This window comes from Homo sapiens, chromosome 6 (assembly GCF_000001405.40).
Source record: "Homo sapiens chromosome 6, GRCh38.p14 Primary Assembly".
NCBI classification, from domain to species: Eukaryota; Metazoa; Chordata; class Mammalia; order Primates; family Hominidae; genus Homo; species Homo sapiens.
In genome coordinates this window covers 95488936-95625723 of record NC_000006.12, presented here as the reverse complement: position 1 = coordinate 95625723, position 136788 = coordinate 95488936, and the positions used below count along the sequence as shown (strand labels likewise).

Sequence of the window (136788 nt, the reverse complement as noted above, 5' to 3'; positions counted from 1 at the left end):
CATATTCTAAAAGTAGAACCGGAAGATTCTGAACAAAGGAATGGATATGAGCTGTGAAATAAGAAGAGGAATCAAGATTGATTCCAAGGATTTTGGCATGAGGAACAGAAAGTATGCTAATGCCACTTCTTGGGAAACCAAATGTTTAGGGGATGGGAAAAATTATGAGTTCAATTTCCAAAGTTAAATTTGAGTTGTCTCTTAAAAATCCAACTGAAGATTAGATGTATGAGCCTGGAGATCAGAAGAAAATTCAGGGCTACAGATACAGTTTTGGATATTATATGCATATCTATGATTGTTAAACCCATGTAATTAGAAAAGACCATCTAGGAAAGGAATGTGGATGTGGAAGAGAAGATGTGCAAGAGCAGAGTTATGAAGCATTGCAAGCTTCAGTGGTTAAGAAAGGCAGGAGGGGCCAGGTATGGTGGAGACTCACTTCTATAATCCCAGTACTTTGGGAAGCCAAGGCAGGAGGATCACTTGAGCCCAGGAGTGTGGGTGATGTCACCAAAACTAAGGGAAGAAAGTGCTTCAAGGAGAAGGAAGGGATCAATTGTGTCCCGGCTGTGAGTTACAATAAGATGTAGACTACAGATACCTTTGGAATTTGTCAATTTGGAAGTCATCAGGGAGGTTAATAAGAGCCTTTTTAGTGGAGTGGTAGGAAAATAAAATTAACTGGATCCAAAAGAGACTGGCAGGAGAAGTAGGTAAGAGAGTAAAGCCATCATTCTGAGAAATTTGCTGTAAAAAGGAGCAGATGGCTATATCTGGCAGGACATGGGGTCAAGAAAAGGTTTTGTTGTTTTATGATGGCACTATTACACATTCTTCTACATGAATGGGAAATATACCATAGGGAAAAAATGTGATGGTGAGGATGATGGTGAGAGAAAAAATAATTCTGGAATCAAAGCCTTTAAGAAGCAGTGAGATAATGGGATCAAACATACAATTCAAATTACAGTCTTAGGAACATGGAAAGTTCATACACTATAAGAGAGAAATGGTTGAATAGTAAAGAAAAATATATGTAGGATTTTGTAATACTTGCTGATGAGAAGCTGTAGAAATACTTTTCTGATGACCTCTATTTCCTGAGTAAATTCCAGAGGGCATTGATAGAGTTTCAGGGATTCAGGAGTATATGAATTGCATATTGCTCAGTATTAATATTATCATAAACTCAGCAGCTTAAAACAACCTACATTTTTATCTTCCAATCTCTGTGGTTCAGGAGCCCAGTTATGGCTTATCTGATTCTCCTCAAGACAGCAGTCAAGATTTTAGCCACCAGAAATACCTTTTGACCCAGCAATCCCATTACTGGGTATATACCCAAAGGAATAGAAATCATTCTACTATAAAGACACATGTGCACATATGTTTACTGAAGCACTATTTACAATGGCAAAGACATGGAACCAACCCAAATGCCCATCAATGGTAGACTGGATACAGAAAATGTGGTAATATACGCCATGAAAGACTATGCAGCCATAAAAAGGAATGAGATCCTGTAATCCCAACACTTTGGGAGGCTGAGGTGGGCAGATCATGAGATCAGGAGATCAAGACCATCCTGGCTAACACGGTGAAACCCCATCTCTACTAAAAATACACAAAATTAGCCGGAGGTGGTGGCTGGCACCTGTAGTCCCAGCTACTCGGGAGGCTGAGGCAGGAGAATGGCGTGAACCCGGGAGGCAGAGCTTGCAGTGAGCAAAGATCCCACTACTGCCCTCCAGCCAGCCTGGGAGACAGAGCAAGACTCTGTCACAAAAAAAAAAAAAAAAAAAAAAAAAAAAAAGGAATGAGATCATGTCCTTTTCAGGGATACGGATGAAACTGGAAGCCATCATCCTCAGCAAACTAACACAGGAACAGAAAACCAAACACCACATGTTCTCACTCAAAAGTGGGAGTTGAACATTGAGAACACATGGACACAGAGAGGGGAACGACACACACCAGGGCCTGTTGGGGGTAGAGGGGTGAGGGGACGGAACTTAGAAGACGGGTCAGTAAGTGCAGCAAGCCACCATGGCACATGTATACCTATGTAACAAACCTGCATGTTCTATATATGTATCCTGTTATTTTTCCTTTTAAAAGAAATAAAGAAAAAAACCCTGATGATCTATCTAATTCAGACTTACAAGAATTCAGCTCCTCCCTTCCATTGAGTTATAGGTTTACATTTACTTTTATTAATGATAAACTTTGTCCTCTATATGTTGTATTTTGAGATGTAGGCCAATGATAATATGAAACATTGTGGCAAGCAAGATATTAACTAATATGAGATATTTCATCATTAAATTATTTTTCAATTAAAAAAAAGATCTCAGCCAAAGCTGTCTTCTCAAGGCTTGACTGGGGAAGGATTCATTTCTAAGCTCATGTGGTTGTTGGGATGATGTGGATCCATGTAGACTGGTACATTGAGGGCCTTAGTTTCCTGCTGGCTGTTGACTGGTCACCCTCAGTTCTTTGTCATGTAGGCCTCCTCAGTAAGGCTTCATCAAAACCAACAAGGAGGAGGGTCTTCTAGAAAAATGGACATTACAATCTTATGTATCATAATCACAGATATGATAAGCCATCACCTTTGCAGTATTGTGTTTTGTTATTAGAAGTAATTCAAAGGACACAACCACTCTTGAGAGGAAAAAAAAACACACAAAAAGTTCAGTACCAGGAGGTTAGGATAATTGGGGGTCATTTTAGACTCATTTGCTACAGGGAAAAATGGTAAAGGATTGTTCAGTGCCATTTGGAGATAAGTTGAGGAAGGATATGCAGGTTTGGACTTCTTGTCAAGGACTAAGATAAACAGGGTTGTAGGACACAATGGCATTGGTCCTGATGGTATCTTATAGAGAGATAGATGATTAACTCTAATTGTATATCCTTCTTGGAAATAGGTTGGGGTAACTGGAGAATGGGCACCATGGTCATAGTGAGAGTAAGACAAGCTCTGTTTCCCTCTCCTCAATCTAATAGAGAGCAGTGCAGGAGCTAGGGAGGGTGATTTTTCCAGCAGCAGTGAGCTTTCGTATGTCGCTACAGCACAATAGTTTATAGTTAAGCACACATGCTCTAGAACTGGACAGATTTAGGTTTAAAAAGCCTTGGTCTTTTCTCTTGTTAGCTCAGCCACTTTAGGCAGGTTACCATGCATCATTTATTTCAACTATTAGCACATCACTCCATGAGGTAAGTGCTACTATTATTTTCATTTTATAGGTGAGGAAAATAAAAATGAAGCTGAGGATAACTCCCTTGGCATAGAGGATGCTTTGAAGGCTAAAGAGATAACAAAGTTAAAGCAGAGTTAGTAGGAACTCAAAAATATTAGTCATGAATTTCATCTTCATCTATGATAAATCAGTAATCAACATGCTGTAACCCAAAATATATGTAGGAAGTGATGTAATATCAAGCTATTATCTTATTCAGAGTTTGTAATTTATGAAAAAGTGTGATGGACCATAAAACTACAGTTTACTTTCAAAACCAATAAAGTTAAGGCACATTATAAAATGTAAAAATTAATTTGTTATTTCAATTTATAAACTGAATAAAAAAATTTTAAAAGCATGACATCCTGCATTTCATCTCAGTTTTTCTTCCTATAACAAATCTGGTCTGAAGAAATGTCATTTGTAACACTAGACTGTTTTTTTAAAAAGAAACAAAAAATTAGGAAAGAAAGAAGGGAGGGAGGAAGGGAAGAAGTAGGAAATAGGTGGAAAAGACAGAAAGTAATGAAGGAGTAAAGAGAAAGAAGGGAAAAATGAAAGAAGAAGAGAAAGAACTCTATATTTTTAAAATTGGAAAATGAAGTGTTTTTTAACTTATTCCCAAAGTGCTTAGGTTTCAGTGAAGTACCACTAATAAATTGTCAACTTACTCAAGGCTAGTTAGATAAAATTGATTTTTCAATTCATAGCTTAAAATGTTTTATTTCTTAGAGCACAGTAATTAAGATGGCATGATGCTTCTAAATGGTGAATAAAAACACATTCCTCTAGTGTTCATGGAAATACGTGCACAATAACGAAGAAATATCTCAGCTTATAAATTCTTGGATTAGTGCCTGTGAAAGTTAAACTTTGAAAAAAGACCAAAGTGTTGCAGGGCATCATTAAAGAAAAACAATATTTTCTCCATTTTTCCTTAATAACATATGCTGCCATAATGCTGAGCAATAAAAGAACAGTTGTCAATTAATGAAAGACACTTTAATTAAAGGAAAAGTTTGGGGTGTTTCATTAATGATAAAGAGATGTCTGAGATCTATTCATGGTACTCTAATCACATTTGCAGCTAATCAGTTATTGTATCAGTCCATTTTCATACTGCTATGAAGAAATACCCAAGACTAGGTAATTTATAAAGAAAAAGAGGTTTAATGGACTCACACTTCCACATGGCTGAGGAGGCCTCACAATCATGGCGAAAAACAAAGGAGAAGCAAAGGCATGTCTTACATGGCAGCAGGCAAGACAGTGTGTGCAGGGGAACTGCCCTTTATAATCAGATCTAATGAGACCTATTCACTATTACAAGAACAGCCCAGGAAAAACACACCCCCATGATTCAAGTATCTCCTACCAGGTCCCTTCCATGACACATGGGGACTATATGAGCTACAGTTCAAGATGAGATTTAGGTGGGGACACAGCAAAGACATATGAGTTAGTATTTGAATAGAATGAATGACTTATTTTATAAGAGGAATATGTACAAGACAAAAAGTTAAACAAGCTAGAGCAAATAGAAAAATGACCCCACTGAGACCACATATCAACTGGTATTAGATGTTACTAAATTTTGTGAGCAAATAAAAGAAACTTAAAGGTCTCTCAAAACTGACAAGTTTTATAGGAGTCTTCATGCATCTTCAAAAATATTTGTCACTTTTCCTTAAGGAATTTAGCATATTATTTTGTTAAAATAAGGCAGGATGTGGTGGCTCATGCCTGTAATCCAAGCACTTTGGGAGGCTGAGGCAGGAGGATCACTTGAGCCCAGGAGTTTGAGAATAGCTAAGGCAATATAGTGAGACCCCGATCTCCAAAAAAAGACATTTAAAAAAAGTAGCCAGGTGTGATGGCACATGCCTAATCCCAGCTATTTGGGAGGTTGAGTCTGAAAGATCACATGAACCCCAGAGTTCAAGGCTGCACTAAAGCCTGGGCAACAGAGTGAGGACCTGTCTCAAAAAAAAAAAAAAAAAAAAAAAAAAAAAAAAAAAAAAAAAAACTCAAAAATAAACAACAAAAAAATTACCCTAAAGTTTCTCAAAATATGTCTTCTTTGATTCACTAGTTGCACTCCTACAAAAAATACCCCCTAACCCATCCAAGCAGGTGTTGTCAGCATTACCTGGTTAAATACATCAGCCACACTAGAGGAAATGCTTGATTCTCATAAGGATTTATATACAATTGTTCATGCTCCTCAATAACTACTCTAATCAGGGAGTAGAAGCACACATGTAGCAGAAAACTGATCAATGAAATAATAGTAATTTTTCTCTTATCAACTATGCAACGTATCTGTTTTCCCCTTTGTTCTTCAGTATATTCTTCACCTTAATTAAACCGAAGTTAGATGGTTTTAGACAGCTCAAGTCATTCCTCTTGTAAGATATTCCAATTCATAATAAAGATTTTGTGTGCCACTTTCCTGAGTTATAAGAACAAAATGGCAAACGTTTTAAAAATTACATATTATAAAATTTGTTTTCTTGAAAATAGCATCCTATGGAATTCAGTGGATAAGAATTTAATTCTCAGATATAAATTTGGGCAAGTTTACTTAACTGCTTTCTCCCTCAGTTAGTAAACTGGTGAGAATAATAAGATCTAATCCATGATGTATGTAACATACTTGAAACAGTGCCTGGCACACAGTAGGAACTCAATAATTTAATAAGGTTGCTCCTGTGCTTGTTCATATGTTCTTATTGAGACTTTAAAACTTAGGGGTGACTCCTCTGTGAGTATTTCTTTGGCATTTCAAAAAGTATTGACTCTTCCTTATGCGTCCACCATATCTACCTCTATTTTAAGACTTATAACACTATGTAAGATTTTATTAGTAAGAACCCTTCGAGTTCCATAACATAAAATCAACTTAAATTAGCTTCATCAAAAAAGAAAAGTTTATTGGCTAAGGGAATAGAGAGGCTAAAGGCAGACATGATCCAAGGTAGAATCTGGGGATTCAAAATATGTCATCAAGTTGTCTTTTTGCCCACCTATTTCTTTTGCTTTCCTCTCTGTTGGTTTTGTTCATAGAAGCTTTCCATGTGGGACAAAATCTATCTGTTGAGTGCTACAAGCCTATGTTATTAAAGCTCAGTGGGGCTTGGTTCATGTGCCTCGCCCTGGAGCTGTCACTGTAGGAAAGGGAGTAGATCAATTTGCCAGTTAATATCATATGTGCACCCTAAAGGTCCAGGGATGAATGACCCCACTGAGACCACAAAGAGTAGGGAAGGGTGGTTCCTCAAATTTAAAGGTGAGATTTTTTATCAGAAAGTGTTAAAAAACAAAACAAAACAACAAAACACTTGGCAGAACAAACAATGAAAAAACAAAAACCAGATATCTTCTGAGAAAATTATTATTTTGCTTCAAAACTCTGAACTCCTTGGGAATGGAGAATTATGTTCATTTTATTTCCTCATTGTAGAAAAGTAAGCACACTGTGTATGTTTATTAAATAGAAGTAAGGGGTATGATCTTTAATAAAATAGAGTGTAAAAGAAGGCCTTGCTGGGAAGATGGTATTTGAGCAAGATCTGAAGAAAGTGGGGTTGACCATGGTATATTTGTTGAATCTAAGAAACTAACATCGGTTACCTCATACTTTCTTCAGATTTCAGCAGTTCTTTCCTAATGTCCCTTTACTGTTCCAGGATCCAATTTCAGATACTATATTTCATTTACTTGTCATATCTCCTTAATCTCCTCTGGTCTATCACAGTTTCTCTATCTTTTCTTTGTTTCATAATCCTATGTTTTATGTACTACTGGTCAATATTTTGCAGAATGACTCTCAGTTTGGGTTTGTCAGATGTTTTTTGTACATGTCTAGTCTGGGGTTATTTTCTTTGAAAGAATACCAGAGGAAGCATGGTTTTTGAATTTGGAAAAAAACAGATCCTATTTGTGAACTATTTACCAGAGAAGAGAAGGGGTAAATTAATAAGGTAGGAGTGAGAAAGGACCATGGTCATAGAGATGCCTTTTAGCAGACATGAGGAAATAGGATTTAGGACCCCAAAGAGGGATTGGTTTTGATGAAGAAAAGGACAGTTTATTCACAGTGAAAAGAAGGGTTGGCAGAGCAAAGAACACACATGTGCAAGAGGGTACTTTGGTGGTAGAAGCATATAGATATTTTCTTTTGATTGCATATTAAATTTATAAGGCCGTGTAACAAATTATTGAAATTCAGTAGCTTGAAACAATGTTTTTATTATGTCGGTTCCCATGAGGCAGTATATCAGGAATGGCTTCACTAGGTCCTCTGCTCAGGGTCTCACATAGCTACAATTAAGGTGTCAGCCAGCACTGAGGACTCATGTAAGCTCAGGGTACTCTTCCAAGCCGACTTTTTTTTTTTTGGTTCTTTTTGGGTTTGTTTTTTTTTTTTTTTTTGGCAGAATTTCTTTCCTTGAAGTTGTAGACTCATGGTGGCTTACTTCTTCAAGGCCAACAGGACAGCGTCTCTAATTTCTTCTGTCTCTAACCTCTAGATCTGTTTTAAAGGGCTCACCTGATTAGGTCAGCCCACCCAGCATTATCTACCTGTTGATTAACTTAAACTGATTAAAGCTCTCGATTACATCCTCAAAAGCCTCCATCTTTGCTATACTCTGTTACAAGTAAATTACAGATTCAGCTCACACTCAAAAGAAGGGAATTATATAAAGGATGGCTCATTCGGTGTCATCTTCAATTGCTTGTATTTTCTCAGTTAAGTAAGAAGCAAAATTATCAATTCTAAGTGAAAATAGAGGAGAAAGTAGTGACGGTTTCAGGAAATAGGAACATGAATGAAATATATGAGTCTATCTATCTTTTGACTCTAAACAATATCTTCAAAATTTGCAGGGCTTCTCCATGTGATTTCCTAGGATAACTGCTTATCCAACCCGATTTTCATACTTAGGTCAGTTACTAAATATTCTGAGTAGTGTTTGTAGGACTTTGTCATAAACAAAAAGAATTGGTTCTGCTCTCCTTTTAAAGAATTATTTGTATATTAGGAATCATGATTAATGAAGAAATGAGGTTAATATTCAACATACTGTTTTCTAAATTGTTATACTGACTGAAAAGCATGTCAATATTTACTCTTTAATAATTTCTAGTGCATGTTCTGTTTTAATAGCGGTTTAATTTTAGCAAAACATTTAGTGGAGAGAGCACAGGGATTATGCAAATAGGTTGGAAGCTATGAGTATCTCAAACATTATACTCTTAAAGTAAATGACTGATTGAAAGTTGGTTTAAATGGGCTACTTCCAGAATTTCTGCCACTAATTTGTTATATCAACACAATTGCCTTATTTATGTAAGCAATTATTATTTTGTTTATTGTTTTTGATTGTTCTTATACCTTTCTGAAATTGACTGTGTATAAATAGCTCATTTATTAAAAAACCCTGAAGTATAACTACAATTTTATTATTAATATTTTATTTAAAGAAGATTAAGGGAAATTATATATGCCAGTATAGTATTATTTGGCTATAACCATCAAATCATGGAACACATGTACAATCTTCTTGCTGTAGAAAATAGAATAATGACTAATAAGAAATATTCATGAACAGAAACTTCTTATAGCACATTTTTTGTATATGTAAAGCTTCATGTGAATTTTTTTTCAATTCAACATGCCCTAAATTTGCACCTACTTTTATCAAACACTGGAATATAAAGGCAGCAGAGAGAGGGAGGTTGGAGTCTCCTGTCTGCAGCTCTCCTGGGCTGATTCTGTAAGCCGGCATCACTATAGTTCTTGGGTCTTAGGTGTGACCCTACTCCCAGGGCTCCACTAAGCACTGCCATTCTCTCTCACTATTGTCCTCTTCCCAGTAGGAATAAACTAGTGTGAGTGGCATTGCCACTCTCTGTGGTGGCACAGAGAAACCTCATGCTTCTGCTTAGCAGTGCTGTGGTAGGGGCTTTCTATGATGGTCTGGTTCTGCTCCTGTGACAAGTCTCTGCCTCGGCCCTCAGGCTGTCCAAGACATCCTTTGAAATCTAGGTAGAGGAAGCCATGCCCCTACCACTTACATTCTGTACATCTGCCATGGTTTATGACTTGTACCCTCTGGAGTGGCAGGTCGAGCTGCACCTGGGACCACTTGAGCCATGGCTAGAGCAGCTGATGAAAATTGCACTTAAATATAGGGAGCAGAGATCCAAGATGGGAATACCATATACTGAGTAATTTATAAAGAAAAGAAGTTTATTTGTCTCAAGGCCCTGGAAGTTGGGATTTCCAAGATTGAGGAACCACATCTGGTGAGGGCCTTCAGGCTGCCTCATCCATAGTCAAAGGCAGAAAGGCAAGAGACAGCAGAGCAAGGAAGTAACAGAAAGAGAAAAGCCAAGCTGACATTTATAATAAATGCACTCTTGTAATAACAAACCCACTCCCATGATAATGGCTTTAATCGATTCATGAAAGCAGAGCCCTCCCGACCTATTCACCTCTGAACGTTTTCACTTCTTAACACTTTTGTTTTAGGGATTAAGTTTCCAACACATGAGTATTGGGGCATATATTCAAACCACAGCACTGTTTTCTGTTTTCTATCTATGACATTTTATATTCTTAAATGAAACCAAAGATATGCCTGACCCTCAGGCTGCTTGTAATAGAGACAAAGATATTCTGGTATGAAGCTTATCTCAATAGAATATAGTAAATGCTGGAATAGAGGTGTACTCTAAGTGCCTAATGTCTGTGAGAGTAGGAGAAGGGTTGGGTGTAGGGAAATATTTCTGGATGAATTGACCTTATAGTAGAAGGACAGTTGTTCAGATTCATCTCTTTTCAGATGTGAGACATTGGCAAGTTACAGCATATAGTTTCCTTAACCATAAGACAAACAAAACTTAGAATGTTGAATTAATATTACATTAAATAACATGTACGACACCTAATACAGTGTTTGACACACATTAGATACTTATTAGAAATGTTTATTTCTTTTCCTCCTTTGCCTTCTCTGCCATTCTTGCCCTGTTTCCAGTAGAAGTAAACTAGTGAGGAACAATGGAAAAGACATCACACACACAAAAGTGATCTTCACGAGGTTATGAAATAACAAGTTGTGTTGGTTATCGAGCTCACGTAAAATATTGATGTAATAGAAACCAGGAGATGAGACTGCAGTTGTGGGCATAGAATAGTAATGGGACATTTTATATACCTTTTGAAGAAGTTTGTGCTTCATTCTGCAGGCAATGTGAAATCATTGAAAGATTTGAAGCAAGAGAATTACATAGACTCTTATTCTGGATATTAATTTAAATTAAGCAATACCATAGATATAAACAAATTAGTTACGATATAATAGGCCAAGTGGACAACGATTATGTCCTGGACTTGGTCAGAGATAGCACAGATGGAGAGTAGGGTAAACATTTGAGAAATATTTTTGAGAAAAAAGAAGTCATATTTAGTGCTATATGGAATTTTGGGCATGACAAAGTGTGATAAGGCAAAGAATGACCCTAGGTTTCTGGTTATGTGACATGAATGAGAATGTATCAATTGATACAGGGAAAAGAGAAGGAGGAGGGAAGAGAAGAAATTTTACTCTAGTGGGAGTAAAATTGTTGGTCATGGTAAAGATATACTTAATTTTAAAAGAAACCACCAATTAGTTTTTGAAAGTGAGTGAAATGTTACTTGAAAGGCAAATAAAGTAACAAAATCCAGAGTGGATAACAATGTGAATTTAAGGTTTATAATTTTATAGAATTTACTTTTTCCCCAAAACAGCTTTATAGCTGTTTTAGAGAAATGCACTTTTTTTCCAGTTTTCATGACATTGATATGTTTAACATAAAAATGTTGTTAATATTAAATAGCAATCTCAGCAGGCATCCAGTGCAATGACTTCATTTTAAAGATATGGAAACAGGGCAGATCAGTCATTAGCAAACATTTTTGTTTATTTTTTGATTTATGAGAAAGGCATAACTAATTAGACTTAAGGAATCAATAAATAAAAATCTATGTGACCAAAAATGAAGTGCTTTAACGGTTAAAAACTGTCAACACCATGAAAGCAGAAAACTAGTGTCTTATTCATGCATATACTCCCTTAACTACTACATTCTCTGGCAGAAATTCAAGAAATATTTCATTAATGAATACTCAGAAAAAATGCTTGAAGGTACGTGGGTGTCTTACACACACACACATACACACACACTCCTCTTCCAAAATAATTACTTTTAGTGAACTGTGCTTTGGTGTGATATCGTAATCACATACTATAAAGATATTTATAGGAAAGACTTATGAAATTTGTCTTTGTCTTATTTTAGGGAATGTACTGATCAAGATAATGTACATTATATTACCGTATCTTCTTTATGAGAACCCTCAGAAGAATTCTCCTTTAATACCAAGGCAATTATACTTTTCTTGAGAAATTTGTTTCTTATACTATGAACATTGTATACCATGTAGATGACTAGATATCCTTTTTCACATTGGCTATTCAAAGTCTTAAATTTGTGACCACCAGCATAGCAATGTATGTTATAATATTGTTTTCATTTCATACTGGGCTCAATGTGGACTCAATAGGTATGTTCCTATTCTTGCTCTACTTTTGACTGAAACTATATTGTCATATGCTATTCACTCTAATAAATCACATCCTTTCTGAAACAAAGCAGATAAGAAAGAAAGGCAGGTAAGGTGGGAATGAGAAAGAAAGGTCCAATGGTGGGCAGGCAGGCAAAAGCCAAATTAGAAGGAATAATAGAGATTAGCTAAGAGATATTCATCTAGCTCACTTCTTTAGATGCTTTAATCTATGATTTTGCATCAGATAACAGCTGAAGGAAACTATCCCAAAAACAGAGCCCCTCATGGATTCACTTTCACTGACTTTTTTTTTATTGTTATATGCTTAGAATTTATTCAAGTCACCACACAATGACTCGTCATATGAAATTCCCTTCTCAATGTTACAAAATGTTGAGGCTATTTTTCATAAATTACATAGTTTTATATTCTTTGTATCACAGGTCACAAATTAGTGACTCATTAGTGATCCATTAGCCGGATCCAACCGAGAACATTTTTAAAATATTTTATAATATTTGACCATATCATAATCAGAAAAATTAACAGATACACACAGCAAGATATACTTCCTCATTTTAGGGACCCATAGCAACAAAGGGGCAATGATGACAGGAACTGTTGAGAACTCCTTCTGCCACCATGCCCAGCTAATTTTTGTATTTTTAGTAGAGGTGGGGTTTCACCATCTTGGCCAGGCTGATCTTGAACTCCTGACCTCATGATCCACCCGCCTCGGCCCCCAGAGTGCTGGGATTACAGGCTTGAGCCACCGAGCCCGGCCAAGCACTCCTTTTAGGTGAGAATTGTCCACAGTCCCTGGGACTCTCTAAGGTTTTAAACCTGATGAATTCACTTACATTCCCTGACAGGTTCCCATAACCATTTGCATTTTTGACCCTAGGTGTAATTTCTACTTGAGAAATTTATGTTAAAATGTATTGACAAGGTAAAGTTTGCCTCCAATGGGAAAGGAAGTGCTTTTTTTCTGGCAGAAAGAGCCATATAGCCTCTTGGACTGACTACCAGGAAGCTCAATTACAAACGTGTACTCAACCATACATACCACCAGCACTATATATAGGAATTCTTTTAAAAAATTCCATCCATCATTATTTATATATTAATTTTGTAATATTTACCTTTGTAGAAAAATACTTCAAATCCTTTTTGCAAAGACAGTGACTGTATTCTAATAACAGGAACCTTTATGTAAACGCTAATTAAGAATGAATCAAGGAAAAAAATGAGAAAATAGTGTTGCATTACCAGAATATTTCATCTGGGGATTAATTTAAGTCTTTAGCTACCAACACATAATACTAATAGGTGGAAAAATAGGAGAATTTGAGCTCAGTTACTGTTCATATAGTGATTACCGCTAAATATTTTTAAGATATTTATAAGATACCTAATAAGAGCAATTTTCAATAATGTACTTTACCTAAATATTACAGCAAAGCAGATTTTCAAGTAAGAATTTAGCAAACATTCATAATTGCAGTTAATTTTTTACATAAAATCAGAGATTAGACTGTTCCATTTTAATATTAATGACTGAATATTCTGCCATGTGGCTAATATTTAAGACTGGGTAATTAAAAATGATATATAGAAAAGCAGCATTCAATAAATTTAGTATATGCAAAAAAATAGCTTTAATCTAAACTTCCTTTTGATTTTAAATTTCATAAGGGAACTTTGTGAGATTTTATAACTGATTTTTCTATAGGACTGTACATAACACTTGCTAAATACTCTAATTTATTTGTAGATTATTTCGAATTTTATACGTAAAAAGTATTTCATTCACTAAATCATTCCTGCTTTACTGCAGTGGCTAGGACTCCACTACAATGTTGGGTAGCATTCATGAAAATGGGCAGCCTTGCTTGGTTCCCTATCTCAAAGAGAAAAATGGCAAGTTTTACTGCTAATTATGATACTTGCTGTAGGGTTTTTGGTAGATATCCTTTTTCAGATTAAAAATGTTCCTGTTTCTAATTTGCCAAGAGTAAACATGTACAAATATTGAATTTTATCAATTCTTCACCACAACACTTTACCTTTAGTCTGTTGTTAATGTAATTCATTGCTTTTCTCATGTTAAAGCACTTCTTTCAATCTAGACTAACTTCAACTTGATCATGGCAGCTTTTCTTTACACTGTGGTATTTGATTTGCTCGTATTAGAATTTTGCTATCTATGTGAATAAATGACATGGTCCTATGATTTTATTTTGGCGTTATGCTATACCAGCCTCATGAGGAATGTTCCCTTATATTTTTTGGTTATGGCAGATACATTCTTAATATTAACTACTTTTTAATGATATATGTTATTTGTTTAGTTTCTGTTTCAACATTTAATGGTTCTTTTCTCCGGTTAATGAAATTTTTCTTATTTTCTGTATCTCTCAAGATAGAAATAACTGAAATAGCATTTGTTATCCTTTATATTGTTTTCACGTATATAAAAATAAATGCAGCATACTGCCAATTCTTGTTCCCATTTGGTTTCTGACCTTAAAAAACAATTAATTTTTCAAGAAAAAGAATATTTCAAGAGGCTTTTCTCTGGAAACACTTCTTTATGTAACCACAAACAATATTTAATGAAGGGATGTTTTTACTTGCCAATGGTAGGCTTGAGTAGTTAACACAATTCTATCCATCTATCTGTCTATCTATCCATCCATCTATCATCTATCTATAATTGGTGTTTTCTTAATGTTTCAGTTTTACAAGATTAAGGGTTTCTATTAATTTGTTTTCTAACCCCGAAGAGATGCATAGTATTTTAACAGAGCGGAAAAACTAAATCCTATCTAATATCTTTTTTAAAAATTGTGGCATGCTACTCTTTTACGTGACTGTGTTCAAACATAAAAATTTCTAAAGTTTACTACATGCATTTCGGCTGAATTTCTTCCAAATAGATTTTTCTTTTTTTTTTGTATTTGATATTTTCAAGGCAATTTCAGGGCAAAATTTGTATTATATTAGACTCTATTATCAAATTAACACAACTACAGTGTTTTGATAATGGCTTTTGGTAAAACTCAAAAGCACTTTTATACAATAACATAATTGTAATCATTTATTCTAAATATAATTGAGTAGCTCATAATGCTTATTGTGTTGCTGATAGTGATCTTTGCTCAGATTTTTAACCTATTATTTTTAAAAACAAAAACACAAAAGCATAATACAGTCATATACCATAAGTTGAATTGTAAGCAGTTTTATCGTACTAGAGGGCATCATTCTCTTCTATCATAAAATATTTATATGGGGTTTAGCTTCTAAAGATTTTTTGACTTTATGGTAAAATTTATGGGTAATTTAATGTAACCTGAGAAACCTGAAATTCAGTATCTTTTAAATGAAATATAGAATATCCAATATAAAAGTGCCATTATGTTTTGATTTCAATAAATTGTAGATGTGTGACTATTTTTGCTCATTAGCCCTTACTTTGTCTGATACCGTAAGTAGTAATGACATAACAACAACTAAAAAAGCTAATCACTTTGAAAAAATGTTCCTCCCTTCATTGATAGTTGGAATATAACAGCGCTACTACTCAGTTCTTTGATTTGACTAAGCATGAATGAGTCTCTATAAGGTAATTAAGCCAAAATAGTACCTAAATTCTCAAGGATAATAATCTGGCAACAAACCCACAATAATATTTAGCCTTTATGTGAATATACAACAACATAGTATAAAATTTAATTTGGAGTACATTTTTTTAAAGACTAAAAATGTTAGTATAATTTTTAAATTTTATTAATATTTTAATATTTAAAAAGTAATGCTTTGAGCCATAAAGCCTTTTTGCTTGTGGCTACATCAAGTTTTCATTTAGAAATTATAAATATTTCAAAAATAACTGAAATCTTGCTGGTTGTAAATTATTGCTTTTCTTCACTATGGTATGTGACAGTGTAATTCAAATTTTAAATGTAGATTTTTAAAGACTGTTTCTGTAAGCACTGTAGAGTCATGTTTAAACGGGCTAACTGTGGTCAGTTTGAAAAAGTGCATGAACTTGGTAAGTTCTCTACTGCTTTGTTACTTTGCTGTTTTAGAAGATTAATTTCCTAACGGATGTTGGAGCTAATATATGATTATACCCAAAGAAGAAAAAAAAATAGAAAAACAGCTCTCAAATGAAAAAAAATAAAAACTTTGTGTGCATGTATGTGTGTATATTAACCTAACACAAGTTTATAGATTTAAAAAGTATGTGCAGTTAAAGATATCCACTTTGTAAGTGCTGCATATCTCAAAAGAGAAAACATAAAGAATGATGACTGGATACTCCTTTTCATTTGTTAATCGGAAATCAAATAAGACATTTCATAAAGAGAAATGATAGACTTTAATATCTAAAATACAATGTATTTCATCTATGTTTTTATTAGGTAAAAATTAACCATTCCATATAACAAAATAGTAATTTTTAATTACAATCTTAAAACAGAAGGAAGTTAAACAACTCAAGTGAAGTTAATAACAGCAGTTTTTGACAATATTAGTCCTTAAAAGAAACAGTAAAATATTTGGTTTCTATAACAGTCAAAACAATTAGACTGATTAAACCATAAAAATTAATAACTTATAAAAGAATCCATTATGATTCATGCATTGTATGTATTATACCACTTTAAGTTATACCATATTGAATTCAAACGTATAGTTTTGAATTAAGAAATACATTCTTTGCTCTTATTTACTTGTTATCATAACAATTTAAACTGTGTTACAACTAAAATGGTAAAGGCAGTTGTAATAAATACCTGAGGAAGATTTTGAAAGTTTTCCTCTCTAAGAATTAACAGAATTATTAGAGTTATTTCCTAATGCAGTTGGCTCACCTTATCTGTAGGTTCTACATCCATGGCCAAGAAATTGCCGACTGAAACTCTGAAGATGTACAGACTCTTTTTTTTCATGTAATTATTCACTAACCAGTATGGTATAACAACTACATAGCATTTACATTGTATTAAGTGTTATAAATAATCTAGAGATGACTTAATGTATACAGGAGGATGTGCATAGATTATATGCAACTACTATGCCAGTTTATATCAGGGACTTGAGCATCTGCAGATTTTGGTATCTATAGGGGTAACTGGAACCAATCCCCCACAGACACTGAGGGATGACTGTAATTATTTTATTAAAAAGGGAGAAAAAAACTATATTAATATAAACTAGTAATTATGAGATCAGATGCCATTCTTCCATTGAGAATAACTTTTTGCAATGAAGACAGAATCTGCTTTATCTTACTCTGAAATCTGTTACTGCTGGCTGGTTAGGGTAATGTGTTGAGGAATCACAACAAAGCTCAGAGATGAAGTATGCTGTGTGGATTCACCATGTCTATAATGGGAAAAAGAAAGTGGTGGTATCTGTGTTGAGAATATGCTAACCTTGTTTTTATAGATTTTCCCTTAATCTCATAACTATTTCCTAAAATTTACTTTCTGTCATGGTGGGTTCAAATACACAACGTACACAATGACAAAAACTCCTCTGTGGTAGATACTTCTCTAACAAAACTTTAATGAAATATGGTATATTATAAAAGATTATTAGGTGTGACATTTGTAAATTATACCTAAAATAATATATTCTAGTTAAATGGACATAAGAAGAAAATCCACAGGTTGGATCTATATAGTGATTACCATGTAAGTGCTTGCTTGTATCAAAATATCAGTATAGTGATTTATTCTTTTATTTTCCCCTAGAAAATGATTACTACTACTGTATTAATTTCCTAAGGCCTGATCATTCTCTGAGAAATGGCAAATTCCAAAATTTTAAATAAATTAAACATTAATAATGCTTTTCAATAACATAATTTGTGTCAAAACCACTGTTTAAAAATAAAATAAATTTTGTCATCTGGTCTATTTTATAAAAAATTTAGTGCTAATTTTTGTTTCTGAATGGATGTCTTTATACTCTGAAGATTTATAGGCATTATTTTTTAGCATTATTCTATTGCTCTTCTTAATGGAACACCTAAGAAATAACATTTATGTAATAGGATATATATTAATTTTTTACTATAGTTATAAACATTAACTGTAAGAATACAGTGCATTTTATTTAGTTTTTAAGGAGATTTATTTTTCGTACACAAGTGATCAATTTGTCACAACATGACAAGTTATTGATAACAAGTATTTTAACTTACAGGTATGATAAAAGTCTAACATTTACAAAATGGGGATATTACTATATAAAAAATTGAAAGTATTAGTTTTTATGTAAAATATTAGTTTCTTCATTCTGATACAGTGCTAAACTTAATGTAAAGCCAAACTTCAGGACCTACTCTAGACATAAAATAATTTTCATTTCCATGTCTCTAGAATCTAAAATGCTAAGTAAATTTTCTCTATTACTTTTCGTCAAAATAACTTAAAGTATTAAAAGACAACCTAATGACAGTAATAACATTTTTCTTTCCTAAAAAATATTTGGTATCTGATTTAAAGACATGAATAACACAATAGTAACAACTTAAAGATCGACAAGATATACTAAAAATGATATTTGGGCATCATATCTACATAATAATTGTGAAACAACTGTTTTCCTAATAACTGAGAAGCAATCAGTAACTTTTTCATAAAAGGACTTTCATAGCTTCTAAAATATGGAATTCAGCACTGTAAAGCAGAAACACTAAACATGTCAAAACACCTAGCGTGGTATAGGTAACCACAAATCTGCAAATGACACACTGTGCTGTAGATAGCAGGCCGTCCTAACACAATTTGGTCATGGTAAGGTTTAATTTATGTAATTAAATTAAATAAAAAATAAGAGTATTAATTTAAAGCCATTTCAGGTTCACAGCAAAATTGAGAGGAAGGTACAGTGATTTTGTTATTCTTAAGAATTTCCTCATTATTGTAGAGTTATCCAGAGTCTAAATACTAAGACAATAAAGTTGATTAAATTATTTTAAAGACATGACATGAAGCATGTACATTATCTTTAAGGGGTTTTCTTTTTTTCTTCAATAGATATCCCAAATATACACACAATCCTATTTATTTGGGTCTAGGATGTAAATATAATTTAACTGTGTGCTAAGTGCTTTAGGTAGCACAAGCATTTATCTATTGTAAAATGAAAATTCAATTGCCATCAAATCAGAATTTTGATTTCAGTCAGAAATGCAATAAATTATGCCATAAGGAATATATTTGTATACATTTTGTCTCAGATATTTTCTCATGTGGTATTGTGAAGGGTAACAAGTATAATATTATCTGTAAAGAATTTAAAAAAATATTTTTAAATATAACTAATAGTATATACTGATTTTGACAGTTTTCTTTCCAGAACTCAAAACGAAAGCTATTTTTAAAAATTAGGTGATTTTGATAACTATTAAACTTTAATCAATGCATTAAGAAACAGGCAGCTGGCGATCTAATGCATAAGTTGCTCTTTCCTTACTGTATTTTTCAGACCACTTGCGAGTCAGTTCTAGGTAAAGACCTGGTTTATGAGGACGGTAATCTAGGTACACTGTATTACTGGTTCTTTTGGGAACAGCTTTTTCAATCTGAGTTCCTTCATGCCACTCATTAAAAGAGGTGATAGAAATTAAGCTGGGGCGTGTCTGAAGTGCGGCACTCAGACCAATTTCATAATACTTCCCATTGATTCGGTTCCGAGTGTTTTGCGTGTTCCATGGACGGATGCTGGTATCTATGTATCCTGGGCCCACACTTGGGATAAATATTAAGTTGTATTTATCACAAAATAATTTTAGGCTAGCCCAATTCTGATGTGATGAGCCATAAGTAAAGCCATTTGTGGCAAAATATGTGTAAATTCCATCAAAACCACTTTGAAGAATATCATACTTATGTTTTTCTTCTACCAGAAGGGCAATAAACAGTCCATCATAAGGAGAATTGCGAATACTCCGAGACCCTGAGGTGGTTAACAGATTGGCCCATTTTTCAGGCTTGGTAATATAGGAATCATAGACATAAAACATAGGAAGAGCATTGCCAGTCTTCGTCTTGTACCTGTAAAAGGCCGGATGATTTCCATATCTAGAAAATAAGCATATATAAAAGTGAAATGAATATTCACAACTAATTTGCCACAGACAAAAACTGTTTACTGAAAATGAAGGAGTCAGTGCAGTTTGAGCACACTGCTCCATTTCTTAGGGGAATCAGTTGTGTAAGTGTAATAATTAAAAATGCATTTTTAATTTTACACATTAGAAAATGAGATACTGGATGCATTACCAAACAAGTATTAACCATCTCATATTGAGGTTTACAAATGATGACTAATGCCATAAAAAGCCTATGTCTCTACATTATAAATAATACTCTACATAATACCTAAACTGCTTTTTTATCTATCAGTGATAAATGTTCTACTGTTGCTGACAAGTTTCTTTGTAAGACTATGGCATCTGTCACAGACTATTATCAGTAAAATTCTTTCAAAAAATGAAAACTGTATTAATAAATTCTTTTTGATCAGGCTAGATATAAATGAAAATATCAGCTCTGGGTCTACTGTGTTAAAAGAAGTAGTTCACTTTTAATAATCTGAACCTTCTTTTTAAAAAGATAAAGCTATATTCTGAAGGTTTAGAAAATAATGTCATTTTAAAATATCAAAACTACAGAAATCATAAATAGCCTATAAACCTGTAAAACAGTAAAAACAGCAATCTTCCAAAAAGAAAGTGAATTATAAGAAACTTCAGCAATGTTCTTCGAAATGATGGTGACATTCATTACAATAACAATTTAATTTTATTAAAAATGGAATAATCATAAATCATTCAAATCTCAAATATAATTTAATGTACTATTCTTAAAACAATAATTATCACTGGATAATATAACAATATTTATAAATATTGAAGAAACTCACTTGTCTATAATATACTTGACATTTTTGTACATGTTTTGATCATCTCGATTGCTATATGGTTCTATGTGAAAAGTAACCTAAAACAAACAATAAAATCAGTTAGGGGATAAATTATCTATAATGTAAAATTAGAAGTATACTTAATATATTTAATAAAGTAACTGATTTAATCACCTTAATTAAAGATGAATATTTATTGAACACAGAAACTACCAGAGAATTTTTACCAATAAAATTTACTGCTAAATAACATGCTAAACATTTTATATTATTATCTTGGTTAATCTTCACAACTCCCTAAGGTATTTCTGTTTTCTTAGTGAGGTAATCAAAGATAGACAGAACCTTAAGAAAGGTTCAGTAAGTTGTTCCAGGTCACCCAGTTTGTTGGAGGTAATATTGATGATCTGAATTCCGAGTTCAAATGCTTAACTGCTGTGCAATGCTTCTTTTTATGTTTACTCCTTATAAAAATGTTTCTTACATATTTGTATCCCATATAATATATATAGGAAATACTCTATATTCAGATATATGTTTCTTTTAGGAAAAAGACCAAAAAAATATGGTCCAGAAAAATCTGGATTTTTTTCAGGCATGTGACCATTAAGCTTAAATTTAAATAGAAGTCATTAGCAAATTTATTTACATATAAATTCTTCCATATCATTAAAACAGCATTTTACAAAATAATATACATTAACTTCTATTAAAGAATTTATAATGAAATCGCTTAAAAATAATATCCACTAGTGTTATAAAGGACATTTTTCATGATGCCTAGGTATTTATGGTTTGGATATCCCATACACACACACACACACACACACACACACACACACCTACATACATATATACGCACACATACATACATTATATATATATATGTAAACATAGAGAGCAGTAATTACAAATATTTTTAAAATACTGTGCACAGACTAAAATTTTTTAACTTAAGGTTGGCTATACATAAATCAAGACAAACTAATTATGGCTAGTAAAACCATTCTGTATGCTACTTCTAACTAGTAAGGTAAAAAATACAGAAGATACTTCTCTTAGATGACAATCTATTTCAGATTCATAAAACAAAGAATGAGGATTTTCACTTTTATTCCTAGTTTTACTGACTTACCAACATCAACTAAAAATCTTTATGGCAGTCTAATAAATGTATTGATACTGTTTTAATTTTAGGTTTCAGGCTCTATGATGTATTTATGGAACTAGAGACTTCTATTGCAATATGAAACTCCTCTGTTTTCAATTACCCAATTAAAGCAAAATGTATTTTACATTAATCAGTGCTACTTGTTTTCACATAATTAATTTTAAAGTTAAATAATATTTAAAAAAAATATAATTTTCTACTTTAAATGAGATTACAGTAATATTATAAAAGTAAGTTTCTGTCATAAAAAACTAAGGTCAAATTAATTTTTGCAGCATATTGTTAGTATTGCCAGGGTAGTAACTGCTAGGGCAGCTAGATTTCTCAATAACTTTGGTATTTGCTTTTTAAATTCAGTTGAAAGCAAATTGCCTAGTGTATAGGTATTTTCATACTATTACATAATGTTTCCTTGGGTAATTCTTCCTTCAGTTACATCACTGTGTTTTCTAAATTTCCATTTTATACATAAAGGACACCATATTTAAGCAATATCCAACTTGAAATATCCTATATCAAAATGAATTTGCTTTTACAGCTGCAAACAACAAATAGCATGCTATTTTTGTAAAGCGCAGATCAATATATTTAAAGTAAATATAGTATTGATAAGTATAAAATATTTAAAATTTTCCCTCATGTATTTCTAATTTCTTAATTATAATAAAATTACTTTGCAATTTTTTTTTTTTTTTTTTTTTTTTTTGAGACGGAGTCTCGCTCTGTCGCCCAGGCCGGACTGCGGACTGCAGTGGCGCAATCTCGGCTCACTGCAAGCTCCGCTTCCCGGGTTCACGCCATTCTCCTGCCTCAGCCTCCCGAGTAGCTGGGACTACAGGCGCCCGCCACCGCGCCCGGCTAATTTTTTGTATTTTTAGTAGAGACGGGGTTTCACCTTGTTAGCCAGGATGGTCTCGATCTCCTGACCTCATGATCCACCCGCCTCGGCCTCCCAAAGTGCTGGGATTACAGGCGTGAGCCACCGCGCCCGGCCATTACTTTGCAATTTTAATTAATGATGTGATCTAGTCTCCATCTCTCTATTCCATTTGGAAAAATCAATTAGATCAATGTTAAAATAAATTTTAAAATAACAGAATTCTATACATAAAATGAAATGTCTTTCTTATCTTTAAAGAATAAGAATATAAACATTCCCTCATTTCATGTTTTTAATTTTGACCTTTCCTGTCTCTTCCCTACCCTGCATTTTAATAACTTTAATAAATAAATTTTAATAAAATGAACTTTTTTGAATGAAAATCTGATAACTTTCTCCTTCTCCAACTCTATTCTCTACCTTCACCCCTGCACACTCCCCTATCCCCTGCCACAACAAAATTGAGGTAGGTCTTCCTACTCCTATGTGGTGCCATAATACCTCATACTTTTCTCTTCCTGAAATTTACTTGTCTTTGTGTCTGACCTCCAGTAGATTACAAGGCATTTTAGGGAAAGAGATAATACTTCATCCTTCTTCTTAATATTGTCAGCATCTGGGACTGTATCTGACACGTAGCAGGTGCTAAATGAATGAATGCATGCATAAATAAATGGACTAATGATTTGCATGCAAAAACAAACAACAGTTAAACTCTTAAGTCTGTCACTTATACTGGATTTAGGTAAGATTCCCAAAGTTTCTGCCATGAATTCACAATATTCATTTAACAAGGAAAAAGAAAAAGGAGAGGCCATGACTAATATAACATGTTTCAAATGTAGGTGAAAATCATTTAAAAAAGAATCACGGACATACTTATATTCATGTTTCACATGGTTGAAATCTGCATAAGCCTGAAAAGCAGATAAAATGACTCTAGAGCCATATGCAAAGAAATAATGGATGTTGATAAACCTAGTATAAGAAATGTGATTTCTGCATAAAGTAGAAAGAAAATATGCTACTTTAAAATAACATACTAAATTTATTAAAATGAAAGAAGATCACCAGGGCTGAGTTGGTTCTTTCCCCTATAATCCTAAGCAAAAAAAAAAAAAAAAAAAAAAAAAAAATCACTGAATCTGCCTAATTTTCTTTTACTTAGATGAATGATTTAATTCAGTCAAGTTTTGATTAGATAATGCCATGTAACAACCCCACAATCTCAGTGGCTCTAAAAGACAAACATTTGCTTTTCGAACATAAAATCTATGAACTGGCTTATGATGGTTCTGCTCCAGGCTGGTTCAAATCAGCTCCACGTGTCTGTCATTCTGAGTCCTAGGCAGAAAGGGGCATGCTTTTCTTATAAAAGAGAATAAGAGCATAATCATGCAAGCACATAGTATACATTATCTCTTCTCACATCTCATCAGCCAAAGCAAGCCATAAGGCCAAACCCAACAACAACAGGGCAGGAAGTATACTTACTCTTTGCATGCAGGGGAAGGAAAACCAGATTATTTGCTAAACAATGACGGAATCTACCAAATATTTCTGTCATGTCTTACTCAAAAAATTGTTCCGTTGCTGTGTTCTTAATGGTGCAGGATATAGAGGAAGGAATCCAGCCCTGATTTTTACACTCTCTGCAAAACCAGCCTACTAAATGACAGTTATAAGTGCAACAGCCTTTGCTCTAGCAAACATGCAGACAAGTATACTTTAAAAGAACAGAAACTAAATCGCTTTGAAAAATCAAGATTTAAATTTTAGTTTCACTCATTTACACTTCCAAAAAAAAACCTAGTCACATTTGCTAAAGATAATGAAAAATAACTAAAGCACCAATCATTTCCTTTTCTTGCATGTTTGTTTATAATTTAAAAGGCACTTACTTAAAATAACTCTTGGTTGAAGTTAACAAATCAAAATTACAATTACAAAATATTTAATGACTAATATTAGTAAAAACATTATATAATCAAAATGAATGAACTATAACAAAAGTTTAACTGTGAGACGGATTCATTCCCTAAAAATTCTCCATCCATTTAGTATTTCCATGCTTTGAAGACTAGCAAGAAAAAAGAGATGTTACTAATGAACGCATTTTACACTTAAAAGTTTTAGATGTGGTCAGTTATGTGCATTGGAGGCTCCAATTTGTCAGCACACAATCTACAACATCATTAATCTTTTCCTATCAGATTGCCTTAGCACACTGAATAATTCTAGTAAGGTACTGTCATTCATTAAACATATTAAAATTTCCTTATATTAGCAAGAAAAGGGAAAGTTTTCCATTCTTTAAAAAAACAGGATTTACTGCATTTTATTGAGTTAGGAAAAATGTCTGTTCCACAACAACAGAAATCATAGACAAATCCAATAAAACTATCTTATGGTTTCATTGTCATTGTACAAATGAAGGGGATAAGCCAAGAAGATCAAGGAACTAATATAAGATTCCAGAGCTACTCAGTTAGAACAAGCTCCAGTCTCATGATTCCAGGTCTATTCTTTGTCTATACATAGTTCCTCACCATACACGAGGCCAAGAAACTGTTCTAAAAATTTTGGAAAACATTAGTCTATCGTGTTCCAAGTTTTTCTGATCATTAGATATAAAATCCCTAGCACAGAGAGATCAAGTATGCTGGCAACATTAAATAGGCAATTAGTGGTCGAGCTCTTTGCCACACTCTCCTTCTCTACACAGACACTTTAAACAGGAGAAAAAGCCAACCAATCCTCATATATCATAACATTTTCATTTTCTCTTTCAAAACTTCCTGAAAGTACTAAAATAGCCAGTTTCTTGAGCTTCCATCTTCCAGGATTTTGGCAGGGCCTGGACAGAAAAGCAGCTCTTGGGCTTGTTTTGTGGAAGATAAATCAATCACTTACCCAACCTCAGCCTGGGCACCAGAACCTGGAGGCTTGCCTATTTGCAGATTTCAAATGCCAATAAGAACTCACTGAAAGGCACCAAGGGACATGGCAGGTGACAGCTCTTGCTAGACAGCTAATTTGAGAGATGCTGTCTTAACAGTTTCAGGATAGTAAATCAGAAAGAAGAGGCAGCTTTATGGACAGAAATAAAAAAATGCTTGCCTATTTAGCTCTTTCTCACTCCCTACAGTTCCATTTCTATTCTCCAATAACTACTCAATCTCTAGGCTGCAAAAGGAAAATTAAGACAAAACTAATGTTTCACATTTTTATTTGAAACGAAATATTTCAACAGTGGTCCATAACATATCTTACAGGGCTCAATTACCAGTATTGGACAAACCAGATTGTCCTCCATTAGAATATAACTGCAAGAAGTTACAGAGCAAATAAAAAGCTTCAGCAAATTTTAAGAGTGGTTGCAATCTCAGAGTGGTCTCTAGTTAAAAGAACCTACATCACTTTTTTTTTTTTTTTTGAGATAGACTCTCACTCTGTCGCCCAGGCTGGAGTGCAGTGGCACCAATCTCAGCTCACTGCAATCTCTGCCTCCCAGGTTCAAGCAATTCTCATGCCTCAGCCTCCTGAGTAGTAGCTGGGACTACAGGTGTAGTATATCCATCAGATATAGTGTTTGAAATAAGATACTAAGAGACACCCTTTATCAAGCTAAAGAACTTTGGTTACTAAGGACTTCATTAACAATGAATTTTTATTTCCTAAAATTTTCAGTATCTCTTAAGATAACCATGTTTTACCTTCTTTAAATAATCAATGAAGTTTTATTTACTTAGTGCTTACTCTGTGCCAGACAGCAATCTATGTTTTACATATATTATCTAATATAATCTTTATAACCATTCTGTGTGTAAGGAAGGTTTTGTTGCTATTTCTATTTTAGAGATGAAGAAGCTGAGACACAAGTCATTTATAAAGCTACAAGGTGGTTGAGCCAGGATTGAATGCAGACCTGAATTTAGATTCAGATTTCATATGATTGGAACCATTCTTAAATCCTTGCTAATAAACACTTCTTCTCAAAATTCCCTCTAGGAATTTTGAATCTATTTTCATTGGTAAGATTAGTCTGTCTCTTTCTTGTTCTATCCTTTCTTAGTTTTAAATAAAAATTGTGCTATTGTGGAATAAATTTGGAAGTTTTCTGTGGTTGCCATTCTTCAAGATGGCCCCCCGATACCCATCTCCTGGTATTCATAACTTTGCAGTTCCCTCCCACATTGTGCCATGGTTGTTTTATCCGTAGATAAAACAACAGAATGGGACAGAAGTATTAACACGTCATTGCCAAGATTTATGTCAAAAAACAAAACAAACAAAAACAACCCTGTAGCCCCTATATTAGACTCTCTCTCAGATCTTTCACTCTAGTGAAGCTGGAGGCCCATATATAGAAGTACAGAGTCTCCAGTTCACCTGCTGCAAAGAACTGAGGTCTGTCATCCACCACATGAGAAAGTCTGTTAGTGGATCCTCTAGCCTCAGATGACTACAGCACCAGCCAATAGCTTGCCTGTAACCTCCTTCAGAGACCCTGAACCAGACACTCCCAAATAAGCCACTTCCAGATGCTTGACCCTTAGAAATTGTGTGAGGTAACAAATGTTTATTGTTTTAAGCTACCAAGTTTTGGAATAATTTGTTATGCAGCAATAGATAGTGAGTATACTTGACACTGTATTTCAGTTATCATAAAAATCAACTATTCTGAATACAACTGAGAGGTAAACCTGACACTTTGGGGAAGACATTTGTTCAATTATCTTTTATACGTTTTTTTCTAGGATAGTCAATTCAGATTCTTTAAACCTCTTTCTGCACCAAAAAAAATTAATTTTAGTATTTTCCTATAAAACTACCATATAAATTTTAAATAGACTGATATAAAATCTTAAACTCTCTTCTGAAACTATAGGTATATTTCTTTTCAATTTTTGCTGATATGTTTTCTCAATTTCTTTTCTTTTTTAATCTCACCAATGGCTTGCCTATTGTTTTTTCCCCAAAAGTGGACAATAGTAAAGATTAATTTATCCAGACTACTGATTTTGAAGGACTTGTATACTATTTAATTAATTTCACACTTCATCTATCATAGTTCTTTCTTCTACTATGTCTTATTATTTAGGTCCCATTGGTATTGATAATGCAATAATCTCAGTGCTATTTATATCACTTAAATTTCAGAGTTATTCTCAATTATGTTATTAAAATTTTAATAATTTTATACTTTCTAAATGGTTTGGACTTAATTATTAACATTCCATGGTACTGAATGTGGTCAGAGAATGCAGACTCTATGGTTATAATTTTTATGAATTTATTAGAATTAATGTTGCTACCTAATACATGACCAATTTTTAAAATGTATCTTTGGATATTAAAAACAGTGCTTATTTACTTGCTATTCAGTATAAAATTTTCTTTTGTAGTGCTATTTAAATACTTTTAATCATCACTCCTATTTGTTTCCATGATTCATTAATTTCTAAAAGAAATAAAATCTTAAGACTGTCAGAAGTGTTCCCTCATTTGCAACACACATTAATTTCTGCATCAAATATACTTGATCTTTCTGCTGTATTCTATATTTACTCAGGTGTGTATGTGTATGCACATTAAATAAGGTTTAAATGAAAATTGGATTTTGAAAAATATTTGAGCAAGTTTATTTTTTAACTACTTTATAAATATGCAAAGTTACATGGTTAATACTTGTTTTTAGATTTTTGACATCTAAGATATTTAGACATATAAATCTTCACTACTATATTATCTTCACAAAAGAACCTTTCAATCCCTTTCTACTATAAAAAAATAAAACATTAGAAACATAGTAAAGAATCTCTAAAATATAATTTAGATAAGATTGAAATTCCTATTATAGAAATTTTCTTTATGAAATATAGTATTTAAAAGATTCTAAGTCATTATCATTTTTAATTAAAATTACTATTTCAAAAATTGTTATTACTCTCCTCTTGTCCAAAAGAATTAACTTATGTATAGCTTGAAAATAAAATAAAATACCTTTAGGTTATATTTATGAGCTTTATCCAAAATAGTGGGTACCAAGTTATCAGTAGGTTCTCCATTTTCATCATTTACATCAGGTGGGTACCAAGAGAGGGCTAGTACACCTAATAGAAAAGACCAAAAAGAAAGGGAAAAGACAAGAACATGAATGCAGATATTCTTAAAAAGGCACAGTAAGTACCAAAGAGTTAACAATAGAAGAACATATTTATACGAGGTGGTTTTGTTAAGTTCCTTCAGAATACATATGGCTATTTGATCACTTTGTCAATATTTATGACCTCTTTATCAGGCATTAATAAGCTTTTGTAAAAGTGAACAGACTTTACATTTTAGAGTAAGTTTTAGGTTTACATAAAAATAGCAAAGAAAATATGGAGTTCTCATATACTCTTCCTCCTACCTGCCCCAACCCTCCACACGGTTTCTCCTATAATTAACATCTTTCATTTGCTACAATTGATGACCCAATATTGAAAGATTTTTATTCACTAAAGTCCATAGTTTACATCAGGGTTGACACTTTGTGTTGTACAGTTCGACAGGTTTTGACAAATCTATTATACCATATGCTCTCCATTAGAGTAGCTGAAAAACTAGTTTTACCAGCTCTATAAACCTCCTGTGCTATACTGATTCATCCCCGTTCCCTCTCCCCCTCACCCCTGCCAATAACTAAGCTTTTTGCTGCCTATAATTTTGCCTTTTCCAGAAGGTCATATAGTTGGAATTACAAAGTATGTAGCTTTTTAGAACTGGCTTCATTCATTTAGCAACTTGAATTTTTAGGTTCCTTCATACCTTTTCATAACTTGATAGCTCATTTCTTTTTACTGCTGCATAATATGCCATTGTATTTATTTTATACATTCACCTAATGAAGGACATCTTGGTTGCTTCCAATTTTTGCCCATTATGAGTAAAACTGCTATAAACATTTATATGCTGTTTTTGTGTAGATCAATACCTTTTAACAGAAGATTCTAACATAGTAAAATAATTACTGTTCCTCTCTGTAGTGCCTGCCTACTTATTTTTGAACTGATAAATTATGTGTTAGAAGCATAAATTACATGAAAATCACTAACTGGAGACGGAATATTTAAGATGAATTAATTCAAAGCCTCATTACGTATACAAAGAAATGGACAGTCATTAGAAAGATTGCACAAATTTCTAGATAAATAAACAGACTCTTTAAGGCAGAGAAATAAATAATAATGGTACCAAAAGAGAAGCATATGGAAATTAAGAAATTGAAGGTAAGAAACTGCTGGAGAACTAAATTTTAAGACCTAAGTTTTGTGCTAGCCGCCATGTACAAATAAGTAAGTCCCATCTAGGACAACAAAATCAAAGTTAATGGAAAAATAATCCTTATGTCCCCTATCCACTCTGAAAATAAGAATGGCAACTAGAACGAAACATAGAAAAAATAACCTATAACATATGAGGCTTTAGGGAAACTGGCTAGCCAGAGGAAGGCATATCCTAGAGAGAAATGCTGGTGAGAAAAGTGTCTGGAGACAATCCAACATTTTATAAGCGATCACTTACAATCTTGTAAGATTACTAGCCCAGCTTATAAGAAGAATATCACCAATGAAAATAAGAATGACAACAAAAAGTTTTCTCAACATGGGACCTACGAAAAAATTATTTTATGCAGAAAATGAAAGGAACAAAATAAGAAAAAATATTAAACAACAGAAAGATTATGCTATGAATCACATGAAAATTATAAGCAAAACATTCTTCCATAAAAGTAAAAACAAAACAAGATTCCTGTTTCTAATAATAGCAGACTAGTCTAAAATAACAGTTGGTCTAATAGTAAACCAAGCACTCTCCATGAAAATAACCATTATTATTATATAAAACACGGGGAGAAAATGTCTTAAAGAGCTGAAGAGAGTAAGAAATGTCCTGGCCAAATTGAAGGGAAAATGTGAAACCAGAAAGATAAGTGAGCAAGGAGGTCTGTTTGCCCCAAGCAAAATTGGTACAAGTAAACCAACTCTCAAAAGCAGTGAATTAAACTGCAGGTTCACAATGCTTGTACAATCCTCTAGCTTTAGACCTAATTTAAGGTAACCAGAAATGGTATTCTAAACAGTCACCAGGCAGAAGCAAAAGAAAATCCTTTCTGGAGGAAGGCATCTTCTTCCTGGGCCTCAAATTATTTACAAAAAGTATTTCATAAAGAACAATAAATAGTATACAATCAAAGATAATTAAGAACACAAAGAATAAAACACCATGCACAAGAATTGGCAGAAACAAGACAACAGCAACATGCAACAACTTCAGGTATCGCCATTACACACACTTCTAAAAATTACCTTCATAGTTTAAAAAAGATAAAAAGCACTTACCTTTAAAAATGCAGAAAATCATTACTTTTGCCCTTTTCCTAATTCATCTACCACTCTTCTATTTCTTTTTGTGAGAGGCAGGGCAGTATAGTAGAATATGCATGCGCTTTGAACATGTATTCAAATATCTCACCACTTATCAGCTACATGAACTAAGGGCAAGTTAACTTCTTGCTTCTGTGGCCTCACCATCAAAACACAGATTATTCTTACCTTTCAGGATATATTTTAAGTACACACATAAAATTCCACTTACTAGACTACAGTATTCAAGAAATATTCGTTCCTTTAACTACAACATTCTCTGTTTTTTCCCTCACATTTTTCCCTCCCTCTTCAACCATACCCCTCTCCTAGCACGCACATACACATGTACACACACATGAGCTTTTGCTTTTTTTTTTTGAGACGGAATCTTGCTCTGTTGCCAGGCTGGAGTGCAGTGGCACAATCTCAGCTCACTGCAACCTCCGCCTCCCAGGTTCAAGTGATTCTCCTGCCTCATTCTATCGATTACAGATAGAATCCCTCCTCTGGGATTACAGGCACCCACCACCACACCTGGCTAATTTTTGTATTTTTAGTAGAGATGGGGTTTCACCATGTTGGCCAGGATGGTCTTGATCTCCTGATCTCCTGATCCTCCCACCTCGGCCTCCCAAAGTGCTGGGATTACAGGCGTGAGCCACCACACCCAGCCAGTCTTTTCCATCTTTATACTATCATCTCCATTCCACCATTTCTTTACTCTCTTCCTCAAGCTTGATTACATTCTAGTCCTATGCTCTCCAAAATAATACCCATATCTACCATATAAATTAAAATTTAAAAGAATTAAGTTTTCTTGCACACTCAACTAGCTACGTTTCAAGTGTTCAATAGCCACATATGACTATGTATCTACTGTTTTAGGCAGCACAGATAGAGAATATTTTCATCATCACAGAAAATTCTACTGGATAGCGCTGCCATATTATTCTGATTCTCCTAATAAATTAACCATCCCATTCTTGGTCTAGTAATTTCTCTTCCTCTTTTATCCTCTTTGCAAGTATACTCTATGGCTTTGGAGGAATGTTCTTTCTTCTCCCTTACAATGTTGTTATATTTCAGCTTCTTTATTGCATCAATTATGACTTCCAGATATCTAATTCTATCCCTATACTGTGATCCACAGCCCAATTAATCATTATACAGTGTCTTCTGGACTGTGGCACTGAATAAATACTAGCCTGGGAACCACGCCAGTGATTGTCGTACTTCTGAGGAGTGTTGGGAATTTACAATGGCAGTGAATCCTTGATAGTAACCAGAGAAGTGTCTATAAAATAAGCCAACTGAGTATCACTTATAAGTAAAATCTATTACTCTGTATTTCTGTCATCCTAATTGCTTAGCAAACTCTAGGATGCTCTTTGAAGTCCATTCTTGAAATATTAGCAAACTAAATGCAAAAACTCATGTCATGTTGCTCATGTCACCCCTCCATGCCACTTATTACAGGACCTTCAATATAATTGATAGTCAATTTTTTTTGTTGTTAGTAAAGTGATGCATTCAAATAGGATAACAGTTAAGAATATAGGGTATAAAAATCAGATAGGCCTAGAGAATCGAGTTCTTATTCTGTTATTTGATAGATGAGTATCTTTAGGTAAGTTATTTTACTTAAGTTTCCACATCTGTAAAATGTAGGATAAGGCCTGTTTTAAAAAGCACAAATGAGAGAATGCATCATGCAGAGTAAAACACCTAAAAAGTGATTATAAATAACACTTAATAACAAGAAGACAGTATAATGATGGATAAATTTGGATACCTTGAGCCCCAGAAAACTTGTTATGTGTTCATAGGAAATTTAGAGCTTCTTTTGAACATCTCAAACATTCTTTCAAACTAAAGCTTTAAGAGAAAAAAAGGCAAGCTCATTTCTAGACGTAACACAATTTTCACTATCTTACCCAGGGTGACATACTTTTAACAAAATTTTACAAGGTACAGAAAAAAAAGCAAGAAAAACAATTCACTGACAAGAAACAAAGCAATCAATAGAAACAGACTCACAAATGAGATACGTTGGAATCATCAGAGAGAGAATATAAAATTACTGTAATGAATATCTTAAAGGATCTAATGGACAAAGTAGCTAACACACAAGATCTGGCAAATTTCAGCAGAGATATGGGAACTATAAGAACAAATAAAACAGAAATGCCAGGAATGAAAGACTACTTAAAAAGATGAATTAATGCCTTTAATAGGCTCATTAACAGAGCTGAGGAGATAATCAGGAAACTTCAAGGCAAGTCAAAAGAAATTACCTTATCCAAATTACCATAATGAGAAAAAAGACTGGGGAAAACAATAGAACAATGCATTTAACAGTTGCGAGATAAATATCAAAGTTCTAGTACACATGTAATTGGAAACCCAGAAGTAGGAGGTTTATTTGAAAAAATAATCAGGCTGGACACGGTGGCTGACGCCTGTAATCCTAGCACTTTGGGAGGCCCAGGCAGGTGGATAACGAGCTCAGGAGATCGAGACCATACTGGACAACATGGTGAAACCTTGTCTCTACTAAAAGTACAAAAATTAGCTACGCGTGGTGGAGCACATCTGTAGTCCCAGCTACTTGGGAGGGTGAGGCAGGAGAATTGCTTGAACCCAGGAGGCAGAGGTTGCAGTGACAGTGAGCTGAGATCAGGCCACTGCACTCCAGCCTGGGCGACAGGGTGGGACTCCATCTCATAAAACAATAACAATAATCACTAAGAATTTAGCAAAATTAATAAAAGACACAAAGCAACAGATTAAAAATTCAGAGAACACCAAGAAGGATAAATAACAAAAAATAACAGGAGTAACAAGTAACCATACCATGTTTAGACTGCTAAAAAACAAAATAGAAAAAAGAAAAAAAGAAAAAAATTAAATGCAGCCAGAAAACAACAACAGCAACAACAAAACATATCCATCCAAGAAAATGAGGATATAAAAAGATTTTTTTAAATTACGGCAGACTACTCATCAGAAACCATGAAAGACTGAAGAAAAAGAAGAAAAAAAGAAATGGAATACATTTTCAAAATTCCAAAAGAAAACAATCCCCTAAAACCTGCCCATTGAGAATTCCATAGGTGATGAAACATCTTTCAAAATAAAGGCTACAAACAAAATTTGAAAATATTCATTGCAAGGAGACCAGTAAAACAAGATAAAAGAAATTTTTAAGAGAGAAAGAATATGATATTAGACATACACTTGGATCTACATTAAAATATGGATGGGGAACAGTAGAAATGGAATAAATGTAAAAAACATTCTTACTTTTAATCACTGTGAAAAACAACTGATTATTGAAAAGAGTGATCAGCAAACTATGACCCATCGGCCAAATCTTGCCTTTTACAGGCCAATTCATCTATATATTTGTCTATCTATTGCTTATAACCATTTTCACACTATAAGGATAGAGCTGAGTGGTTGCAAAGAGAGAGAGTGAGGGACTCACAAAATCAAAAATATATATTAGGCAGTCCTTTACAGAAAATGCTTGCCAACCTCTGGCCTACAGCAATGATAGTAAAATACCATTTCTTATGTGACAGAATTACGACAATAGCAAACTATGGGAGGGAAACATAGGGAATATCAGTGGTGAAGACCTTACATTACACATTAAGTATATATTATTTGCAAGTAGACTGTCTCCTTGCAATGAATACTTTCAAATTTTTTTTGTAGCCAAAGGTTGGGCATCTATAGCAATATGAAAGCTTTATGGAATATCACCACTCTACAGTTATAAATATAACCTTTAAACTTAATGCAAATAGTTATTATAAAAGGAAATTTTATGACATCATATTAGATGTTATTAGGTACATTTAAACTTTATGTGTCTAATTCATCTCATTGTGACTTCTACTTTTATGTATAAATTTTTAAAGGCAGGAGATGCAGAAGTAAGAATTGTAACCTTACTAAAACAAATATGTCATACTTTCAGGAAATATTCTAATGTTGAAATCCATCCAGTGTTTTTAAAGCAACAATGATGAAAACAAAGGAACTGGGAAATGTGACTTGCTCATTTTTATGTCCCTAGAATCTAGCACAAGCTTGGAACGTCATGGAAAATCAATAAATATTTAGTGCTAAACTGAAACAATGGGAAGATAATTTTAAAGTCATAGAGTACATTATGTTTTGCTAAATGTAGCAGTTCTCTATTTTGCCATAACAAACTATCACAAATTTAGTTGCTTAAAACAACGTAAATTTATTACCTTACAGTTTTGCATGTCAGGAGTGTTGACATGGGTCTTAATATGCTAAGATCAAGGCCAGGTATTGGACTGGATGACATTCCTTTCTGGAGGCTCTAGGAAAGAATCCCTTTCCTTGCCATTCAAGCTTGTAGAGGCTACCACATTCTTTGGCTCATGAACTTCTTGTTCCATCTTCAAAGATAGCAACAGGGGGTCGAGTCTCTCGTGCATCCCTCTGACTCTCTTTTCCCTCTTCTTCTATTTATAAGGACTTATGTGACTAGATTAGCTGTACCCAAATAATGAAGGATAATGCCATCTCAAGTTCAGATGATTAGCAATCTTTTGCACCTGCAACCCTAATTCCCCTTTTGCCAAATAAAATAATATATTCACAGATTGTGGGAATTACGATGTCCACATCAGAAAATGGGGGCTATTTTCTGACCAGTCTACTAAAGTTTTAGTAAACTGTATAAAAAAAAGAAGGCATTCATCTGTTACTTTTAGAGTTGTAATACAGCAATACAAGAGGATAGAATACATGATACGTAATATTTTACTTAAAAGACTTGAAAAGGATACAAATCTACCATATGCCATTGTAATATATCTGATACATTATATATAATAATTGGATTTTAAACATAACATTAATAGTTCATTTTAATTTTATCATTCTTTTCAATGAAGGGTTGAGCCATTAGGATTTATGCCAACCACACTTAATTGTAAAAGCAGAAAATCAACCAACTTGTACTCTGCGATATAACAGCATAATTACTTCACACAGCAATTCAACTTAAGATAAAAAGAAGGCCATTTATATCAAAGGAAAAATATGAATGTTAAATATGTAGTCAAAGCACAGTCAACCATACAACAATTTAAACAGCCTTCATTTACTATCTTCTTCAATCCAAAGAATGCCTGAGTCAGCATGCCAGCTCCATGGATTAAATTAGGGTTTTGAGTCAGTATTCCAACAGTCAAATTATTTTCTGCCTGGTAACAATGAGTATAATTCAATATTTAACTCATTAAGAAATTATTTCTTTATTTATAAATTGATTATGTCACTTTTATTATCAAGTTTATTTTTTAATTTTGTCTAGGAGAAAATCCATCAAAAAGTAAAATATTTGCATCCGTAGTGAAGCTGTCAACATTTAAAATTGAAATGACTGTATTACTGTCAATGTTTAGAAATAATTAATGTTCATATACATGATACAATACTAAAATATTATACAGGGAAAAAGGTCTTTATAAATATGAATAGGCATAAAAATGTTTACTGAAACTTTTCTTCCTGATCACAAACTATACCAAAAATAGTGTAACACATATATTTCTATTTAAAATTTATATTTACCACATATATTATTTATATATGTTTATGTATTACAAATATGTATTAATATTAGTTATATTTATAATGGAGGGGAAAAAACCCTCATTGTATACTATTCAAATTGCAAATGAAAATTAAAACTTTAAAGAACAACCATTTCCTCTGTCAATCTAGCATAGTTTTTTTAGCCATATCAAGACAGTCTTGAATAAAGACTTAAATGTGACACAAATTTTTTGTAAACAATAGAAAAAATATCATTTGAAAAGATTCTCCTCCCAAAAGCAAATTAGTAGAGACAGACACACACACATACATATTGACCACACAGAAGTCAATGCTGTCTTAACTGACCCAAGCTATTTTATGTCATAATACATACAGAACATAGAAACTAAATCTCTAACTATACTATAAAGTTAAATTTTATAAATACTTGAAAAAAGTTAGTCCATACAAGGAAAACAACTCATCTTGCACATATCTGATATAGATTCATAGAATTCTACATTGTTTTGTTCATCAAAGACTCTTGTGTTTCTCTAAATACATATCAGCTCCATGGTGAATCCATACCTTTATGTAGAGCTGGAAAAATGTAAGAATACCCAATTTCTTGTTCTAGCTCTACTGGTAGGGGCACTAAAAAGATAAATGAAACTGAAACTGGAAGGTTTTACAAAGACTATATTAACAAACTGAAGAATTTTCAGGCACCAAGTTATATTTTTTCTGTAATTCACCTGTGGGACAATATGACTCTATCTAAATATATGTAATTGGAGTGCCAGAAGGAAGGAGAAGAGAAAGGTGAGAAGCGGTGGGAACAACAATAAGAATCAGTTAAGTTAAAGGGGCGTATTGTAAAAAGGTACAGTTATAAATAAAACAAATGAATAACATAAGCCAGAAGAAAATATAAAACAGAATAATACGCATATGTAATGTAAGAGAAGGAAGAAAAAGAAGGAAAAAAAGAAACAGACGTGTGGGACAAATGGAAAATAAACAGAAAAATGGCAGATTTAAAATCATATCATTATTACATTAAACATAAATGAAATAAACAGACATTAAGACTGACAGAATAACTTTAAGAAACAGAAAAGCAGGACTAAATTACATGCTACATGCCTAAAATTTGAAAAAGCCCAAACACCTATCAACAGGTGAATATAAAAGCAAATTTGCCAAAATCAAACAATAGGAGACTTCTCATCAATAAAAATGACTAAGCTATTGATATAGTTAAGTGCAGTTCAAAATATTGTGCTGAGCAAAAGACATACACACATACAAATGCTGAATGACTCTATTTTCATAAAGTAATAGAACACTCACAACTATTCTCCAGTGATAGAAATCAGATCTGATAGAAATCAGATCCAGCTGATATGTATACAGTTTTCAGCGGTAGGGGAGAAGGTAGGCCTGAATAAAGGAATTATGATGAGACTTTTTGGGCTATAGAAATATTTTACTTCTTGATTGGGGTGGTATTCAAACAGGTATATACTTTTGAGTAACATCAATGAGCTATAAACTTAAAGTGGGAAATTCATTGTATTTTATGTAAATCATAATTTAATAAAATTGAGAAAGTGAATTAAATTAGAAATCAACAATATATCCAGAAATGCTCCAAAATGTAAAAATTAAACAATATACACTAAGGGCAGTGTTAAAATGTGGTTGCCTGGATGTTTAAGATCATACATACAGTTTAATTTGGAGGTATGAGCTTAACAATATAATTAATAATAATGAGAAAATTAACTAGTAAAGTTACACAAAAAATCATTTATATGCATATATACAGACACAAACACACATATATATATATACAATAATTACCAATTGAAGCTGAGCGCATTTGTCTCATGTGAGTTTCTATGACAGAAGGATCCCGAGAACTGTAACTTCCCAATTCAGGATAAAAGCTGGAGCCAATGTCATCTGGAGGGTTGTGTCTCCCTTGTGGATAATTCTTGGCTATTCTAGGGTCCCAATGCTCTAACACTGGATGATTCCAATGTATATATTTACCATCAAATTGTGGATTTCCATACCAACTGTAATAAAATACATGTAGATAATTGTTCAGAGGTGGTAGTTCATCCAAGTTAAGTTCAGAGGCTTTGGAAGGTTTCATAGTGATTTCAACACTTTTTAAATTCTTGGTATTTGTTTCACTGTTGATTCTGTCACTCTTTTGGAAATCAAAATTTTTCCCCAAATGAATAGTTCGTTGATGAAGTTCTGGAAGAAGGTCAAGTCCAAAAGGAGCTCCAAAAGTAGCTGTATTTGGTCTCAGCATTTTTAAACCCATCATCAGAGAGAAAATAAATAGAATAAAAAGTGCCAAAATGATGCAAGTCCTTCTCCGAAACTTTGCCATGATGACATACTTTAAACTCCAAAATAGTAAGTGTTTTGCTGCAATTTATTGAAAAAAGATAATTAGTAAGTGTTATCAACAGTATTTTCCAATATATTCAACACGAAAACTAAAATCCATAAATTTCATTACATTGAATAATTAATACTGATTTCATCACATATTGGTGAAATTAAGAAAGTGAAGACATTAATTATATCATCATATATAAATGTGTACAATAAGGGTCTATGGCTAGAATAAACGGCAATATTCATTTGGATATATCACCATGTACATGCCAATTACGTTTAGTCAGACGAACCTTTAGGAAATTTTATTTAAGAAATTAAAATATGTTTTTCATTACTTGAACAGATTACATGTATGCTGAATGTAGGAAGGGAACATTCTATGTATGTGAACTAAAATTCTGTTTAAAAATCATTTATTTATTTATTGTAGAGACAAGGTCTCACTATGTTGACCAGGCTGGTCTTGAACTCTTGGGCTCAAGCGATCCTCCTGTCTCAGCCTCCCACATTGCTAGGATTACAGGTATGAGTCACCACACACCTGGCCTGAACTAAAATTTTCTAAATCTAAGTGTAAAATTTACAAATCACAGTTAATAAAAAGGAAATACTTACTAGTGTATGAAAAACCCAGTCATTAAACAGATTTTCTAAAAAATTTTTAACTAACAATTTCATAAAAGGGAAAAATTACAAATTTTAAATAACATTTTGAAGTGAAATAGAATCAGACAAAATTTTTTAAATGACAGTAGAGAAAAAAAGAATAATCACAAGTAAGATATTCCCAATTTTTTCAAAAAATTCATTAGGCTGGGCATGATGGCTCATGCCTGTAATCCCAGCACTTTGGAAGGCTGAGGCAGGAAGATCACTTGAGTTCAGCAGTTTGAGACCAGCCTGGACAACCACGGGGAGACCCCATCCCTACACAAACTTTTAAAAAATTGGCTAGGCATGGTGGTGTGTGCCTGTAGTTCCCCAGCTACTCATGAGGCTGAGGCAGGTGGATTGCTTGAGCCCAGAAGGTCAAGGCTGCAGTGAGCCATGATTGTGCCACTGCACTCCAGCCTGGGTGACAGTGCAAGAAAACGTCTCCAAAAATAAAATTAACTTACGACTCTGAAAATCTTACTGAACAGAGGTTATAAACAGTAATTTATAACTTCTGAAAGGGTATTATATGTGTTTTTGTTTTAGTAAGTATGTTTATGGACATATATTAATGCAGTGCTTCTTGGCTGATTAAGAAAAGACATTATTGTTGTGTGTGTATATATATATATATATGAGTATAAGTATATAGGTACATATACACCATATGAATGAAATATTCAAGTCTTTTTATATACAGATTTCTTATTAGAAAGGTATTTGGCACAATGCTGACATTGACTGCTTTATAAAATGAGTTCTATGATACGGTGCTGTTATTATAGAGAATTAAGTTAAAAAAGACTTAACTCCAATAGAAAAGAAAGACAAGTGAAACTTCCTACAAACTGCTGCTTCTATTCTATCGGGGGAACCCATCCCCAATATTTCAACGTAGGTTCTTTCTATTTTCCATAAATGTCAACCAGTCTGAGAAATAAGAGAGAGAGTACAAAGAGAGGAATTTTACAGTTGGGCCACCGGGGGTGACATCACATATCGGTAGGACCATGATGCCCACCTGAGCCACAAAACCAGCAAATTTTATTAAGAATTTCAAAAGGGGAGGGGGTCCAAGAACAGGGAGTAACTCACAAGATCACATACTTCAAAGGGCAAAAAGGAGAACAAAGATCACATGCTTCTGGGGAAACAGGAGAAAAGGCAAAACAGAACTACTGGTAAGGGTCTATGTTCAGCTGTGCACCTACTGTCTTGATAAACATCTTAAACAACAGAAAACAGGGTTCGAGAGCAGAGAACCAGTCTGACCTCAAATTCACCAGGGTGGGGTACTGGAGGAGACCAGGGCGTATCTCAGTCCTTATCTCAACCGCATAGGACAGACACTCCCAGAGCGGCCGCTTATAGACCTCCCCCGAGGAATGCAATTCTTTTCCTAGGGTCTTAATATTAATGTTCCTTGCTAGGAAAAGAATTTAGTGATACCTCTCCTACTTGCACGTCCATTTATAGGCTCTCTGCAAGAAGAAAAATATGGCTCTTTTTGCCCGACCCCACAGGCAGTCAGACTTTATCGCTGTCTTAAAAATCGCTGTTACTCTGTTCTTTTTCAAGGTGCACTGATTTCATATTGTTCAAACACACGTTTTACAATCAATTTGTACAGTTAACACAATTATAGTGGTCCTGAGGTGACGTACATCCTCAGTTTACGAAGATAAGAGGATTAAGAGATTAAAGTAAGACAGGCATAAGAAATTATAAGAGTATTCTTAGGGAAGTGATAAATGTCCATGAAATCTTCACAATTTATGTTCCTCTGCTGCAGCTCCAGTCAGTCCCTCCGTTCGGGGTCCCTGACTTCCCACAACACTATTCTACATGTATTTAAGAAACACTAAACTAACCAAGTATATTTCTTTAACAGCTAAAATCATAAGAATTATTTTTAAGGTTAATCTTGTTTAATTGTGAATAGTGAATAATATAAAGAATAACATAAAAGAATAGTATAAAAGACATGTCTAGTTTAAAACATATAAAGTAAACATTCAAAAAGAAATCTGCCAGCTTAAAAGCTCCTTTCCACTTCTCGTGCTCCCTCTGAATCACCAGTCCTGCCCTTCTCCCTGCCTAAGGGCAACTGCTTGAATTTTGTGTTTACCATTTCACCTCTTCTTTCTTTATAGTTTTCCCACCGCACACAAGCATATCTAACTAAAGTTAACTGTATTTTGTCTGTTTCAAACTTTAAGTAAATATGGTGTGTGTACATATATACGTCATATATGTATATATGTATACTGTATATACGATATGCATACTGTAAATATATCAAGGCATGCAGGTACATACATAAACGTGTGTATGTGCATATGTACACATACATGCACATATATGTGTATTTACATATTGTGCATCTTATGTTATATATGGATACATGTCATATATATTTAGATATAAATATGTATGATTATATATACATAATTAAATGTATTTAAATTTATAAAACTCTTGGGAAACAATATTAATTACTAAATCTTTTCTGACACTTTACCTGGTATCCTAACTCTTACCCATCCCTGCATTCCATCACATCAGTTCCCTCCCTCTCTAATAAAAAGCTATGTAAATGAACTTTTAGTAAAGGAATAGGTAGACAGGTCTGGAGATTTTGTTTTAATAACTATATACATACTGACAAAATGTTCCTCCAGAAGATATCTAATTAATTACAAATGGGGAAATAATAACAGTGGAAAACCTACCAAAACACCAATTTAAACTAGTGATCAAAATTGACTTTATCAGTTAATTTGGATAAATAAGTATGGCCATTAGTCTTCAGCGAACCCGTACTGAGAAAAACACAGAATCACTGCTGTGGTACTCTTGTTAAAAATTAATCCAGATCTAATCACGAGGAACCATGAGACAATATATTAAAGAGAGGATACACACATATACATAAATACACACATATTCATACATATATGTACACCACATACATACACTATATATAAAATGTATGGCTTACATACAATGCAACGTATAATAAGTAAGGGTATGTGTGTTTGTGTATAATGGTAAGCAAATATGGTAAAATATTACCATATGGTGAATATGCAGGAAAAGTAAACAGAAATTGTTTGTGCTATTTATCCCAGCAGTAAATAGAAGAATGTGAGCTGTTAACATACCTGCTTATTTCTGGAAAGGGCTAAGTCACAAAGTCTTTCAAACCCTGCACTACATGACTCTGTGAAGTGAAATTTCTACATGTGAGCTGTGGCAGTCCTGTTGCACTAACAGGTATAAAAGGATGGGCTGGGCGTGGTGGCTCACGCCTGTAATCCCAGCACTTTGGGAGGCTGAGGCAGGCAGATCACGAGGTCAGGAGATCAAGACCATCCTGCCTAACACGGTGAAACTCCATCTCTACTAAAAATACAAAAAATTAGCCAGGCATGGTGGTGGGCACCTGTAGTCCCAGCTACTCGGGAGGCTGAGGCAGGAGAATGGTGTGAACCTGGGAGGCAGAGCTTGTAGTGAGCAGAGATCGCGCCACTGCACTCCAGCCTCGGCGACAGAGCAAGACTCCGTCTCAAAAAAAAAAAAAAAAAAAAAAAAAAAAGATGATACAACCATTTTGGCATGCCACTGTAATTTGTTGTCCTGAAATTTTCAAATCATTGACATCACAACAAACATTTCCCTTTGATTGAAGAAAGGGAAAATTTTGATGAGACATGAAGCAAAAATAATATTTTGGATGTAATATATCAACTACTATGATATATAATATCATATCTGTATTAAAGATACACATAGAAGGAAATATACTTAAACATGTAAAATAGTTATGTCTGGATGAGACAACAGTGATATTTTCTTACTCTGTTTTCTAAAAGTAGAACATAATACTTCAGAAGGAAAACATTTGGATAGGTATTCTATAAGGAAAAAAACAATGGTAATGAATGTTGGAAGAGTTACAGAGAAAGGAGAAATAACTAACAGATTTATAAATTAGTAAGGCATTCATTTTTGAAACGTTGACTTCAGCTGAATGGCGAGATTCATGAAAGATCAAGATATATAATAAATCTTAAGATGTAAATTCAAATCAGTCACACTTAGTTGTGTGATCCTGGGTAAATCACTTAGCCTTTTCTTAAAAAAGAGGGTATCTGTTTTGCCTACTGATAAAACTATTCTGTGAATCATGCAAGACAATTTGAAACAGTAATGTTTTAATCAAACAGTAAATACTAATGAATTTATAAATAAATGAAAAGTGAAGAAATATTGGAAACTCTAAAAAATTTCTTAGGTTCATTTTCTGGATACACTCATGAATACAAAGCACAAAATGTCCATTTATGGAAGCTGTTTTTTTTTCTCTCTCTCTTGCCTATGAATGTAATTTCTTAAGCTGATCCTCTGTCTTCTCATTTTACATTACTTCATTCATTCAATTAAAATGTGTGTTTATCACATCATTATAGATGACACACAAGCTCAATTTTAAGAGATGATCTGCTGGCTCTGGCTCAACCTCCATGTCTCAATTAAGTCATCTCAACCTAAATAAACACAGATGGGCATTGAGATTTAAAATATGAGCTCTGTAGTTCAAATGCTTGAGCTCAAATTCCAGCTGTGCCATTTTTTAGTTATCTGACCTACAAAACTGACCTGATCTTTCTGAGTTCCTTTCCTCACCCATAGAATGAGTTATTACTTCACTCATAGGATTTTTGTGAGGATGAAATTAGTTAATATTGTAAAACTCTCAAAATCATGTGGCTTAGTATAAGACTAAATAAATGAGCAATTGTTTATGATGATGATTAAAGATGGGTGTCCGACAAGCAATTAAAATATAACACATTTTATTCTAAATGCCTATTCTCTATATGACCAACTATTGAAATACCAGTCACCTTCAAGTCAAAGTTGAAATGCTGCCTCTTCTTGATACCTCTCCTAATTCCACAGTGAAAAGTACTTATTCCTCATATATTTTATTGTTAACAGTATTTACTTTTTAAATTGTCATTTCTTTTTTTTTTTTTTTTTTGAGACGGCGTCTCACTCTGTTGCCCAGGCTGGAGTGCAGTGGCACTATCTCCGCTCACTGCAAGCTCCGCCTCCAGGGTTCATGCCATTCTCCTGCTTCAGCCTCCCGAGTAGCTGGGACTACAGGTGCCTGCCACCACGCCTGGCTAATTTTTTGTATTTTTAGTAGAGATGGGGTTTCACCGTGTTAGCCAGGATGGTCTCGATCTCCTGACCTCGTGATCCACCCGCCTCTGCCTCCCAAAGTGCTGGGATTACAGGTGTGAGCCACCGTGCCCGGCCAAATTGTCATTCCTTATGTATTATATCATGCTGTGCATTTATCTTTATATCACCTACTAGATTGCTCCTTAAGTTTCAGAAATGGAGTCTTTATCTTCACATTCTAGTAGAGCATAACATATCTTTCACATAGTGTTCATTAAGTGTTCAGCTTTAAAAAAGTTAATTTCTGGCTCTTTGCTGTTTCATTGGTATTCAGGCAGTGTGTGTGTATATATATATATGTATATCTGTGTGTGTGTGTATATATAGACTACTGACCGTATACACACTTGATAAGTTTACGGTGTATACTGAACATATTATAAAGAATCGTAAAGATCCAATAATTTTAAAAATCCAATTTAATAAAAAAAATCATCTTCAACGCTGTAAAACCACAATGACCCTTGAGATGCCTAAAATGTCTGATCTTGCAGGAAAGGGGTGGAGGAACTAATTTAGCTTCAATAAAAGAAAAGTATTATAAGTCACCATAGAGAAAATATTACAAGTTTATTGCAGATATATCTTTCCAAGGCAGGGACCTACTCAAAGTATTGGCTACTGAAAATCTGTTTTCTCCTCAAAAGACTGTTTACATTACTCATACACAATAGGTTCTTTTGAACCTGTAGCTTCTATTTTTTGAGTTTTGTGCTTTTAATCCTTTGAAATGCTGACTTGAAGCTTAGTGATGTCTAATAAAAAATTATTGGACATATCCAGCTAGCTAAGAGACCCCAAGAGATTCAGAAGCAGGGTGGTATGAATTAGTACTTCAAAAATTATTTGCTTTTATCATGTAACTCACAAAAGCCAAAAAGACTTCCCTTTCAATTAACTAAATTAAATCACACAGACTTCTGGTGCTTTTTTTAAAAAATATATTGTTTTCTTCTAATTTTATTTTGTATGAAGCCACCGGAGATAAATATAACTCAATACTAGAAGACACATCTGGAACTTTCAAAATCAGTTTCAAAATCAATCCTTGCCCAGGTCAGTTTTATTGTAAACACTTGTACCCTCTGGTTAACAGAAATTCAGTGAGGTTTAGTTTCTGTTTTTTGTTTTGTTTTGTTTTGTTTTTGAGATGGAGTCTCACTCTGTTGCCATGCTGAAGTGCAGTGGCGCCATCTTGGCTCACTACAACCTCCACCTCCCGGGTTCAAGCGATTCTCCTGCCTCAGCCTCCAGAGTAGCTGGGACTACAGGCGCACGCTACGACGCCCAGCTAATTTTTGTATTTTTAGTAGAGACAGGGTTTCACCATGTTGGTTGGCCAGGATGGTCTCGATCTCTTGACCTCATGATCCACCCACTTCGGCCTCCCAAAGTGCTGGGATTACAGGCGTGAGGCACCGCGCCAGGCCGCAGAATTTTTTTTAACCTCATTTTACAAATGATGAAGCTGAGCAGTTGGTAACTTTTTCAAAAATCTCTGGGCCAGCAAATGGCCAAGAAACCAATCTAAGGTTAATCACCTAGCAAGGAGCAGATCGAGTCTGGCTCAAGAACTCAAGTTCTTGTCCATGCTATTCTGCCTTCCTTTAAGGTATTAGACAAATCAAATTTAGAGGATACACCAGTTATTTTTGTGACACAAGATGAAAGCTGCTGCTATATGGTTATGTTTTCAATTAAGGATTATGTACCTAATAAACAATGATTAACTGTTACCTACTCCATAAACTGTGCCCAAACTTCATCTAAAGACAGCTTATTCTATTTTATGATCATACATTCACTATTCGTCACACGAATAACAGCAACAGCTCTGGAAATGGTGTTTTCATTGTTGTGATTTTTTGTTTTGGGGGGTGTTTTTCTGCATTGAGCCTGAAAATCCACAAATTCACAGCACTCATGTTTTTTTCAGGTGTGATACACCTGAAATAGATGTATTGTCATGAAAGTGATTTGCAAACAACGTGATACAGTATCACCAATATCTAGGTTTTACTTTATATTTTTGTTTCAAACTACTGCCTCAATACTTTAACGTGAACAGCCTATTCCAGTCCCATTTTTCTTATTTTCAAGTTCTTAATCAACATTATCCCCCCCTTGTTGTTGTTTTATAGCACTTCCACATTTTCTCCTAACACTTATCCGTAGGGTCTTACAACAACAAAACCAAACAGTTATACCTGCCTGTACTTCAAGTTGCTTCTTTGGAAAAAGGAACAACAAAAACACTAATCCAGCACTGTTGCATCCCGACTTAGCAAAGGCTAAGAGTCTAAGATGACAGTGCCAAACACGTTAACAGGTGAACTGAAAAACCATCTCTAGCGGCCTCGCCATCGGGCGGTCTCCTCCCGATGCCCAGAGGCGACAGCTACCTTTCCGTTGCACCCAGAGCCCAGCAGGCCTCGATCCTTCTACTCTCCCGGTCGGCTCAAGGCCCAGAGGCAGTCTGGGGGCACAAGGAGAAGGTGCTGAAAAAGGCTTCCATCCGACCCGAAATTTCCACCTTGTCGGGGAGACAAGGAAAATCCGAGGCGACAGGAGGTACCGTTTCAAAGAGGAGGCGGCGACGAGGCCAGTGAGGTGGGGATAAAGCAGTGTAAAAGGCAGTAAAACTAACGCAGACTAAAACAGGCCTAAGAGTGACAGCCTAGGTTAATCGAGGGGGCTACAGGCTCGCCGCTGGGCGCCACCAGCGCCTGCCAGAGGGGCGCCGGGTCAAAGGGCGCCCGGAGGAAAGCGGCCACCAGATTGGCTGGCGGGCGAGCGCGCAGGCGCCCGCGGTGGACCTCGTGCCTGCCGCCGCTGCTGGCGCCGCCGCCTCCAAGAGGTCTGACTCCTGCAGCTACTCACCAGGGTCGGGTAATTCACTTCTTGCAAGGACTCGGCCAGAGGAGAGGTTAAGACCGCGAACATAGAGCTGACTGCCGCCGCGCCCCGAGCCCAGACAGCCCCTCCTCCCCGAAGGCGCGCGCACAGCGTTCCGGGCGCTTTCAGGGGCGGGACGGGTGGGGGCGGGGTCACGGAGCGGGCGGGGCTCGGGGTCTTCCGGAGCCTCCGGTCGCGGGTCTAAGAGGACTAGGGCGGGAGCGGCGCGGAAGAAAGAGAGGACTGCGTTTTGGGGCGTTCTGTCAGAGGGGAAGGACGTGTGGATTGGAGTCAGACTGCACTCCCGCCCTATTTCTGCAAGTAGAACTCACTGCCTTTAGAAACGGTCTTCTGAGGCTCTGTTGGGAGGCTCTAACTGTATTACAGAGGACACATTTTTGTTTGTTTTTATGTGAAACATTCAGAAGTTGCTTGCATCAAGTGCTTTACAAGTACACTGGTTTTCAAACTTTTAAAGTTGAGGAACTGTTTTGATTTTTGTAAAAATAGAACTTTACTTGGAAGCCCAAGGTAGGCAGATGGAGATGGCGTTTTTAATTTGCGAATGTATTCTATAAAATCACATCTGTACTGAAGTACTAGAAATAATTGAGGATAAGTCAGATGTGAAGAGCAAGAACTTTTGAAATAGGATTACAACTGAAGGTTTCCATCTTACATTAGCTTCAGAAAACAAGAAAATGCTATCTTTTGTTTGGTTACATAGTAACAGGAAGTCCTTATTCAAGCTAGAACTTGCTGATGTGAACAGTTTCATAAGGGCTCTCCTTAAAAAGATTTTGTACACCAATTTTAATTGGGAAATATACATATGAGTATATCTCATGTGCATATCTTAAAGAAGAATGAAAAATGCCCAGGTACCCACTACAGAGCTTAAGAAAAAAAAAATGCCAGTATTTTTGGAGTCTTCTAGAAAGAAGACTCTCTAAAAACATCTCCTTCCTTCCGTTCACCATTATGCTGAATTTTATATTACTCATTCCGTTGTATTTCTGAAAATAGTTACATATGTACGATTCCCTAAAAATACTATTTTCCTAGTTTTATATTTCATATGTGAATCATTCTTCATTTTTCCCCTTTTTTCACTAATTTAGGTTTTGAGAGGTTTTGAGATTCGTCTGTATACAAGTCCATTTCCCATAAACTAGACTGGCACATCGTTACCCTTATGCTATTGTTAGACTTTTTAAGTTTTTGCTGATAAGAGCATCTGATTGCTCTTTTAATTTGCATTTTCCCTTTTGCTAAAGCCTGTTCTTAATTTTATCTCATTTTTTATTAAATTGCTTGCTTTTGAAAATTATTTTGTAGATAATATTTATTTTTTCTAGTTTAATTCTCTCTTGTAAGTTACATGTGTTGCAAATGTCTTCTCTTAGTTTATGGACTGTCTTTCCAGTTTTTATGATGTTTCTTGATTGCCAAAAGCTTTATGCTTCAGTATACAGCTTTTTGAATTTAATAATATTTTACATTTTAATTTTGTGCTTTTTGCTTTCTTGCTTACAAGATTCTTCCCAACATAACATCAGAAACTATTCTTTCTTCTACAAGTTTAAAAGTTTAATTGTAGCAACTTTAAACACAGAAAGGACAAATAATAATATAATGAACACCCATGCACTCAACTCTATGTATTAAAACATTTTGCAAACCCCTCCTCCTAATGATTCTTGTCTAAAATTGCCTTAACTATACTTGGCTCTTTACTCTTTCATTGAAATTTTAGGATGAGCCAGCCAAGATCCATTTAAAAAATTGGATTTCAATTGGGCATTTTATTCAACTTGAGAATTGCATTTAGAGATTTAGTGAAATGTCTTCTTATCTATGAACATGGTATATTTATTTTATTCAGGTACTTTATGTGCTACTATGCTTTGTAATTTATTGAGTATCTTTCATTATATTGCCTCCTAGTTTTATTACTAAAATTAGAGATCTCTCTCTTTAAACTCTATTTTCTAATTGTTTAGTAACATTGTATTAAAAGAGCATCAATTTCAATATATTGGTACTATCTCCAGAAGCTTCGCTGAATTTTTTTGATTGCTTGCTTTATTTCCCTGTTACATCTTTGGATGACCTATATAGGTAATCATATCATTTGTAAATAAGAATAATGGTTTCCTTCTTTCTCTCTTTTCAAACCACTTATTATTCAGTTTTTTCTTTTATTTATTAACAGAGCATCCAGTGCAATGTTTAATGGAAGTAATAATGGCATTCTTGTCCCATTCCTCACTTTACTGCAATACTGCTAACATTTTATAATGATAACAATGTTTGCTGTGGGTTTTTGGTAAATACTTTATCAAGATTATTAAGTGTTCTGTTTCCAGTTCATAATGTATTGTTGTTTGCTTTTTTTTAACCATGAGTGACAGTTTAATTGATTAAATGCTTTTTCTGCACCTATTGAGATAATCATTGTTTCCTATTCTAATATATTTATGGGAATGATTAATACATTTTCTGATGTCAAATGAGAGGGAGAGGATTTTATTTTATAAATATGTTAATGCATGCTCACTTGCTTAAAAACTGGGTACTTTATGACTGCCAGTGTAAATAAATTAGGCAAGTAGATTCTCATTGCATCACACTCTATTCATTGCACAATGGTGTTTATAAACTGGATTAGAATTGCTGCTAGTGCCTCATCTTGTAACTCTGACTGCTCTACCTATCCCCTGCTATTGTCAGGGAATGTTGAGATGGCAATGATAGAAATAATGTTGTTAATATTCTTTTTTTCTTTCACATCACTTTTTTTCACAGTGTTTTTATGTAGAATTTTTTTTTTTTACTTGACATCACTGGAAAGTCAGCAATGTTTTGTTGTAATTATCACATATAGAATGTTATTACATTCTGAATCTTGATTTTGTTTTCAAATATGGGATGGCCATAATAACTGCCACATCCAATTTTTTTATCTCTCATATATACATATAGATTTAATTAGTTCAATAATTTCCTGAATGTAAACAATGTAGAATTTAGTAAATTAATAAGCACTGATGGGAAAGGTCTCCAAGATAAATGAGCAAGTGATTAGTATGTTAATACTTACAAGAGAAATTCACATTATATTAATATAAATTTTAAATATATATGTGCATGTATGATATATAAAAATATCTGAAAGGATATATGCATTGTTACCTATAGGGATGTAACAGAAGGGGAATGAAGGAGAATTTTCTTTTTTACTCTCTGTAGTGCTGTTTTCTTTTTTAATGTGAGCCCATATTTATGTATTTTTTAATTAAAAATACAGCACCAGAAGAATATGCCATTTATCTAATAGATGGTTTCTTGGAAAGAAAAAGAGCTGCATATAAATTCATTTGTGTAGTAAATAGACATTTTAAATGTGTTGCATCAGGGGTAATCAGTCACTGAGAGTCCAAAGACAAAAATGATCCAAAGAAGGAAGAATGGAGAAAAAAAAAATCCCCCATTTTTTTTTCTTTTTTGTCAAATTCTTGTATGGAAAGATTCTAACACAATAAACTAATAGTAGCCTTTGGTTTATCCTAATTAGCATTTATTAAAATCATAGTCCCCACCCCACAAGATCCTTCAGGTTAATCCTATCTTGCTACTAGAAAAGCGGCAGCCATTTATCTTATCTTTTGGCATCAGCATTGAAGAGTCTTCTTTGTATTTCCCAGACCTAAGCAGTTACACCTTCAACCATCTTTTTCTTGCCTCTATTTCAATGGGCCCTATTGTTTGTCTCCTGATTATTTCATGTCTATTTTTCCCTGTCCTAGAAGTTTCATTAGTATTTCCTAGCCATATGCCATTTATACCTTTGCTCATTACTCCTGTCACTGAAGATGAGAAATCAATTTCTGTCCATATCCTCTCCACTTACATTAATCAGAGATATATTTTGTAAGCAATAGAAATTGAATCTGGCAAACCTGAAAACAAATAGACTATGTAAAAAGTTACAGAATTTAGCATGAAGATGAAGGCTAGTACATTAGGTAATGGCAATGGATAGGAAACAAGAGGGGCTAGGAAATTGGGAACACAGCCTCATATAACAGTACAGATTAGGGCACTGCTGCTTTCAGGGCTGCACTGATCTCAAAGCTGCTGACACCACTATGAGTGACTTCTCAACTCTGTGTTGTCTACCTCGTTGCTTCAAGATTCAAATTTTGGATTGAGATCATTTGATTAGCTTACTCTAGGCTGTATGTCTTTTCCTCCTTAGCCTCCTTGAAGTAGAGCCCAGAACTTTTGGCTTTAATGGGAAATTGGGCACAAAACACAGAATACATTATTCTTCCAAAACCTGAAGGATTTTTAGATTCTAAGTAGTAACAAAATAAAATAAACTAAATCCCCAAACAATAGTCCAATTATCCATCACAGTATGCTTCACTGTCCATATAAAGTCTACTTTCTCCCTTACTATTTTATACTTACTGTTTTATTCTTTTAATCCCTATACATTTATAGGGAGTAATATGAAACAGCAATAATTTCTTAATTAACTAAATTGTTCTGTTCTTTTTATCATATCTGGTATCTGTGAAGGTGTAACTAAGGTATTCCTTGACACAGTTTGGGATGCAAAGAATGTAACTCCAATAGTGCCATGAGTAAAACACTAAAGTTTCCACCAATTTATAGCAGTAGATAATTCAGAGAGCCAAACTCATTGTTTCCCCTAATGCTCTGATCCTTTCACTGTACCTACCAGCATCCTGACAGCAAGGAATCCATTCTAACTCTATCCCACATAAATTCACGAACTATTATCAGACCAAGGAAAAAACTTGCCTTGGTAGGTCATGATTAAAATTCACTGGCCTCGTAGTGGTCACAGGTTTTAGGGTGACTTCTTGATGCATTAGATAAGGCTCTTCTAAGAATTGATGTACATAACCCAGAATTAAACTCAGTGTAGGTAACTTCTAACTAAACAGGCCAAGCCCCTTTGGTGAAAGTTTTTCTCATTCTCTGATCCAAGTACTTGCCCAGGTGATGGCCCTCCTGAGTGACAGAGATGGGAGAGCGTTCTGCCTTCCCAAATAAAGAAGGCAGAAAGTTCACCTCTGGTTGAATGGTGCTGTTAAATGCTAATGCATTGATTGACTATATATGGAACATTTCTCCTTAAGGAAACCCTATCCTGAAGGAAACCCTATTCTGCAAACAGGCATGGTGGCAGCTAAGGGAGATGCATGTCTTTAGTGGAAACCAGAGCCAGCAGGGAGATGTAGCACTTCCTGAGTTCGGAAATGACTCCACCAGTTGATATAGGGCCTCTCAGTGTGTTGAAGGAAGGAAGTCCTATGTTTTATGATTGAGCATTAGTGTCATACTACAATCAGCCACTCCCCAAATGTTGCATCACTGAAACTCCAGGTTTCACAGAGAATTTCCTAAGGTATTAGGTTTGAGTTTCTTCCTTCGTGGGATGCTATGGATTCTTTAACCAAACCAACCTAATCTTTCTCCTGCCATAGTACCACCTTCTCCTGCCATGCAAAAAGAAGCAGTTTGCAAAAGTCAGTAAAAGAAAAAAAAAATGCCTTGTTATTTCTCAAAATGATGGGCTCACTTGTCTTCTATTTATATAAGAGAGACCACAGTAATTATTCTCAACAGTATCAGCTACAAGGTGATTTTCTGTGCCTGCGTATTCTAAGAAGTAGCTGGCAATTTCTCTTGTTAAAAGAGAAAAAGAAAAAAACATGCACTTACTCGCTGATAAACATTTTTCTGTTAGAGAACCCAATTAAATAGCAGGCCTGTGTTGTGTACGTCTTTTATACACCCTGTAATGCCAGGTTCCATGAAGGCAGTTCCAGAGATAGTCTAATTCAGAGCTGGGGCTCCAACTCCCAACACATAGTAGGTGCTTGTAGTAGGATGATAATAATTCCCAAAGATACAGAGGTCCTAATCCTCTGAACCAGTGAGTAATAATTCAAATGGCAAAAGGGACTTTGCAGGTGTGAGGAAGGATCTTGAGATGAGAGTTGTCTTGATGGACCCTAAATATAGTCACACATGTCTTTATAACAGGGAGGCAAAGGGAGATTTGACAAAGAAGGCGGCAATGGGACTACTGAAACAAAATGCTAGGCTGCTGGCTTTGAAGATCAGACTAGGGACCAAAAGTAAAGGAACGCAAGCATTTCATTCAAGCTCTAAAAGCCAGAAAAGGCAAGAAAAACCTTCAGAAGGGAGAGTGACCATAATAATACCTCAATTTCAGCCCAGTGAAACTGACTTCAGACTTCTGACCTCCTGAACTGCAGGAGAATAAATGTATGCTTTTTAAGCTACCAAGTTTCTGGTAATTTGTTCTAGCAGCCACAGGAAACTAATACAGTTTTCAACAAATATGTGTTGAATAAATAAATCAATGAACAGTAGGGATTCAATAAATATTACATTAATTATAAGATGCCCAGATTGTTTCTTTGAATGTGAGAGAAACATCATTCTTTAAATGTATCTGCAAAGTAAAAGCTAATTGCATTAATATAAACTGAGTTGTTATTTACCAATTTTTATTCTGGCTGTTTTTGTTTTGGTTTGTTGAGATGGGCAAATATGTTAGCTTCATAATAATTGGTTTTATTTGATTATGCTTTTATTCACAATGTTGAGGGGTGCCTACTTTCAGAAAACATATATTCATCACAAATCTCTACCTCCTAGGAGTTTGCCGTCTACCAAGAAACACAGAGATATACAGTGTGTGGTTTATATTGATTATCTGCTTACCACTGTTTGGATTACTTTAATTATTTTTGTATATGTCTATATCTCAAAAGAGTTTGTGCCCCTGCAAGGCAGTCTTTTCTGCATTCATCTATTTACAGCATCTATCACAATGCTTTCCACATAGCAAGACTTCAGAAATATTTAGTTGAATGTATCTAGTGGCCAGAAATTCATGCTTTATTGACTGAATAAGGAATGAAGGAAACACAGTGTAAGAGTATGTGTGTGGGAGTGTGTGTGTGTGTGTGTGTTTATACATATGTATGATAATTTGGTGGTAACATTTTGTTGTTCTTCTTTCAAAATAAATTCCCTGAGTGTGATGTCTACTCATCTGTTAAAATAAAAATATGCAACAATAAAAGCAAAGCTTATCAAGTTACCATTTATAATTTTACAGCAAATATTTATATATATAAATATGTATATAATATAAATTATTTTTATATAAATATATGTATTCATATAATCTATATGTATTTATATATAATTTTATATGTATTCTATATATGTGCTATCTGTAGTATTTTATGATTCATAGAAAAAGATAATGTGCTCCCAAAAATACGTGCTAAAAATACATAATACAAATTTCATACATACATACATACATTTGCACTGCTTTTGTGGGTATGGAATTTGTTATGAGATACAGTGTATCTTTATTCCACAACATTGACTTTTTTTACAATTTGTATAACTTGATCATGAAAAGTATAGGAATAAAGATCAAAAGAATGTGAAAATACTGAGTATAAAATATTTTTCAAGTGAATATCAATGATATTTCATTAAAACACAAGATAAGGAAATTTTATTCTGGGTTTATTTACCAAGGAACAAAATATTTTGGCTTCTCTTAATTTTTTCCCCTTCAATTGTGATTTCCTTCTGCATATGTTCAAGCTCCCCGGATAACTCATCTTCCTTGTTGTTCCTGTGGCATTTTTGCATCTAGACGTGAGATTTATTTTCCCTCAAGCTCTTACTGTGGGCAGCTCAGTGGTATTCCCTATATTCTAATATGTAGCTCCAAAACACTTACTGCCCGGCGGTACCTGGCTTAGGCTACTTATTAACTTCCTGTCTAATTTCCACAGTCTTACGTCTGCTGGAACATTGTTGGATTTTGGCAACTCATAGAATTTTAGACTATTAAGAGACATTAAGTTTGAGCTGGACACTGTTTATTTTACTTAGTAGAACAATCTCTTCTACAACATTCCAAACAGGTGGTAGCCATACATTGAACAGCCAAGAATAGGTGACTGATTCTCACAAAGTCAGGACAAATTGCTGCAAAGTTTTTATCAAAATAATTCTAAATGAATTTCCTTATTTCTTCCATACAGGTTTCCTAGCTCTCTTTATTGAGCTTTACAAAATACCGTAATACCTCTTCTACAACAAAAATAAATAAATGAATATGTTTCTAACTTTCTTTCAGAACATTTTGACCCCTTTAAAACTTCTCTGCAACTTTGCAAAACATCTTGATAATATCTTTAAGTGTGACAGCCAGAATAGAATAAAGAAACGAGTTGCTGGTACAGAATACAATCTATTTTAGAAAATATTGTCAGTGCAACCTGGTATGCCCAGTCAGGAGGAAAGAAAAGGCACTGATTCTTCATATCAACCCTACTGTAAATTTTACGGGGAAAATTTCTGATGAACACAATTCTGGGTGAACTAACTAATGTGGCTACACAGCCTCTCTCCCACACAAAGAAATGCTAAATCAGGTGTAATTTTAAAATATTTGGTTTTACTATGTAGCCTGAGAGGGAGAGAGAGAAAAAATGAGAGAGAAAAAAATTCTAAGTGTCAAGAACAAGTAGAAAATTTGAAGCCAGTGACTTGGTGGAGAAGATTAGTCGTGGATGAAAGACTCTTTCCTAACTTCTGAAACTGTAATATTCAGCCAAGGAAATGAGACAACTTATTCTTGCATCATAAGGATTTTTTAAAAACTGGACCGAATTACAAAGAGAACTTGCAAAGTTAATAATCATATTGAGATTGGTAACATGCTTCTACCAGAAATAATAGGTAAAGTATAAAACTATTAGAATATAGATTATTTCAACGAAGCACTTAAGGGAATTTATTTATTGTACTTACATATCATCTTGTACCTGAAAAAATAATTCACTTTATTTTAAGAAAACATTAGTATGTACAAAACTTTAGCACATTCTAGGCCACTAAAGATTGTTTCAGGAAATACCAAATAACAACATATAAACTGTATTCTTTGACAAATATTTAATGAAATTAAAAAACAATAACAAAACAGTAGCCATTCATCAGGTATAGGAATGAAATGACACAGACCAATGATTCATGGATTAAAAAAGAACTAAAAGTAGAGATTATATTTAGAAAAGAATTATTTTAAAAGGGCTTCATGTTAAAATATGAGCATTAATGTAAACCCAAAAAGTCAAAAAAAGGGAGAAATAGTGATAACAGGAGAAAGTAATAAAATAGAAAATAAAGATACCAGAGTCTTTAAAAAAATAAACTATTAAAAATAAATAGGCCTCCAACAGAAATGAGGGGGAGGGCAAAAAGAGAAAAGGAACAAATAATATCAGGAATGGAAAAGGAGTAATAAAAGTACTGTAAGCTTTTAAAAAGTCATCAGAGAATGCTAAGAATAAATGCCAGAACATTTGAAAACTTAGATGTTAATTTTTTAAAAATGTATAAATGATGAAAGCACACTCAAGAATAGGAAAACTGGCCATGCACGGTGGCTCACACCTCCCAGCACTTTGGGAGGCCTAGGCGGGTGAATCACGAGGTCAGGAGTTAGAGACCAGCCTGGCCAAGATGGTGAAACCCCATCTCTACTAAAAATAGAAAAAATTAGCTGGGCATGGTGGCGGGCACCTGTTAATCCCAGCTACCTGGGATGCTGAGGCAGGAGAATCACTTGAACTGGGGAGGCGGAGGTTGCAGTGAGCCGAGATGGCACCACTGCACTCCAGCCTGGGTGATAGTGCAAGACTCCGTCTCAAAAAAAAAAAAAAAAAAAAAAAAAGGGGGAACCTGAACAGACCAATAAAAATATATAAATTAAAGAATGGGTCATTAATCAAACATGTACTCACACTAACCAAAATAGTCATCATAATAGTATCAGCTGCAGAGGCAATAGTGTGAATGATAATATCAAGAACCCATTAGGCATACAAAGTTTTACAAGAGGTAACTAAAAAATATTCAGGGAAACAAAATAACTTTGTATCTCAGGCAAATAGGGCTAAATTTTACCTGAGTGGTGGGTATATGCATTTTATAGTTTTAGCAAATTAAAAATATTTTGTAGTTTAAAAACTAAAGGAAGATCTAGGAGGAATTTGGGAACACTTGATAAGCAAGAATAATTTTAAGTATATTCTCCATGAAAGACTTTTCTAAGACTTGATTGGAGACTTAGCTTATCTCAGTGCATATTAGCTATTAGGTGTTCATAAATTATCCCAAGACACCTTTCTGTTTTCATTTAGGTCGCTTAGAAACTAGTACTCTCAGAACATGGAGTGGAAGAGGTGATCATGGTAGCAACAGACTGAGGAGTGAATTTGAACTTGAGGTAAGTGTAGGTAACTTTATCTACCGTGGTGCAGGAAGTGTCCATTTGAACGTGTAGAGTTAGCTGCCTAGTCAGTTGAGTTTAAGCACAAATCTTTGAGACCTAGGAGTATGGACCTTTTTATTAAAAATTGTCCTTAAATATTTTCTGAATTAGTAACTTTTATATTGCCAATTCATCTTAGTAAGAAAATCTACTAGGGCAAGAGGACAGTCTTATAAAATCCTGTGTAGATCTCTAATGTCTCATTAGAATACATGGGAGAGTCATAAAAAGAAGAAATAAAGGTACTCAATATCTATAAAAGTAGTTTTGAGTCCTGAAAGGACAAAGGCCATGGCATTAAGATGACTGATAATATCCAGTTGTAGCCAGGATGTGGAATATGTATACTCTCACATTTTATTGGTGGGAATACTAATTGGTAGAACCTTCTTGAAGGGAAATTTGGCTGCACTACTCTTTGAGTGAGCTATTCTATATTTAGCTATTTTTCCTACAAAATTATACCCATAATGAGAAAAAACTGCACACAGTGATCTCTCTTTGTAAATGACATGAAAAGATGTCCATATATAGTTTTTAAGAAGAATGAATTTGCAAAATTATGTAGATAGCTATGTAAAGATATATCTGTATCAATTTTATATGGTTGGCATAATAAATTACCACAAGTTAAGTGGCTTAAGCAATGCAAATTTATTATCTCACAGTTCTGTAGGTCAGAAGTCAGACATGGGTCTCTCTATGCTAAAATCAAGGTGTCATCAGGGTTGCCTTGCTTACTGGAGGTTCTTGGGGAGATTGTTTCCTTGCTTGTTCAATTATTTTTTTTGGCAGATTTCAGTTGTATAACTGAGGTATATGTTTTCTTGCTGGCTATATATTGAAGGCAGTTTCCAGTTCCTAGGGGCCTCCATGTTATCTGGCTCATGGCTCTATGCCTCCATTGTCAAAGCCAGCAATGTCAGATCCAATTCTTCTCATATCACATTTATCCGACCCACTCATCTGCTTTCCTCTTTCACATTTAAGGATATCAGATTATATTGTGTCCAACTGAATAATCCAGGATAACCAACCCATCTCAAAATCTTTAACCTCAACCACATGTGCAAAGCTCCCTTGTCATGTAAAGTAACATAGTCACAGGTTTTGGGCAATAGGATGTGTACATATTTGGGGGCCCATTATTCCACCTACCCCAGTATCTGTAAGTACGTTTAATATAAATTATATTATGTAAATATATAGGCATATACAAATATGTATACATACAGGAATGAGGAGAGAGAGAGAGAGAACATCAACAACAAAAAACAAATGTATATGTGTCTAAATTTTTAGAAATAAACATACCAAACACTTTAACAGTGTTTTTCATAGAAAGTGGGTTTCAGTTTTTATATATACTTTTAAGAATGGTTTGTATTTGTACGACAAGCACACATTAATATTGCACTTTAAAAGGTAAAAAAAAAATTAATTGATCAATTAGGCTCAAGCACTTGATCAAATTCAGTTGCTATATTTCCTAGTATAAACACCTAGGGAAAGAAACAATCTCTAAGTAAAATATGTGTTCCATGAATTATTCATCAAAATAAATGGCAGACTTCACTGTAGGTGTTATGCTCTAAATTGAAGAAATTAACCTTTAAAGTATTGATTGGCTGAATTGCTGCATGTCTAAATAGAGTGGCAATTCTCAGTACATAATAATCATAACAGTACTACTACTAACTCCTGCAATCATAGTAAAAATATAAAAATAGTTTCTTTTATATTTTATCACTCTCAAAACATTTTCAATTACATTACTCTTATAAATTCTGAAAACAATCTTTAATATTAAGTAGGCAGCATAGAAAATTATCACATTTTGGAAGGAAAAATATTCAGAGGACCTAGATAAGACTTGCTCAAGGTCCAATAGGCCAAAATTGTGCAGAACCAAAATATGTACTTAGATTATCTGTTTTAGGATATATGTACAATATAAAAATATAAGACTTCTTCCCTCATGAAGTTAACAGTCTATGAAGGGGGATAAGACATGCATGTAGATGGCTTCACTCAAAGCAAAAAGTCATGAGTGTTATTTAAAAGGGTTCCAATGAAGTGTTGTAAGAGTTCAGAGAAAAGTTATTTGGAGGGGGCGGTTACTCACACAAGTACTATTTATACTGGGTATTAAATAATAACTAATTATGGAATATTTTCTATAAACAAGAATGGAGTAGTAGTGTGAAAGTATCAAAGCAGGATTGAACAAGAGTGGCTCTTTTGGAGGTAATGGCAAGGAGAAGCCAGAGAGAACCAAGAGTTATTGTGCAATTAGAATGAGCAGCAGAAGACAAATGAGAGAAAAGAATCAAAGGTGACTCTATATTGTTCATTCTAGATATATAGGCTAATGGAGTTGCTGGCAAGGCATGGGAAACATTTTCTCACCTTCTCTGACTTCTCAAACCTACTGTACAATTGTTACTGCCCCCAGCACTCCTCAGGAATTGCTTTTCACAAAGTCTCCAGTGATTTCCTTGCACTAAATATATTTTCAGTCTATACCATACTTGATATCTTGGCTATATTCAGCTCTATACTCAGCTCCATCCATCTTGAACATTTTCTCCCTCTAGTTTCCTTGACCTCACATTCTCCAATTTGACATTAGGCATCCATGTAAAGCGCTTACTGCACTCAATCCTCTGTGCACACCCACATGTTCTAAACATATTATATTGGGTCCTAATATTATTTCTCTTACTTTTCTTAAACTCCACAATTCCCCTGTAGACTTCTCTTTCTTGGTCTAGATCTTAAATAGACTCTCTTCTGTCTAGGCGCTCTCTCATATGACACATACTCACTGTTGGAAGTCTCTTTTCATTTTCATGCCTTCAATAACCACTTTGTGCTCTTCTGGTCCATATCTCAGTGGAAAGTATCCTTATACATCTTATAGATCAAGACATCATTATAGATCTTATAGATCAAGCCATAATTTTTGGCCTCTTTTTTCCCCTCAGAGAAAATACAAATCTTTCAAAATATATTTAACTTTTCTCTATTTCTTTCCCTATTTAACTTTTCTCTATTTCTAATATCACCACTCCAATGAAATGTTTTATTATCTTTCATTTAAGATCTCTCATTCTGATTGATCTTTCACCTGCCTTTGGCCTTTCAATACGACCTCCACACTGCAGTCAGAATGATCTTTCTAAAAATCAAATTGATCATGTGATTCCTGTCCTTATAACCTTCCAGTACTTTCTCTGTCTCTCAGGATAAAGTCCAAATTCTATAACACAACATATAGAACCCTTATGGATTTGGCTGGTGAGCCCTTTCACTCTCAAAACTCACTACTCCATACTCCCTTCACTTTAGCTGTCATGAACAATTTTCTGTTTCTAGACTTATTTGTGTGCCATGTTTGTTCTTACACCCACACTACTGTTCTCTCCTTCTCCCCTTTACATGGCTAATTACCATTCAAGCTTTAGTGCTCAACTTAGACATTACTCCTTTTAAGAAATTTTTCTGACACCCAAGTTAAGACTAGGTTCCCCATTTTGTTCTTTCATCCTGTCCCAAACTCATTATATCTTGGCCTTATCATGTTGCATGGTATTTGTCTGCTTACTTATATGCATGTGTGTCTCTTAATTGTGTGCAAACTTCTGCGGGAGAATCACCTTATCTACCTCTTTCACTGATTACCCCCAGCAAAAGGACCTGATACAAAGGAGGTATTTGATAAATACAACAATGAATAAATGAACAAATGAACATCTGAATGAACAGGTAGAGACATTTGGGAAGGTAGAAGATGATGCTCTCAGTATTGGGCATATTGCTTTGACTAAAGGCATTACCAGAATATTCAAGCAGGAGCAGGAAATCATCTGCATGGGTAAACCAGAGCTTATGGGAAGTACAAAAGTAGAGAGTGAGATCTGAGAGCCATCCACAAAGTAGAGAGAATTGAAGCCATAAGACTAGATGAAATTGGATATAGAAAATATAGATGAAAAGAGAAGACAGGTAACGATGAAACATTTGGAAATACCTATATCAATTTTTAGCTGAAAGCACAGTACACCTGAAATCAAGTGAGTAAAAACTCCATTAACGATTCTAGGCCAAAAAAAAGGACTCCAGGCAGTTAAAAATTAATAAGAATTAATGTTTGAGAAGAAGAAGCTGTTGACAATGACTTCCAGACAAATAAATGTATTAAACACTGGTATACCTAAACACTTTGACTACCTAATGCTCTTAATTACCTGGTAATTAAAGGCTAAAATGTCTAAAGGAACATGAAAATAGTGAGCCTACATGGTGTAGGAGCCATGGCTAATCAGTCTACTTTGAACTTGAAGTAATTTACTTTAAAACAAATCAAGGAAGATGCATTGCTTCTTCCGAAGAGTAGTGTGACATTTCAGAAAGTAAATACAAGAAATTCTGGCACTTCATAATTTTCAGTAGGGAGGAATGAAGGCAATGGCAAACACAGCCTAGAGCAAGCCAGACCCTTACTTTCTCTGATAAGCAGCTTTTGGAATTATCTGCACTGGGAGATGTACAAGAAAGTAAGCTACTCAAAAAGGAAATCAGCATGTGGTAACTTTTCTCTGATCTACCGATTCTTCCTAAAGCTTGGGCACTAACCTTGAAAAGGCAATTGGATACCATGATATTCCTAGACTGAAGGCTGGGCCAAATGGAAAAGGAGATACAGAGAACTGGTCCCTAGTACAGTAACCTTATAAATGACAGAGAGGAAATCATACACAGATTAAATTGTTCCACTAAATCTGCTCATGCCATACCCTCCTTTTAATTCTTTTTAGAATGCTGGATTATTAAAACTTACACTAATTGCCTTTCCAGTTTAAAACGTTAGAGAGATGTTCCAAAAATATACTTGGCATATTGTATGTATATACATACATACGCATATGTGTGTGTGTGTGTGTGCGTGCAATGTGTAATGTGTAGTACACCTGAAATATATTTCAGGGGTGCAATGAAGACATCGAAAAGGTTTTCTCCCATGTGCTGTTTGGACAAATACCAGGCCATAAATGACCCCTCTTCATTCAAGAAGGAGAAACAAAGATAAAAATACAAAAAGGAATTGATTTTTCTAATAACAGTAGCAGAACAAAACTGTCTAAAGATTGTTCTCAAAAAATCTTCCTTGAGAAACAAAAATTTTTTAAACGTGCCTGTATTATACTGTCAAAAAAATTCACAAGGACTCTTACAGCAAAAATATAAGATGAAGTGATGAACAAAATACTGAGTTCAAATTCTACAAAACACTCTTTAATATTCCTTAATTTTATGGGATTTGGGCTGAAGATGCATATTATACGTGAGACTTCATTCCCCACCACCTGTCAAAGCAAGCGACTATGGACGTCAGACTGTATGAGTGGCTAGACAGGAAACTACCCATAGGAATATACTTTGTTATGCTTCTCTGGTCTGGTGGTGGGCTAACAGTAGGGGTTTTTATAAGATAAAGGGGCATGTAAAACTTGGATATAAGAGGGCACCACAATTGTTTAGACCAAAATCCGTAAATAAAGACCTACACGTAGAAAGGTAGAAGTAAAGATAAGGAGAAAAGAAAGAGAGATCAGACTGTTACTGTGTCTGTGTAGAAAGAAGTAGACATAAGAGACTCCATTTTGTTCTGTACTAAGAAAAATTCTTCTGCCTTGAGATGCTGTTAATCTGTAACCCTAGCCCCAACCCTGTGCTTGCAGAGACATGTGCTGTGTTCACTCCAGGTTTAATGGATTTAGGGCTATGCAGAATGTGCTTCGTTAAAAAAGTGCTTGAAGGCAGTATGCTTGTTAAAAGTCATCACCATTCTCTAATCTCAAGTATCCAGGGACACAATACACTGTGGAAGGCCACAGGGACCTCTGTCTAGGAAAACCAGGTATTGTCCAAGGTTTCTCCGCATGTGGTAGCCTGAGATATGGCCTCCTGGGAAGGGAAAGACCTGACTGTCCCCCAGCCCGACACCTGTAAAGTGTCTGTGCTGAGGAGGATTAGTGAAAGACAAAGGCCTCTTTGCAGTTGTGATAAGAGGAAGGCATCTGTCTCCTGCTTGTCCCTGGGCAATGGAATGTCTCAGTGTAAAACCCGATTATGTGTTGTATTTACTGAGATAGGAGAAAACCGCCTTAGGGCTGGAGGTAAGACTGCTAGCAGCAATACTGCTCTTTAATGCACCGAGATGTTTGTATACGTGCATATCAAGGCACATCACCTTTTCTTAACCTTGTTTATGACACAGAGACCTTTGTTTACATGTTTTCCTGCTGACCCTCTCCCCACTATTACCCTATTGTCTTGCCACATCCCCCTCTCCGAGATTGTAGAGATAATGATCAATAACTACTGAGGGAACTCAGAGACCAGTGCTGGTGCTGGTCCTCCGTATGCTGAGCGCCGGTCCCCTGGGCCCACTTTTCTTTCTCTATACTTTTTCTGTGTGTCTCTTTCTTTCCTCAGTCTCTCATCCCACCTGACGAGAAACGCCCACAGGTGTGGAGGGGCCACCCCTTCATACAAAGGAAATAGGCACTCATGCAACAAAGATAATACCAACATCGTGCTATTATTATTATTATTTTTGTCTCTTCAACAATGTGGCAAATTTTCCATAAAATGGAAGAACAATTTATATTACAAGTTCTTGCAACAGGTGGTGAATATAGCATCTGATGAAGTAATTTAAAAAATAACAATCCTGTTGCTTGATAGTCTGAAATAATAGGTCTTACTCTCCTTAGGCAGCTAAACAACTAAGCAGATAATAAAACGTTATACTCCTCCATCCCCTTCAACTTCATTCTACGTGAATGATAAAATGAAGCACAATAAATAGAAGACTTAGAAGAATTCTACGAAATTCTTGTATCACATAAGTTATTTTCTTTGCAAATTGCAAATGGTACCCTCTCTGGGCTGAAAAATAGTAGAAAAAAATCCTTTCCTTTAGACTAATCAAGACTTTTCACCTAACCTCACTCTCTTTCACCCTCCAGTTTTGTCTTGCTGTTTTTCATTGATGGAACCCAACTGGAAATCAGAATACAAGGGCACTCGATTAATTCAGTTCACAGAGGACTTCTTCCTGTGGCACGGAGCATGGTGGGGAAAGGTACAAAGTAGACCTCGAGAAACAAACAGCATGGTGACCAGTCACAAAATGTATACAGAAAATTAACAGATTTTTTTTCCTTGAAGAGATCAAATCTAAAAAACAGTATAAAAATAAGAATGTGCAGGATCTATATAAAGAAATCTATACTCTACCAAGGTACCTGAAAAAATACACAGATAAATGAAGGCTTATGGCTTGATTTTAGGTATAAAAAGTTAATGTTTAAAGACATCCATTTATCCACCTGGATAAACATGGTCATTATTTTTTAAATCAAAGTCCCAAGAGCTCCATTTCACAACCTGAAACTATTTAAAATCATGTTAGAAAATTAAATAGTAAGAAAATACTAGAAAAAATCAGAAGAATGAGTAGAATCATAGAGCTACAATAATTAAAATAGGATGGTTTGGGGGGAAGATCAGTAAGTTAGATCAATGAAATTGCATAGAAAAGCAAGAAATTGATTATTATATTTCTATGGGCACGTGAAAACTGTGGCATTTCTAATCACAGGGGAACTTATAGATTATAAGATAAAAGACATTAAGCCTATTGGATAACTAGTTTAGAGAAAAGAAAATTCAGTTACGATCTGACCTCAAGAAAAAAATGTAAATAGATTAAATATGTATATGTAAAATCAAAAAAATCATGAATATATAAATAAAATTCGATAAGTGTTTCTATATTTCAGATGTGGGTCTATACGGTAATTTTATAATAAATCAATTAAAAGATATACTAAAATCATTTTAACTGGGTGAAAACCATTTTCACTCACTTAATTTTTTAAAATGGTGAAATCCACTCATAAACAGTAGCCAGAAATCAAAGTCAGAAGGCTAATATGTATTTAAAAAGCTAAAGGGTTAGCTTTAGGAGTGTCCAACCTATGGAGTCACACAGGACCATAGTTAATAATGGCCTCATACTTGGTTTGATATTCTGCTGTCACAGTCTTGAAATCCTTAACAATTTTTGAACAAAGAGCCCTGGATTTTCGTTTTGCACTCAGTCCTGCAAATTAGGTAGCGATCCTAGTTAACCTTCCCATATACTGAGTGAAATACAAACTAAAACCTGAATTTAAAAATTGTTTTTAGGTTGAAAACAGTAAAATAAAAACACTTATTTTTTTTACTTGACAACATCAAGAATGCAGAAAAAGAAACACTCATATACCTTTAGTTCAACCATTTGCAAATACTCAGGAATCATATATCAAAATTTAAAGTGAATACTTTTTATTGAGCATTTTTTTCTACAGGAATACATCTACAGGAACTAATTGAACCCATACATAAAAATCAGGATATTTATCACAGTATTGCTAATAATAACAAAAATATGTGAACCAATCTAAATGTTCATAAAAATTGGTTATATATTGAAGGATACATTTCTGTAGTTTCATTTATGCTTCAACCTTAAATGTGATATAAATATACGTATAAACACACACATTTGAAATGTAAAGATGTACAGTAGAGTGATATGGAAAGATACTCATGATTCATTGTTACGTGGAAAGCCAACTATGTAACAGCAAAGATAGTGAAATGCTACAGGTAGCTGTACAGAACTTTTTATATATAGGTATAAAAATGTGTGAAAAGAAAAACAAAGATATTTTTATCCAGAATTACAGGAACTTTTATTTTCTTGTTACAATTTTAGATAGCCTTCCTTTTAACAATGGGCTTTTATTTCTATTAAAATAGAAAAATAAATCAGCTTGAACTAATAAGAACTGGGTCATTTATGGCTGTGATCATTTAAATATTTATATAAATAATTTCCAAAAATAGTTATTTTTTTTATAAAACAAAGGAATTAATGTAAACAGTTTGGAAAGAAAAGTTAAATAACTTTAAAAAGTTATGTTGTTGCAAACATGTCAATTATACAGCTAAAAATTGGGGGGTGTAAGTATAAGTATACTAGTTTCCTAATCTTAAAAATCAGCAATTACATCTATACTGCTTCAGCCCTGACACAGATAGGTAGAAGAATATAGGTTTCATTTTATTTTTGCAAAGCATAAAGGCAGTCAAATTTACAAAGATTTGGAGAAGCATAGAAAATAATTTCAGATGGTACATGATTATGAGATAGAAACGTGAGGTAGTATGTCTTGAACTGGAGTGAAGAATAGTACTTAATGTGAAAAATAATAATTTATACAGATTCAAATTCAATTAAAAAGGAAACCATATCACACTTAATGAACTGCAGAAAATTTTAGTCTTTCATCTAAAATGAGAACACACAGAATGTAGCTGAATCCAGACGATGTATTACAGTCATTGAGTTAATTCTCTATGCTGATTAAAATAAAGACATAATCTCCCATAAATTGCTTCCTGATATTCCTTTAAGTTGTTTTACTCGAACGAGATTTAAGATGGAGAAATATAGCAGACATCTAAATGCAGGACCACCTGCAGGTTGAGTCTCAGAAGTCTGATGAGTAGAGATACTTTAGTCAGGTGTCTGATGCAAAACATCACATTTCTATCATCATTTTCAACTGGAAAGGGGCTTCTTGGAGGTAATCTAGGACTGTATGGTAGTCAGAATGAAAAGTAACATAATACAAATTTCATCTGTATATTTGAACTATTAAAATTTACTTTAAAAAATTATTGGATATTTAGTCATCTTGCCAAAATCACTTAAAGTATATTAAGTTATTTTATGCACTCTTTGGAAACATTTTTACCTATGTAATCAAAGTGGTAGAATAAGAAACATTATATAAAAATTCAAAAGTTGAATCCACTTTGTCTGTATTCATTATATTGACAGCTGGATAAAATAAAATAATTAAAGAACTTATGCCTTTCAGAACATTAACTAACAGTTTCTAACTGCTTCAGTTATTCAAGATAAGTTCTGGATATCTATACAGCATAGTGACCATAGGTAGCAATACTATTTTATTGTTAAAATTTATTAAGATAGTAGGTCTTATGTTAATTCTTTCTAACACACAAACACACACAGATTAATAAAAAGGAAGTGGGAAGAAACTTTGGGAGGTGATGGATATTTATAACCTTGAAGATGGTGATGCATCATGGATGTATACTTACTGCTAAACTTATGAAGTTGTATATGCTAAATACGTACAGCGTTTTACATGTCAATCATATGTCAATAAAGTGGTTTAAAACAAAAACAGAAACAAATCTACATTAATTGTAAATGCTTATAAGTTATCAAAAGCAATACTGAATTAACGAGTGGTGATTTGTGAAAAATGTTTTTTTTTAATGAAGCTGACCCTATACATAGGTGGATGCTTTAGTGACAAAATTTGTTGATGCTTGCGAAAACTTCAGACGATAGGTGGCCAAATGAATAAAAAACAAAACTGCTGCTGATTTTCTTTAGTGGGTTTCTGTAGATCATAAGCATAAGGAGTAGCCGTTGTGTTTTTTAAAAAATTCAGATACTCATACTGAATGGGCAAAAGCTGGAACCATTCCCCTTGAAAACAGGCACAAGACAAGGATGCCCTCTCTCACCTCTCCTATTCAGCATATTGGAAGTTCTGGCCAGTACAATGAGGCAAGAGAAAGAAATAAAGGGTATTCAAATAGGAAGGAGGAAGTCAAACTTTGTTTGCACATGACATGATCCTGTATCTAAAAAACCCTATAACTCAGCCCCAAAGCTTCTTAAGGTGATAAGCAACTTCAGCGAAGTCTCAGGATACAAAATCAATGTCCAAAAATTGCTAGCATTTCTATACACCAACAACAGTCAAGCAGAGAACCAAATCATGAATAAACTCCCATTCACAGCTGCCACAAAAAGAATAAAATACCTACGAATACAGCTAACCAGGGAAGTGAAGGACCTTTTCAAGGAAAACTACAAACCACTGCTCAAAGAAATCAGAGATGACACAAATGCAAAAACATTCCATGCTCGTAGATAGGAAGAATCAATATCGTGAAAATGGCCATATTGCCCAAAGCAATTTATAGATTTAATGCTACTTCCATTAAACTACCATAGACATTCTTCACAGAATTAGAAAAGAACTATTTTAAAATATGGAACCAGAAAGGTGCCAGAATAGCCAAGACAATCCTAAGCAAAAAGAAGAAAGCTGGAGGCATCATGCTGCCTGACTTCAAACTATCTACAAGGCTACATTACCCAAAACAGCATAGTCCTGGTACAAGACTAGACACATAGACCAATGGAACAGAGTAGAGAACCCAGAAATAAAACCAAACACCTACGACCATCTGATCTTTGACAAACCTGACAAAAACAAGAAATGGGGAAAGGATTCCCTATTTAATAAATGGTGCTGGGAGAACTGGCTAGCAATATGCAAAAAAAATGAAACTCGAACCCTTCCTTATACCATATACAAAAATCAACTCAAGATGAATTAATGACTTAAATGTAAAACCCAAAACTATAAAAACCCTAGAAGAAAACCTAGGCAATACCATTCAGGACATAGGCATAAGCAAAGTTTTCATGACAAAGATCCAAAAAGCAATTGCAACAAAAGCAAAAGTTGACAAATGGGATCTAATTAAAGAGATTCTGCACAGCAAAATAAACTAGCACAGCAAAATAAACTATCAACAGAGTGAACAGACAATGTACAGAATGGGAGAAAATTCTTGTAATCTATTCATCTAACAAAGGTCTAACATTCAACATCTACAAGGAACTTAAAACAAATTTACAAGAAAACAACAGACAAGCCCATTGAAGAGTGAGCAAAGAACATGAACAGACACTGCTCAAAAGAAGACATGCATGCGATCAACAAACTTATGAAAAAAAGTTCAACATAACCTATCATTAGAGAAATGCAAATCAAAACCACAATGAGATACTATCTTACACCAGTTAGAATGACTATTATTAAAAAGTTGAAAAAACAACAGATGCTGCCAAGGTTGTGGAGAAAAAGAAACACTTCTACACCGTTGGTGGGAGTGTAAACTAGTTCAACCATTATGGAAAACAGTGTGGCGATTCCTCAAAGACCTAGAGTCAGAAATACCATTTGACCCAGCAATCCCATTACTAGGTATATACCCAACGGAATATAAATTATTCTATTATAAATATACATGCAGATGTATGTTCATTGCAGCACTATTCACAATAGCAAAGAGATGGAATCAACCTAAATGCCCATCAATGATAGACTGGATAAATAAAATCTGGTACATATATACCATGGAATACCATGTAGCCCTAAAAATGAACCAGATCATGTCCTTTACAGGGACATAAATGAAGCTGGAAGCCTTTATCCTCAGCAAACTATCACAGGAACAGAAAACCAAATACCACATGTTCTCACTTATACGTGGGAGCTGAATGATGAGAACAAATGAACACATTGTCAGGGGAACACACACTGGGGCCTTTCGGAGGGTGGGGGTAGGAGGAGGAAGACCATCAGGAAGAATAGCTAATGAATGCTGAGCTTAATTCCTAGGTGATTGGATGATCTGTGCGGCAAGCCACCATGACACACGTTTACCTATGTAACAAACCTGCACATCCTGCACATGTACCCCAGAACTTAAAATAAAAGTTGGAAAAAAAATTCAGATGTTTAGGCCCTTCTTCAGAATTACCAAATAGAAATTTGTGGGGTAAGACCTAGGAATCTGATTTTTTTTGCCCAAACCTTACCAAATCCTTGAAGTAGCCTTGTACATTAACCTCTGGGAAGTGCTGCTTATAGGGTCATAGGCAAGAATCAAGGGGAGAGGAAAAAGGAAAGTCATGGAGGAGTAAACAAGGGTCATCCGTTGGTTCTTTGAGAGCAGTTGACTTCAGATGTCTCATATGCCATGCTACATTAAGTCTCAATTCTTTGAAGACAACATGATGAGAGTTAAATGGAGAGTTAGGTGCACAGAATAGGGTGAGGGTGGAGGGTGCAGGAACCTGCTTTATCAGCAGTTTTGCAGACAAAACTTAGGATGGAAAGTTAAGAAATTTCATTTATATTCTTACTTCCTACATGAATTTTGAAAAAAAAATCATTTCACTGTTAGCTCTAAAGGAATAAAAAATAATAGTTGCACCCTTCCAGCCTCAGATAAATATTCATATGAACAATTAAGAAATATTTCAAAGAACTCTGGCATATCTTCAGAAATGAGACTCTCTTCACAGGCCTACAACTTGTTATTATATTGTTCCCTTTCACTAAACTATTCTACGCCCTCTCCCTTTTCTTGCATGTGAAGTAAATATTGATAGATTTCCTCACAAACTAACACTATTTTCACAGAATACCTAATATTGTCACTAGACATATAATTAATAAGAAATATTTAATATTATTGGTAAATTGCTAACATTTTATTTCCACTTCATGTTCACCCCAATTTTTCTTTATTGAGCAAATATGCTTGAGTCTCTGTTCATTCAAGATACTGGTAGACCCTAGTCAAGAAGTGATGTGCTAAACAGACATCATCATGAAGTTTACAGGATAATATCAGAAACAAACATGAAACAGATATTCAAACAAATACATTATTCAAAAAGTTAATGCTGCCAACAAAAAGTATAGGGTGCTCTCAGAGAATCTAATCTGCAGGGTGCTAATAGAGTAATCTAATAAGGAAATCAGTAAGGAACCTCTTAGAGGGTATGCCATTTGAGGAGGATAAAGGATAAATTTGTTAACATTTGCCCACAAGAATTGAAAGCAATCCAGACAGAAGAGAATGTAAATAAAAATCTTGAAAGCAGTCCAGTGTGGATAGAGCATAAGAGAGAAAGTAGCTGGGAAAGAAGCTGAAGATGAAGATGAGTGACAGCATAAGCTTAAAGAATATGTGAGGCCAGGCATGGTGGCTCATGCCTGTGATTCCAGCAGTTTGGGAGGCCCAGGCAGGAGGATCTCTTGAGCTTAGGAGTTCAAGATCAGCCTGGGCAACATAACAAGTTCCCGTCTTTACAAAAATTTTTGTAAAAATTAGCCAGGCATGGTGGTGGCTGTGGTCCCAGCTAATTGGGAGGCTGAGGCAGGAGGATTGCTTAAGCCAAAGAGATCGAGGCAGCCGTTAGCTGTGTTTGCATCACTGCACTCCAGCCTGGGCAACAGAGTGAGAACCTGTCTAAACAAATTTTTTTTTTAAATAATAAGTGAAAGAAGTGGGAAGTCCCTTAAGGGCTTTAAACAGAGGAGTGACTGGATTTTTTGACTGCCCTATGGAGAAGGAATGAGGCAGGAGCAGGAATAAACAGGGAGAACATTGGAAGCATTTTTATCCTAGGTAAAGGATAACAGTGACTTGATGTAGGGTCTTCTAGTGAAGTTCATGAAAATTGGTCAACTATAAAATACATTTTGTGGCCAGGCATGGTGGCTCACGCCTGTAATCCTAGCACTTTGAGAGGGCTCACCTGAGGTCAGGAGTTCAAGACCAGCCTGGGCAACATGGTGAAACCCCATCTCTACAAAAATACAAAAATTAGCTGGGTGTGGCGGCGGGCGCCTGTAATCCCAGCCACGCAGGAGACTGAGGCAGAAGAATTGCTTGAACCCGGGAGGCAGAGGTTGCCGTGAGCTGAGATTGTGCCACTGCCCTCCAGCCTGGGCGACAGAGTGAGACTGTCTCAAAAAAAAAAAAAAAAATTTTGCATGAGAAACCACCTAAATCAGTGATCAGTTGGTTGTATGGTGGCTGGAACGAGAAGGACCTAGTATAACCCAGAGATAAGAATACTGACCTATCTGGAGTTTTCTTATTTTTAATATGACCATGTATGGCTGAACAACGGGTTTGAATAACCCTAGAGGAACCTTGACCTAGAGATGAGCCTAACCATAGTGGTGAAATAGAACTTGCTGCCAGGAGTTAGGAAAAGTGCATTTCAGGACATAGAGTACAGTGTTGAAAAGGAATCACAATAGATGTTAGTTTTGGAAGCTGTGGTGTCAGAGACAAAGCGTGCTGTTAGGGATGCATTTAGCAATCCTGGATGGGAGGCAGAGAGGCAGGCAAGAAGACAGACAGACAGGTGGCATCTGAAAGTCCCCCTCAGACCAGGCAACAGGCTTTGAATGTCAAGGCAAGACTACAATCCCTCTCTTTGTCGCAAGCGTGGGTAAACCCAGAGGACCTAAAGTATTGGGAAACTAACCAAGAGAGGGAATTGAATCCACAGAGGGAAAGGCAGGGGCCCAGTTCTTCAGAGCTTCATGTGAGAATGAAGGCAAGACAAATTTCAAAACAACAGCAAGACCAGTGGCACAGATGACAAAGCTCAGTGTCAGATGGTTGGACTAGAGAAAACTATCTAGGTAAATCTTGCCCTAGAACCTACAGGGCTCTGGATGGGGGTTAGGAAACCCCAGCTGTTAGAGAACAGGGAGCAGAGGATAGACAGACACCTACAAGTGAAAAATACTGAAAGAAAAAACTTCAATTAATGGGTGATACTGACACTTATTATGTCTCTTGAGGAATATTAAAAGAGTAAACCTACAGATCATTAGTCTGCATTGTTCTGCCACAGACAGTTTCTTGCCTCAATGCCCAATGTCTGTACTAACCACAACACTAACCTTTTAATCCTCTAATATTGTGGAAGGAGCTGTTTTCTAAAACGTTTAAGACCACCATATCATCCAGTTTGTCCCATCTGTGGCTCTTTCTGTTCATTTAAGAAATAAAATGATCATTGTTTTATTCCTGCCAATGACAGACATGGAAGGCAACTGGTGCTCTCTGCTGAGGCATGTGGCAGCAGCAGTAGAAGGTACTGTGGTTGAAAGAGCTGCAAAGCCCTGTATTCTGATTGCTCCCATTTCCCTCTCAGCGTATCTGAAGAGCCAGAGAATATTTCCAATCATCGAACTATGAATTATCCTTTTCAAAAGACTACCAGACAGCCAAAAAAGATAAATGTCTTCTGGACATAAGAAATTTTGATAGAGACTCTGCAGGTCCATAAACTCTCTGGCTCAAAATCCATGTGAGGGGAGGTTGTAATAGAGTCAGATGGTCTATAATTTCACCCACAATGTTTATGGAAAAATATCTTGTTTGGATATATATTTTCCTCATCAGGATAAGCAGATATAAAAGATATGTGAGTATATTGGCAAATGCTACATAAAAGAAATATAGCAGCATTTAAGCTGCAAGGACATACCTTGGAAAAGGTTTATTATCAGAAATTTAAAGCACATTTTTTAAAGCATCTGCTTGTGTCGTTAGTACAATTTTTAAAATATGGTCTCTGGTACAAAAAGAAAATACAAGATGAAATATCAACAGATTGACAAAAGAAGGATGTTAATTGAAAGGAGGAAGGTAAAAATTGAAGTGACAGATATAATAACAAGAACTCTCTCCATGAGGAAAAAATTACTGAAAGATGTACATATATACAGCTAAGAGATTAATTCACATAAAAGACTAAAGAATGCTCAGTGTTAGACATTATAAATGGTGAAATCAAATAAATTGAACTAAATATTCTAAATAGGTTTTGAAACAAAATACAAAGGAAATTCATAAGATAGAATATATAACATGTGAAAATGACCATAATAATCTACATCTCAAATTTCTGATTATAAAAACCTCGTTTCACCCAACTGAGAGGTGAATGAGAGCTAAAGGAAGCAAAGTAAAATAATACTAATATTCAGAATTCTATCAGGTGGTATCAAAGCATTATTTGGTTTGCGAAATTGATCATTGGAATTTATTTTTAACTTTTATGTATCTGTAAAATTTTAAAATAAGATATATATTATATGAAGCGTTAGCAATAAAGGTGAGAACATTGTATTCCATAAGGATCCAGATAAGAAAAAGACAGTAAAGAAGCGTTTTTTAAGTTAAAATTGAAAGGGCAAATGAACAAAGTTTTCAGATATAACAACTTAAAAGTTTTGAATTTGAATGGGTTAAACTGTTCTATTAAAGATCAGTCCAATTATATGTGGTTTCCAAGGGACGTACCTAAGGGAATATGACCTAGAGAGGTAAAAAAAAGGAAGAAAAGAAAAATAGAAAAAGAGACTGGCATAGATACATCATCTAAAGGCAAACAAAAGAAAGATCATAACATTAAAATCAGCTGTATCAGATTTTGAGGCAAAGAAGTCATCATAAATTATAAAAGACTTCAGTTTTATGTTTAAAAATGATATATCCACAATGAAGATATTAGAATCATAAACCTTTATATGAAAAATAACATAGCTACAAAATACTTAAAGTAAAAGCTGTGCTATACAATTTTACAAAATGAAGTTAGAAAAGAAAAAAATTTAGCTTTGAAGAAACATCTCCCAGGTTTTGAATACTCATGTAAGAAAAAAGTAAAAAAGTAAAGGCTATATACTATTCTAATTTATAGATTTTTAAAATAAAGAGATCAAGTATATTCCAAATAAACAGAATATACACTTTATTTTAAAAGCCAATGGATCTTTTGTAAAAACTGGTCATCTAATAGGCCAGAAAAATGTTAAATCAGTTACAAAAAGAAAAGCTGAAGTTGTACACGCCATGTTATTAGATCACAATACAAAATAGCCATTAATAGCTAAAGTTAAAAAGTAATTATTTGGAAATAAACAATGCATGACTCATTAACACAGATCAAAGGGGATTACAGATTCTTTACAAAGCAATACAAATGACAATACTTCATTAAATATTTGGTAGAAGCTTTATGCGCATAAACTATCTGACTCAAAATCAGAGAGGTGGAATGTATTAGCAATAGGTAGATAGTGAATAAGACAATGACAGTGCATCTATAATGTTTATAACAAATACCATGTGTGGATATACTTTTTATCATGGAGATTAAACAGATTTTTAAAAAATGAAAATTTGCATTAATATAGTAAATATAGCACCCACTCGACCACCAAATCTCGTGCAGAGAGTTTTTAAATGCTTTCAATACAAAAAGAAGAAATAAAAGACATACGTACAAATAAAACCCCAACAGAAATAAATTAATCATTCAAACAACCTAGTCAGTTTAAAATGTAGGTTTCATTATTATTCAGGTATTGTGACGCCAAAAATCAGGAGACACTGGCCATTGTATAGACAGTTTGTTCCCAAGAGGAAGGGGTATGCCATGCCACACAAGGCCATGCTGGGAAGCACCAGATTCAGTCAGGAGGCAGAAGGATTTGAGGGGTGATGGAGAGCGTGAGCAAGAGCCTTTATTTTGGTTTCTGCAGCAAGGTAAACAGGTTTAGAATTGGCTTGTTTAAATAATCCCAGCAGACTCTGGGGTATAGGAACTGTCCCTAGTTGTCTAGTATTTGACTCTGGAGTGATTAGGGCAGCGCATAGTGGCCCTGAGTGTGACAGCCTCCTAGAGGAGGTTGTGGGGTGTGAAAGCTCTGCATTGTTGGTTTGCATATGAATCTCACAGTCCTGGGCCAGTCATTTACTATGTAGGATATGGCTACATAGGAGCCAGGAGATGGCTAGTCCTGGAAGGGGTAGGCTTTCCAGGATCAGCAAAACCCTGAGATGTCAAAGCATCAGAATTGCAGGAAATGGAAAGGCATGACTTCATACACTGTTGAACCCAGCAGGTGGTTGAAAGCAGGGTTCCCCCTGCGTCAGGGACCCATCTGGCTGTGTTTCTTTATCTCCCTTCCATAATCATGACAGATGCTGTGACACACTGATACATTCCTAGTTAGGAATAAAGAACTTATTACCAGAGCTGCTGTAAGTGCTGTCAGTAGACAAGTCTCAGCTGAAGAGTTTCCTAGTCCGCATCACTCTTCCTTCCTAGGTGGGCCTCCATCCAATGATTAATCTGTGTAGGACAGGGTTTCTCAATTTAACATTTTGAACAGGATAATTTCTTGTGGTGAGGGCCAATCATGTGCATTGTAGGATGTTTAGCAAATTCCCTGCCCCACCCCCCAGACTAGATACTATTAGCACCCACCCCAGTTATGACAAACAAAATGTCTTCAAACACTGCCAAATGTCTCCTAGGGGGCAAAATCACCTATGGCTCATAATTAATGATGTAATTGATTACATATATTACATTAATAATTACATATATTCAATGACATGTAAATACTTTCAGATTTATATTCCAGCCCAGATCTCTTACCTAAGCTTCAGCCTCTGTATAGCTCACTCCCTATTGCCCATGACATTTTATCAAAAGACTTTACATATTTTATGCTTAAGAATATGAATTTTAGAAGTGGCTGCTTAAGTAAACATCTCATTTACTAGCTTTGTAACATTGAGGTTCTACTAAGCTTTTGTTTCCCTCAGTTTTCTTTCCTCATCTATAAAATGGACACAATAATAGGATCTGCCTCATAGGTTTGTTGTGAGAATCAAATTAATGCATGTAAATACTTCAGAACAATTCCTGGCATATTGCTAGTTTTCAATAATGCTAGCTATTACTATTAGTCAAGTGGTGTCTTGCAGGTACGAAATGCAGTGTGTTCAAGTCCATCTAAATTCCTGATCTGCCAACCCTGGTCATTTTTCTGTATTTAGTATTTCACTAAATGACACCACCAATCACTTACTCAAGCCAGGTGCTTAATCAATGTTACTATTGATTTTTCCATCTCCTTCAGCAACTGCCTCAATCACAAAATCATATTGAATCTGTATTCTTAGAACTGGTTGAATTTGTCAATTGTCTTCATCTCAATTGTCACTATTTTCATTAAAACGTGCTTCTTATTACAAGAACTATTGAAGAAATTGAGAACATGGACTCTGGAGTCACAGAGACTTCAGAATTAGGTTTAAAGTCCAATTCTACCAGCATCATGATATTAAGTAAATGACATTTTCTCTCTTTATCCATTACTCTATTTGTTTAAAACAAACAAACAAAAACAAAACAAAACAAAAGTGATAATGCTTGCATTAAAGAAATGCAAAGAATATTATAAGGAGCACTCTTTGTGTTACCCTAACTTGAAATAAAACAAATAACCATTAATAAGAGACTGAATTAAATAAATTGTGACATTTTTATATAATAGAATACTGCATAGTAATGAAAAGCAAATGGCCACTGCACAATCTTAGAGAATGTTGAGCAAAAAAAAAAATCAAAAACACACAAATCAGTAGGTAGTATTTATAAAAAATTTGAAATAGGAAAGACCCAACTGTATTGTTTAGCAATGTGTACTTAGTGATAAAACTGAAACAATATGTAGTTGTGATTATTATAAAAGTTAAAGACAGGCACAAGACTAAGGAATATTGAGGAGTCTTAGTTTGGGAAGTAACAGCCTGGAGGCTTTGGAGGTGATGACAGTGTTCAGTTTCTCAATCTGGGGGATGGATGCATGATGATTTATATATACATACTATATTTTACTGTATTTAATATTTTGTGCACCTTTCTGTTTGTGTTGTGTTTCATAAATTAGAAATGGTTAGACAAAAGGATAGTGGTAAATGAAAACAATATATAAATACAGATATTTTAAAAAGGTGATTAACACATCACCTTTAACCACATATATAGATACATACATACATACATATGTATGTATAAAGCTTTTGTGAATGAAGAGTTACTATTAAGCCTGCATATCAAGACTGCTTCAGAAAGATCTTAGATTCTCATAGGACTGTTTCCATGGAAACAGTAGTTTTAAGACAAATGAGGAATGTTTTGACTGGCTCATTTGTTTTGCGGAACACAACATCTGCCTCAGGTTAGAGGGGCTGTGAGTTTTCATGCACATGGGCTTTGAGCCTGTGGGATAACTATGGTATAAAAAGTTGGTGGGAAATAGAGGCTGTAGCTTCCATGTTTCAAGGTTGCACACACATCTTGGCAATCATTTGTGGCAGCCATGCATACATATGTGTGTGAGGATGTAAAGGAAATCTTTTTTTTTTTTTTTACTACTTTTTTGTACTTGGGTAGCTGCTGAGATGAGGTGATGATGAGATGAAGATGGTACACCTGTTTCATGTATTGCCTATTTCCTTCTATAATGCTAAGTAAACAGTATTATATTAAAGCTTGCCTGTGTCTCCTGACTCAGCTTGCTAGCCGAAGACAAATGCTGTGCTAGACAATGGTGTCAGAAGTAGCCTTGGCTTTCAGGCCCTTGAGTCAAATCATTGTGATGCAGGAAATAGGACAGGATAGGGTTGGGGAGCAGATTTTGATGAACATTTCATGCCTGGATGGCTGAGTTACCTAGATTTATCTCCTAGGAAACCGTTAAAATGGATAGTCAAAGAAAGGCAAGGGGAGGGGGCAGTTAAAGATATAAGAAAAGGGTGAATCAGATACAGCTGTCATTAGGTGGCTGTTAAGACACAGGATGAAAAGATAAGAAATTTATTGTTAAGACACAAGATGAAAAGATAAGAAATTTATTGAATTATCTGAAAAGATTTACTGGCTCATTATCACCAGTTGGGAAAAGGAACATTTGCTCCGTATCTGCCAGCTGCCTTCCTTAATGAATCCCATGAGATATGATCCCTTTAAGCCAATCTGTGTGAGTTTAACCCAGATTAGTCAGTCCTTTCTCTGGGAATAATCTGGCCTAGGGCCACTAGAAGCATTTCACAAACAGTAAAGAACAAATTGTCCTGACTCGTTTTTACTAGTAAAAGAGGCACAAAGGCTCAAAGGGCTGTTTGGATTCTGGAGGACACATACGTTGGCCCCAGTATACAAAGAGACTAGAAAAAGAAATGGATTTGAATGAGATCCAGAGAAGAAGGCAAGTCAAGCTGTCCCTTTGGTATTATGTTTTATAAACCTGACATTACCAGTAGTTTTAGAGAAGTCCACTACTAAAAAATCCAATGATGCTGTAAGAACAAAAGTTGTGAATAAACTTTGTGCTAAGAAAAGTGCTGAATAAAAAGTGTGCTAAATAAACACCATTGGTAGAAACAGTAGAAACCAATAAAGATTAACTTGAAGGCTAGGATATTTTGTCCTATCCCACAGATCAGTTCAAAGACCATGTGCTTTGGTTAAAGTCGAATATCCTAGGGTTGGTGAACAAAACATTTTGAGACAATTGAATATCGGTACATAAAGTACTATAATACATGTAGGGAGCAAAAACACAATGTTAAGAAGCCAAAGAGGAAGCTAAGGGCTGGGGTGGGAAGGAGATACTGTGAGGGAAGACTCCAAGGCCCTAGTAGAGCACCAGAGAGGAACATGATAAGGAAATAGTGGAAATAGATAAGAATAGTGCTGCTATTCTCTGCTTGAATGAATAACTGGAAAGGTTATGAAGCAAAAGCAGAAGGTCTTGCCCTTCTTAGTGGTCTATAGCTGAATGCTAGGGATTTGCCCTTTGCCAGGTTTTTATCAGATCTGTTAAGTGGGAGGCTTTACAATTGCCCTTTTCTGTAGTAAATACTAAACTGCATCATTTTCCAGGAAAGTAGCAGGAAATCTCAGTCATGATTAAAGAGGTCGTGGAAACAGTTGTGCTCATCCCCATCAATTCTCTTCACGTTAGTCCTGTCTGTCCTGTGAGAAAATGCAGAATTAAGTGAAACAATTTTCCCCAAAGTCTCTGTTATGCCAGACATGATTAAAAACTACCAGGAGGTTCGGCAGGGAATGTGCTTTGATAATAGAATCTGGAAAAAATGCCAAGCATCATTTTTATCTGCATGAGAGATATTTCATTACATATACTTTACTATCTTCCTCTAAGGTTATGCACATTCTCCAGGATTTAGCTACTGCCCTATAAGACAAGATTTGAGTCTCTTCATTTCTGAAAGCCCATTGATTCATGAAGCTGATGATACGATGATACCTCCCCTCTCAGAAAGTAAGCTGAGAATGGAGGCAAGGAGGATTTACAAACAATAGCTGCAATAGGACTAGATAAGGATGTCTAAAAAATCTGATTAAGATTCAGGACCCAGATTGGTCAGTCTTTTCTCTAGGAATACTCTGGCCACTAGAGGCACTTCACACACAGTAAAGAACAAATTGTCCTGACCCATTTTTACTAGCAAGAGAGGCACAAACTCTCAAAGAGTTGTTTGGATTCTAGGACACATATGCCATATTTGGAAATCCTGTTGGCCCCGATATACAAAGTGACTAGAAAAAGCAATGGATTTGAATGATATCCAGAGCAGAGGGTAGGCCAAGCTGTCTTTTTGGGATTTTATAATCCTGATACAACCAGCAGTTTTAGAGAAGTCCACTACTAAAATACACATAGACTGGAGTCCCTAGCCAAAGCCTTAGAATGCTACTTATAGGTGGTTGCAGGAGTTCTGGACTAAAAAAAATTCATGATATTGTGTCTGAGAACAGCCTATTTGAGATACAGGCATTAGCATGCTTTTTGGCTCTAGTAAGAAACAGCCCTCATACCCAAAGAGCATCAGATTACATTGCATTACCTATGGTGACTTGAGGCTTGAGTTATCTACAGTCTCATGGGTGATATAAAAAGAGATTCCAATAGAAAGGGAGTTGTACAACAAGTTCCCTGGTAAAATATGAATGATATATGATACAGTTTGGCTGTATCCCCACACAAATCCCATCTTGAATTGTGGCTCCCATAACTTCCACATACTTTCTCATAATTTCTACATGTCGTGGGAGGGACCCAGTGGGAGATAACTGAATCATGATAGCAGTTTCCCTATGCTATTCTCATGATAGTAAGTTCTTATAGATCTGGTGGTTTTATAAGGGACTTCCCTCTTCACTTGGCTCTCATTCTTCTCCTTCCTGCCACCATGATTTTAAGTTTCCTGATGCCTTGTCAGCCATGCTGAAAAATTAAACCTCTTTTCTTTATAAATTATCCAGTCTTGGGTGTGTCTTTATTAGCAGTGTGAGAACGGACTGATAAAATATATTTGGGAACATGCTAAAAAAGATAGACTCTGAGGAAATGCACTCTATCCATGAGCAGGTAACATCTCTGCCTCTACAGTGGCACTCTGGAGGAGCTACCCACTCTTATTGCCAAAGGTTCTGAACCCTGCTGAGACAAAATATCTGACTTATTTGCTAATGAGAGTCCTTGCACTGAATGATGGGACTCTATATGGAAGGCTACAGCTAACCTCCAATGTACTGTAAAAATCTGAGCTGAAGACACAATGATAAGCATACACAGTGGCCTGAATAGAGGTCAGTATATGTTATATGTTAATGGTTCAGGAAGAACTTGGTTCTTGGCCTCAGGCTTGTGTCTAAATATTAAAGCCTCCTGGGCTTTCCCTAGGACTGTGTTGCAGTGTCAGACAGGCAAATGCTTCCTTGATACATAGATACACAAGATTATCTTCATGTGAAGAGATGCAATTGTGGAAGTCTTTATGGAAACTCCTGGGGAGAAGCACATTTCTAGATGCCTACAAAGAACAGCCAGTAGTGTCTCAGAGGAGCGCTAGAAAGCCAAAGTAGATGCCCTGGTCTCCCAAAGGAGAAAATCAGTTGAGTGTATGAGATGAGCTGTCACAGTGGTGCTCAAGCCATGCCACGACAATTGGAAGCAATGGCATAGACCAGTGCTACCCAGAAAAGCCATTACTATTGTGACAGGCTGTCCTGAATGCGATCAAGAAGAAAAAAAAGTCCAAAAATGGCACTGGAGAGAATTCCCTGAGGTCAATGGCAAGCACATCACTGGCAGATGGATTATACTGAACCCAGTTCATTACTCCTGGAGTATTCCAATGAGTCTTTCTGGGGATAGATGAGTGTTTTGAGTCCCCCCACTATATTTCATAGGGAATGAATTTCACCATGGCCAAGTTTCCAAAATGAGACAAAAAGAACCATATGTAATGGACATATACTCCTACCAGCCACATAGGAGTGGCTTAATTAAAAATTGGAATAGTCAACTAAAACATTCATTTTGAAAGACAGAGGATGCTAAGGAAGTGAAGGATAAGAAGGGCTGGCTGGGAAGCTTATAAGGGGGTATGTGCTTCACCTAAACATGGGAGACATTGAGGGCGGAACAGCCTTAAGAAAGCTTTTTGTGTACCAGGAATAAAGGGTTGGGAAATGATACTGTGACATAAATCTTCGTCTTTCATACCTTACAAACCTTTCCTTTTCTGTTATCAGATCAAGTGCATTAGACAAACATTGCATTTGCCCTTCTTCCAACGAAAGGGAGCATACTACTTAAGATACTTTATTCCTTTGCACTTGGGTATATGTTTTCCTAAGGACATGTAGACAGTTATTTTGCCCAGTGTGACCAAGGTAGGACTGACCCTAAGTGCTGCTTTATTGCCTAGTGGTAGAGGAGGACCTGTTATCTTTTACCTTTGCAAACCTATCATCTATTTATAAGAGTGGGAAAAGGATTTGGTGAGGCTTTATTTTTATCTGGAGGGAAGAAAAGTCATTTGGGACATTATCCTGTACAAAACCTATGGGAGAGGGCCTGTATGCTCATCCAGGAAGTGCTCTCTGCTACACTTTATTTCTATTGTGTTTAAAGGAAAATGCCTGAGTGCTTTAGAAGTCCAAGCCGGACAGATGCAATATTAAAATGGTAAGGACCACCTGAACTATAGCAGGATGTCACTGGAACAAGTGATCCTGTTATCGTTCCCTTACAATATATACACCATGAATTTAAAAAGAGCCAGCATTTCCTGTGATGCAGTTAGTGGCCATCAAAAGACCAACACTGTGTCCTCTCTATAGGGTGAATTGGTTGTGCTCTACTTTTATATGTGGGAACCAGTGTCAATAAAATCCTGCTTCTTCATAGCAGAGGTATGATTAGGCCCCCAGGACAGAAAGAATTCTGGATTTACTGAATATTCTAGTGACTATTCCTGTCATTGAAAATGTATGGCATATGGGCAAGAGATAGTTCTGTTGGGAAGGATGAGGAAATTATACTGTAATAAAAATAAGTGTTTGGTGTGCTATGTATTACTTTAATATCTGCTGCTATCTGCTGTAATGTTAACAAGTAGTTTGTGTGCTAAGCATTACTTTAATCTCTCATCTACTGCTATTTGGTATAATAAAGTATTTTATGGCCTCATATATGGAAATTAAAGGAAATAAAATGTATAATGATCATGACCCCTCAGGATCAAAAGATATTTTGAGAAACTGATTTGAGATCCCCACTTGATGATAACCCCATAGAAACTAATTGTCCTTAGAGAAACTAAACACACGTCTAAGTGTCCCTAAAAACTTTTAAAAGATATATGTGATATTGAGTGAGAGGGAGACTGTAATTCACTAATAAGGCATCAAAAGACTTGTCTAGTATGTCGGTTAAGATGAACATGTTTTGGGAAGAAGATAACTATACTAACAGTACAAACTTGGTGGTCACAAGTGTAGTAGTTTGTTTTTTCCTGTGTACAAAATATTAGAGATGTGCCTATCAGAAAAAATACCAAGGAACATTTAAGGAGTATGTTTTGTGAAACATTGACTTGAGGTCATGGAGATGAAACTGTAAGTAAGAATTTAACATTAGCCTGGTCTGATATGGACTTCTCGGAGAGTGACCTCAGTTTCCCATAGCACTCTTGTTTTGGGAGGAATGAAGCAACAAAAATGAGAAATGGTATTTCTGTATGTTGAATGAAGTCAGCTCTGGGTTAGGAGAGCTACAAGTGGGCATGCATGTTTGGGCCTATAGACTTGAACAGCACAAAGGATTACTGGAAAGCACAGCCTGTTGCTTTTACCTGTCAAGGTGATCTACACACATCTTGACTCTCATCCATGGAAACTAAATATCCATGTAGTGAGGCAGACAACCTGTGTACTTGGAAGTTGCTGAGCAAGAAAAAGATAAGTTGAAGATGCTCTAGTTGCTATAGTTTCTGCCTGTATCCTGTCAAAAAATAAACAAATGTAGCAATAGATTAAAGCTGATCTCTGTCTTAGGAGTCGGCTTGCCACCTTGAACCTGGAACTGTAGCTGTGGTTCTTTGGTATTTATTTCTCCCCAAAACAGAAATAACTTTACACTTAAAAAAGTCTCCATTTAGTTTTTATAACAATAATTTTTATAAAGAGCTTTTGTTCTTTATTACAAAAGTTTTCTATTTCTAACAAATGCTATGCCAAAAATAGTTAAATTGTATGAGCTAATATATGAAAAGTTATCTTTTTACTAATATATTCAAAGTATTCACTTACTCACTGCCACAGGGTAAGATTCATTAAGTGGTAGTAATTTTTTAAAAGCCTCGCAAATGTATCTATGGTTGAAAACCTCCAAATACTTCTCCCCTTTATAGCTAAACACAAAAATCTATCAATGCTCTCAAGAAAACATCTATTCACTATATAACCAGTCCTAAATCCTTTCTTGTAGTTGTCACTCATAATCTCTGTATTCCTATCTATTAATTAGTAGATAAATAGGTATTTAAAAATATTTGTGTTTCCAAATTTGCATTTCCTCTTTTCCCTTGTTCTTTATCAAGTTTTCTCCTTTCTTTACAATCACCCACTTTCACCTTAAACCTTCCCTAGGGAGGCCAACATTCAAATTCAGGATATGCAGAGAACCTCTGCAAGATACTACACAAGGAGACCATCCCCAAGACACATAATCATTAGATTCTCCAAGGTGAAAAGGAAAGAAAAAATTTTAATGGCAGCCAGAGAGAAGGGGCAGGTCACCTACAAAGGGAAGCTCATCAGGCTAACAGTGGACTTTCCAGCAGAAACCCTACAAGCCAGAAGAGATTGGGGGCCTATATTCAGCATTTTTAAAGAAAAAAATTTCAAACCAAGAATTTCATATCCAGCCAAACTAAGCTTTGTAAATGAAGGAGAAATAAGATTATTGTCAAACAAGAAAATGCTGAGGGAAATAAGTACTGCCAAACCTGCCTTACATGAGGAAAAGAACACTAAATATGGAAAGGAACATCATTACCAGCCACTGCAAAAATACACTTAAGTACACAGACCAGTGATACTATAAGCCAACCACACAAAAAAAGACTGCATAATAACCAGCTAACAACACAATGACTAGATCAAATCTGCACCTATCAATGCTAACCTTGAATGTAAAAGGGCTAAATGCTTTAATTAAAAGGCACAGCATGGCAAGCTGGATAAAGGAACATGATCCAATGGTATACTGTCTTCAAGAGACCCATCTGCTATGCAATGGCTTCTATAGGGTCAAAATAACAAGATGAAGAAAAATCTACCGAGCAAATGGAAAACAGAAAAAAAGCAGGGGTTGTAGTTTTAATTTCAGACAAAACAAACTAAACCACCAATGATCAAAAAATACAAAGAAGGGCATTTTATAATGATAAAGGGTTCAATTCAACCAGAACACCTAACTATCCTAAATATGTAGGCACCCAAAACAGGAACACCTAGATTCATGAAGAAAGTTCTTAGAGATCTACAAAGAGACTTACATTCCCACACAATAATAGTGGAAGGTTTCAACACCCCACTGACAGTATTAGACAGATTATTGAGGCAGGAAATTAACAAAGATATTCAGGACCTGAACTCCTGAACTCAATGTTTGACCAAATAGACCTAATAGACATCTGCAGAATACTCCAACAAAAACAACAGAATTTACATTCTTCTTATCACCACATGGCTTATACTCTAAAATCAACTGCACAATTCAACATAAAATCATATTCAGCAAATTTTTAAAAAATGAAATCATACCAACCACCCTCTCAGACCACAAAACAATAAAAATAGAAATCAATAATAAGAAAATTACTGAAACCCATACAATTACATGGAAATTAAACAGCTGCCCCTGAAATACCTTTGGGTAAATAATAAAATTAAGTCATTAATGAAGACATTCTTTGAAACTAATGAGAGCAAAGGTACAACATACCAGAATCTTTGGGACATAGCTGAGGCAGTGGTAAAAGGGAAGTTTATATCACTAAACGTCAGTATGAAAAAAATTAGAAAGATTTCAAATTAAAAAGCTAACATCACAATGAGAAGAACTAGAGAAGCAAGAGCAAACCAAACCCAAAGCTAGTAGAAGACAAGAAATAACCAAAATCAGATCTGAACAGAAGGAAATTGAGACATGAAAAACCATACAAAAGATCAATGAATCTAGGAGTTGGTTCTTTGGAAAAAATCAATAAGATAGATAGGCCACCCACTAGACTAATAAAGAAAAAGAAAGAGAATATTCAAATAAAGACAATTAGAAATGACAAGACATTACTGCTGACTGCATAGAAATACAAAAAAAAAAAAAAAAAAAAATCAGAGACTACTATGAACACCTCTATGCACACAAACTAGAGAATTAAGAAGAAATGCTTAAATTCCAGGACAAAAACAGCCTCCCAAGATTGAACCAGGAGGAAATTGAAACCCGGAACAGATAAATAACAATTTCCAAATCCAAATTAGTAATAAAATGCCTACGAATAAAAAAGAAAAAAACTAAGCTCAGACAGATTCACAGCCAAATTCTACCAGAAGTATAATGAAAAACCCGTACCATTTTGACTGAAACTACTCCAAAAAATTGAGGATAAGAGACTCCTCCCCAATTTATTCTATGAGGCCAGCATTATTCTGATACCAAAACCAGGCAGAGACAGAACAACAACAATAAAAAGACTTCAGGCTAATATATTTGATGTATATATATTTCAAAATCCTCAACAAAATACTAGCAAAATAAATCCAGCACACATCAAAAAATTAATCCACCATGATAAAGTAGGGTTTGTCCCTGGGAAGCAAGGATGGCTCAACATATAGAAATCAATGAATGTGATTCGTCACGTAAACAGAACTAAAAACAAAAACCACATGATTATCTTAATAGATGAAGAAATGCTGTCAATAAAATTCAACATCCCTTCATGTTAAGAACCCTCAATAAACTAGGTATTGAAGGAACATAATTCAAAATAATAAGAGTTATTTATGACAGGCCAGGTACAGTGGCTCAAGCCTGTAATCCCAGCACTTTGGGAGGCTGAGGCGGGCAGATCATTTGAGGTCAGGAGTTTGAGATCAGCTTGGGCAACATGGTAAAACCCCGTTTCTACTAAAAATATAAAAAATTAGCCAGTGTGGTGGTGCACGCGTGTAACCCAGCTACTTGGGAAGCTGAGGCAGAAGAATTGCTGGAACCCGGGAGGTGGAGGTTGCAGTGAGCCAAGATTGTGCCACTGCGCTCCAGCTTCGGCACCACCAACATAATACTGAATGGGCAAAAGCTGGAAGCATTCACCCTAAAAACTGACACAAGACAAGGATACCCTCTCTCACCACTCCTATTCAAGATAGTATTGGAAGCCTGGCCAGGGCAATCAGCCAAGAGAAAGAAATAAGTGGCAACCAAATAGGAAGAGAGGAAGTCAAACTATTCCTGTTTACAGACAACATGATTCCACACCTAGACAACCCCATAGTCTCAGCCCCAAAGTTCTTTGATCTGATAAACAACTTCAGCAAAGTTTTAGAATACAAAATTAACATACAAAAATCTATAGCACTTCTATACACCAATAACATACAAGATGACAGCCAATTCAGGAATGCAATCCCTTTCACAATGGGGACAGAAAATAATAAAATAGGAACACAGCAAGCCAGGGAGGTGAAAGATCTCTACAAGCAGAATTGCAGAACACTGGTCAAATAATGAAACAATGAAACAAATGAATGGAAGGACATTCCATGCTCATGGATAGGAAGAATCAATATTGTTAAAATGACCATAGCCCAAAGAAATTTACAGATTCAATGCGATTTCCATCAAACTACGAATGATATTCGTCACATAATTAAAAAATAAAACTGTTTTAAAGTTCATGTGAAACCAAAAAAGAGCCTAAATAGCCAAGGAGATCCTCAGCAACATGAACAAAGCTGGGGTATCACGTTACCTGACTTCAAACTATGCTACAGGGCTACAATAACTAAAACAGCATGGTACAGTAAACAAACACATAGACCAATGGAACAGAACAGAGAGCCCAGAAATAGAGCTGCACACCTACAGCCATCTGATCTTTGACAAAGCTGACAATATCAATCAATGGGGAAACGACCCCCCATTCAATAAATAAATGGTGCTGGGATAAATGGCTAGCCATTTGTAGAAGATTAAAACTAGACTCCTACCTTACATCGCATACAAAAATCGAGTCAAGATGGATTAAAGACTTAAACATAAAACCTAAAACTATAAAAACTCTGAAAGGTACCCTAGGAAATGCCATTCTGGACATAGGACTTGGCAAGGATTTCAAAACAAAGACACCAAACGCATTTGCAACAAAACCAAAAATTGACAAATGGGAACCTGTTAAACCAAAGACCTTCTGCACAGCAAAAGAAACTATCAACAGAGTAAACAGACAACCTACAGAATGGGAAAAATATTTGCAAACTATGGATCCAACAAAGGTCTAATATACAGAATCTATAAGGAACTTAAACAAATTTATAAGCAAAAAACAATCCCATAAAAAAGTAGTCAAAGAACCTAAGTAGACACTTTTCAAAAGAAGACATGCATGTGCCCAAGAAGCATGTTAAAAAATGCTCAACATCACTAATTATTAGAGAAATGCAAATCCAAACCATGAGATACCATCTCACATCAGTCAGAATGGCTACTACTAAAAAGTCATAAAATAGCAGATACTGCTGGGGTGGAGGAGAAAAGGGAATGCTTATTCACTGCTGGTGGGAGTGTATATTAATTCAGCCATTGTGGAAGGCAATGTGGCATTTCCTCAAAGAAATTAAAACAGAATTACCATTCGATTCAGCAATCCCATTATTGGGTATATACCCAAAGGAATATAAATTATTCTATCGTAGAGACACATGCACACATATGTTCATTGCAGCACTATTCACAATAGCAAAGACATGGAATCAACCTAAATTTCCATCAATAGTAGACTGGATAAAGAAAATGTGGTGCATATGCACCATAGAATACAATGAAGCCATAAAAAAGAATGAGATAATAATTTTTGCACTAACATGGTTGGAACCAGAGGTCATTACCCTAAGCAAACTAATGCAGAAATGGAAAACCAAATATATCATGTGTTCTAATTTATAAGTCAGAGCTAAATAGTAAGACCTCAGGGACACAAAGACAGAAACAATAGACACTGGGGTCTAATTATGGTGGAGGATGGGAGGATATAGAGGATCAGAATAAATATCTGTCAGGTAGTATGCTTATTACTTGAGTGACAAAAAAATCTGTGTGCCAACCCCCCATGACACACAGCTTACTTATATAACAAACCTTGACATGTACCCCTACACCTAAAATAAAAGTTAAAAAAAACTTTCCCCACCCTTGATCACCTCAGTTTTAAGGACATACTTTGTTATAAGTATTTAAGCTTTATCATAGCAAGAATGAATTACTTCTAAAGACCTTCTGCTTTTCTTTGATCTAACTTTATGATCATCGTATGATTTTCCAACCATTTGATTTATTTTTCAAATATTTCTTTCAAGCACTTTGATATAATCAAGTGCCCAACTGGTAGGCACAAGAATTCTGGTGACTAGTCTAGTATGTCAGTGTCCACATGTTAACATTTGAAATTAAACATCAGTGCTTAATGACTGTATTAATGTCAACCAGCACCTGAAGACCTTGTAAATCTAAAAGAATTGAAAAGCCCATTTCTTGCATTCACAAACTTAAGGACTATGCCATGAGCACGAAAGTATCACGGCTAGCGAAGCTGCCTTTTTAATGTTATCTCCCTCTAACTGCTCTAGTCAGGCTTATATTTTTTTATTAACATATGTCTCCATAATTACATTTTCCTTACAATGAAGTTAATACCACTTTTATTCAATTTATCTAAGTCAAAGAGAACTTTACAAATAGGTACACATAAAATGTTTAAAATAAATAATTACAAATAAACACAAAATTTAGTTATTGCTCCCACATGGAAGAGATATAGAGTTGTTGTTAGGACTATGGACTCTGGAGTCATAAAATCTTGCTTGTGTCTCAGATCCACCTTTGTATTCATGTGACCTGGGACACTTAAATTTGTGTTTCAGTTTCTTTATGTGTAAATTGGGAACACTAATCATAGCATCTTCATCATGGTATGGGTGTAGGGAATAAGTAAAATAATGGATGCCAAATGTTGAGAAGAGTGCCTGGCTCATAGAAATAAATTTTAACCCACTAAATATTAACCATAACATATTTTCAGCTGTCTTTTAATATAGGACTTGGGTTGCTGAAGTCATAAAATGATATTACAAATAAGGACTTCAGTAGCAAGGGAAGCTTTGGGATGTGGGTAACCAGGAATTCTGCTTAAGTGTGAAGATATTGTGTGAGTTATATGTGCTGAGTGGTTTCCATTAGTCTGATTGGTCTAAATCACTGGCTTTCAATTAGTAGAATATTGACTTTCTTTGTAAAGTAAGTTAAAGGTATAGTGTGATGCCAACCTAGTACTTTAAACGCGCCATATTACTGGGACATGCAAAAATGTTGCTCTCTGCCAGACTGCTGCTCTGTGTCAGACTGTAAATGGCTTTACTCAAATAGCCAAACAGTGAATAAAATGTGACTAAATGAAGATCTTAAGTAAATGTGAATATAACTTACTAATTTCAAGAGTCTTGCCAAAAACCTCTAGCATATTAAAAGAAAACACGGAAATTGAGAGCCACCTAAGTAATAACAGTTGTCCCTTTAATTTTTGATTCCCATCATCTACTAGACATCTCATATTTTATCCAAAATGGCAAATCTCTAATGTATGCTCCCATTGCTGCCAGAATGAGCATCCCTTAATACATATTTGCCCATTTTATTCCCCTACTTAAAATTCTTCTGAATTTCCCTATTTTTAAAAACCCATTCAGGCCATGATTTCCAAACTTTCTTGCTTCTTGGAGTCCATTCTTCAAAGCACTTCTCAGCCAAAATAAATATTGAGCAGTTTTATTTATTGAGTAGTTAGATTCTGGCAACTTAACAGAAGTAGTGTTTATGTTGTTTCACAGATATTGCTGTGTTTCCTCCTGAAATTGAATGTATCCTATGGTGTTACTGATTGTCTTCTCTGGCATCCTGAGTTGCCTCGGTGCACAGTTCTGAAACTCTGGCATTATGGCGTATCTGTTCTTCCACCATCTGCTTGCATCTGCTCAAGTTAAAAAGCTACCTCCCCTCCCTTTGAGTCTTGGTCCCAAGCAAAAACTGTTTCCCCATGCACAATTCTCAGATCTACTGGAGAATTGTATGCATCTATGATTTTGGTCATTCCAACTCCTCTACCTGACCTACCATTTCCTGTTCCTGTCCACCTTAAGAACATCTACCTCGTTAGCAAAGTTTACATCTAATATCACCTCCTTTATTAATGTTTACTTCCCTTTATCTCTGCCAGGTAGAGTGACTTCTTTATGTTTGCATTATGTTGTATACAGACTTCTATCACAGCAGCTATATTATTTTATTTGAACTATTTCCTTTGGCTTTTATTCTTATCTAGACTGTAGGCCCCTTATCAAGAAGTAAAATCATACCTAACCTGTCTTCATATTTCTAGTATTTTAGAGAGAACCTGGTGATTTAACAAAAATCTGACCAATGAAACAAGGAATTTCTGCTGTTCAGTGCTGCTAGTCAGGATCCACTAGGAGAGTTTAGAAAGAGGTGATTTATGGCTATGATTTCAAGTTTCAGGGTTTTCATGAAGAACTTTAAAGGAATGTTTATAATTAGTGCATTCAGTATTTTAACTATAACTTCCTGCAAAGATTATAAACTTCGTTTCCTCACCAGTAAGTATTGGTCTTATTTAAAATATGAATTTTCCTATCAAAATTTGTTTTATCTTAAATAAAAAGTTCATCTCTTCTCAGGCTGAAATTTTACAACTTACAAAAACACCTTATGAACTTTGGGGAGGTTTTATTCAGTATTTATTTTACCATTTGCAAATTTTAAAACATTTACTGATCACACAGGTTAGCAATATATTCATATGTATGTGACAAAATTAATTAGTATGTATCAATTTCTTAATGTGAACAAAGGTCCTGCAAATATTAGATTAAATATTTAAAAAATACCTTGACAGTGCATTGCTCTATAAAAGAAAATGTCTTGGCTATGTCCCAGTGAAGCACTTGACTCTTACAGATATGGGCAAGAAATGAGATCATATTAAACTTCTCTTCCAGTGTTATAAGTATTCTACTGAGATATAATAGCTTCTTCTGTTTCCAAAGGGATACTGGGTTTTCTCAATGATTTATTTCCAATTTAGCAGCTAATTCAATTGCCATTATACAGTTTCTTCTGCCCAAGACTCTTGAGAGTGTTTGCCTCCTGAAGCTACTGATTCTTACAACATCACAGAATATGAATTACTAACAATTCATCACATATTTAATAACAATAGTACTTTCATCTTGTGTAACTTAAAAAGATTTTTTTTTCAGTAGTGCAAAAAGCACCCTTGTGAAATAAAGATGTTTTCCAGTATTGTGTCTATTTCAGAAATGAATGAGCACTGGCCCAGAGGTTCTATTAAGGTCACAGAAGCCACTGGTGCACTAAGTCATGGAATTCCCAAACTGGCAACTTCAAGAACCTTGTTCTAAACATTCAGTCATATGAGTTATATTATATGTGTTTGAAGGGAAAAAAGATGGTAGAGAATACAGATATTTTCCTCCTATCAGAAGATTGTTATTTTTTTGAACTCTAAGCTTTATTCCAACAATCTTATGGGCATTAGGAGGAGGGAAATGGTATTTGACAGCTGTCTTATTTGTGCTAGTCAGTATATTAGATGTTTTACAATAATATGTTGTTAGATTTAGCCAAAGATTGTGTAAGATGGCTATCATTGTTTTCATTTTACAAGACAGAAGAAGGTTACCATGTACTGAAGGTCACACAGTTATTATGCGGCAGATTTGGGTCAGGGTAATTTCTGAAGCCCATACTCTCCCTAACTAAAAATATTTCCTTCTGCATGTTGCTGTATATAAGAATTGAGGAGGGTGTAAAATTATGTGATATACCTACTTTTAAGAAAATGACATACTAAAACCTAAAACTACAATCATTAATCCTAAAATTTTTTAAAAAATAAATTTAACTAAAATGCTTAATGTGACCTACCTTGCAGTTGACCTAAACTGGCTTAATGTTCCTCTCAGCTTGACTAAACTTTAGACAGGTTTCATACTGACTATAGGCCTCCATCTTCTCTTTTGTTAGAGCATTGACAAGAAAATTTGCAAGTATGTATTTTTTCTCTGCCAATTTTAAATGTATGTAAATCGCTCTCAGCCTCTTGCAATTTTACAACCTAGGAGTGCTTTTCCAGAGGGCCTGGTAACCAGCCCTTTGAAATGTAATCATTAAGGAAGAGAGTGCTTCTATCTCTCAGTATCTGTGGGAGGGAAGAAGTGGACACCAATTAGCAAACACAGATAGCCTAAGCCCAGAGAAAACCATTTGTAAACTCAAGAATAACTCAATGTACTCAACACATTTCATTGATCAACTACCCCATTAATGTCTTCCAGAACTTTTTTGCTAGGTCACTCCAGTGCTAAAAAACCCTCTAGCCCTTTATCTTGGTATGGAGCTGGATCTGGGTATCCAGAATTGCTCTGTGCTCTCTCACTTATTGCTGTCAATAATATCGGAATAAAATCAACTTTGGTCTGCTGATCTTGTCCCCTGCAACTTTTTTGCTTTAACACAGTAATGCCATTTCCAGGAAGTTATTCGAGAAATGTGCCTGTTGATGAAAACTCATATTAAATAACACTGAATTATATTTTGCATTTCTTTGTGCCTAGTAAACATGCTTGTAAACAAGTGTATTTATTTCTATTTTCTTGAAAATGGTATTTGATAGGTTTAAATAAAATACTGTTTAAGTATTATTGTACATATTTTTTCTACTACCATTTTAAGAACCTTACATTTAGTCACAGCAGCATTTTCTTTTTGGCTATTCTTATGCGTTGCTGATTTGAATGAATTGATACCAGATTGAAATGCATATGTAAATCCATCCATTGTGTATCTATGACCATTCCTTTATACTGATGTAAATTATTTGAAGTTACTAGAGTTCTAATGTGCTGAATTCAATATAAACAAAACTAAAATATTCTAACATAGACCCCAATTTTTGTATTTTAGTGAAGAGACTTTTTAGGTTCAAATAAAAATGTAATAAAGAAAGAAAAGATTTTTTGAAGACTTGTTATCACATTTTGAAAAACTCTATTTGTGAGAATACACTTGATTTTAATCAATGTTGAATTCTTTTTTCAGAGTAAGATACATTATTATAGTATTTTAATAGTATAACAATTAATTTACTTTATAAAATATAAATTAAGTTCACATTAAACTCCAAATAAAATATTACTTTCAGTAAAATTCTTTAATATCAATATTCTCAAGCCTCTCTTTTAATAAAACTACCCAGATTCTGTTAATTATCCTAAAATCACAATGTGACAAGGTATGTGTATAATTTCAAAATTGGGATTTTTTTTATTTTTATGCCTTTTTGCATATAAAAATACTTCTCTCTCCTTCATTCCTCTCTCAATCATTTCCAAGGTTACTACTATTTTGGGCTCTCACAAATGTCAAAGCTAAGTCCAGAGACTGATGATGTGCCTTTGAGATGGAGGCCATGCTCACATTAGTTGTGGTGTGAAGGCTGTTATTAGAGTATACTCTCTTCCATGAAATGTCCTACCCACCTGTTGGGACGTCTTTGAAAAGAAATTCAATAATCTCATTTCCTCCTGAATACTATCCAATAATTTCCCATCTATCTCAAAATTAAAGCCAAATACTAACCCAAGGCCCCACTTCATCTAACTCTTGACTACTTCCTCAACCTTGCATTAGTTTGCTAGGGCTACCATAAACAATTACAGCAGAGAGAGTAGCTTAAACAACATAAGCTTACCACAGGTCTACAGACTAGAAGTATGAGATCAAAATGTCAGCAGGGTTATTTTTTTCTGAAGCCTCCCCTTGGCTTGTAAATTACTGTCTTTCTCCTGTGCCTTTTTGTGTACAAATCTCCTCCTATAAGGACACCAGTCATATTGTATTATGGCCCACTCTAATGACCTTATTTTACCTTAGTTACTTTTAAACATCCTGTTGCCAAAAACAGTCACATTCTGAGAGACTAGGAGTTAGGATTTCAACATATGAATTTTGAGGGGTCACAATTAGCCAATAATACACCATGTTCCCTAAGCTTTCTCTTCTTAGATCACTATTCTCTGGCTGGACAGCAGTTCTTGTTATTGAAAAATGCCATCTCAAGGCTTTTGCTGTTTCTTGTCTCGCCTGGAATGGTATTCCCCACTTCTTTGCTAATTTACACTTTCACTTCATTCAGAGATGCCCCCGCCGAGATATCCTCTCTGAAGTAATCCTCCTCACATGAACACAAACTCTCTGTTATCCTTACTTTCTCAAGATTTCTTCACAACACTACCTGACACACTGTTGTATATGTGTTAGTCTGTTAGTTGTCTGTCTACCATGCTCCCACACCTTAGAATATAAGATCTGTTTTATACTGTCTGCCATGTTTACTGCTACTGTGTTTTGTATCTTTTAGGTGGTCTTAATATGCTGTTGCTGAAAGAATGAATTTCTTCTAGGTGTGCATGAAACTGAGTAGGGCTGAAGATCACCGAAGAATGCAGACACAGAAAGGGTGAATCCTGGATGGTCTGGATTTAGAACATTCAAATAAAATCTTATGGTGATTGAGATTGATTTACCTAAACGATCATCTAAAGAACTATGAAATAAACCTATAGTGACTTTTTTTTAGCATTTTGGAGGCCCCAATCTTTCTTTAATGAGAACTACCATTCTAAGGACACTGGATATTCTTCTGATTGTAAAATCATTTTGCTATGGGCAGAACACACATCTGTGTAATTTTTAAATTCTAAGATAAGTACTCAATTTTCTTATTTTAACAAAGATTCAGAATGTGTCTCTTTAACCAAAAAGAGTTATATCATAAAATCTTTTAAAAATGTATGCTTTTACATTGGTTTTGTCCTGTGATTGATTTGATGCCCAAAAATTGTAAAGTACAGCTAAATTTGGGAGCCAAGTTATTAATAATTAAAGGCTGATTTATCTTTGACAAAGAGTCAAAGATGGACTGACTTAATTACTGTGAAATCTGGGGTTTTATGTAGTTATTTCACAAAACTTAGTATATTTAATGACAGATTTAAATAAATGAAATCATTTCCTCACTAAAATACTTATCTTAGTTCAGCATATTTTCTGCCAGCTCCTTCTAAGTGAATTTGAAAACTTGGAGTCTCATGTGGACAATGATTCATATTTTTAAATCATGAAATACATTTTCTTCATTTCAGAATGCAATTTTCCTACAGGTAAGTTGGATTCCTTCTAATAGAAGAATATAATTGCCGACTGATAAGATTATAAATTTGCAGATAAAAGATTCAGGATATATTTAATGAAACAGAGGAAGAATAACAACATAATAGAAACCCATCTTAGTTGAAGTAGGATATTCCAAGTATACTGTGAATTTTTTAGAAAGGTTATATATGAAATAAAATACCTCAGAACATGAAACAGTTTGGAGCCTTTTAGATATACCAGAGAAAAACTGTCTGAGAAGCATGTGGTATAGAGCAATTGTAACAGTTAAAAAAGTCTCCATTAAAAGTATTTTAAAAGTATATCATATTTTAATATGATAAAGTTACTTTAGTAGAATTTAAAGACAAAAGTTTTATGTAAATATAGCCCACGTGTATCCACAGTAATGTTCTTTGGCTTCAAATAAAAGACCAACAAATGAGAAAAAAACTCGTTTTGATTTAGAGCAGACATCTTGTCAGTGGGTGATTTTAAAGTTAGCTTTTCAGTAAACAAGCTAGTGAGTAAAATGCGTACTTTCAGTGCAGCAGTGACTTTTTTCCCAAGGCCTAGATTTCTCTGTTTACAGCTCCATGACTGATTCCTAAGGTTTAGTTCTCTTATCATGCTACATATTTTTAAAAGCTTGAGATATAATTCACATATTATACAATTCAAAGTGTATGATCCAAAGGATTTTAGCATATTCACGGATATATACAACCATCACCACAGACAATTTTACAACATTTTCATCACCTCAAAAAGAAATTTCTTTGTGTTTTAATGATACCTGGGCCTTTCTCCTGCAGTTGTCCTAAAGTGTGGATGAAGAAAGAACGTTTACAGTTTGATAAACCCTTTACTCCTGTTACTTACCTTCTCCCCAATCTGAGACAAAGTGGGTTTACAACGGAAAAAAAAACAAAACAGAAAATAAAAATAACCCTGTGTCATAACTACAGTACAACAATGACAAATAGTGAGTCTGGATATATGAGAAATTTGAGAACCAATGTACTTACATTCACTTCCAGAACACATCGTTCTCTGCATCTATTTAAATGTGAAAGATCTTATGTTTTCTCTCTGGGAGGGACGGAAACTGTGTTGAATTCTATACCTCTTGAATCTAAAGAAATATTGATTGATCTTCATTACAATTCATTGAATCTTTGTGTGAAATCCAAATTACCTTGCCACTAAAACAACATTCCTATTCTTTCACATAACTTCAGTCTTGCCTTACAAGCCCTCATCATTTCTTTTTCCAACATAAAATGAATTACAAGCAATTTCCACAGAATTAGTTGTTCTTCACATATACCATCGTTTAATGGCCTATGGGTAAAATTTTTTAGTAAACATCCCTCTTGGGAACTCCTAATTTATATGAGTATAAAATGTCCCAAGAAGGTTTAGAGTGAAGACTCCTGTGTTAAAAAATCTTTTAAATATTCTTGGGCATAGAGCACTTTATTCGTACAATCTATGTTAGCATACAATGGAACACAGTTTGGAAAAAATACTGTTTAATTATTCTCCTGTTTCATTACCTATACATTGCCTGGGAAGAATGAATTTTTTTGTATGCAGTACTTTCATGCTTTGGGTTATATTATAAAGATAGATTTCTTATGCCTGAAGTAACAGATCAATATCATATACACTCTTAGATGTTTTGTATAGGAGTTGCTCAATTTCTTCCAAAGGATTTCTTCTAGTTATATTTCAGTTTCCTCCTTTGCACTTTTGTTTACATTTGTATTATCATATTTTAAATGTTTGTTAACATGAGAGAAGGAATGGGGTACTTTATTTCATTTGAAATTATTTTATAAAATGTTTGAAGAAAACTATATAACTCATGTCTTTTATTAACTCTAACATTTATTATTTCCATATATACTTTTATTCAACTTGAAAACTATTCTTTCTATAAACCCTCATTTTAGTTAAAATAGTTCTCATTTAGTTTTGCTCTTTGCAACCAAACAAGAGTATTAATATCAAGTTCAAATGGAGTTCTCAATTAAACCTTTTATGACCTTTAAAAATAACTAAAATTTATTAGGAAGTAAAAAAGATGTACAGAAAATTTTAATGTAGCACAACTAAAAATCAGTATTTTTAGGCCACAGTAAAACTTAAACAGATGTTATAATACTTTCCAAATTGAATAAAACTACATGAATTTCAGAATTTGATTTTGGGACAATTAGCCAAACATGTCAAAAGGCTCAAAATGCTTGATCAAAACAGAGTCATAGGTCACTGCTGTGTCTGGAATTGGTGGGTTCTTGGTCTGACTTCAAGAATTAAGCCACAGACCCTCATGGTGAGTGCTACAGTTCTTAAAGATCGTGTGTACAGAGTTTGTTCCTTCCGATGTTCCGACGTGCCCAGAGTTTCTTCCTTCTGTTGGGTTCTTGGTCTGACTTCAATAATGAAGCCACGGACCCTCATGGTGAGTGTTACAGTTCTTAAAGATGGTGTGTCCAGAGTTTGTTCCTTCCAATGTTCAGACGTGTCCGGAGATTCTTCCTTCCTGTGGGTTGGTGGTCTCGCTGACTTCAGGAGTGAAAGTCCACTTTTGCAGGGAGTATTACAGCTCTTAAAGGTGGTGCAGACCCAGAGTTAGCAGCAACAAGATTTATTGGGAAGAGCAAAAGAACAAAACCTCCAGCCTGATGAAGCGGACCTGAGCGACTTGCTTTTGCTGGCTGGGGTGGCCAGCTTTTATTCCCTTATTTGGCCCCACCCACATCCTGCTGATTGGTCCAATTTACAGAGAGCTGACTGGCCCATTTTACAGAGTGCTGAATGGTCTGTTTTACGGAGTGCTGATTGGTTTGTTTTGACAGAGTGCTGATTGGTGTGTTTGCAAACCTTTAGCTAGACACAGAGCATTGATTGGTGCGTTTACAATCCTTTAGCTAGACAGAAAAGTTCTCCAAATCCCCACCCTACCCAGAAGCCCAGCTGGCTTCACCTCTCATTGTAGTATTATATAATATTCATTTAACTAGAATAATAATCAGAAGACTTCAAAAGCAAAGTAGAAATTTACATGGATTACAAACCTTAATCCTTCAAAAGCTAAGTTTTCCTAAGTAACCCAAAACCCAAGAAAGACAATGTAGCAATTACCTTGATAAAATTTATTATCTTTCTTTAAGTTAGTTACTAGAAAGGAAAGAAAAACCTATGCAGTCATTGTTTCCCCTTACAGGAAGCTCATTTAGGTAACCTGGAAGTCAAACTTGATGAAAAAGTTCCTTGAATTATACTAGACACAGAAAGAATGTGTCTAAGGTTATGAGAGTACACTATATTATAGAGGAATGTAAACAAGAAAACTAGTATCTTGAGCTCTTAATAACAGCATGGGAAGTTTTCTGGTTACATGGAACAATTTAGAAACATAAAGAAAAGCCAAGTGTATAGAATCTAATTATATTGGAGGAAAGCATTGCTTTTCTAGGTCTTTAAAATAAACATTTTAGCATCAGGCCACTAACACAAGAGTTAGAAGTGGAGAAATAAGTTACAAGAGTTGACAAAAAAAAAAAAAAAAAAAAAAAAAAGGTTGAGAGAGTTATCCCCTCAGCCAAAGGAAAAAGATATAGCTTTTTAAGAGGAGAAAGAATAGAATGCCATTCTGTTGTGTATAGCCATGATTATGTAAAACTGCAAATCACGTGCACTGAGATACAGCAAAATTTGAACTTCTGAGCTATAAATCTGAGAAATTGCAAAAGGAAAACTTTATCTCAAGAAATGAAATTATTATTGTAAAAGAAAAGGGCAGCATTTTAAATTTGAAACTAGAAAAATTAAATACATCTCAGCAAGAAATGTGGCAGAAATAGAAACTGTCTGCAGTTTAGAAGATGGCATTAAAGAAACAGATTTTAAAATAAAAAATCAAAACCTGTTGGCAAATTTATTAAGAGCAGGTCAATACTTCAAGAAAACTTTGTTTGCAGTATATACGAACAGGCCCTGGTACTATAACAGTGCTTCCTTGCCACCAATGTTTAATTTTTAGAAAAACACATAAATAATTTCTTTTTAGTCTCAGCTTATCGAAGCACACATAAAACTTCCTTTATAAGGCCCATCCTTTACAAATCCTCTTTGACTTGTTTAGACTGTTTATATTTTCTTAACCTCTAAGTCATTCATTTAAAAAAAATTTATTATTAATTTTATCTTAGTACAAAAATTCACTATATAAGATTATTTATCATACAAAATTATTTTTCCTTAAATGTATATTTCTATTAGTAGAGCTAAATATATTTTTATCTTGTTTGGACATGACTAAGAAATTTAATTAATATCTATTTGTTAATTTAACATAATTTTAAGATTTTAAATTACATAAAAGCTTCATTTATAAACATTTATTCCATTTACAATTACCCATTTTATTTAGCTTTTTAACAATTACACCTAGATTACCTATGAAAATTGAGTATTTACACAGAAGTAATCATTATTTTAAGTTGCCCTTCTATAAATAAATTTTATAACCTATAAACAGAAGCCAATTAATGCAAGTGCTGAATATGCAAAAATCAAATAAACCCAAACATGGATGGAAAACAAAGTACATACTAAGAAGAATGATAAGTCACCTTCTCCAACAAAGGAAAAAAAATCGCTTCACTGAAGCCCCGACCCAAAGGGAAAAATCCCTTCATGCAGACCTGCAGCTGAGGAAAAAGAGTCCTCCCCAACAGGAGATCTCTCACCAAAGAGGAATATCAAGTGTTTTCCTAAGTAAGAATTTTAAAGTTAAATGGATAGGTATGTTGTTAGTAACTCAGAAGATACAGCTATTTTTATTAAATCAACAATATTAAATTAATTGTTTTTATCAAAGAATTGCATAAACAAAGATCATTTTCTTTTAGTCTGGTTATACAGCTTCATGACCTTAAAACATCTAGCAGAGGCAAATACAAAACTGTTTAATCAGTAAATTAAGCCAGGCAAAAATGTACATTCATTATTGAAAACATTTCTAACTTTGTGAAATGTGAAAACATTTCTAATTTTATCAACAATTTTTAAACCAGTTAATTTATCAAAGACGTACTTAAGTAAACTAAAAAGAAATTTGAATTAATTACTATACATTTGACATGAGTACTCATTTATTTAAATGTATTCCTTAAAAGATTTCTGGCTGACTATGCCAGATTTATTATGTAGTCACAACATACAACATAATACATGTACATGTGGATAAATATAATAAACATATATACATACCCATAAATAAAGATGTTACAGCTTTTACTTTAGAATTGTAGTCATGAGATAGTAAAACATACAAACTCATTGGTTTATAAAAGACAGTTAGATCCAAACTATTTTTCTGACAAAATGAAATAAGGCTAAACTTGAAGATTTTTAAAAACAGATAATCATATAAAGGCTGTGAACCAAATTTGGGGTATAGCAGTTTGAATTGGTTACCAATACAATGGATTGGACAAAGAATAGTTAACTGTGAAAATGTGACTACATGACAAAAAGATAAGAGGTATTCTAACAAGGTCTGTATGGTATTTTCTTGGTCTCATGTTTTAGTCCTTGAAGATAAGAATGTTGCCATTTCTTTTAGTATAGGGAGAGTATCTTTTGCATGGAAATATTTTCTTTTGCTTTTAGGAAACAGCATGAATGTCATTTTTTTTATATCTGCTGGTTTTCAATTGTTTTTACTTAAATAGTCAGTATGCCAAAATAGCTTAAGAATTTTGGAAACAGAGAGTTTAGCTTAAGAAGGATAAAGAGGAGGAACTGTAGAAAGAGGAGGGGGAAATTCCAGATAGGAAGCACATACTATCTCACCTAGCTTTGAGATAGTATTTAGTAGCAAGGCAAACTTCGAGTCCTGAATCTTGTTTGTTTTTCCTTTTTTGTAAGTATCAGTATTATCAATTGAGCTGTCAGTCTTTTTTGGAGTGTATGAGCTTTTAGCCATGGCCTTTTAGTATAGTTTTAAGGACAACAGACTGTTTGAATGAACATGTTACCGACTGGAGTCCCAGAAAATATTTTGTTATGTCTTTGTACTTTGGGAGCCCAATTCTAACTAAATTTATCTAGGTGATTTGGTTTAATGTCAAATAAACAAAAGCCAATTAAATGCAAGTGCTGAATATGCAAAAATCAAATAAACACAAACACGAATGGAAAACAAAGTACATTACTAAGAAGGATGATAAGCCACCTTCTCCAACTAAAGGAAAAAAAATCCCTTCACTGATGCCACCACCCAAAAGGAAAAATCCCTTCATGCAGACCTGCAGCTGAGATATGCCATGAGGAAAAGAGTCCTCCCCAACAGGAGATCTCTCAACCAAAGAGGAAAATACCTCTCTCAAACATGGAAGGTAAGCCACCTCCCCAACCAAATCCCAAATAAAACGAACTCAAAACAACAACAACAACAACAACAACAACAACACAGTTGGGGGAGTTTGGTCCAAGAGAGATTCACCAGGGGGAAAAAGGCAACCCAGGCAAACAGGAGGGGATCAAGGGGCCAAGTACAGGTACCTCATTTCATAGTTCTTCACAGTGATTCTCCCTGAGGTGATTCAGCTTTGAAACTATACTTCTGACACCAAGTATGTTTAAGTCAAATAAAATATAGAGACAAATTTTTAAATTTAAAATGTTTTGTCTGGGAAGCAAGAATTGTAATTTGGGGAATACACATAGATTGAGTAGTCTTCGGCATGTCTGAAGAACAAAGAGGTTAGAGGGATTATAGAAAAAAGAAGTGTCGCTTATTGTCTTGAAAGAAAGTTAAATGGCACCAGTTAAGTTTTGACGAGCTGGCAAGCTTCTATTGATGAGTGATAACAGTGGGTAAAATTAGTCTTAAGAGTCACAGCAGGCCGGGTGCAGCGGCTCATGCCTCTAATTGCAGAACTTTGGGAGGTGGAGGCGGGTGGATCACCTGAGGTCAGGAGTTCGAGACCAGCCTGGCCAAAATAGTGAAACCTCATCTCTGCTAAAAATACAAAAACCAACCAGGCGTGGTGGTGGGCGCCTGTAATTCCAGCTACTTGGGAGGCTGAGGCAGGAGAATCGCTTGAACCCGGAAGGCAGAGGTTGCCGTTAGCCGAGATCACGCAATTGAACTCCAACCTGGGCAACAAGAACAAAACTTGGTCCCCACCCCAACCCTCCCAACCTCGCCCACCCCCCCCAAAAAATAAAAAGAGTCACAGCAGATTGTTTCAGTAGGTATTAGATAAAACTGGTTTCAGGCAGTTGCAGCAGCTGGGCTTGTAGAACATTTAATTCTAGGAGCAGGTGCTATGTGCCCTAAGTGCTTTATTCCCCTGGGCTCCTTGATGGCAGTGGTGGCCACTGTGAGGACGCTAGCTGCAGCGGGGGAGGCATAGCCAGTGCTGTGCACTCCACAGAGCCAGTGCGGACTGGGAATAGGTGATTCCAGCAGAAGCTCCAAGCCCTACCGAGTTGTTGGGGCAGCAGCCCGCCCTCCTGGGCGCAGCTGCAGCTCTGAACCTGGGCATCCCCGCACTCTCGGGGCCCCAGGAAGCCCCCTTCTTCCACAGGCTCAGAAGTGTCTGCTTCCGCTCCCCGACCTCTCCCTGCTCCCTGGCACCCGACCTGGTGCAGAGCAAAATTGTGTCAGAGCCCAGGCACTGTAGCAACCCAGCAAGGTGTGCGCATGCTCAGGGCGGCACTGACAGGCCCAGGCCGGCCTCCTGCTGCCTTCGCTTCCTCCAGATTTTGGGTGCCAACAAGCGTGGGAAGGAAGTGGGGGAGCTGAAGGGCGGGGGAGCTGAAGGGCAGGGGAGCTGAAGGCAGCTCAGCACAGACCTACAGGTGCCCCACAGCACAGACAGCCTGAGCGTCATAAACCGCATGTTGATGGTAACAGGAGGCAGACAGGTTCCTGGGCGGGAAGGGGCGGGTCCCCAGTGAAACCCCACCTTCAAGCGAGGGATGGCCTGAAGCCTGCAGGCCGAACTGTCAGTTCCTTGTGGAGTCCAGGACCCAGAGTGAGAACTTCACTGATGCCTTTCGGCCAATCGGATGGTGCTTTTTCCAGGCCCACCCATGACCGCCCATGGACCAATCAGCATGCACTTCCTCTATTCTGAGTCCATAAAAATCCCTGGATTCGTACACACACTCTTCGGGATGACCTGCCTATGGTAAGGATCCGTTAGGGTGTCCTGAGAGCTGTTCTGTTACTCAGTAAAGCTCCTCTCTGCCTTGCTCACGCCCAATTGTACACGTAACTTCATTCTTCCAGGATGCGGGAAAAGAACTCAGGACCCACCAAACGGCCAGAGCAAAAGGAGCTGTAACATGTTCCTGGCCAGCTCACCAAGCTGCAGATGGTGACACACTCCTGGACTGCGGGAGTAAAGGGTGGTGACCCTCCTGGGGGTCCAGACCTTGGGATTCCCCTAGCCAGAGATACTGTAACACTATAGGTCTCCTGCTCTTTGCCTAGGCTGGGCAGCTGCCCCACATGACAGGAAGCAGTGGCAGGGCTGGGCCAGCCCAGGGGTGGCAGAATTGAAGGAGCTGTAACACAAACGGGCTGCACCATGCCCCACCTCCCCACCCGCCTCTCGCCACACTGGGCTACAAGGAGAGAAGAGCTGCGGCCCTACTGGAGGCCCAGAACTCGGGGCTCCCTAAGCCTAGGCTGTGACAAGCTGTAACTCTCTTGGGGGGCTCTGCGGTTACTAGCGTCTCCAAGCTTTCAGGCACCGCCATGTTTCCCTGTGCCAGCAGCAGAAGCTGCTTTTGGTATGGCTGGTTCAGCCGCAGCCTTCCACACAGCCAGCGCCTGTGCCGGTGCCTGGAGCTTCTCCTCCAGCCCAGCTAGTGCGCCTGACTGTGCCCATTGACCGCACCCTGATCTTGCTGGCTCACGCACCCCTTGCCGCTCAGCTTTCCTTTTAGTTTACATTTAACTAACCAGCTTTTGTCTATTTTTAAGATTATTTTATTTTTAGATATGTCTTTCTAAAGAGACATCATTGTATTGTGCTCTTTTAAAATTCAAACCCTTAGTATTTGTTTTTTTAATAGAGACATTTTAAAACATTTATATTCACTTTTGTAATGTTATCCTTGGCTTAGCCTTTGTCACTTAATTATCATAATTTCTCTAATGTTGCCTTCTTATGGTTTTGTTTGTTTTTCTCTTTTGCTGGTGGACTAGGATTTATTATCTCTTGAAACAATCTAGTAGTTCAAAATTTCATTTTTGTTTATCCTCACTCCTTTTTAGAAACATTTTTATGCTTTCCTAGTTATTATATTAAAATTTGTGTACTTATTTTAGCTGTACTTTATAGAGAAAATAATTTTACATTGAATCAACTTAAAATGAGGCTTTACACCTTTTTCATAAGTCTATGTTTGGGTTTCTTTTTTGCATTTTCATTTTAGGTTACCTTGTGTATATATATTTTTCAAAATTAATCATTTCTTTATTAATGAAGGCAGTTTAAGTGATTTTTTAAAAGTGTTTACACTAGGAACATAGTTACTGTGTATATTACTCATGATTGTTGGGGCGCTTTTCTAATCTGAATTTGCAGCTATGCTTTCTCTTTAATATAAACGTGAATGTACTGTGTGAATAACACTTTAACCAATCAAGTTAATCAAGTGTAGAAGCTGTCCAATAGTGGCTTCTCCTTCCATCAGCTAAAAAAGGTTCCTAGTGCTATGTCAGGGAGTGAGGCCATTGCTCTGGGTGTTGGCTGCCTCTCTGAGAAACACTGTCAACATTTGACTCGGTAACTGCATGTCTTTCCCATGGTGAGTGGGAGTACAACAGATTCTCTAGCACAGCAGTCCCCAACCTTTTTGGCACTGGAGACTGGTTTTATGGAGGAAAATTTTTTCACAAACCCAGGTGGCATGGGAGGGGATGATTTTGGGGTGATTCAAAGTGCATTACATTTATTTTGCACTTTATTTTTATTATATATGATAATTTGTATATATAATTTATATATAATGAAATAATTATACATTGTGCCATAATGTGGAATCAATGGAAGCCCTGATCTCATTTTCCTGCAACTAGACAGTCTCATCTGAAGGTGATGGGAGACAGTGACAGATCATCAAATATTAGATTTTCATAAGGAGCATGCAACCTAGATCCCTTATATGTGCAATTCACAATAGGGTTCATGCTTCTGTGAAAATCTAATGCTGCTGCTGATCTGACGAGAGGTGGGGCTCAGGTGGTAATGCAAGCGATGGGGAGAGGCTGTAAATACAGATGAGATAATGTAAATGATCAGGAGTGGCTGTAAATACAGATAAGCTTTGCTCAGTGGTCTGCCACTAGCCTCCTGCTATGTGGCCCAGTTCCTTAGAGTCCATGGACAGATACTGATCCATGGCCCAGGGGTTGGGGATGCCTGCTCTAGCAGACAGGTGAGTCTGGAGAAATGTGGTTACCATTGCTCTGGTAGATTACTGAATCATACAATACAGCAACTTTCAACTGTAAGAAATACCTTGACCTAAAAATAAGGGTGGGAAAGGGAATAATAGTGAAATTCATGTTATCTTCTTTGATAATTTGTTCTCACTAACACAGTCTTCTGATTAAAGAAACTGGGTGTCAAAGGTGTTAAATTAATTGTCCACAGATGGGTTGTGGAGGATTGAAGTAATTATTCTTTCTGTTGGAGAGATCTGGCTTCACTATGGAATCTGTTGTTGACCTTAATATATCCCAGGGATACTAGAAGGATAGTAACCTTCAAAACTGAAAAACCTGACCAACATCAGGAGTGAGAGAAGGCATAGAAATCAATATTTCCAGAGTCTAGTATCGCTCCTATACACACTAGAACTAGCTTTGAGATAGGTAGGTATAAAAAGTATCCTGGTTGTCTGGCTTAACTTCCTCATGATGTTTGCTAAATTGTCCCAATATCTTTTAGTTACATCAGAATTATTGCAGAACACTATATGGTTTAAATCACACATGTCATTTTTTAAATCAAATTGCCTTGGATAATATCTCACTTAAATGCATGTTGCACCATTTCTTTTCTTTCTCCACAACCTTTACAGCTAAATTTTATCCATTCTTGCCTTATATTTATCTCATGGTAATTGTAAAAACAGTATAGAATAATTTTTTTCCTAAAAAAGTTATTGCTATTACATTTTCTGAAGCCTTAAATAAATTTTTATTAACACTTTGATCTGTTATACATTACTTTAATTATAAACTTTGCTCCTTGAGTGTTTAAGGCATTAACATTCTTATGCAATTGGTAACATTCTTATGTCATGTGTCACTATTTTTGTCTTTTCTTTCCTTATCTTTAACAAAGAGACACCTATGCAAATGCAATGTTGAAGAACAGGAAAAAAAGGACCCTCATTTAATTTTGGCTAGGTGCTGTCAGGTTTTGCTTCACTCTTTTGAAGATGAAAGACAGGTAGTGAGTTAATGCCCAATACCGTGGATGACACAAACCAGATATTCAGTAACTACTTTTTCTCCTTCTAAATGTGAGACGCCATTTAGAGCTTCCCATTTTTATATACAGAGATCTTTTCTGGGTTCTGCAGTGGAAACAAGAATTCCCTTTCCAAGGAGTTCTAATTTGGAAAACGGCAGTATAGAATAGGCTTAAAGTATCTTTGAGAATTCTAAGGCATAGAGGCAAAATAGAGGACTAGGGATTTAATTTTTCTTTGGAAAGCCTTTCTATATTTGTGTGTCCAAGGTTAATAATGGCTCCATTTTTCAGGTTGGCTTTTTTCCTATTTCCTTGAATTAGAAATTTTTGTTAAGCAAGTCAGACTCATCTTATTTACGTTCTTGTCCATTCTTATGGTGTAAGTCAACGATAAGGATCCTAGTTATGTTATAATTACCTAATTGACTTTTCTAATTATTGAGGATTTGGGAAAAAACTGATAAAATTCTGTAAAATACTTTAATTCTATAAAATACTTTACTTAAGGTTTTTTTTCCCTTAGTATTTGGATATTCTCATGGAAATTTATAAAACAGTTAGGAGGTTGACGTCTCTAGCAATTTTAGTGCTTCATTGTCATGCTGGAAGTCAGCCTTTCCACTGTCTTAAGACCCTTGAAGCCTGAGTGATTTTCCTGAAGACTGACGGCTAAAGCAGAGTACGTAACCTGAAAACCCTAGACTAACTCCGACCTGCAGATATACTTTAATAGGTCCACATAAGGGTTTGTTTTTAATGGTAAAATAAGCATAGCGACATAAGCTTACCATTATAATAATTTTAAGTGTACTATTCAGTGACATTAAGTACATTCATATTGTTGTGTAACCACATCACTATCTAACTCCACAACCTTTTCATCATCCCAAATTAAAATTTACTCACCAAATAATAATTTCCATCTCTTCCTCCCCCCAGCTCCTGGTAACCACTATCTGCTTTTTGTCTCTATGAATTTAACTGCTCTGGGTACCTCAAATAAGTGGAATCATGCAACATTTGTTCTTTTGTGTCTGGCTTATTCTGCTTAGAATAATGCTTTCAAGGTTCATATATGTTGTAGTATATATCATAACTTCCTTCTTTTTTTAATGTTGCTGAATAATATTTCATTGTATGTACATGTCATATTTTGTTTATTCATCTGTTCATGGATATTTGGGTTGTTGCCACCTTGTGACTATTTTGTGAGTAATTCTGTTCTGAATATTGGTCTGCAAATATCTTTTCAAGTCCCTTCCTCTGCTTTCAATTCTTCTCAGTATGTACCTCGAAGCAAAATTGCTAGATCAATGGTAATTCTATGTTTAATTTGGAGGAGAATCTCCAAACTGTTTTCCACAGTGGTTTCACCCTTTTACATTTTTTTTCCAGCAATGTATGAGGGTTCCTTGTTTCTTTTTCTTTTTTTTTTTTTTTTTTTTTTTTTTTTTTTGAGACGGAGTTTCGCTCTTGTTGCTCAGGCTGGGGTGCAATGTTGCAATCTCGGCTCACTGCAACTTCCACTTCTCATGTTTAAGTGATTCTCCTGCCTCAGCTTCCCAAGTAGCTGGAATTACAAGCACCCGCCACCACACCCAACTAATTTTTGTATTTTTAGTAGAGACAGGTTTTTACCATGTTTAGCCAGGCTGGTCTCAAACTTCTGACCTCAGGTGATCCGCTTGCCTCTGCCTCCCAAAGTGCTGAGATTACAGGAGTGAACCAGCACACCTTGCCTCACTGTGGTTTTAATTTGTATTTCTATATAGTGTTTTGATACATTTTGAAAAAGTAGTCAATATTGAAATACTTAAAGATTTTACATAGAAACCTTGAATTCCAGCTTATCTTGAAAAACCAGAAGGTATGATAATATATATTTCTACCTTTCAGCCATGAAGCTGAGGATTGGTAGCCCTTTTAGAGGAACACGTGCTTCCAGACCAGGTATATGCTTCCTATTTTGTCCCAAGCCACCCTATATGGCCCACTCATTTATGTTATTTGCATATCCATATAAATAGTAAGTTTGCAGTCTCTGTCATTTAGTCATCCCAGACAACATATGTTTTCATCTGGGATTAGTCCATAAATATTCTGATACTTAGTTGCTATGGGGTGATATTTAGTTGCTATGCTGTGACGATAATTGACACAAGTCATAAAAAGTAACTTAGCAGGCTAAGTGAAATTATAATATTTCAGTTGTTATTGCCATTTTAGATCAATAAACATAAAGTTTGTGGGCAGGTTTTGACTCAGAATGTGTCTTAAATTCGAATTATCCCCAGGAGGGTTGCTATTTTGAGTGTTTAAAAAATCTAATTAAATTAAAGAAACGTTTGGAAATTGCCTGTAGTACTTGAACAAGCAGTTTTTGTAAAAAATAAGAAAAAGTAAATAGCTATTTTAATGGGAAAAACATCCAGCCATGAAGTCTATTTTTCTTGTCTTTGTAACAAAGCAGGTTAGGCTGGAGTCCATTCACTGCCACAAAAACCAGCCCTCCACAATGTCTGCTTGAATTCATTGAAACTTTTCCTTTCTGTTAAGAAACGGAGAGAGATGAGATAATAATAGCAGTGATATGATGCATTCTGTTTCCCTGCATGGCCTGTTTTTGAGCCCTGAATGAAGGAGGAGTTAAAGGCAGAAATGTGTCGAGTAATTTTGGGCAAAGTCAAAACTGCATTGGGAACAAGGAAAACATGTGTTGTACAGAACTAGGGATAGCATGTTTTGCCTCTCTGTGCAGAAAACAACAATGCAGCCAGAATCTTAAAAATATTTGTCAATGTTTGGTGATAGCCAACTTTGCATGAATATTATTTATTTTTCTGATGAGCACCACCAATGTTGAGGCTTCTCTGAATAGTGGGAAGAGGAGTTGGATAATCAGAAGACAGAGCAAAAGAACAAGAATAGAGCAGAGACTGTGCAGTAGCTATAGTTGAAAGAGTGATGTATGGATCCACATATGAAAAACCTATTTGGGAACAGTCAGAAACAGTAGGGACACTTTGGAGGGTTTTAATTTTCAAGAATATATTCCTGGGACTCTTGCCACTATGATTTTAAAAAGAAAGAAATCTACAAAGTTACTTGGAATTATTGGGTTACTAATTTGTATCAGTTAAAATGCCATCTATTGTACATAACAAACAAGATTCCTTTCTCAATGGGATTGAAACAGTGAGAAAAATGGTATATTGCATAACAGAAGTCCAGAGCAAGTGTAGCGTTCAGGCATAGTTCACATTTCTGCAGTCATTTTGGTTTTGCCCTTCTCCCTAAGTCTGGTAATGGGGAATATGCAGCCGTTCCAGGTACCATATTTAGCTGTGTTCTGAGAAAAATTAAGGGAAAGTATTGCCAGAGGCCTTCATAGACTCCTCTTTGCATGTCATTGGCCAGAAATAGGTGAAATACCCTACTGCGAGAACACAGTGGTTAAGGAAAGGAGAGTTCTGAGCTTAGCTTGGGATATATCAGATTACCCTTCTGGGGTAAGAAGCAAAGGTCACCTTCCCCTCAGTCACATGGGATAGAGAATGAACTTGAACAGAAAAGAAATTCAAAGGTAGATAGATGAAATAGAAGTTATTTAGACAATTGAGAGTGTCCATCCTTCTTTACATTTTTCCCACTCTACTTCGCCCATTATTTCTATATATTATTATTTTGGGGGGTGTATTAGCGTTTGTAAGCTGTCCTTATTACTATTTGGTGTTAAAAATTATGGTGAGAATATGCATGCCAAAGTAAATAAAGGGGAGATTCTGAATGAGAGAGAGTTTGGGAGGTAGAAAAGAGTTACATGACCTTGCTGTAATGATTTAATATTTTATACAGTTTTGCTATAAAATACTGCTTTAGATATTGGATTGGATATAGCTGAGAATTAGAAATCGATAATTATTTTCATTCCTTATTTTTTCAATTCAGTGCTTTCATATGAATAGCACTAATAATGTGTTAAGAATAGATCATATATCACCTACCTTTTCTTTGCATAACTCCTAACATGTTAAATTCAATATAAATTCATATTTATTGTCAATCTTATTTATGAGAGCATTATTTTTCTGAAATTTACTTTAAACATATTTACACATGTATAATGTATTTACTTTTTTATGTTCTTAATTATTAAGAGAGTAAGTCTACACTCATTAAAAAGTTTACAAGAGAATTACAAGCAACAATTTCTGAAATAATTGCTTTCCTTTTATGCAAACAGAATTAAGAAAATGTATAAGGTGATAATTTTTATTTAACTTTCACAATTTGTTCCAATAACTGTTTGAGATATCTACAAAGTAACACAGTTTATGTAGTACATGTCTCCAGAGGAAATAGATTTTGAGATCAGGGTTGCGAGGATATGTGTCAGGCCAGGATTTATGTTAAAGAACATGTGACAGGAAGGCCTCCTAATGGGTTCCACGCAAATATCAAGGCAAGGAAAATTGATTTTTACTGTTAGAAGGAGTGCAAGAAAATTTGTTTGCTGCGTTATAGGAACTGTGGTTCTTGAGACGATGAGAAGGGGAACCTTAAAGAAACATTGTATTGAAAGCTTCAGAAACCACTGAGTGGCCACTTATATTTGCTTGGTAATGGCAGTTGTTTGAGGGGAAAGATACAATACAATTATTCTATTAACTCTAATCTGCTGTAAAAATTTTGCAGAAAGTAAAGAGTATCTATGTTAACTGATAGTGTTGGGATAAGAGCAAAGATATGCATTTTATTGCTAATTCATATTAGGGATGGTGCCTTAATTTCAAGGGGGCTTGTTTGCACTTCATTGAAGTACTTGAAAAAAAAAAGTTTTCTGTAAATTATTCAAATTATACAGTTTAATGTTTTCAATTTGCTATGCTTTATTGATTTCTAAGATTTTTGAAATCAGTGATGCACATTTTTATATTAATCATATTTCTAATTAGCTTGTAGTCCTATATAATTTCTTGATAACATGATAGACTCCTTTAAAATCCTGAAGATACATTTAACTAAATTTTCATCACAATTGACAAGCTGCAATTTTACCTGACAATAATATTTTTAAAGTACCTGAAAATATACTAATTTTATTTTCCTCAAAAAGATTTAAAGTGATCATTAATTAGTACACTTGATGTTTTGTCTCTTGTCATTGCTAGTTATCCTGTCAAGATGGTAAATACAAACCTACAATTCTGTCCATTTATAATGAGCCACTAAGTTTGCAATACTTGATTTGAAATTTGAATTCCAGGTGGCAAAACCCCCATTAGAAATATTTGTAGAACCTGCAACTTATTTAAAAGTTCTATAGATTTAAAATGTGCTTAGCCATAAATATGTGATTATTATGAGACGTTTTACATAGAAGTGCAAATAGTCCATAAATGCCTTTACATTTTCCATGTTAATGTGGATGCTGCTATAAAATCGGAAAGTATGCTGTGGCAATTTTTATCCAATTTGTAGTTCTTTGCTTTTAACATTGGTAACACACTGATGCACATAAGGCTCTCTTGCTCATTTGATTAAAACATCACCATATCTAGGTCCCAAACTGCTCATTTCAAATATATGTCCTATCATTTTATAGTTAACTTGTTTCTTAGACCTAAAGGTATAGAAAAAATTTGAAAATCCTTTTTACTCATAACCGACTTCAAATATTTTAAATCTATTTATTATAAAACAAAACTTTATTTCTCACTTACTAGATGACAAGTACTCTTCTACATGAATGATAAGATAATAAGACATAAATCTTACAATTAAGTTCCCTTATAAAGTACATGTTCCCTTGTGCTTTCTTAATATTATCAATACTTTAATCAATAATTTTCTTCTCTAGTCTCATGAAAATTATTTTTGTAAATAATTTTTGTGTTTGAAAATTGCAAGAAATGCAACAACCCCTGTGGTAGATTTCAATGGATATGGTATTTTGCAATTCATTACATCAAAAAGTGGAATCTATTCTCCCACCCATTGAATCTTGATTAGCCTTGGGGATTTGGATTGACCCATAAAATATCATGGAAGTAACAATTATATGAACTCTGGAACTTAGGGCATATGAAAACTTGCAGCTTCTGCATTTGCCTTTGTGAAACATTGTCCTTATGATGCCATGTAAAAATGCTAGTTTGGTTTACTGGGGGACAGAGGGACACATAGAGTTGTACAAGACAGCACACACTATTGGACATGTGAGTGAGACCATCGTACCCCATCCAGTCCAAATGGAGCCATCAGATGACTGCAACCACTTAAGGTGACCCCAGCTGGGACCAACATAACAACTAGCTACCTGAGCCCAGATCAAGTTGTTATACTGTAGACTCTCTAGCAAATAAATGGTTGTTCCAATTCACCAGGTTTTGAGGTGGCTTATTCTTTAGAAACAGATAACTGAAACTGACGCATACACTTGCTTTAAAGCAGACTCATTAGTCTCCACTACCTTCATGAATCAGAATTTGTTCAAAGTTCTCTTGTTTCAGTCCTATGACATGCCTATAAAAATTGTCAGCAGTTCCTTTTCCCATATGTACACTATTTCTGTTCCCACGTGTAGACATTATTTTTTCATCTCTATGAAGAAAATTCCCAGTCTTGTTTATTTACCACTAAACGTCATAAGGAAACCTAGAAAAAAATAGACATTAGAAAAACAGGAATAAATACATAGTATGTGTGCCACAAATTCCTCTCATTTAAAACTGACATCACTAGTTTATTATTTTTTTCTCATATAACAATGACATCGCTTAAGAATAAAAATTGATCTAAACTGGCACATAAGATACATTTTCTTATATCTAACCATTCTATTAGTGTGGCTTCTGCCACACTGAGACTATTCTAAATTCTTAGTTGAATGTTTCATCACTGCAACATAAATTATCTTGCTTATGTAAAACTATTGCAATTTTGACCTCTTAACCCTTATTTTAGGACAACATTATATTTAGTGCATTTCCACTGTTCTGTCATGTTTCTAAATTTCATTTTGCTTTCAAAGTGTTTGAGGAAAAAAATATCTCTTTTTCTTAATCCTTGATTTTGGTATACCAAGATTAGACCAAGATTTTCAGAGTTAACATAAAGAGCTGAGGATACTAAAAATCAAATCAACATTTTATAAATATTCATCAGAAATCATTAAATTTAGACTTTTAAAAAATTTGATTTTTCTTTTTATTTTATTCCTTTGAAAATATGGCAAAACTGATAAAAATAATTACCTAACATAAAGTAAAAATGCCTGTGAAGAAAAGCTGAATGTAAAATGTAACTGATGAGGAGCATACTCAATAATTTGATAACTCCATTTGGAGCATTAGTCATCTCCAGCCACATTCTGAAATCTCAGTTATTTCAATGGCAGTTTTGTTAAGTGGGATGGAATCTTATTTGTCCTTTTTTTTTGCTTGTGCTTTTTGGGTCATATCCAAAAAATCATTGCCCAAACCAACTTCAACAAACTATTTCCTTGTTTTCTTCCAGTAGTTTTATAGTTTCAGATATTATATTTAAGTCCGTATCCCATTTTGAGTTGATTTATTTATAAGGTATAAGATACAGATGCAATGCCATTCTTCTGCATGTGGACATCTGGTTTTCCTAGCACCATTTATTGAATAAACTATCCTTTTCTCATTGTGTGTTCTTGGTACCTTTGTCAAAATATAATTGTGCAAAAATACATGAGTTTATGACTTTTTTTCTGGGCTCATCTGCTTCATTGGCCAATGTGACTGTTTTTATTCCAGTACTATGTTGTTTTAAGTAGCTTTATAATATATTTTGAAATAAGGAAGTGTGATGCCTCCAAATTTGTTCCTCTTGCTCAAGATTGTTTTGGCTATTTTGTATCTTTAGTGGTTCCATATAAATTCTAGGATTTTCTTCGATTTCTGTGAAAAATGACATTGAAATTTTGATAAGGTTGTATTGAATCTGTAGATCACTTTGGGTAGTATGGACATTTATATAATATCAATTCTTTCAATTCATGAACACAGGATATATTTCCATTTATTTGTGTTTTCCTCCATTTCTTTCACCAGTGTTTTATAATTCTCAGTGTATGGATTTTTCATTTTCCTTGTTAAATTTATGTCCAAATATTTTATATTTTGTTGCCATTGTAAATTGAATTGTTTTCTTAATTTTCTCTTTAGATAGTCTATTATTAGCTTATAGAAACACCTCTGATTTTTTTCTTGTTGACTTTGTATCCTGCATCTTTACTAAATTAATTTATTAGTTATAACAGTTGTGTGTGTATGTGTTTGTGTGTGTACATGTAATCTCTAGGGTTTCCTGTATATAAGATCATGTTGTCCGGAAACAGAGACAATTTCACTTTTTTCCTTCACTACTTGGATGTCTTTGATATCTTCCTCTTGCCTAACTCCTCTGTTTAGAGCTTCCATTACTAGGTTGAATAGAAGTGGTGAGACAGGGCATTCTTGTTTTATTCCTGATTTTAGAGAAAAATCTATCAACTTTTCACTGTTTAGAATGGCATTAGCTTTGGGCTTGTCATATATAGCCTTTATTGTGTTGAAGTACACTCCCTCTTACTTAATCTATTGAGATTTTTTGTGAAAGCCTATTGAATTTTGCTAAGTACTTTTTTTACAACTATAAAGATGATTATAAAATTTTAAATCTTCATTCTATTAATGTGGTGCACCACATTTACTGATCCACATATGTTGGAACCTTTTTGCATCTAAGGGTTAAATCCCAGTTGATAATGATGAATGTTTATTTTATTGTATTGTTGAATTCAGTTGCCAAGTATTTTGTCAAGAAATTTTACATCTATGCTCATCAGGGATATTGTCCTGTAATTTTCTTTTTTGTGGATTGTCCTGTCTGGCTTTGGTATCAGGGTAATGCTAGCTTCATAAATAAGTTTGGAAATATCCCCTTCACTTCAATTTTTTGAAAGAGTTTGAGAAAGATCGGTATTAAGACTCCTTTAAATGTGTGTATAGTTCAGCTGTGAAGCCAACAGGACCGGGACTTATTTTGATGGGAGGTTTTTAAAACTAATTCAGTTTCCTTGTTTGTAATTTATCTATTCAGATTTTCTATTTCTACTTGTTTGGGTCTTAGTATATTGTATGTGTCTAGAAATTTATCTGTTTCTTCTAGGTAGGTAATACAATTTGTTGGTGTAGAATTGTTCAGAGTAGTGTCTTGTAATTCTTTGTATTTCTGTTACATCTTTTGCAATATCTCCTCTTTCATTTTATTTATTAGAGTCTTCTTTCTTCTTTTCTTAGTTTAGTTCAGTGTTTGTCAATTTCATCTTTTCAAAGAACCAAGTCTTTCTTTCACTGATTTTTTTATATTGTTGTAGTCTCTAGTTCATTTATTTCTGCATAGATCTTTGTTATTTTCTCTTTTTTGCTATCGTTAGACTTAGTTCTTTTTCTAATTCTTTGAGGTCTATCTTTAGATTACTTTTTCTTTTTTTCTGATATAGGCATTTATTGATACATACTTTTCTCTTGAAACTGCTTTTGCTACATCTCATAAATGTGGTATATAATGTTTCCATTTTCATCAGTCTCAAGGTACTTTTTGCCATCCCTTTTAATTCTTTAACCTATTTTTTTCAGAAGCCTGTTGTTTAATTTCCACATATGTGTGAATTTACCTAGATTTCTTCTTTTATTAATTTCTACTTTAATACCATTGTGATTGGGAAAGATATGAGATACTTTTTAATCTTAAATTTGTAAAGACTTGTTTTTTGGCCTAACATATTATCTATCATGGAGAAGGTTATATGTGGACTAGAAAAAATGTATTCTGTTGCTGTTGGATGTAATATACTGTTTATGTCTTTTAGGCCCATTTGATCTAAAGTAGAATTCAAGTTCAATGTTTCTTTAGTGATGTTCTGTGTAGATGATCTCTCTATTGTTCGAGGAGGGATACTGAAGTTTCCTATTACTGTATTGTAGTCTTTCTCTTTCTTCTGATTATTTAATAATTGCTTTATACATTAGGTTCTTTATATATTTTGTATGCATATACATATTTACAATTATGTTCTCAATAATATGTTCTCTTTATTATTAGATAATAATATTCTTTGTCTCTTTTTACAGTTTTTATCTTAAAAGTTTATTTTGTCTGTTATAAGTGTAGCTACTCCTGCTCTTTTTTGGTGCTCAATTTGCAGAATGTCTTTTTCCAACTCTTTACTTTCAACCTATGTGTATTCTTGTAGGGACATAAGTTGGATCTTCTTTTCTAAAAATACATTCAGTCACTCTATGTCTTAGGATTGGAGAATTTAATTCATTTATGTCCAGGGTAATTATTAATAGGTAAGGACAGGCTACTGCCATTTGGTAATTTGCTTTTTGGTTATTTTGTAGATGCTTTGTTTCTTCCTATCTTCTTTTGAGGTTTGATGGTTTTCTATGCAGTTACGCTTTGGATTCTTTCTTTTAATGTTTATGCAACTATTACAGGGTTTGCTTTGTGGTTACCATGAGGCTTACATAAATCATTTTATACTTATAAGAGGCTGTGTAAGTTGATAATAGCTTAATTTTAATCACATAAAAACTCTATACTTTCATTGCTCCCTCTAACATTTTATGATTAGATATAAAAATTTACATCTTTGTATACTTTGTTTTTATCTGTAATTTTGTTTTTAATTGTCTTATGAGCACACATAATTTTTAAATTTGTGTATATCTCCTCTACTTTGATCCTTTTCATTTGGCAAAAGTACCATTCCCAGTCGTAAATACACAGCAGTTCTACAGTTTTATGTTTCTGAATGGCTGTTTAAAGACAGTCCTAAATTATAACTTAGTCTGACTTAGATAGTAAAGAATTCAAGAGTGACATTTACCTTGCTATTTTTTAAAGCATTTGACCTTACAGATGATCGATAAAATGTGAGAAGTGTTAAATAATCTTTATTTGATATTACACAGAAACCACACTAAAATGCCTTTCAATAAGTAAAAGGAACCATTTTAGATACAGGGAATTCTAATTACATTGGCACAGTTAAGACCAAAAACATAAAGTAGACATTTGCCACCTTATCTTTAGCCCTTGCCTTTAAGACACAAATGAACGCAAAACAGTTGAATCTTGCTTCGCTCTGAGACAGTGAAGGAATTTCCCCAGTATTTAAATATATTCACATAGCCAGTTATATAAGTCTAAATATAAATATAAAATCAATCTCCAATAATTTGCCATCTTTGTAAAAAGTTGAACATTACTAATGAAGTCCAATTATGTCTTTAGAAGGAGTAAATAGTGACAGCATTTACAGAATCAGGATTACTATTAAAATTTAAACAAAAAAACCAATTCATTTAACCACAAGCCGGTCTTAGTTATATCAGGACTACCCAACAAAAAATATTCTGTCAGTCATTTATGATCTGAATTCTGGTGTATGAGATCTATTAAATTATGGTACATATAAAAAGGTCATGAGACATTTCTCTTTTCTAATAAGTCAGTGACAATTTATTACTCATTAGTAGCTTTTTCCAAGATAAGTGATCAAGTCTGCCCTTTCTGCCTTCTTAGTGCCAAAAAATATCATCATTTTGTTCCAGGGATGTACTTCTTGAGATTCTCCAAATACTCTTTCAGTGTATCCTCTCCTCAGGTGATGCCTTTGTTCTTATTGGAATCTGTGTAAGAGAATCCAATGACCTGACCTGTCTTCTGCCCAGAGACCATGGAGATTTAGCCCAGTCTCTGCTTGCCTTCCTTTTCCATGGTGTGCCACTGGACACACTTCTGAATAAAAATCTTTTTGCCTTTCTCAACATCACTCATATTTAATTCTGTCTTTTATTCCTTGCACTGCAAAGGTTCCCACTTGGAAGCCAGACATCCTGTTCTATCCTTTGTGTAATTGGTAGCACTTAACAATTCATTGTAGCTAAAGTTGTTTTTAGTAATTTTGTCTTATAACCCTCACATCATAGATAAAATTGCTTTATACACCACTTTTTAATATTAGAGAATTTCAACTATGACTCTTTATTATTTATTGAGTTATTTGCCTTCATGTGTTTTATGTTATTAATTAGTAGCCCTTCGTCTCAACTTAAATAAATCCCTTTAGCAGTTTCTCTAGGGCTGACCTAGTAGTGATGAAATCTCTTAGCTTTTGTTTGTCTGGAAAAGTATTTATTTATCTCTCATTTCTGAAAGATAGTTTTGCTAGGTAAAGTATTCTTGGTGGGCAGATTTTTAAAATTTTTCTTCATCATTTTAAATATATCCTTCCACTCTCTTGTAGCCTGCAGGGTTTCTGTTTAGAAATATGATGACAGTCATATTGAAACTCCTTTGTATGTTATATGTTTCTTTTCACTTACTGCCTTCAGAATTCCTTATTTTACTTGAATTTTGATAGTTTGAATATTGTGCATGTTGGTGAATTTCTCTTTGGATTAAATTTAATTAGAGATCTCTGATCTTCTCATATCTGAATGTATGCATCTTTTCTCAGATTTGGGAAATTTACAGCCATTAATTCCTTAAATATAGTTTCTAGAACTTTTAAAAATTCTTCTGTGCTTCCTTTCTGCAAAGGTTAGTTCTCTTGATGATGTCCCATGATTCCTATATGCCTGCTTTATTACTTCAATTTTTTTTGATTTTCTCCTCTTTATAATTTCAAATGTTCAGTCTTCAAGCATACTGATCTTCTTTTCCTGTTGGTAAAGTTTGCTGTTGAAGGTTTATATTAAATTTTTCAGTTCAATTATTGTAATCTTTATTTCTAAAATTTCTATATAAATTTTTTATATAGAAATTTTTATTTTTTGTCAAATTTTAAATTTTATTTATACATCTTATTCCAAAGAAATAGAAATATATATAATATATAGTTTATATATATTATATATAATAATATATAATATATAGTTTATATATATTATATATAATAATATATAATATATAGTTTATATATATTATATATAATAATATATAATATATAGTTTATATATTATATATAATAATATATAGTATATAGTTTATATATTATATAATATATATCATATATAGTTTATATATTATATATAATATATATAATATATAGTTTATATATATAAACTATATATAAACTATATGTTATATATATTACATATTATATAAATATATATAATTTATATATTATATATAAACTATATATTATATATGTTTATATATAATATATATAATAAACAAATATATATATAATAAACAAATATACTATATATATTATATATAAATATATAAATATATATAATATATATAAATATATAAATATATATAATATATATATAATATATATAAATATATATAATATATATATAATATATATAAATATATATAATATATATAAATATATAAATATATATAATATATATAAATATATATAAATATATATTTATATAAATATATATAAATATATATTTATATAAATATATAAATATATATATAATATATGTTTATATATAATATATAAATATATATATAATATATGTTTATATATTATATATAATAATATATAGTATATAGTTTATATATTATATAATATATATCATATATAGTTTATATATTATATATAATATATATAATATATAGTTTATATATATAAACTATATATAAACTATATGTTATATATATTACATATTATATAAATATATATAATTTATATATTATATATAAACTATATATTATATATGTTTATATATAATATATATAATAAACAAATATATATATAATAAACAAATATACTATATATATTATATATAAATATATAAATATATATAATATATATAAATATATAAATATATATAATATATATATAATATATATAAATATATATAATATATATATAATATATATAAATATATATAATATATATAAATATATAAATATATATAATATATATAAATATATATAAATATATATTTATATAAATATATATAAATATATATTTATATAAATATATAAATATATATATAATATATGTTTATATATAATATATAAATATATATATAATATATGTTTATATATAATATATAAATATATATAATATATGTTTATATATAATATATATATTATATATATATGTGTATATATATATATACACACACATACATATTTACCTGTACTCCCTTAGGATGATTATTCTGAATTCTTTGTCAGTCATTTTATAGATGTCTATTTGTTTAGGGTTTATTATTAGAGCTGTATCAGTTTCTTCTGATGGTGTCATATGTCCCTGGTGCTTCTTAATTCTTGGGTATTTGTGTTGGTGTCAGCACATTTCAGATAATGGCCACATATTCCAGTCTTTGCAAGTATTTTTTGGCAGTGATAGACCTTTGTTATTTGGTCTGGCCTGGGATTCTGAATAGGCCAGCTGGTAGTAACCATGGATAGGCAGACCTTAATGTCAGGTTCTTTGATTGGGCTGGGACACTGACTGTGCTCTGAAGTTGAGTCGAGCTGCTGGTTGTGCTTTGTGTCACAATGATACCACTGTCTGGATTCTATGGATTTTATGGTCAGGTGATCACCTCTAATTGGGTCTGGTTGCAGGCTAAATTCCCTGGGTGGGCAGTACTGCTGTTCATAATTTGTTGTTGGGCAAGACTGTAGGCTGGACTTTAAAACTGGGTAAGGCATTTGGGGGATTCTTACTTGGCCAGTTGGAATGGCTGGGGCCAGATGCTCCCCTCTTCAGATATTTGTAGATACGCACATTCCTTCAGTCAAAGGAAGTCTTATACAGAGCATCAGAGCTTTGCGTAGTCACCACCTGAGCACTGGAGTGAGTGGGGCCGCCAGATGTTCTCTTCCACAGATATTCACAGATGTGCACTTGTGTCCCAGACTAGAGAAATATTAATTAAAACACCAAAGCTGGCTGGAGAAGCTGGCTGGACACTCTAACCTGGTAGACTTTTTGATATTGCTTCTTGCAGAGCGATGCTATTGGCTGGTTTCTCTGGTTGGGTGCCTTCACTGGACATAATTCAGAGCCACCACCAAGATGATCCAATCTTGACAGCTTCTATCACCCTCCTTGCATTTTGTATGTCTTGTAGTTTGTTGTTTGAAGTTTGCTGTTGTGTGTAGAACAGTACAGACTGAAGTAAATTCTGTTTATGCATTGAAATAGGGATCCCTCTTCTGCTAAGCCTTTATTGTGGTAATTGAGTCAATCTAGTTAGTTATTAATTTTTGTGTAGGTTTTGCTATACTCTATCTTCACATTCTTCTTAGTTAACTTTGTGCTTAGAGTGTGATTTGGATTCCTAGGGGGTTTTTCTCGCTGTCCATGTTCCAATCTAAGCTTTAGTCTGTCCCTTTGATCTTGGACTTTCTTGCACTTACACCTCCCCTGGAGATAAACTGTTGACACTTGATATTTTCTGCTTGCTGGCTTTTTAGTGAGGAGTGCAGGGCATTCCCTTTTGTCCTTTTGCATTCTCAGTCTTAGGCAGGCTATGTGTACCTCTGTCTTGGTTTTGATGGAGAGCTTTTTCTATTATGTTTCCCTCTCCAGTGTAGAATATAGTTAATCTGGGTACAGAACAACAGAACATTTTCCTGCTCCTCCCACAGAGTTTCTTTGTTTGTTTTTTCCTGTTCCCTTACTCTAACTATAGTGGCTCTTTTATTTTTACTTATTTATTTTTTTTAAGATGGAGTCTCTCTCTGTCACCAGGCTGGAGTGCACTGGTGCGATCTCAGCTCACTGCAACCTCTGTGTCCCTGGTTCAAGCAATTCTCCTGCCTCAGCCTCCAGAGTAGCTGGGACTACAGGCACCCACCACCACGCCCGGCTAATTTTTGTATTTTTAGTAGAGACGGCATTTCACCATGTTGGCCAGGATGGTCTCGATCTCTTGACCTCATGATCCACCTGCCTCGGCCTCCCAAAGGGCTGGGATTACAGGTGTGAGCCACTGTGCCTGGCCCTACAGTGGTTCTTTACCTGTGTCCTGGGGGTGACAGGGTTTGCTGGCTTTCTTCCAGAGGATTGAGTCTTTTGTTCCATGTGAGAGAAGATTACAGCTAAGGCTTCCAGCCCTTTCTGAATCACTAAGAGAGTCTTTCTTTAGATTCATGCATTTACCTCAGTCTTTTCTGTGTACAAATTGTGAGGTCCATGAAGTAGAACATACATGTAGGTGCAAACTCTCCTGATGTCCGAGGCTTTGTGGGGTGGGGGTATACTCACATTTGGCCTACACTTGACTGAATACTTTAGTTTGGCAGCCTTATCTTCCACTTGTCCTCTGCCCCAGATAAGCCACTGTCTTGTTACTCATGGAGACAGTTGACTTTCCTTAGATTTCAGGCTGGTTGATGATGACTCTGTGACCTAAGCTATCTGATAGATTTAGCAAAAGGTATAATTTGTTATTTTTTTCTTATTTTCTAATAAGAATAACAATTCTTCCAACTTTCTATGTTTTAAACAGAAGCTGAAAATCAGACATCTTAAACAGAATCTGCATATAATTTGAAGATCAAGCCAAAAGTATTTGTTATTATATTGAAGGTTTGAAGACACATATGAGCCAAGAATGTATAAATATTTTCTAATTATTGCCAATTAGTTCATTATCAGATTAAGTATATTTTATATTTTAGCATAGAAAAAGAATTGAGAAGATGGTTATATGAGAGGAAGGATAAGAAGTTTAAAATGTAGATGATAAGGATGGATAAAAAGCAAAATATGCTAAACTCTCCAGAATTGAAACACTTACGTTACAATATCATTCCATTATTGCAGTATATTTATAAGGATTTATAATGATTGAGAAATAGTTGAGGCTTTGTTTTAAATGAGAAGGCAAGACTAAAGTGTAGAAGACATCAAAGAAGGTAGACATAGGCATGGAGAATTTATGTAACTCTGAATAATCAACATGGATCACACTAGCTAGAATAGAGGACTTTTGTTAGACAACATAAGAGATGAGCCTAGAGAAATACAATAAGAAAAAATTGTGGAAGACACCAACAGCTTTGAGAGCATATTAAGCCTTTTTCTGTAGCTAATGTGAAGTCATTTAAAGCTCATGATCAGAGCAATGTCTACTGTTTACAAAGGCCATAGGAGCGTGATGCTTGAAGAGTTAAGTGGAAAATATAATAAATCATTAAATGAAAGTTTTATCTGAGGCTTATTGCTAACTGGGTGCTAGGCAACATGCAAATATTTTTAAAGCAAGTTACCAAGAAACAGCTAGAGTAACTTTCATCTTTTAGGGGAACATGTAAAAGACCATGCTATTATTTATAATCAAACACTTTCCACGTTTTAAAATTTATAATGGTTACTTTATTCTGATTATTCAATAAATGGACTAAATTATGGTATGTGGAAAATTATTATAATTATATGAACAATGGAATACACTGTACAGTGTAAATCTTTTAACAGATGGATCCTAAAACAAACAAGAAATAACTAATAAGAGATCAATAAATCAAATTGGAAGTTAAACAAAATAATAACAATAGACTTTTGGATAACTAAGAGTTATTGTATGGTAATGTGTCCGAAACTGGTGGGTTCTTGGTCTTACTGACTTCAAGAGTGAAGCCGTGGACCCTCATGGTGAGTGTTGCAGTTCTTAAAGATGGTGTATCTGGAGTTTGTTCCTTCTGATGTTCACACGTGTTCTGAGTTTCTTCCTTCTGGTGGGTTCGTGGTCTCGCTGGCTTCAGGAGTGAAGCTGCAGACCTTCGTGGTGAGTGTTACAGCTCTTAAGGTGGCGCGTCTGGAGTTGTTTGTTTTTTCCGTCCGGAGTTGTTCATTCCTCCTGGTGGGTTTGTGGTCTCGCTGGCCTCAGGAGTGAAGCTGCAGACCTTCGCAGTGAGTGTTACAGCTCGTAAAGGCAGTGCGGACCCAAAGAGTCAGCAGCAGCAGGATTTATTGCAAAGGGTGAAAAAATGAAGCTTCCACACTGTGCAAGGGGATCTAAGTGGATTGCCACTGCTGGCTCGGGCAGCCTTTTATTCTCTTATCTAGCCCCACCCACATCCTGCTGATTGGTCCATTTTACAGAGAGCTGATTGGTCCATTTTACGGAGAGCTGATTGGTCCATTTTGACAGGGTGCTGATTGGTGCGTTTACAATCTATGAGCTAGACACCGAGTGCTGATTGGTGCGTTTACAATCCTCTAGCTAGACATAAAAGTTCTCCAAGTCCTCACCAGATTAACTAGACACAGAGCACTGATTGGTGCATTTACAAACCTTGAGCTAGACACAGGATGCTGATTGGTGTGTTTATAAACCTTGAGCTAGATACAGGGTGCTGATTGGTGTGTTTACAAACCTTGAGCTAGACACAGAGTGGTGATTGGTGTATTTACAATCCTTTAGCTAGACATAAAGGTTCTCCAAGTCCCCACCAGATTAGCTAGATACAGAGTGCTGATTGGTGCATCCACAAACCTCAAGCTAGACACAGAGTGCTGATTGCTGCATTTACAATCCTTGAGCTAGACAAGAAGTGCTGATTGGTGCATTTACAAACCTTTAGCTACACATAAAAGTTCTCCAAGTCCCCAACTGACTCAGGAGCTCAGCTGGCTTTGCCTAGTGGATCCCGCGCCGGGGCCATGGGTGGAGCTGCCCGCCAGTCCTGCACCATGTGCCCGCATTCCTCAGCCCTTGGGCGGTCGATGGGACCAGGTGCCATGGAGCAAGGGGCAGTGCCCGCTGGGGAGGCTCGGGATGCGCAGGAGCCCCACTGCGGGGCAGGGGCTTGGGCATGGCGGGATGCAGGTCCTGAGCCCTGCCCCTCAAGGAGACAGCTAAGGCCCGGCGAGAATTCGAGTGCGGCACAGGTGGGCCAGCACTGCTGGGGAACCCAGCGCACCCTCCGCAGCTGCTGGCCCGGGTGCTAAGCCCCTCATTGCCCGGGGCTGGTGGCGCCAGCTGGCCACTCTGAGTGTGAGGCCTGCTGATCCCGTGCCCACCTGGAACTTGCGCTGGTCCATGAGCACTGGGTGCAGCCCCGGTTCCTGCCCGTGCCTCTCCCTCCACACCTCCCTGCAAGCAGTGGGAGCAGGCTCTGGCCTTGGCCAGCCCAGAGAGGGGATCCCACAGTGCAGCGGCGGGCTGAAGGGCTCCTGAAGCATGGCCAGAGTGGATGCTGAGGCCGAGGAGGTGCTGAGAGGCAGTGAGGGCTGCTAGCACATTGACACCTCTCAGTAATATGGCATTTTAAATCATGCAGAAATTAAGAATTATATAATAATTATTTGCATATTTATAAAAAGGTAATATTACATTACATAAAAAATTCTCAATTAAAAATAAAACAAGCAAAAGCTATAAAAATTGTAAGTTATTTGTATTTTTCATTGTTATGCACATGAAATGATGATTATTATATCAGTGAAATGCAATGAATAAAATGTTAGCTTCAAGAAGGCAAGGCTTTGTTTGTCTTTTCCAATAAATTATTACCTATACCTAGAACAGTTATTGACATAAACTAGAGGCTTAGTGTATGTTTTTTTAATGTCAGAGGGATGTTGAGGAAACCACAAAAGACTGAGAGATTTAAGTACAATAAAAATGAAGGCTATAAAGCAAATTGTATATGATGAATGATGTACAACAAATCATACATAAAAAAATTAAAGGCCAAATAAAAAAAGAGAAACAATTTTATGAGTTGATATCATAATTAAAAAGCACATTAAATCCCTGAGAAATAATTGCATCCCATTAAAATAAAATATAATAGACTATAAACAAACTTTAATAAAGAGAAAAACTTACTGATAAAAATAATTAAAAAGAAGTACATGTATAACAGTGGTATTCAATGGTACAACTGTGAAAAACAGATTTTTACTTCTTAAATATTCAAAGATTTAAAAATTATTATTCATTGTAATAAAGCTATGTAGGAAAATTAATTTAATTTTAAAATTTGCAGTCACAAGTATAAAATATAGGGACAACAGGACAATGTGTGTTAATCATCTTATAATTTTATCATTATATACTATAATTTAACTTTTAATAATTTAAAACAAACTTTTTTTTTTTTTTTTTTTTTTTTGAGACGGAGTCTCGCTCTGTCACCCAGGCTGGAGTCCATTGGTGCGACCTTGGCTCACTGCAAGCTCCGCTTCCCGGGTTCACGCCATTCTCCTGCCTCAGCTTCCCTAGTAGCTGGGACTACAGGCGCCTGCCACCAGGCCCAGCTAATTTTTTTTTTTTGTATTAGTAGAGATGGGGTTTCACCGTGTTAGCCAGGATGGTCTCGATCTCCTGACCTCGTGATCCGCCTGCCTCGGTAAAACAAACAGTTTTTATATAACTATTTAGCCATAGGAAAATGTTTATTTTGGTAGTAGTTAAAATTGTGACGTATTACAGACAGTCTAAGAATCATTAAAATAAAGACTTGGCTAAATAAATTGTGATACATCTGTGAAGAAAAACTGCAGCAAATGTATGTTGGTGTAAACAATAATTTGATTAATGCATTCACATACAACAAGACTCTTAGATATTCATAAATAAAATCAAATCTTATTTTGCCTATGGGACCCATGTGTTTCAAATAATCTCATGAATCTAATATATTCCTTGTTTGATTTCCACAGATACAGAATCTGCTGCTTAGTCTTTTTCTTATGTTATCTTGACAGAATAATCTAAAAATGAATGATATTACAGAGGAACATTGGATAACCATAATCACAATCGGAATACAATACTTTAAATACCTCTTTGAATATTCAATAGACAAAGCAAGGAAAAATAATGCTATAGAATATTTAATTGATGCTATTAGTAATGCTCGTTAACATTCATTGAATAGTGCTCGTTAACTTGAGCTAATAGACAAATAAAACCTGACAACAAAAGATTCGTGCATTATTTTTTTGCTTTCTTTGTAATTAAGGTCTGCTCTTTTCTGTATTATTCCTTTTGTCACTTTCTTGAGTTTATTCTGATGTATATTCTCAATTCCTAATTTGTATATTTCCTTAATTTCAATAATTTTTCTTGTTAAAAATGGAATTTGCTTACTAGTGTTAGATAATGAATTGATTTAGCTACCTTGGAAAATAATTTGCTATATTGAATACTGTTTTAGCTGCACATATTTAAGACTCGGCACTTCTACTTTATCCTAGGAATATACTCCAGGGAATCTCGTACAGGGAATACATACAAGGATATATGCTCAAGGATGTTTATTGTAATTTTGTTTATAATAGGGAAAAGTGAGGAAAAAAACCCAAAATACATCAAAAATGGCAAAATATATTGTATAATTATCACATATTACAAAACTACATAGCAGTAAAAATTAATGACCTAGATTGTCATATGTAGTTTATAAACATGGATTAAAAAGTAAGCAAAATGTTAGGTGAAAAAAGGAAATTCCTGAAAGATGTACAGTATGGTAGGTTATGTGATTTATATACATGTATACAATTATATATAATATATACATATCAAATATATGTCCTATATTTAATACATTATCTGCATGTGTGTGTTGGTGTGTGTATGGTCATACCTGTACAGTAAAACTATTAAAAATTGCTTTGGGTTAATATATGCAAAATTTAGGATGGTTGTCATTTCGAAGTAGGAAATGAAGGAAAGGGATTGGGAACACTAGCAAAGGGAATTTAATACAAATCTGTAATGGTGTTTTATTTTTATTTTAAATAATCAAAATTTAAGATGCAAAAATGTTAATAATTAACCAAATTGAACTGGAGAAACATGAATGTTTCTTATATCATTCTATTTGTTTAGACTTAAAATGGTTCATAATTTTTTAAAAGAAGTAAACAAGGGATCATTGAACATCCTCTTATCCTCTCATATTCTCATTTTTTTTTTGCATTTGAATCATAAGGGAATTGTGATTTTTTTTTTTTACTAGCAATAGAAGTTTTTTCTTTTTTCAATGTTATGCCTTGAAATTTGTGTAGTTGAGATATGCAAGTTAACTTTTAAAATGTGTCTCACCAATGAGAAAGTAGCTTGATTGTAATGCTTGTCTGAGCTGTAAGCCTTATTTCTAAACCTCAAAAATGGAATTTTAAAAATATTCTGAAGCCTATATTTTCCTTTCAGTAATTTAGGAAAATATCTCTTTTAGAGGATCGTTTATGCTGAACAGAGTATCGATGTAAGTTCTAATACACCAACTTGAACTTACTTGGAAAATATCTTTGAAACAATTGATTATTATCATACCTGAGAAATATCAAAAGTTTTAAAAATATTTTATTATTTGAGAAAAAAGTTCTGTCATCTGTGATAGTTGTGCAATTCAACACAGTTTATAATGATATTTAATTAGCAGAATTTTATATTTGAGAGTTATATCTGAATGAAAATGCAAAATGATACTTAAACAACAAGACTTTCAGAAATAAACCAAATAATTTGTAGGTACACATTAGGATATTTCCACTGTAACTGAAAAATCTAATGCAAATTGGCTTAAATGGTATTTTTAAATATAAAATATAAATCCAAAGGTAAACTCCAAGGGCGATATGAACTTATTTTGAAAATCCCCCAAATCTGGGTTCTTTAATATCCACTCAGTCAACATTAACTTCACCCTGCCCCATTTTCCCATGCTTGCAAGAGATGTTCTGTTTACATTTACTGTGAGGAAGGTAGAGAAACCTCTCCTAAACAAGTGTAAAATAGTAGTTCTCTTCACACTAATTGGGCTAGCTTAGGTCACATGCCCAAACTTGAGCCAGAAACTATCACCAGAGACAGAGGTAAATACATTAGTGTAAAGCTAATGAAGCTTTAGGCCAGAACTTGCATGAACTTTTACTAAGACCTGGAGAGGGTTCCTTAACAGTGTGCTCACATGTTCACATTTTATTTCTTTTTGATGAAAATTGCAAAATGAGTCATTTTAAACTTCAAATAGTTAAGACCTCGGTGTCTCTGAACTCTGACTTACCTTTTCTCACACTATTCTTCATTGCAGATGATGTTCAAGCAGCTTTGAATATTTTGGGAGCTCTTGCTAAGGAGAATTTTGTTTGGGGTTCTCTTAGTTTGGGGTTAATGGGGCATATTTATGTGGTTTGCAGTCAACTTCCTGTTTAGTTGATACAGTGAAGTTTTTGCTAGACTTCTTCTGACTTACTGCCCATTTTGCATAGATTGAATTATGATATTAACATATTTTAACATGTTTGGCACTGGAAAGTTGTCATTAATGATGGAAAAAAAAGATTAAAAATACAAACATAAGGAACTAGCCTGTGGAATACTCTTCCACTATCAGATGAGTAAAATTGTGAGCTGAGGATTCAGTTCTTATCTATAACTTACTAAAATGGAAGATTTTTCTTATTTAAAATACATGTCATACCATAGAATATACAAGTATTATTGAATTATACATTTTTCCCTTTTAACTGGGAATTACATGAAACAAAATTTATCAGAATTCTTCTATTTGTAGGGCACAGGCCAGTAGCAGAAGTAAAAACAAGTTATTAGCAATAATAAAAACTAAAGTTGAATTTAACTTTACTAGATAAAAAGCTGAAGTATTTTTTTTATTCTGCTATAGGCATTGAATCTATAAAACTGTAAGAAGTGGTGATCAAGGGCTATGCATTTTGAAAAGGAGGGAAAATGGGCCAGGCATGGTGGCTCATGCCTGTAATCCCAGCACTTTAGGGAGCTGAGGCAGGAGTATCACTTGAGCCCAGGAGTTTGACACAAACCTGGGACACACAGAGAGACCCTGTCTCTACAAAATTTTTTCAAAATTAGCCAGGCATAACAGTGTATGTGTATAGTCCCAGCTACTCAAGAGGCTCAGGTGGGAGGATTGCTTGCACCCAAGGTGTTGAGGCTGCAGAGAGATATGATTGTACCACCGAACTCCAGCCTGGGAAACAGTGACCCTGTCTAAAAACCAACAATAAAAAAAAAAAGAAAGTAGGGAAAATGTACTGTAGAAATGAACTTCTTGTAGTTCATTAAAGTTATATTATTTTTCTAAATTCTGTTATATTTGTAGTACCTTTAGTCAGCTTTAAAATTTTTAATTTATTATTAATTTTATTTTAAATAAATATTTAGTTGTACCTATTCACAGTTTGTATTGTTTTTTAAAAGAGATCCCCCACATTTTATAGGCTTTTGAGCCCCAAAGAACCTTGCTCCACCTGAACAAAGGAATGAAATGCATAGGTAGACTACATAGGCCAATCAGGATTCTTCTTTGGAAACAAAAATAGGATATGTTACTGAACATGATTTGGGTTATTCTGGAATGGGAGGAAATAGAGGCTGGGTGACCTAATAGGAGTTTTCAAGTCAGGATAAATGAAATAAAATAGATTCAAATGAGTTAATTTACAGTTTTAAAAATACCAGCAAAGTGTAAAGAAGAGGAGAATCTTCCACATGTGTGCAAGAGCAAAGAAGATTCTACATGTTTTATGGCCATATTCCTTCTTCTTTTTTCCTCCAGTCAAAAATATACATTAATGAGAAATGTATAATACATAAGTCTGAGTTTATAAAATAACTAAATAAAAGGAAGTGTTAAGTCAATAATGTAAACATTCTGATTTTAAAAAGAATGCATATCAAGATAATTGACAGAGATAATCTGTTTTCTTTATAAATCTTGTCTCAGCAGAAAACATATGGATCACTGCAAATAGAATAATTCTTGATGTGTTTAGTGACATAGACAAAAGGGAGACTATAAAGGCTACTAAAATAACCTGGAGTCGGCAGCAGCTGACCTGGTACCACCCTTAGACTTAAAGGAGGAAGAGATAGCATGGTTATTGGAACCCAGAGATAGCATGGTTATTGGAACCCAGAGGAATACAATGGCATTTGGGTGATGTTTATTGAAAGGATTAGCTAGTTTGACCTCATTTTGAAAGGGAAGGAAGAAGCCAGGTAATATTCTGACCTTACTCTCTGCTCTTCCTCTTTCTTTCTTCCTCCAAACTGCTATGTTTCTCCGCTGATTGGACTCAACTGGAAGCCAGATGAGTGAGAAACCATGACTGTGTGATTCATACAGATGAACCTCCTGGGTTAGAAAGAAGGACAGATAATAGATATTGAGGAGCAAAATAGCACTAGATTCTAATGAATGAATGATACCCAAACAATTTCAATTTAACTATGTGAGTGAAACAGATTATTTGTGGTAAATAAAAGGTTAAATTCGTTGTGTACTTCAGTTGATTGGCTATCTAATGACATGGAAAATGGATAGTCACATATATTCAGCTGTTCATAAGACAGTTATTTTTCTGAGTTGGGTCACCTGCTTCCAAGAAATATGTATCATCATTCAGATTTCTCTCATATTCATTATTTCTGATGTTATTCCTTTTTCCCATTGACACTTTCAATATTATACATAATTATATTTGAAGAATCTACACAGTTCATTTCACAATTGCATTCATATCAAAAAAAGATACGAGAAAATTCTTTTCGAAGAGAAAAAGAATAGTTTGTTACTTCTTTAGCTCAGTTCCTTAAAGAGATAATAAAAGGAGTACACTATAATTTAAATTTACAGAGTGATTATAAGGAATTTTTAATACAATTATTACATTCACTTGTGCTGTTAAAATAGAACACATTTTAAGAAAAATGTTTAATCTATTTATTTGATTCTTCCCAAATGAAAAGCTCAATCTAGATCCTAAAGCAAGATTTCACATTTCCCCCGATAAGAGAAATGTACAATGAGCTTCAGTTCATTTTATCCAAAAATAATTAAGGAATTATAGATTATACGACAAATGAGATAAATGAGATTCAGTCTAAAGAGTTTCATGTATATGTTAACTGTGTGAGTGTGTGTGTGTGTATATGTGTGTGTGATATATATCTACCACATATGTGGTAGATATATGTGATATCACAAATACCACATATGGGATATCTATACATACATATGTGTATGTATGTGTATGTGTATATATATATATAAATACACATCAAAGGTGGTGTAATCACACATTTAAAAAATACAATGGACTGCTTTCTGTGTTCCTTCGTGAGCACTCATTGGAAGAAAGCTTTTTCAGAGGAAAAAGAAAAAAACCTCTGCCAATTTGTTTATTAATTATCACTGATTGCTTTTACAAACAGTTGTTTTCCTCCATCATTATTTCAGAAGGATTAAATTGTTTTAAGGATATTTTCATCTTCAGCCTTGAAAAAGCTGTAGCAAACAAAATCAGCCCTTTTGGTCCCACTTATATAACTTCACTCACTTTGTGCCACAGCTGAGTCTGGGATCATGTGGCTTCTTGTTCTGGGGATTTCCAGCATTTTTGCCATTATTTAAATAAATGAGGCACTGCTTGTTCATTTCTACCTTCATTCTTACTCCCTTTTCCCTTCTTTCTCTACTTTTATTTTAAACAAATATTTATTGAGCACTGACCCAGGAATGGCTCTGGTGATATGATTGTGACATTATATAGAAGATCTCTTACTTCAAAGCATTTTTATGTCGTGAGGATACGGACAGGTAGAGAGGCAGGTTAATGAAACGTGACAAATACTGTGGTACAGGAAGTTCAGGGTGCTGGGTGCACACATAGCACTCTCCTAACCTAGATTTGGCTTCCTGGAAGAAGTGATATCCAAGTTGAGATTTCAGTGATCAATAATAAGTAAGAATAAGTAATAATCATCCAAAAAGAAACAGCTGACAGGTCAGGGAGGGAATTCCAGGCAGGGAGATCCATATGAACACTAGTGGAGGGGCAGGAAAAGAGAGAGAACTTGAACTAGTTGAATGAGATTTTTAATCTCCTCATTTCATTTTGCAGTGTCAAAGATAACTCATATGATGATTCTATTTCCTGGAAACAGGTTGTGCCACATCTCTTGAAGTCTGTTTCAGGATCTTTAAAGCATATTTTTTTTTCCCTCTAAAGAGTATCCCTTTACAAGCTTTCAGTCTGTAGTAAGCCAATTCTATATGTTTGGGGTGACTAATCATGGTTTGCCATTTTAT

At 34.8% G+C, this 136788-nt stretch overlaps 1 protein-coding gene, 1 long non-coding RNA gene and 1 pseudogene across 4 annotated transcripts, besides 10 other annotated features; 1 reads left to right on the top strand and 2 right to left on the bottom strand.

The window, feature by feature from the left end:
• Window positions 1-16271: 16271 nt before the first annotated feature.
• On the bottom strand, window positions 16272-48189 carry MANEA (mannosidase endo-alpha). Of its 2 annotated transcripts, none has more exons than NM_024641.4 (5): window positions 48086-48189; window positions 38741-39322; window positions 28878-28987; window positions 20821-20897; window positions 16272-19976 (listed from the first exon to the last, which is right to left on the bottom strand). In NM_024641.4, exons 2-5 carry the CDS (start codon window positions 39282-39284, stop codon window positions 19319-19321), a joined length of 1389 nt encoding a protein of 462 aa, NP_078917.2. In that variant the 5' UTR covers window positions 39285-39322; window positions 48086-48189; the 3' UTR covers window positions 16272-19318. The 2 variants fall into 2 exon arrangements, with proteins under 2 accessions (NP_078917.2, XP_005267204.1); XM_005267147.4 differs by lacking the exon at window positions 48086-48189 and adding an exon at window positions 47413-47501.
• Window positions 41084-41284: a silencer, noted in NCBI's record as "peak5967 fragment used in MPRA reporter construct". NCBI's record gives its function as "represses an SCP1 promoter by STARR-seq MPRAs in K562 erythroleukemia cells {active_cell/tissue: K562}" and the evidence as "EXISTENCE:reporter gene assay evidence [ECO:0000049][PMID:32103011]".
• Window positions 47153-48093: an enhancer, noted in NCBI's record as "H3K27ac hESC enhancer chr6:96025507-96026447 (GRCh37/hg19 assembly coordinates)". NCBI's record gives its function as "activates a minimal SCP1, AML or CMV promoter by ChIP-STARR-seq in naive and primed H9 embryonic stem cells {active_cell/tissue: H9 hESC(naive and primed)}" and the evidence as "EXISTENCE:reporter gene assay evidence [ECO:0000049][PMID:30033119]".
• Window positions 47590-47689: an enhancer, noted in NCBI's record as "active region_24839". NCBI's record gives its function as "activates an Ori minimal core promoter by ATAC-STARR-seq in GM12878 lymphoblastoid cells {active_cell/tissue: GM12878}" and the evidence as "EXISTENCE:reporter gene assay evidence [ECO:0000049][PMID:35858748]".
• Window positions 47890-47949: a silencer, noted in NCBI's record as "silent region_17406". NCBI's record gives its function as "represses an Ori minimal core promoter by ATAC-STARR-seq in GM12878 lymphoblastoid cells {active_cell/tissue: GM12878}" and the evidence as "EXISTENCE:reporter gene assay evidence [ECO:0000049][PMID:35858748]".
• Window positions 48230-48319: a silencer, noted in NCBI's record as "silent region_17405". NCBI's record gives its function as "represses an Ori minimal core promoter by ATAC-STARR-seq in GM12878 lymphoblastoid cells {active_cell/tissue: GM12878}" and the evidence as "EXISTENCE:reporter gene assay evidence [ECO:0000049][PMID:35858748]".
• MANEA-DT (MANEA divergent transcript) lies at window positions 48273-65628 on the top strand. Of its 2 annotated transcripts, NR_104136.1 has the most exons (3): window positions 48273-48631; window positions 58411-58496; window positions 65579-65628. It is a non-coding gene; the product is annotated as an MANEA divergent transcript (long non-coding RNA). The 2 variants fall into 2 exon arrangements; NR_047502.1 differs by lacking the exons at window positions 58411-58496; window positions 65579-65628 and having other exon boundaries at window positions 48273-50552.
• Window positions 48370-48449: a silencer, noted in NCBI's record as "silent region_17404". NCBI's record gives its function as "represses an Ori minimal core promoter by ATAC-STARR-seq in GM12878 lymphoblastoid cells {active_cell/tissue: GM12878}" and the evidence as "EXISTENCE:reporter gene assay evidence [ECO:0000049][PMID:35858748]".
• Window positions 62937-63231: a silencer, noted in NCBI's record as "tiled region #13210; HepG2 Repressive non-DNase unmatched - State 24:Quies, and K562 Repressive DNase matched - State 9:DNaseU". NCBI's record gives its function as "represses a minimal TATA promoter and a strong SV40 promoter by Sharpr-MPRA in HepG2 and K562 cells {active_cell/tissue: HepG2 | K562}" and the evidence as "EXISTENCE:reporter gene assay evidence [ECO:0000049][PMID:27701403]".
• Window positions 76088-76704: an enhancer, noted in NCBI's record as "OCT4-NANOG hESC enhancer chr6:95996896-95997512 (GRCh37/hg19 assembly coordinates)". NCBI's record gives its function as "activates a minimal SCP1, AML or CMV promoter by ChIP-STARR-seq in naive H9 embryonic stem cells {active_cell/tissue: H9 hESC(naive)}" and the evidence as "EXISTENCE:reporter gene assay evidence [ECO:0000049][PMID:30033119]".
• Window positions 80844-81044: a silencer, noted in NCBI's record as "peak5965 fragment used in MPRA reporter construct". NCBI's record gives its function as "represses an SCP1 promoter by STARR-seq MPRAs in K562 erythroleukemia cells {active_cell/tissue: K562}" and the evidence as "EXISTENCE:reporter gene assay evidence [ECO:0000049][PMID:32103011]".
• Window positions 103614-103814: a silencer, noted in NCBI's record as "peak5964 fragment used in MPRA reporter construct". NCBI's record gives its function as "represses an SCP1 promoter by STARR-seq MPRAs in K562 erythroleukemia cells {active_cell/tissue: K562}" and the evidence as "EXISTENCE:reporter gene assay evidence [ECO:0000049][PMID:32103011]".
• Window positions 121033-121602, bottom strand: CYCSP17 (CYCS pseudogene 17; annotated as a pseudogene).

Excerpts from the sequence above, each read along its gene's own strand:
- MANEA (NM_024641.4), bottom strand. The coding sequence starts at position 39,284 with ATGGCAAAGTTTCGGAGAAGGACTTGCATCATTTTGGCACTTTTTATT. Across the intron at positions 28,988-38,740 it reads AATGCGCTCAGCTTCAATTG|GTGTACTAGCCCTCTCTTGG; the intron begins GTAATTATTGTA and ends CTTTTCTATTAG. Across the intron at positions 19,977-20,820 it reads GTCAAGTATATTATAGACAA|ATATGGAAATCATCCGGCCT; the intron begins GTGAGTTTCTTC and ends CTTATTTTCTAG.